This window comes from Oncorhynchus tshawytscha, linkage group LG13, assembly GCF_018296145.1.
Source record: "Oncorhynchus tshawytscha isolate Ot180627B linkage group LG13, Otsh_v2.0, whole genome shotgun sequence".
In the NCBI taxonomy this organism is placed as follows: domain Eukaryota; kingdom Metazoa; phylum Chordata; class Actinopteri; order Salmoniformes; family Salmonidae; genus Oncorhynchus; species Oncorhynchus tshawytscha.
This window is the reverse complement of record NC_056441.1, coordinates 93,017,069-93,150,465: the sequence shown is the minus strand read 5'-3', so window position 1 is coordinate 93,150,465 and position 133,397 is coordinate 93,017,069. Positions and strand designations below refer to the sequence as shown.

At 47.3% G+C, this 133,397-nt stretch overlaps 1 protein-coding gene across 1 annotated transcript; it reads right to left on the bottom strand.

Moving 5' to 3' along the window:
- Positions 1-16,736: 16,736 nt before the first annotated feature.
- On the bottom strand, positions 16,737-73,661 carry cep126 (centrosomal protein 126). The gene is made up of 13 exons (XM_042294987.1): positions 73,271-73,661; positions 72,191-72,304; positions 52,428-52,573; positions 50,603-50,702; positions 49,784-50,158; positions 49,433-49,721; positions 44,148-46,977; positions 36,983-37,111; positions 31,707-31,816; positions 30,404-30,461; positions 17,636-17,929; positions 17,427-17,491; positions 16,737-17,299 (listed from the first exon to the last, which is right to left on the bottom strand). The coding sequence occupies exons 1-13, from the start codon at positions 73,300-73,302 to the stop codon at positions 17,216-17,218; spliced, it is 4,626 nt and encodes a 1,541-aa protein (XP_042150921.1). The 5' UTR covers positions 73,303-73,661; the 3' UTR covers positions 16,737-17,215.
- Between the last annotated feature and the right edge of the window lie 59,736 nt (positions 73,662-133,397).

Below are 133,397 nucleotides of genomic sequence, written 5' to 3'. Positions count from 1 at the left end.
CCTCAGCCTGACTGGCTGGAAGGAGAGGGACCACCCACCTACCAGTATGGGGGCCCTTTGGTCAACACCGTGTACTGCATCACAAATAGCACCCTATTCCCTATAGAGTGCACTACTTTAGACCAGAGAGTCTTCACCTCTCGTTGTCTAAAATTGTCCAACAACTGTCTGTCTGCTCTATAGCCATCTGGACCGGTGTGACTTATCTCAACTGTCTCTGTTCTATATCCATCTGGACCGGTGTGACTTATCTCAACTGTCTCTGTTCTATATCCATCTGGACCGGTGTGACTTATCTCAACTGTCTCTGTTCTATAGCCATCTGGACCGGTGTGACTTATCTCAACTGTCTCTGTTCTATATCCATCTGGACCGGTGTGACTTATCTCAACTGTCTCTGTTCTATATCCATCTGGACCGGTGTGACTTATCTCAACTGTCTCTGTTCTATATCCATCTGGACCGGTGTGTATTGGAGATGTGTTTTATTTTCAATGTAATGAATGAAAAATGTAAAATTACAGAATATTATAATGGTTAAATAAAAGTGAGTTTTATTGAAGGCTGTACAAATGTTAGAAAAGGTATTGTGTCGTATTACATCGTGTACTATACATCTTCTCAAGGGGCAGTTTACCATGGGAGAGTTTGTGTGCCCCCTACAGTACTTTAAGTAGGTCATGTAAACAATGAACACACACACACACACGTAAACAATGAACACACACATGTAAACAATGAACACACACATGTAAACAATGAACACACACACACACACACATTTAATATTAAATTGCTCTCCTTTTCTCCTGTTTTAACAAAAGCAAGATTAGGGTTAGGTTTAGAGTTAACTTAATCCTAACCTAAAAAAATGTCTCAGTTGGTAGAGCATGGTGCTGCCAACACCAGGGTTGTGGGTTCGATTCCCACAGGGGACCAGTATGAAAATGTTTGCACTCAGTACATTCCCCTGGATAAAAGCCTCCACAAATACATAAAGCTATAAAAATGTTTGCACTCAGTACATTCCCCTGGATAAAAGCCTCCACAAATACATAAAGCTATAAAAATGTTTGTGTTATTTTTTTACATAAAGCTATAAAAATTTTTTACATTCCCTGGATAAAAGCCTCCACAAATACATAAAGCTATAAAAATGTCACCACATGATAGAAGCCTCCACAAATACATAAAGTATACAAATGTTTGTGTTATTTTTTTGTGACATTTAACACCACATGATGACAAAGGAAGAACACAACACACACAAGCTCTGACTTGCATCCCTCTACAAGGCTCACATTACGTGTTATATTTTAGCATGACCTTTCTTGTCTGTCAGAGTTTGGTTTCTGGGAGTCAATTCAACAAGAAGGGTTGGTGAAGTACCTGTTACGTCACGGTTTCTACAGCTCAACCAACCAGAATCAGAAATGGGTTTTGTTACAGTAAGCCATGGGTTTTGTTACAGTAAGTCATGGGGTTTTATTACAGTAAGCCATGGGGTTTTGTTACAGTAAGCCATGGGGTTTTGTTACAGTAAGCCATGGGTTTTGTTACAGTAAGCCATGGGGTTTTGTTACAGTAAGCAATGGGGTTTTGTTACAGTAAGCCATGGGGTTTTGTTACAGTAAGCCATGGGTTTTATTACAGTAAGCCATGGGTTTTGTTACAGTAAGCCATGGGTTTTGTTACAGTAAGCCATGGGTTTTGTTACAGTAAGACATGGGGTTTTATTACAGTAAGCCATGGGTTTTTATTACAGTAAGCCATGGGGTTTTGTTACAGTAAGCCATGGGGTTTTATTACAGTAAGCCATGGGGTTTTGTTACAGTAAGCCATGGGGTTTTATTACAGTAAGCCATGGGGTTTTGTTACAGTAAGCCATGGGTTTTGTTACAGTAAGCCATGGGGTTTTGTTACAGTAAGCCATGGGGTTTTGTTACAGTAAGCCATGGGGTTTTGTTACAGTAAGCCATGGGGTTTTGTTACAGTAAGCCATGGGGTTTTGTTACAGTAAGCAATGGGGTTTTATTACAGTAAGCCATGGGGTTTTATTACAGTAAGCCATGGGTTTTGTTACAGTAAGCCATGGGTTTTGTTACAGTAAGCCATGGGGTTTTGTTACAGTAAGCCATGGGGTTTTGTTACAGTAAGCCATGGGTTTTATTACAGTAAGCCATGGGGTTTTTGTTACAGTAAGCCATGGGGTTTTATTACAGTAAGCCATGGGTTTTGTTACAGTAAGCCATGGGTTTTGTTACAGTAAGCCATGGGTTTTGTTACAGTAAGCAATGGGTTTTGTTACAGTAAGCCATGGGGTTTTGTTACAGTAAGCCATGGGGTTTTGTTACAGTAAGCCATGGGGTTTTGTTACAGTAAGCCATGGGTTTTATTACAGTAAGCCATGGGTTTTGTTACAGTAAGCCATGGGGTTTTGTTACAGTAAGCCATGGGTTTTGTTACAGTAAGCCATGGGTTTTGTTACAGTAAGCCATGGGGTTTTATTACAGTAAGCCATGGGTTTTGTTACAGTAAGCCATGGGTTTTGTTACAGTAAGCCATGGGGTTTGTTACAGTAAGCCATGGGTTTTGTTACAGTAAGCCATGGGGTTTTGTTACAGTAAGCCATCGGTTTGTTACAGTAAGTCATGTTTCTTTTTACAGTAAGCCATGTTTTTTTTTACAGTAAGCCATGTTTTTTTTTTACAGCAAGTCATGGGTTTTCACCCTATCTGTGTGTGTGTACCACTTTTTTAAGTGCTATCCTCTGGGGATCCAATCTTGTTGTATAATTTTTTTACCCAAATAAATGCAATTAAAATTAACTTCCTTAAATGATCAACTTATGATATTGAGATCCCATTGGCACTTATACCTGTGCAGTAACACTTTTTAACTACTACAACATTGGTGAGCAAGATGGCGTTGACAGAGTGCTGCCTCGCTTCTAGTCCTTAAGAAACTATGCAGTATTTTATGTATTATTTCTTACATTGTTAACCCAGATTATTTTAAGTGTTATTACAAACAGCCGGGAAGAACTATTGGATATGAGAGCGATGTCAACTTACCAGCACTATGACCAGGAATACGACTTTCCCGAAGCGGATCCTTTTTTCAAACCGCCCAAGGGATTCGAACTGATTCCAGAAGCTGACCCAAAACAACATCGCGCAGAAGAAGTAGACGGAGCGGCCTTCTGGTCAGACTTCAGAGGCGCGCACACCACCCACCGCTTCCGAGTTTATTACTCGCTAATGTCCAGTCTCTAGATAATAATGTAGCTGAAATTAGGGCCATGACGGCCCTCCAGGAACTTCACTGGAAACCATATATCCTGAGGCTGCATTTATTGTAGATGGGGATTTTAACAAAGCAAAATCGTGAACAAGGCTATCTACAATGCCTTGCAAATGTATTCACCCCCTTGGCATTTTTCCTATTTTGTGGCATTATAACCTGGAATTAAAATTGATTTTCATTTGAATTTCATGTCATGGACATACGTAAAATAGTTAAATTGGTGAAGTGAAATGGAAAAAATATTTGTTTAAAAAAATTATAAAAATGAAAAACAGAAAAGTGGTGGGTGTGTGTATTCACCCCCTTTACTATGAAGCCCCTAAATAAGATCTGGTGCAACCAATTACCTTTAGAAGTCACATCATTAGTTACAGTTGAAGTCAGAAGTTTACATACACTAATGTTGGAGTCATTAAACTTGTTTTTTAACCACTTCACAAATTTCTTGTTAACAAAATATGTTAACAAGTAATTTTTCCAACAATTGTTTACAGACAGATTATTTCACTTATAATTCACTGTATCACAATTCCCGTGGGTCAGAAGTTTACATACACTAAGTTGACTGTGCCTTTAAACAGCTTGGAAAATTCCAGAAAATTATGTCATGGCTTTTGAATCTTCTGATAAGCTAATTGACATAATTTGAGTCCATTGGAGGTGTACCTGTGGCTGTATTTCAAGGCCTACCTTCAAACTCAGTGCCTCTTTGCTTGACATCATGGGAAAATCTAAAGAAATCAGTCAAGACCTCAGAAAAAAATGGTAGACCTCCACACGTCTGGTTCATCCTTGGGAGCAATTTCCAAATGACTGAAGGTACCACATTTATCTGTACAAACATTAGTACGCAAGTATGAACACCATGGCACCACACAGCCGTCATACCGCTCAGGAAGGAGACTCGTTCTGTCTCCTAGAGATTAACGTACTTTGGTGCGAAAAGTGCAAATCAATCCCAGAACAACAGCAAAGGAGCTTGTGAAGATGCTGGAGGAAACAAGTACAAGAGTACCTATATCCACAGTAAAACAAGTCCTATATCAACATAACCTGCAAGACCGCTCAGCAAGGAAGAATCCACTGCTCCAAAACCTCCATAATAAAGCCAGACTACGGTTTGCAACTGCACATGGGGACAAAGATCGTACTTTTTGGAGCAATATCCTCTGGTCTAATGAAACAAAAATAGAACTGCTTGGCCATAATGACCATCATTATGTTTGGAGGTTAAAGGGGAGGCTTGCAAGCCGAAGAACACCATCCCAACCTTGAAGCACGGGGGTGGCAGCATTATGTTGTGGGGGGTGCTTTGCTGCAGGAGGGACTGGTGCACTTCACAAAATACATGGCATCATGAGGAAGGGAAATTATGTGGATATATTCAAGCAACATCTCAAGACATCAGTCAGGAAGTTAAAGCTTGGTCGCAAATGGATCTTCCAAATGCACAACATATTGTGGCAAAGAAGGGGGTTGAGTGATAAATGATAGACATGTGAGAGCAGAATTAATAAACGGGCCCTGCCCGATCACTAAAATGGCCACCCTGATCAGAACAACAGATCACAAAATGGCCGACCGCCAAATCCACAAGTCCCAGAAGCAAGGGAACCCCTCAGAAGGTGGAGCCGACCCACAGATAAAGGGTCAAGAAAAACCAGGAAGAGGAAGAGAGAGTGCTGGAAGGAGCTATGAACAATAGAGAAAGAGACTATAGAGATTGGCTGGATTTACCGTGTATGAGCTGGATTGTTTTGGACTTACCTGTTGGCGTTTGGACCTGGACCTACCGAGAACCTGATGCATGTACCGAACCCTGCTGTCCTTGACCTTGCCTATGGCCTGGGTGGACCAGGACGGAGAAACAATTCACACAGGTACTGTCCTGTTCGAAAGAACTCTCATTCCGGGGTGATTTGGAGACAGTTTCCCACTTAATTTGTGACAAACGCTCATAACATTGAAGAAGTTATGCCACAATATACACAACATATACACCTGCTCGGCTATGAAAAGCCTTCTGACATTTATTCTGCCATCTGACCTGTCCCTCTTTAACCATTGGGAAATATTATTTGACCCTGCTGGTCAACTGTGTGCAATCTAAGTGTCACATGATCTGTCACATGATCTCAGTAGATATACACCTGTTCTGAAAGGCCCCAGAGTCTGCAACACCACTAAGCAAGGGACACCACCAAGCAAGGAAGCGGCACCAAGGAGCTCTTCAAACAGGTCAGGGACAAAGTTGTGGAGAAGTACAGATCAGGGTTGGGTTATAAAAAAAGATCAGAAACATTGAACATCCCACAGAGCACCATTAAATCCATAATAAAAAAATTGAAAGAATACGGCACCACAACAAACCTGCCAAGAGAGGGCCGCCCACCAAAACTCACTGACCAGGCAAGGAGGGCATTAATCAGAGAGGCAACAAAGAGACCAACAATAACCCTGAAGGAGCTGCAAAACTCCACAGTGAAGATTGGAGTATCTGTCCATAGGACCACTTTAAGCCATACACTCCACAGAGTTTGGCTTTATGGAAGAGTGGCCAGAAAAAAGCCATTGTTTAAAGAAAAAATAAGCAAATGCGTTTGGTGTTCGCCAAAAGGCATGTGGGAGCCAACACCTCTCAACACCTCTCATCACCCCGAAAATATCATCCCCGAAAACATGGTGGTGACAGCATCATGCTGTGGGGATATTTTTCATCAGCAGGGACTGGGAAACTGGTCAGAATTGAAGGAATGATGGATGGCGCTAAATACAGGGAAATTCTTGAGGGACACCCGAGGTTCACCTTCCAGCAGGACAATGACCCTAAGCATACTGCTAAAGCAACACTCAAGTGGTTTAAGGGGAAACATTTATGTCTTGGAATGGCCTAGTCAAAAATCCCAGTGACTAGATATGCCAAGCTTATAGAGACATACCCCAAGAGACTTGCAGCTGTAATTGCTGCAAAAGGTGGCTCAATAAAATATTGACTTTGGGGGGGTGAATAGTTATGCGTGCTCAAGTTTTCCATTTTCTTTGTCATGTTTCTTGTTTGTTTCACCCCAAAAAATATTTAGCATCTTCAAAGTGGTAGGCATGTTGTGTAAATCAAATTATACAAACCCCCCAAAAATCTATTTTAATTCCAGGTTGTAAGGCAACAAAATAGGAAAAATGCCAAGGGGGTGAAAACTTTCGCAAGCCCCTGTAAATACTATCAGCATATTGATTGTAGTACCCAGGCTGGCAATATACTGGATCACTGCTATTCTAACTTCCGTGATGCATACAAGGCCCTCCCCCGCCCTCCGTTCGGCAAATCTGACCACAACTATAGGCAGAAATTCAAACAGGATGTACCCGTAAGAAGGACCATTCAACGCTGGTCTGACCAATCGGAATCCACGCTTCAAGATAGTTTTATCACACTGGGACATGTTCCAGGTAGCCTCGAATGATAGATATACTCGGTGAGTTTGTAAGTAAGTAAGTAAGTAAGTAAGTAAGTGCATTGGAGATGTTGTACCCTCTGTGACTATTAAAACCTACCCTAACCAGAAACTAACCAGAACCAGAAACTAAGCATAGATAGCATAGCATAGCCTTGTATGCATCATATTGTAGCATAGCCTTGTATGCATAATATTCAATCAATCCCTATACCAGTCTGCTGTTCCCACATGCTTCAAGAGGGCCACCATTGTTCCTGTTCCCAAGAAAGCTAAGGTAACTGAGCTAAACGACTACCGCCCCGTAGCACTCACATCCGTCATCATGAAGTGCTTTGAGAGACTAGTCAAGGACCATATCACCTCCACCCTACCTGACACCCTTGACCCACTCCAATTTGCTTACCGCCCAAATAGGTCCACAGACGATGCAATCTCAACCACACTGCACACTGCCCTAACCCATCTGGACAAGAGGAATACCTATGTGAGAATGCTGTTCATCGACTACAGCTCGGCATTCAACACCATAGTACCCTCCAAGCTCGTCATCAAGCTCGAGACCCTGGGTCTCGACCCCGCCCTGTGCAACTGGGTACTGGACTTCCTGACGGGCCGCCCCCAGGTGGTGAGGGTAGGCAACAACATCTCCTCCCCGCTGATCCTCAACACTGGGGCCCCACAAGGGTGCGTTCTGAGCCCTCTCCTGTACTCCCTGTTCACCCACGACTGCGTGGCCATGCACGCCTCCAACTCAATCATCAAGTTTGCGGACGACACAACAGTGGTAGGCTTGATTACCAACAACGACGAGACGGCCTACAGGGAGGAGGTGAGGGCCCTCGGAGTGTGGTGTCAGGAAAATAACCTCACACTCAACGTCAACAAAACTAAGGAGATGATTGTGGACTTCAGGAAACAGCAGAGGGAACACCCCCATCCACATCGATGGAACAGTAGTGGAGAGGGTAGCAAGTTTTAAGTTCCTCGGCATACACATCACAGACAAACTGAATTGGTCCACTCACACAGACAGCATCGTGAGGAAGGCGCAGCAGCGCCTCTTCAACCTCAGGAGGCTGAAGAAATTCGGCTTGTCACCAAAAGCACTCACAAACTTCTACAGATGCACAATCGAGAGCATCCTGGCAGGCTGTATCACAGCCTGGTATGGCAACTGCACCGCCCTCAACCGTAAGGCTCTCCAGAGGGTAGTGAGGTCTGCACAACGCATCACCGGGGGCAAACTACCTGCCCTCCAGGACACCTACACCACCCGATGCTACAGGAAGGCCATAAAGATCATCAAGGACATCAACCACCCGAGCCACTGCCTGTTCACCCCACTACCATCCAGAAAGCGAGGTCAGTACAGGTGCATCAAAGCTGGGACCAAGAGACTGAAAAATAGCTTCTATCTCAAGGCCATCAGACTGTTAAGCAGCTACCACTAACACAGAGAGGATGCTGCCTACATTGACATACAGACCTGAAATCATTGGCCACTTTAATAATGATGTTTTAATTTCTTGCATTACTCAGCTCATATGTATATACTATACTATACTAATCGCCCATATGTACATATTCTTATTCCATCCCTTCAGATATGTGTGTATTAGGAAGTTGTTGTGCAATTGTTAATTACTTATTGATATTACTGCACTGTCGAAACTAGAAGCACAAGCATTTCACTACACACGCAATAACATCTGCTAACCATATGTATGTGACCAATAAAATTTGACTTGATTTGATTTTGTTACTTGATAATTAATAATAGTAATAGCCAACGTGTTGCATTCAAGCCTCAAAGTCCTAACCTGATCCCAGATCTGTTCGTACCTTCTTGCCAACGCCTATGGCCATTGTCACAGAAAACAGAAACAGATCTGGGACCAATCAAACACATTTATTTATAAAGTCCCTTTTACATCAGCATATGTCACAAAATGCCTAAAACCCCAAAGACCACAAACAGCAAGCAGATGTAGAAGCATGTTGGCTAGGAAAAACTCCCTAGAAAGGCAGGAACCTAGAGAGGAGCCAGGCTATGAGCGGTGGCCAGTCCTCTTCTGGCTGTGCCGGGTGGAGATTATAAGAGTTCATGGCCATTAAGGCCAGATTGTTCAAATGTTCATAGATGACCAGCAGGGTCAAATAATATACAAAGAGGTGTAAGAATAAATGTCAGATGGCTTTTCATAGCCGAGCTTCAACTGTATATGTTGTGTATATGTTGTGTATATGTTGTGTTTATGTTGTGTTTATGTTGTGTTTATGTTGTGTATATGTTGTGTTTATGTTGTGTTTATGTTGTGTTTGTTGTGTATATGTTGTGTATATGTTGTGTTTATGTTGTGTATATGTTGTGTTTATGTTGTGTATATGTTGTGTTTATGTTGTGTATACGTTGTGTATACGTTGTGTTTATGTTGTGTATATGTTGTGTATATGTTGTTTATGTTGTGTATATGTTGTGTATATGTTGTGTATATGTTGTGTATATGTTGTGTTTATGTTGTGTATATGTTGTGTTTATGTTGTGTATATGTTGTGTATATGTTGTGTTTATGTTGTGTATATGTTGTGTTTATGTTGTGTATATGTTGTGTTTATGTTGTGTTTATGTTGTGTTTGTTGTGTATATGTTGTGTATATGTTGTGTTTATGTTGTGTATATGTTGTGTTTATGTTGTGTATATGTTGTGTTTATGTTGTGTATACGTTGTGTATACGTTGTGTTTATGTTGTGTATATGTTGTGTATATGTTGTGTTTATGTTGTGTTTATGTTGTGTTTATGTTGTGTATATGTTGTGTATATGTTGTGTTTATGTTGTGTATATGTTGTGTTTATGTTGTGTATATGTTGTGTTTATGTTGTGTTTATGTTGTGTTTATGTTGTGTATATGTTGTGTTTATGTTGTGTATATGTTGTGTATATGTTGTGTTTATGTTGTGTATGTTGTGTTTATGTTGTGTATATGTTGTGTATATGTTGTGTTTATGTTGTGTATATGTTGTGTTTATGTTGTGTATATGTTGTGTTTATGTTGTGTTTATGTTGTGTTTGTTGTGTATATAATATGTTGTGTTTATGTTGTGTATATGTTGTGTTTATGTTGTGTATATGTTGTGTATATGTTGTGTTTATATTGTGTTTATGTTGTGTTTATGTTGTGTATATGTTGTGTTTATATTGTGTATATGTTGTGTATATGTTGTGTTTATATTGTGTTTATGTTGTGTTTATGTTGTGTATATGTTGTGTATATGTTGTGTATATGTTGTGTTTATATTGTGTTTATGTTGTGTTTATGTTGTGTATATGTTGTGTTTATATTGTGTATATGTTGTGTATATGTTGTGTTTATATTGTGTTTATGTTGTGTTTATGTTGTGTATATGTTGTGTATATGTTGTGTTTATATTGTGTTTATGTTGTGTTTATGTTGTGTATATGTTGTGTTTATATTGTGTATATGTTGTGTATATGTTGTGTTTATGTTGTGTATATGTTGTGTTTATGTTGTGTATATGTTGTGTTTATGTTGTGTATATGTTGTGTTTATGTTGTGTATATGTTGTGTTTATGTTGTGTATATGTTGTGTTTATATTGTGTTGTTTATGTTGTGTTTATGTTGTGCTTATGTTGTGTATATATGTTTAAAGTGATAAATGTGGATTAGCTAACACAACGTGCCATTGGAACACAATAATATGGTTGCTGATAATGGGCCACTTTAATCAGCCGTTTCCAGCTACAATAGTCATTTACAACATTAACAATGTCTACACTGTATTTCTGATCAATTTGATGTTATTTTAAAATGGACAAAAAAAGGTGCTTTTCTTTCAAAAACAAGGACATTTCTATAGTGTGTATATATAGTCTACAATTTCTAAGTGACCCGAACGGTGGTGTACTGTATATATTGGGTATATATAGTCTAGTGAGTGTGTATATAGTGTGTATATTTAGTCTAGTGAGTGTGTATATAGTGTGTATATATAGTCTAGTGAGTGTGTATATAGTGTGTATATATAGTCTAGTGAGTGTATATATATAGTCTAGTGAGTGTGTATATAGTGTGTATATATAGTCTAGTGAGTGTGTATATAGTGTGTATATATAGTCTAGTGAGTGTATATATATAGTCTAGTGAGTGTGTATATAGTGTGTATATATAGTCTAGTGAGTGTGTATATAGTCTAGTGAGTGTGTATATAGTCTAGTGAGTGTGTATATATTGTGTATATATAGTCTAGTGAGTGTGTATATAGTGTGTATATATAGTCTAGTGAGTGTGTATATAGTGTGTATATATAGTCTAGTGAGTGTGTATATAGTGTGTATATATAGTCTAGTGAGTGTATATATATAGTCTAGTGAATGTGTATATAGTGTGTATATATAGTCTAGTGAGTGTGTATATATAGTCTAGTGAGTGTATATATAGTCTAGTGAGTGTGTATATAGTGTGTACACGGTTGAAGTCAGAAGTTTACAGTACACCTTAGCCAAATATATTTAAACTCAGTTTTTCACTATTCCTGACATTTAATCCTAGTAAAAATTCCCTGTCTTAGGTCAGTTAGGATCACCACTTTATTTTAAGAATGTGAAATGTCAGAATAATAGTAGAGAATGATTTATTTCAGCTTTTATTTCTCACATCACATTCCCAGTGGGTCAGAAATGTACATACACTCAATTAGTATTTAGTAGCATTGCCTTTACATTGTTTAACTTGGGACAAACGTTTCAAGTAGCCTTTCACAAGCTTCCCACTATAAGTTGGGTGAATTTTGGCCCATTCCTCCTGACAGAGCTGGTGTAACTGAGTCAGGTTTGTAGGCCTCCTTGCCGCAGACGGTTTTTCAGTTCTGCCCAAACATTTTCTATAGGATTGAGGTCAGGGCTTTGTGATGGCCACTCCAATACCTTGACTTTGTTGTCCTTAAGCCATTTTGCCACAACTTTGGAAGTATGCTTGGGGTCATTGTCCATTTGGAAGACCCATTTGCGACCAAGCTTTAACTTCTGGACAGATGTCTTGAGATGTTGCTTCAGTATATCCACATAATGTTCCTGCCTCATGATGCTATCTATTTTGTTAAGTGCACCAGTCCCTCCTGCAGCAAAGCACCCACACAACATGATGTTGCCACCCCCGTGCTTCACGGTTGGGATGGTGTTCTTCGGCTTGCAAGCCTCCCCCTTTTTCCTCCAAACATAACAATGGTCATTATGGCCAAACAGTTCTATTTTTGTTTCATCAGACCAGAGGACATTTCTCCACAAAGTACGATCTTTGTCCCCATGTGCAGTTGCAAAACGTAGTCTGGCTTTATTATGGCGGTTTTGGAGCAGTGGATTCTTCCTTGCGGAGCGGCCTTGCAGGTTATGTCGATATAGGACTCGTTTTACTGTGGATATAGATACTTTTGTACCCGTTTCCTCCAGCATCTTCACAAGGTCCTTTGCTGTTGTTCTGGGATTGATTTGCACTTTTCACACCAAAGTACCTTCATCTATAGGAGACAGAACGCGTCTCCTTCCTGAGCGGTATGACGGCTGCGTGGTCCCATGGTGTTTATACTTGCGTATTATTGTTTGTACAGATTAACGTGGTACCTTCAGGCATTTGGAAATTGCTACCAAGGATGAACCAGACTTGTGGAGGTCCACAATTTTTTACTGAGATCTTGGCTGATTTCTTTTGATTTTCCCATGATGTCAAGCAGAGGCACTGAGTTTGAAGGTAGGCCTTGAAATACATCCACAGATACACTTCCAATTGACTCAAATTATGTTAATTAGCCTATCAGAAGCTTCTAAAGCCAAGACATCATTTTCTGGAATTTTCCAATCTGTTTAAGGGCACAGGCAACTTAGTGTATGTAAACTTCTGACCCACTGGAATTGTGATACAGTGAAATAATCTGTCTGTAAAACAATTGTTGGAAAAATTACTTGTGTCATGCACAAAGTAGATGTCCTAACCGACTTGCCAAAACTATAGTTTGTTGTTTGTGGTTGAAAAACAACCAGAAGCGCCATGTGTACTACCTTCTCTTCCCCTAGTAACCCCGGTGGACCAGAACTTCCAATGATCTGTTCACATTGTTGATGTGCAGCAGCTGATTGGTCGGAGATCGATCAGACTCTACTCCACCACAACAGACACGACGACCTGACATATTAATACCTCTAAAGAAACTCTCATTAGGAGGTCAAAGGGTGAGAATACTGGAAAGTCCATGTAGAGGACTGCAAAACAAACTAAAACCCAATAAATATATATATATATATATAAAAAATATGTTTTCTGTGATTTACTTGCATTTGTTAAATATATAATACTTAAAAGCATCTTAATCAGTCCTCTCAGAGAAGATGTTAAGGGAGAAACACTCGTAGGAGCCCAGGCTACAAAGTTCTAGAAACCTGTTTGGTGGGTGTGCTGCCCAAACCATTTCGTCACATCTGAAATAGAAAAATTCTTGCCTGATATGTACTGCTTGTGTCTCCGCCTCAGACAAGTCACAGCAAGCTGACTGGAGACAGAGGTAGAAGTGTTCACAGCAAGCTGACTGGAGACAGAGGTAGAAGTGTTCACAGCAAGCTGACTGGAGACAGAGGGAGAAGTGTTCACAGCAAGCTGACTGGAGACAGAGGTAGAAGTGTTCACAGCAAGCTGACTGGAGACAGAGGTAGAAGTGTTCACAGCAAGCTGACTGGAGACAGAGGGAGAAGTGTTCACAGCAAGCTGACTGGAGACAGAGGTAGAAGTGTTCACAGCAAGCTGACTGGAGACAGAGGTAGAAGTGTTCACAGCAAGCTGACTGGAGACAGAGGTAGAAGTGTTCACAGCAAGCTGACTGGAGACAGAGGTAGAAGTGTTCACAGCAAGCTGACTGGAGACAGAGGTAGAAGTGTTCACAGCAAGCTGACTGGAGACAGAGGTAGAAGTGTTCACAGCAAGCTGACTGGAGACAGAGGTAGAAGTGTTCACAGCAAGCTGACTGGAGACAGAGGGAGAAGTGTTCACAGCAAGCTGACTGGAGACAGAGGTAGAAGTGTTCACAGCAAGCTGACTGGAGACAGAGGTAGTAGTGTTCACAGCAAGCTGACTGGAGACAGAGGTAGAAGTGTTCACAGCAAGCTGACTGGAGACAGAGGTAGAAGTGTTCACAGCAAGCTGACTGGAGACAGAGGTAAAGTGTTCACAGCAAGCTGACTGGAGACAGAGGTGAAGTGTTCACAGCAAGCTGACTGGAGACAGAGGGAATGTTTCACAGCAAGCTGACTGGAGACATTAGAAGTGTTATAGAAGCTGACTGGAGACAGAGGTCAAATGTGTTCACAGCAAGCTGACTGGAGACAGAGGTAAAACAGCAAGCTGACTGGAGACAGAGGGAGAAGTGTTTGAAAAGCTGACTGGAGACAGAGGGAGAAGTTTCACAGCAAGCTGACTGGACAGAGGTAGATAGTTTAGAAAACAGAATTGAAGTGTTCACAGCAAGCTGACTGGAGACAGAGGTAGAAGTGTTCACAGCAAGCTGACTGGAGACAGAGGTAGAAGAATGTTCACAGCAAGCTGACTGGAGACAGAGGTAGAAGTGTTCACAGCAAGCTGACTGGAGACAGAGGTAGAAGTGTTCACAGCAAGCTGACTGGAGACAGAGGGAGCTGTTCACAGCAAGCTGACTGGAGACAGAGGTAGAACTGTTCCCAGCAAGCTGACTGGAGACAGAGGTACAAGTGTTCACAGCAAGCTGACTGAGACAGAGGTGAAGTGTTCACAGCAAGCTGACTGGAGACAGAGGTAGAAGTGTTCAAGCAAGCTGACTGGAGACAGAGGTAAAGTGTTCACAGCAAGCTGACTGGAGACAGAGGTAGAAGTGTTCACAGCAAGCTGACTGGAGACAGAGGGAGAAGTGTTCACAGCAAGCTGACTGGAGACAGAGGTGGTGTTCCAGCAAGCTGACTGGAGACAGAGGGAGAAGTGTTCACAGCAAGCTGACTGGAGACAGAGGGAGAAGTGTTCACAGCAAGCTGACTGGAGACAGAGGTAGAAGTGTTCACAGCAAGCTGACTGGAGACAGAGGTAGAAGTGTTCACAGCAAGCTGACTGGAGACAGAGGTAGAAGTGTTCACAGCAAGCTGACTGGAGACAGAGGGAGAAGTGTTCACAGCAAGCTGACTGGAGACAGAGGTAGAAGTGTTCACAGCAAGCTGACTGGAGACACACTTAAATCACTGATTGCTGTTCCCCTTAATACAGAATGTTTGGTAATGCTTCACATTAAGACATTTATAGACAGTACGTTACAAGTTCAAATGTGTTCAGATATTGTTAATAAAACAGTAATAAACCATTGTTTGAAACTGTTGAAACATTTTACAGTAGGAGTAATAGTTTAGAAAACAGAATTGACATTTTATAGTAAAAGAGCTGAGTGTTTTTTCTAATGACCATAAAAATAGGATCCTTTGTTTCTGTACCTACCGTTGTTGACCTTGTTGGGCCAGTGGAGTGAGTCTGCTGTTCAAGTCGTACACACTGGATCTCACTCAACTGGCCCCCAACAACAATCAACACACACACCTCTGATCAACTGGCTCCCAACAACAATCAACACACACACCTCTGATCAACTGGCCCCCAACAACAATCAACACACACACCTCTGATCAACTGGCCCCCAACAACAATCAACACACACACCTCTGATCAACTGGCCCAACAACAATCAACACACACACCTCTGATCAACTGGCCCCCAACAACAATCAACACACACACCTCTGATCAACTGGCCCCCAACAACAATCAACACACACACCTCTGATCAACTGGCCCAACGACAATCAACACACACACCTCTGATCAACTGGCCCAACGACAATCAACACACACACCTCTGATCAACTGGCCCCCAACAACAATCAACACACACACCTCTGATCAACTGGCCCAACGACAATCAACACACACACCTCTGATCAACTGGCCCCCAACAACAATCAACACACACACCTCTGATCAACTGGCCCCCAACAACAATCAACACACACACCTCTGATCAACTGGCCCCCAACAACAATCAACACACACACCTCTGATCAACTGGCCCAACAACAATCAACACACACACCTCTGATCAACTGGCCCCCAACAACAATCAACACACACACCTCTGATCAACTGGCCCCCAACAACAATCAACACACACACCTCTGATCAACTGGCCCCCAACAACAATCAACACACACACCTCTGATCAACTGGCCCCCAACAACAACAATCAACACACACACCTCTGATCAACTGGCCCCCAACAACAATCAACACACACACCTCTGATCAACTGGCCCAACGACAATCAACACACACACCTCTGATCAACTGGCCCCCAACAACAATCAACACACACACCTCTGATCAACTGGCCCCCAACAACAATCAACACACACACCTCTGATCAACTGGCCCCCAACAACAATCAACACACACACCTCTGATCAACTGGCCCCCAACAACAATCAACACACACACACCTCTGATCAACTGGCCCAACAACAATCAACACACACACCTCTGATCAACTGGCCCCCAACAACAATCAACACACACACCTCTGATCAACTGGCCCCCAACAACAATCAACACACACACCTCTGATCAACTGGCCCCCAACAACAATCAACACACACACCTCTGATCAACTGGCCCCCAACAACAATCAACACACACACCTCTGATCAACTGGCCCCCAACAACAATCAACACACACACACCTCTGATCAAGTTGAATTGAATGGTATTGAAAAGACTGTTGCCGTTGCACCACACAAACGGGTTTCACATCTTATCCTTTAGACAAGAGGTAACTTGTGACCCCCTAGAGGACAATCCGCAACAAACGGCGTCACCTTTCAGAAACGGAACTAAACGTGAGGACAGAATGACTTTATTTTGCTTCATCATTATCAAGATTAGTTTACACACTGACACACATCAGTATACAATCCTATTGGTATCATTGTGTACAATACAATGGTACCAATACGATACACAATACATTGTGTACAATCATTGTGTACAATATATACACACACCGCACAATTTTTCAGGAAAATAAATATATTTATTCAATACAAAAATAATCTCTATCAATTAAAGGCCAAAACCAAATAGCAAAGCCTGGCTGTATATAAGACTGAAGCTATAATGTGTAAATAAGTCAATATAAGTACTGTCATTTGATAATGGACTTATTCACAGTCCTGGGTTGTGAAGTCTTCATCCCAGCAGAGAGAGTTAGTGGTGGTGCTGAAACTCGGGGAGGGTTATTATAAAGATATTTTTGCAGCAGTGTATAAGGTTGGAGTGAAGCACAAGCTGACAGAGTGACATTCAGGCGGCCATATTGGACCGTTGTGTCAGAATCTCCTCTGGGTTCTCGGGCGGTTGTCGGTGGAGACCGTGCGGTGTTTACGGTGGGCAGCACCCGTCCCTTCCTCTGTCTGGGAGGAGACAGGAAACGGTCATGTTTAACAACACTCAGAGTCAACGATCATCTACAAATGAATTCAAATCAATCACAAGTGTTGGTACAAACATTTATTCTTTCAAAACCACAGAGATACTCACAAAGGGCGCTTCACCACATAGGAAAGCTTTATCTGCAGGGCTGCCTCCAGCTGAGGCCTGCACATCTGCAATGTATCACAATATCATGTCAGAGAGCGAGTAGGGGGTGGAGACGAGACCACTGGAAAACTCTGGGCTCTAGTTAGGGTCCCTAGACATGGGCAGTAACAAGCTGATCAAAGTTGGGTTCGTTGCAGGGTTGTACTCACATTGCAGCCGACGATTGAGTCGATTCAGGGACAGCAGCACTTTCTGCTCCTCCAGGGAGATGTTGGTGATGGTGGAGACCTGGCCCTGCTCTTGGGCTTGGTGTCCCCGGGCTTGGTGCCCCTGGTGCCCCCGGGCGTGGTGCCCCTGGCTGTGGCTGGTAGTGATCGATTGGCCCTGGTGCTGGCTGTGACCTCCACCTGGCTCTAGCCTCTGGGATGGCACCGTCTCCTTGGCAAACACTATATCACTGTCTGCCAGCAGGCCTTCACTGTGGGCCTCCACTTCTGCATACTCTGAACCAAAAAGCACAGTCAATCCAGTCAGCACAGACCACACAGTCAATCCAGGCAGCACAGACCACACAGTCACAACTGTCAAAACAGTCAACACGGTCACTGTCAAAATAGTCAATACAGACAACACAGTCAGTATAGTCAACACAGACAGTATAGTCAACACAGACAACACAGTCAGTATAGTCAATACAGACAACACCGTCAGTATAGTCAACACAGACAGTATAGTCAACACAGACAACACAGTCAGTATAGTCAATACAGACAACACCGTCAGTATAGTCAACACAGACAACACAGTCAGTATAGTCAATACAGACAACACCGTCAGTATAGTCAACACAGACAACACAGTCAGTATAGTCAATACAGACAGTATAGTCAACACAGACAACACAGTCAGTATAGTCAACACAGACAGTATAGTCAACACAGACAACACCGTCAGTAGAGTCAACACAGACAACACCGTCAGTATAGTCAATACAGACAACACCGTCAGTATAGTCAATACAGACAACACCGTCAGTATAGTCAATACAGACAACACCGTCAGTATAGTCAATACAGACAACACCGTCAGTATAGTCAATACAGACAACACCGTCAGTATAGTCAATACAGACAACACCATCAGTATAGTCAACACAGACAACACAGTCATCGCAGTCTACATAGACATCAAGGTCAACAAATATATAACAAAGTCAACACAGTAAAGACAGTCAACATAGTAAAGACAGTCAACATAGTAATTACAGTCAACACAGTAAAGACAGTCAACACAGTAAAGACAGTCAGCATAGTAATCACAGTCAACACAGTAAAGACAGTCAACACGGTCAAGACAGTCAACACAGTAAAGACAGTCAACACAGTAAAGACAGTCAACACAGTCAGCACAGTAAAGACAGTCAACATAGTAATCACAGTCAGCACAGTAAAGACAGTCAACACAGTAAAGACAGCCAACACAGTAAAGACAGTCAACACAGTAATGACAGTCAACACAGTAATGACAGTCAACACACACACGTATTTTGTCTCCATGTGTCTATCGCCGATCAGAACATTGACCGATTAGCAACTAGCTGTCCTCTCAAGAGGAAGCTTCTAAAAACTAAAAACAATTGTTCAAATAAATTATGCAAAAGAGATGGCAAACATGTTAAGCTGCTCAGCTGATTGGTTGACATACAGTAAATTGAGAAATGTAAACAACAAAAAAAATCACAAAAAGAGGATAAATGATATAAAACACAATGGGAAAAACCTTTGGAGTACCGTAAATCATGACAACACAAACCTTTGGAGTACCGTAAATCATGACAACACAAACCTTTGGAGTACCGTAAATCATGACAACACAAACCTTTGGAGTACCGTAAATCATGACAACACAAACCTTTGGAGTACCGTAAATCATGACAACACAAACCTTTGGAGTACCGTAAATCATTACAACACAAATCTTTGGCTATGGCCAATCATTTCAATCACCATTTCCCTGGGAAAGTGGACAAACTGAAAGTGAAGTGAATTGACAACACTGAACAGTGAGCCATCATAGTTTTGTATAAAATATCTAATAATGAAAGAGAAGGATCGCTGTTCTGAATTTGGTCACGTTTGTGTGGAAGAGGTGGAAAACCTATTGTTATCCATCAATAATGATGAGCCACCAGGTATAGACAACCTAGATGGTAAACTATAGACAACCTAGATGGTCAACTATTGTTATCTATCAATAATGATGAGCCACCAGGTATAGACAACCTAGATGGTAAACTATAGACAACCTAGATGGTCAACTATTGTTATCTATCAATAATGATGAGCCACCAGGTATAGACAACCTAGATGGTAAACTATAGACAACCTAGATGGTAAACTATAGAGAATGGTAGCAGACTGTATTACCACCAGGTATAGACAACCTAGATGGTAAACTATAGAGAATGGTAGCAGACTGTATTACCACCAGGTATAGACAACCTAGATGGTCAACTATAGAGAATGGTAGCAGACTGTATAGACAACCTAGATGGTAAACTATAGAGAATGGTAGCAGACTGTATTGCCACCCCTATTGACCATATCTTTAACCAAAGCCTAAAGGAGTGTCTGTCCACAGGCGTGGAAGGACCTAAAGGATTTCCACTGCTTAAAAATAGTAAAGCACCCTTTGCTGGCCCCAACAGCCGCCCAATCAGTTTGCTGCCTGTTCTTAGTAAACAGATGGAGACGACACAATGCTAACCGCTAACTTTCAGCTTATAGAGGAGAACACTCCACTTGCACTGCACTGACTCAGATGACTGCTGATTGTTTAAAAGACATGGCTAATATGATGATAGTTGGAGCTGTTATTGTTAGATTTCAGTGCAGCCTTTGATGTTATTGATCATAAATTGTTACTAAAAAAAAATCCACTTTTCTATGGCTTTACACCACCTGTCATCACATGGTTGGTTATTTAGCAATAGAACCCAGAGAGTATTCTTTAATAGAAGCTTCTCTAACATCATATGTACAGTGCGGTGTCCCTCAGGGTAATTTCCTTGAGCCGTTACTCTTCTCCAGATTTACAAATGATTTGCCGCTGGTCTTACAGACAGCTAGAATGACGGATGTATGAGGATGTTTCCACACTCTTACAGGCAGCAGGAATGACGGATGTATGAGGATGTTTCCACACTCTTAGAGGCAGCTAGAATGACGGATGTATGAGGATGTTTACACACTCTACACGTCAGCACCCAAAGCCAACGAGCTACCTGGAATTCTAAATAAGGAGTTACAGTCAATTAATAATGAATAAATACATCTCAGACTAAAAGCATTGTACCTGGTTCAAAACATTCTCTAAGACCTAAACCGGTGTTGTACATAAAAGGGTGTGACCATTGAACAAGTTGAGGAAGCTAAACTCCTAGGAGTAACATTGGATGGTCAATTATCATAGTAATATTGGCAAAGTTGTTTTGAAGATGGGGAGAGACGTCTGTAAAAAGAAAAATCTGCATTTTATTTTTTACAAAAAACAACTGTACTAGGTTCAGCCTCTGGTATATTCCCCATCTTGATTACAGTCCAGAAATATGGTCAAGTGCAGCAAGGAAAGACCCAGAAAAGCTTCAGCTGGCTGAAAACAAAGCACCACACCTTGCCCTTAACTGCACACACAGAAGTAACATCAACAACATGAATGAGAGTCTTTCCTGGTTGAGGGTTGACAAGAGATTAACTGCTTCTCTTTATTGTTTTTATGAGAAATAATACTGTGATGAAAATGTCATATTGTCTGCATTATCAAATAACATTCAGCTCAGACACCCATACATACCCCACTAGACCTACCACCAGGGGTCTCTTCAGACACCCATACATACCCCACTAGACCTACCACCAGGGGTCTCTTCAGACACCCATACATACCCCACTAGACCTACCACCAGGGGTCTCTTCAGACACCCATACATACCCCACTAGACCTACCACCAGGGTCTCTTCAGACACCCATACATACCCCACTAGACCTACCACCAGGGGTCTCTTCAGACACCCATACATACCCCACTAGACCTACCACCAGGGGTCTCTTCAGACACCCATACATACCCCACTAGACCTACCACCAGGGGTCTCTTCAGACACCCATACATACCCCACTAGACCTACCACCAGGGGTCTCTTCAGACACCCATACATACCCCACTAGACCTACCACCAGGGGTCTCTTCAGACACCCATACATACCCCACTAGACCTACCACCAGGGGTCTCTTCAGACACCCATACATACCCCACTAGACCTACCACCAGGGGTCTCTTCAGACACCCATACATACCCCACTAGACCTACCACCAGGGGTCTCTTCAGACACCCATACATACCCCACTAGACCTACCACCAGGGGTCTCTTCAGACACCCATACATACCCCACTAGACCTACCACCAGGGGTCTCTTCAGACACCCATACATACCCCACTAGACCTACCACCAGGGGTCTCTTCAGACACCCATACATACCCCACTAGACCTACCACCAGGGGTCTCTTCAGACACCCATACATACCCCACTAGACATGCCACCAGGGGTCTCTTCAGACACCCATACATACCCCACTAGACCTACCACCAGGGGTCTCTTCAGACACCCATACATACCCCACTAGACCTACCACCAGGGGTCTCTTCAGACACTCATACATACCCCACTAGACATGCCACCAGGGGTCTCTTCAGACACCCATACATACCCCACTAGACATGCCACCAGGGGTCTCTTCACATTCCCCAAGTCCAAAACGAACTCACGGCAACACACAGTATTATACCAACTAGACATGCCACCAGGGGTCTCTTTACAGTCCCCAAGTCCAAAACGAACTCACAGCAACAGACAGTTTTATACAGAGCCGCGATCACATGGAACTCACTACCATCTCCAGTTACTCAAGCAAACAGTAACATTACCTTTAAAACACAGATTAAAAAACAACTAATTGAACAACATTTATTAACAACAAGCTTGCCATAAAAAAGGGTTATTGACTCACATTTCAGCTTTTACATTTTTATTAATTTGTAAAAATGTAAAAAACATAATTCCACTTTGACATTATGTGGTATTGTGTGTAGGCCAGTGCCAAACACATCTCAATTTAATACATTTTCAATTCAGGCTGTAACACATCAAAATGTGGGAAAAGTCAAGGGGTGAGACTACTTTGTGAAGTTGCTGTAGATCATAGAATTTCCTCAGCTATCAGTGCTGTGTTACTTGTCATGTTTTGTGCTTTAGTGCTTTGTTTCATGTTTTGTGTTTTCTGAGGACCCCAGGAAGAGTAGCTGCTGCTTCCGCAAAGGCTAACGGAGATCCCAATAACACATAAACACAGTGAACATAGACAATACAGTCAGCACAGTCAACATGGACAATACAGTCAGCACAGTCAACATGGACAATACAGTCAGCACAGTCAACATGGACAATACAGTCAACATGGACAATACAGTCAGCACAGTCAACATGGACAACACAGTCAACATGGACAATACAGTCAGCACAGTCAACATGGACAATACAGTCAGCACAGTCAACACGGACAATACAGTCTGCACAGTCAACACGGACAATACAGTCAGCACAGTCAACATGGACAATACAGTCAGCACAGTCAACATGGACAATACAGTCAGCACAGTCAACATGGACAATACAGTCAGCACAGTCAACATGGACAATACAGTCAGCACAGTCAACACAGACAACACAGTCAACATGGACAACACAGTCAGCACAGTCAACATGGACAATACAGTCAGCACAGTCAGCACAGTCAACATGGACAATACAGTCAGCACAGTCAACATGGACAATACAGTCAGCACAGTCAACATGGACAATACAGTCAGCACAGTCAACATGGACAACACAGTCAACATGGACAACACAGTCAGCACAGTCATCATGGACAATACAGTCAGCACAGTCAACATGGACAATACAGTCAGCAAAGTCAACATGGACAATACAGTCAGCACAGTCAACATGGACAACACAGTCAACATGGACAACACAGTCAGCACAGTCAACATGGACAATACAGTCAGCACTGTCAACATGGACAATACAGTCAACATGGACAACACAGTCAGCACAGTCAACATGGACAATACAGTCAGCACAGTCAACATGGACAATACAGTCAACATGACAATACAGTCAGCACAGTCAACATGGACAATACAGTCAGCACAGTCAACATGGACAACACAGTCAGCACAGTCAACATGGACAATACAGTCAGCACTGTCAACATGGACAATACAGTCAGCACAGTCAACATGGACAACACAGTCAGCACAGTCAACATGGACAATACAGTCAGCACAGTCAACATGGACAATACAGTCAGCACAGTCAACATGGACAACACAGTCCGCACAGTCAACATGGACAATACAGTCAGCACTGTCAACATGGACAATACAGTCAGCACAGTCAACATGGACAACACAGTCAGCACAGTCAACATGGACAATACAGTCAGCACAGTCAACATGGACAATACAGTCAACATGACAATACAGTCAGCACAGTCAACATGGACACTACAGTCAGCACAGTCAACATGGACAATACACTCAGCACAGTCAACATGGACAATACAGTCAGCACAGTCAACATGGACAATACAGTCGTCACAGTCAACATAGACAATACAGTCAACACAGTCAACATGGACAATACAGTCAACATGGACAATACAGTCAGCACAGTCAACATGGACAATACAGTCAGCACAGTCAACATGGACAATACAGTCAGCACAGTCAACATGGACAATACAGTCAGCAAAGTCGACACAGAAATACAGTCGACATAGACAATACAGTCAGCACAGTCAACATGGACACTACAGTCAGCACAGTCAACATGGACAATACACTCAGCACAGTCAACATGGACAATACAGTCAGCACAGTCAACATGGACAATACAGTCAGCACAGTCAACATGGACACTACAGTCAGCACAGTCAACATGGACAATACAGTCAACATGGACAGCACAGTCAACATGGACAATACAGTCAGCACAGTCAACATGGACAATGCAGTCAACATGGACAGCACAGTCAACATGGACAATACAGTCAGCACAGTCAACATGGACAATACAGTCAACATGGACAGCACAGTCAACATGGACAATACAGTCAGCACGGTCAACTTGGACAATACAGTCATCACAGTCAACATGGACAATACAGTCAGCATAGACAATACAGTCAGCACAGTCAACATGGACAATACAGTCAGCATGGACAATACAGTCAGCACAGTCAACATGGACAATACAGTCAGAAAAGTCAACACAGAAATACAGTCAACATAGACAATACAGTCAGCACAGTCAACATGGACACTACAGTCAGTACAGTCAACATGGACACTACAGTCAGCACAGTCAACATGGACACTACAGTCAGCACAGTCAACATGGACACTACAGTCAGCACAGTCAACATGGACAATACAGTCAGCACAGTCAACATGGACAATACAGTCAACATGGACAGCACAGTCAACATGGACAATACAGTCAGCACAGTCAACATGGACAATACAGTCAACATGGACAGCACAGTCAACATGGACAGCACAGTCAACATGGACAATACAGTCAGCACAGTCAACATGGACAATACAGTCAGCACAGTCAACATGGACAATACAGTCAGCACAGTCAACTTGGACAATACAGTCATCACAGTCAACATGGACAATACAGTCAGCACAGTCAACAAGGAACAATACAGTCAGCACAGTCAACATAGACAATACAGTCATCACAGTCAACATGGACAATACAGTCAGCACAGTCAACATGGACAATACAGTCAATATGGACAGCACAGTCAACATGGACAATACAGTCAGCACAGTCAACATGGACAATAGTCAGCACAGTCAACATGGACAATACAGTCAACATGGACAATACAGTCAGCACAGTCAATGTGGACAATACAGTCAACATGGACAATACAGTCACGTCAACGGGACAATACAGTCAGCACGGTCAACTTGGACAATACAGTCATCACACAGTCAACATAGACAATACAGTCAGCACAGTCAACATGGACAATACAGTCAGCACAGTCAACATGGACAATACAGTCAGCACAGTCAACATGGACAATACAGTCAACGTGGACAGCACAGTCAACATGGACAATACAGTCAGCACAGTCAACGTGGACAGCACAGTCAACATGGACAATACAGTCAGCACAGTCAACGTGGACAATACAGTCAGCACAGTCAACAAGGAACAATACAGTCAGCACAGTCAACATGGACAATACAGTCAGCACAGTCAACATGGACAATACAGTCAGCACAGTCAACATGGACAATACAGTCAGCAAAGTCGACACAGAAATACAGTCAACATAGACAATACAGTCAGCACAGTCAACATGGACACTACAGTCAGTACAGTCAACATGGACACTACAGTCAGCACAGTCAACATGGACACTACAGTCAGCACAGTCAACATGGACACTACAGTCAGCACAGTCAACATGGACAATACAGTCAGCACAGTCAACATGGACAATACAGTCAACATGGACAGCACAGTCAACATGGATAATACAGTCAGCACAGTCAACATGGACAATACAGTCAACATGGACAGCACAGTCAACATGGACAGCACAGTCAACATGGACAATACAGTCAGCACAGTCAACATGGACAATACAGTCAGCACAGTCAACATGGACAATACAGTCAGCACAGTCAACTTGGACAATACAGTCATCACAGTCAACATGGACAATACAGTCAGCACAGTCAACAAGGAACAATACAGTCAGCACAGTCAACATAGACAATACAGTCATCACAGTCAACATGGACAATACAGTCAGCACAGTCAACATGGACAATACAGTCAATATGGACAGCACAGTCAACATGGACAATACAGTCAGCACAGTCAACATAGACAATACAGTCAACACAGTCAACATGGACAATACAGTCAACATGGACAATACAGTCAGCACAGTCAACGTGGACAATACAGTCAGCACGGTCAACGTGGACAATACAGTCAGCACGGTCAACTTGGACAATACAGTCATAACAGTCAACATAGACAATACAGTCAGCACAGTCAACATGGACAATACAGTCAGCACAGTCAACATGGACAATACAGTCAGCACAGTCAACATGGACACTACAGTCAGCACAGTCAACATGGACACTACAGTCAGCACAGTCAACGTGGACAGCACAGTCAACATGGACAATACAGTCAGCACAGTCAACGTGGACAATACAGTCAGCACGGTCAACGTGGACAATACCGTCAGCACAGTCAACATGAACAATACAGTCAGCACAGTCAACATGGACAATACAGTCCACACAGTCAACATGGACAGCACAGTCAACATGGACAATACAGTCAGCACAGTCAACATGGACAATACAGTCAGCACAGTCAACATGGACAATACAGCCAACATGGACATTAGTCAGCACAGTCAACATGGACAATACAGTCAGCACAGTCAACATGGACAATACAGTCAGCACAGTCAACATGGACAATACAGTCAGCACAGTCAACATGGACAATACAGTCAACATGGACATTACAGTCAGCACAGTCAACATGGACAATACAGTCAGCACAGTCAACATGGACAATACAGTCAGCTCAGTCAACATGGACAATACAGTCAGCACGGTCAACGTGGACAATACCGTCAGCACAGTCAACATGAACAATATCAGCACAGTCAACATGGACAATACAGTCCACACAGTCAACATGGACAGCACAGTCAACATGGACAATACAGTCAGCACAGTCAACATGGACAATACAGTCAGCACAGTCAACATGGACAATACAGCCAACATGGACATTAGTCAGCACAGTCAACATGGACAATACAGTCAGCACAGTCAACATGGACAATACAGTCAGCACAGTCAACATGGACAATACAGTCAGCACAGTCAACATGGACAATACAGTCAACATGGACAATACAGTCAGCACAGTCAACATGGACAATACAGTCAGCACAGTCAACATGGACAATACAGTCAGCACAGTCAACATGGACAATACAGTCAGCACAGTCAACATGGACAATACAGTCAGCACAGTCAACATGGACAATACAGTCAGCACAGTCAACATGGACAATACAGTCAACATGGACAATACAGTCAGCACAGTCAACATGGACAATACAGTCAGCACAGTCAACATGGACAATACAGTCAGCACAGTCAACATGGACAATACAGTCAGCACAGTCAACATGGACAATACAGTCAGCACAGTCAACATGGACAATACAGTCAGCACAGTCAACATGGACAATACAGTCAACATGGACAATACAGTCAGCACAGTCAACATGGACAATACAGTCAGCACAGTCAACATGGACAATACAGTCAGCACAGTCAACATGGACAATACAGTCAGCACAGTCAACATGGACAATACAGTCAACATGGACAGCACAGTCAACATGGACAATACAGTCAGCACAGTCAACATGGACAATACAGTCAGCACAGTCAACATGGACAATACAGTCAGCACAGTCAACATGGACAATACAGTCAACATGGACAATACAGTCAGCACAGTCAACATGGACAATACAGTCAGCACAGTCAACATGGACAATACAGTCAGCACAGTCAACATGGACAATACAGTCAGCACAGTCAACATGGACAATACAGTCAGCACAGTCAACATGGACACTACAGTCAGCACAGTCAACATGGACACTACAGTCAGCACAGTCAACGTGGACAATACAGTCAGCACGGTCAACGTGGACAATACAGTCAGCACGGTCAACGTGGACAATACAGTCATCACAGTCAACTTGGACAATACAGTCATCACAGTCAACATAGACAATACAGTCATCACAGTCAACATGGACAATACCGTCAGCACAGTCAACATGGACAATACAGTCAGCACAGTCAACATGGACAATACAGTCCACACAGTCAACATGGACAGCACAGTCAACATGGACAATACAGTCAGCACAGTCAACATGGACAATACAGTCAGCATGGTCAACATGGACAATACAGTCAGCACAGTCAACATGGACAATACAGTCAACATAGTGAACATGGACAATACAGTCAGCAAAGTTGACACAGAAATACAGTCAACATAGACAATACAGTCAGTACAGTCAACATAGACAATACAGTCAGTACAGTCAACATGGACAATACAGTCAGCACAGTCAACACAGAAATCACAGTCATCATAGACAATACAGTCAACATAGAAATCACAGTCAACATAGACAATACAGTCAACATAGAAATCACAGTCAACATAGACAATACAGTCAGCACAGTCAACATGGACAATAGTCAGCACAGTCAACATGGACAATACAGTCAACACAGTCAACATGGACAATACAGTCAGCACAGTCAACATGGACAATACAGTCAGCACAGTCAACATGGACAATACAGTCAGCTCAGTCAACATGGACAATACAGTCAGCACAGTCAACATGGACAATGCAGTCAACATGGACAATACAGTCAACACAGTCAACATAGTCAACACAGTCAACATGGACAGCACAGTCAACATGGACAATACAGTCATCACAGTCAACATGGACAATACAGTCTACATAGAAATATCAAAACAGTCAACATAGACAATACAGTCAGCACAGTCAACATGGACAATACAGTCAACATAGTCAACACAGACAATACAGTCAGAAAAATCAGTCAACACAGACAACATATACCATACACTGTCCAGTTTATTAGGTACCCCACCCATGTCATGAAAATGGAACGCTCCTACAGACAGTGAGCCATGTGGCCGTGGCTTGCTATATAAAGAAGGCAGACAGGCATCGAGGCATTCAAGTGACCTTGGTATGATCGATGCATTCAAGTGACCTTGGTATGATCGAGGCATTCAAGTGACCTTGGTATGATCGAGGCATTCAAGTGACCTTGGTATGATCGAGGCATTCAAGTGACCTTGGTATGATCGAGGCATTCAAGTGACCTTGGTATGATCGAGGCAAGCAACTGTTGGCCTGGTATGGTTCCCAATCAGAGGCAGCTGTCTATCATTGTCTCTGATTGGGGATCATATTTAGGCAGCCTTTTCCCACTGGGTTTTTGTGGGATCTTGTTTTTGTGTAGTTGCCTGTGGGCACTTCATGACTTCACGTTTCGTTTGTTTCTGTATTTTGTTTTTGTGAGTTTCATTTATTAAAACATGTGGAACTCTACGCAGTCTGCGCCTTCGTCCATTTATTCTAACAACGACCGTGACACTATTGCAGCAGACGACCACACCGGGTTCCTATCAGCTAAAAACAAGAAGAACCGGCTCCAGTTGGGCACGCCTGAGTCCATGGACCCGTCCTGCTCGGTGTCAACGGTTCCCGCTGATGGCAGTGGGGTGTCCAATCTGCAGCAACTGAGTGATGTTATCGTATCAGCGTGGACCAACATCCCTGTGAAACGTTTTCCACAGGTAGAATCCATGCTCCAAAGCATTCAGGCTGTTCTGGAGGCAAAGGGGTTACGAACCGGTACTATATGGGTGTACCTAATAAACTGGCTGGTGGGTGTACATTACAGTCAACACAGTCAGTATTGACGTTAGTCTGGAATCAAGCAGCACATTTAGCGCTGATGTTAATGTCACAACAAATACTCCAGGTGTCCAGCAAAACTCCAGAGAAATACCGCCTTACGTATAGATACACACTACTTATACACACATTACCACAGATACTCCCATACCTTCATGTTGAGGGGTTGAAATACCGCCTTACGTATAGATACACACTACTTATACACACATTACCACAGATACTCCCATACCTTCATGTTGACGTGTCAGGTCATGTTTGCTGTGTAATGGTGTTATCAGCACCATGGTCTGTGGAAAACAAAACACATACAGACGTGAAGAGAAAGTGTATTTACAATGTTCTGCAGCAGATTCTGTCTTCATCATGAAGTCATTGTGTTCTACTCTGTTACATACAATAAAATACAGTTAATAAACTACCGTGTACACTTAACTAATTAACTACACGTGTTGTAACAGATAAACATGACTATACAGCAGAACGCATACTACACTAGTCACCCTGTCAAAAACTACAGCCCGACCTGACAATAAAGAGACCCAGTCACAGTCCCTGCCTTCCCAGTGAAGTGCCATATTGACCCGGACTCAAACGCAACAAGTTCTAAAACCCCCTGTGTTCACACTAGGATATCAACTATCCCACAATGCAACTGAAGTGCCCAATGCATGCAGCTACCTGAACTGTCATGTACAACTGGCATGTAGTCTGAGACTGAGATTAGGAGGGTACCAACCAACCTATCTGAGACTGAGATTAGGAGGGTACCTGACAGTCTATCTGAGACTGAGATTAGGAGGGTACCAACCAGTCCACCTGAGACTGAGATTAGGAGGGTACCTGACAGCCTACCTGAGACTGAGATTAGGAGGGTACCAACCAGTCCACCTGAGACTGAGATTAGGAGGGTACCAACCAGTCCACCTGAGACTGAGATTAGGAGGGTACCTGACAGCCTACCTGAGACTGAGATTAGGAGGGTACAAACCAACCTATCTGAGACTGAGATTAAGAGGGTACCAACCAGTCCACCTGAGACTGAGATTAGGAGGGTACCTGACAGTCTATCTGAGACTGAGATTAGGAGGGTACAACCAGCCCACCTGAGACTGAGATTAGAGTGTTTGAGGGGATCAGTTTGAGCAAGGCCAGATACAAAATCGCTAATCTTGGTCACATAATGAGTAGTTATTTGGGTTGGACGGGGATTTGTGCAATGCTGCAATGTGCCTGTATTCATGTACCTGGGACTGTGAGGGTAGAGGAAGGGAAGCCTGTACCTGAGACTGTGAGGGTAGAGGAAGGGAAGCCTGTACCTGAGACTGGGAGGGTAGAGGAAGGGAAGCCTGTACCTGAGACTGGGAGGGTAGAGGCAGGGAAGCCTGTACCTGAGACTGTGAGGGTAGAGGAAGGGAAGCCTGTACCTGAGACTGTGAGGGTAGAGGAAGGGAAGCCTGTACCTGAGACTGTGAGGGTAGAGGAAGGGAATCCTGTACCTGGGACTGTGAGGGTAGAGGAAGGGAAGCCTGTACCTGAGACTGGGAGGGTAGAGGCAGCCTTCTGTTCCCTGAGCCAGTTGTTCCTCTCCTCCTGGCCCCACTACCACGACTCTCCTGGGGTCGTCTCCTCACCACGCTCCTGGCTGATCACAATAATATAGAATAATGCTAAATAAATGTGCATTTATTACCAATGAGGTAATCAAATGTTCCATAATTGTTTTTTTTAAAGGAAATTGCATCGTCAGAGAAACAAATCAAATGGATGAAATACTTAATAGAATGTGAGTTATCAGTGTCACATGTGTACTACTACTAGGAGGTCGACCGATTAATCGGAATGGCCGATTAATTAGGGCCGATTTCAAGTTTTCATAACAATCGGTAATCTGCATTTTTGGACACATCGTGGCCGATTACATTGCACTCCACGAGGAGACTGTGCAGCAATGAGCCATGGTAAGGTGCTAGCTAGCATTAAACTTATCTTATAAAAAACAATCAATCTCCACATAATCACTAGCTAACTACACATGGTTGATGATATTACTAGTTTATCTAGCTTGTCCTGCGTTGCATATAAATCGATGCGGTGCCTGTTAATTTATCATTGAATCACAGCCTACTTCTCCAAACGGGTGATTTAACAAGTGCATTCGTGAAAAAAGCACTGTCGTTGCACCAATGTGTACCTAACCATAAACATCAACGCTTTTCTTAAAATCAATATACAAGTATATGTTTTTAAACCTGCATATTTAGTTAATATTGCCTGCTAACATGAATTTATTTTGACTAGGGAAATTGTGTCACTTCTCTTGCGTTCTGTGCAATAGAGTCAGGGTAAATGCAGCAGTTTCGGCCACCTGACTCGTTGCGAACTGGGTGAAGACCATTTCTTCCTAACAAAGACAGCCAACTTCGCCAAACGGGGGATGATTTACCAAAAGAGCATTTGCGAAAAAAGCACAATCGTTGCACGACTGTACCTAACCATAAACATCAACGCCTTTCTTAAAATCAATACACAGAAGTATATATTTTTAAACATGCATATTTAGTTAAAAGAAATTCATGTTAGCAGGCAATATTAAACTCGGTCAATTGTGTCACTTCTCTTGCGTTCGTTGCACGCAGAGTCAGGGTATATGCAACAGTTTGGGCCACCTGGCTCGTTGCAAACTAATTTGCCAGAATTTTACGTAATTATGAGAACATTGAATTATGAGATAACATTGAAGGTTGTGCAATGTAACAGGAATATTTAGACTGATGGATGCCACCCGTTAGATAAAATACGGAACGGTTCCGTATTTCACTGAAAGAATAAACGTTTTGTTTTCGAAATGATAGTTTCCGGATTTGACCATATTAATGACCGAAGGCTCGTATTTCTGTGTGTTATTATATTATAATTAAGTCTATGATTTGATAGAGCAGTCTGACTGAGCGGTGGTAGGCAGCAGCAGGCTCATTAGCGTTCATTCAAACAGCACTTTCCTGCGTTTGCCAGCAGCTCTTCGGAATGCTTCAAGCATTGAGCTGTTTATGACTTCAAGCCTATCAACTCCCGAGATTAGGCTGGCAATACTAAAGTACCTATTAGAACATCCAATAGTCAAAGGTTAATGAAATACAAATGGTATAGAGAGAAATAGTCCTATAATAACTACAACCTAAAACTTCTTACCTGGGAATATTGAAGACTCATGTTAAAGGAACCACCAGCTTTCATATGTTCTCATGTTCTGAGCAAGGAACTTAAACGTTAGCTTTCTTACATAGCACATATTGCACTTTTACTTTCTTCTCCAACACTTTGTTTTTGCATTATTTAAACCAAATTGAACATGTTTCATTATTTATTTGAGACTAACTTGATTTTATTGATGTATTATATTAAGTTTAAATAAAAGTATTCATTCAGTATTGTTGTAATTGTCATTGTATATATATATATATATATATATAAAATAAAAAAATAAAAAATAATAAAAAATAAAAAAAAATCGGCCAATTAATCTGTATCGGCTTTTTTTGGTCCTCCAATATTGGTATCGGCGTTGAAAAATCATAGTCGGTCGACCTCTAGCAACTACTAACAAGTTTACTTCAAAATGGCGCTCTTTGACAGACAGATAATATTACGAGGTTTTGAGGCTGCATGCCAGATGGTACCCTATTCCCTACATCAGGGGCAACTCCAGTCCTCAGGGGACTGATTGGTGTCACGCCAGATGGTACCCTATTCCCTACATCAGGTCCACCTCCAGTCCTCAGGGGACTGATTGGTGTCACGCCAGATGGTACCCTATTCCCTACATCAGGGGCACCTCCAGTCCTCAGGGGACTGATTGGTGTCATGCCAGATGGTACCCTATTCCCTACATCAGGGGCACCTCCAGTCCTCAGGGGACTGATTGGTGTCACATCTGTTGCATCCTCGAAAACCACTGTGATGATGATGATGATTATTATTATTTGACCCTGCTGGTCATCTATGAACATTTGAACATCTTGGCCATGTTCTGTTATAATCTCCACCCGGCACAGCCAGAAGAGGACTGGCCACCCCACATACCCTGGTTCCTCTCTAGATTTCTTCCTAGGTTTTGGCCTTTCTAGGGAGTTTCCCTAGCCACCGTGCTTCTACGCCTGCATTGCTTGCTGTTTGGGATTTAGGCTGGGTTTCTGTACAGCACTTTGTGCCATCGGCTGATGTAAAAAGGGCTTTATAAATACATTTGACTGACAGTTTTAACCCAGCCCCAGCTAACACACCTGACAACAATAATTAACTAGTTATGATCTTCAGTTTAGATTGAAATAAGTTTAATCAGCTGTGTTGGCTAGGGATGTGGGATAAGTGTGACACCAATTAGGCACCCGAGGAATTGCCCATCCCTTCCCTTTGCATTCGGAAATTATTCAGACTCCTTGACTTTATTCACAGTTACAGACTTATTCTCAAATTTATTGAACATTTTTGTATTTTTTTTCTCCAATCTAAACTAAATACCCCATAATGAAGAAGCAAAAAAAGGTTTGTATAAATGTTTTCGGGAAAAACAAGAAAAAATCAATTAAATATCACATTTACATAAGTATTCAGACCCTTTACTCAGTACTTTGTTGAAGAACCTTTGGCAGCTATTACAGCCTTGTGTTTTCTTGGGTATGACGCTACAAGCTTGACACACCTGTATTTGGAGAGTTTCTCCTATTCTTCTCTGCAGATCCTCTCAAGTTATTTTCAGGTCTCTCCAGAGATGTTCAATCGGGTTGAAGTCTAGGCTCTGGCTGGGCCACTGAAGGACATCAGATACTTGTCCCGAAGCCACTCCAGCATCGTCTTGGCTGTGTGCTTAGGGTCATTGTCCTTTTGGAAGTTCAACCTTGGCCCCAGTCAGATAATCCTGTGCGCTTTAGAGCAGGTTTTCATCAAGAATCTCTCTGTACTTGGCTCCGTTCATCTTTCCCTTGATCCTGACTAGTCTCCCAGTCCCTGCCACTGAAAAACGTCCCCACAGCATAATGCTGCCACCACCATGCTTCACCGTAGGGATGGTGCCAGGTTTCCTCCAAACATGACACTTGGTATTCAGGCCAAAGAGTTCAATCTTGGTTTCATCAGACCAGAGAATCTTGTTTCTCATGGTCTGAGAGTCTTAAGGTGCCTTTTGTCAAACTCCAAGCAGGCTGTCATGTGCCTTTTACTGAGGAGTGGCTTCCGCCTGGTCACTCTACCATAAAGGCCTGATTTCTGGAGTGCTGCAGAGATGGTTGTCCTTCTCCCATCTCCACAGAGGAACTCTAGAGCACTGTCAGAGTGACCATCAGGTTCTTGGTCACCTCCCTGACCAAGGCTCTTCTCCCCCAATTGCTCAGTTTGTCCGGGCGGCCAGCTCTAGGAAGAGTCTCGGTGGTTCCAAACTTCTTCCATTTAAGAATGATGGAGGCCACTGTGTTCTTGGGGACCTTCAATGCTACGGACATTTTTTGGTACCTTCCCCAGATCTGTGCCTCGATACAATCCTGGCTCGGAGCTCTACGGACAATTCCTTCGACCTCATGGCTTGGTTTTTGCTCTGACATGCACTGTCAACTGTGTGGCCTTCTATAGACAGGTGTGTGCCTTTCCAAATCATGTCCAATCAATTGAATTAACCACAGGTGGAATCTGTGTGGCAGGTAGCCTAGTGGTTAGAGCGTTCCGCCAGTAACCAAAAGGTTGCTGGATCGAATCCCCGAGGTGACAAGGTCAAAATCTGTCATTCTGCCCCTGATCAACCCACTGTTCCACGGGCGCCGAAGACGTGGATGTTGAATATGGCAGCTCCTCACACCTCTCTGATTCAGAGGGCTTGGGTTAAATGTGGAAGACCCATTTGAGTTCAATGCATTCAGTTGTACAACTGACTAGGTATCCCCCCCCAATCAAGTTGTAGAAACATCAAGGATGATCAATGGAAACAGGATGTATCTGAGCTCAATTTCAAGTCTCATAGCGAAGGGTCTGAATAAGGTATTTCATTTTTTTATACATTTGCAAAAATGTCTAAAAACCTGGTTTCACTTTGTCATTATGGGGTATTGTGATGTCATTATGGGGTATTGTGATGTCATTATGGGGTATTGTGATGTCATTAAGGGGTATTGTGATGTCATTAAGGGGTATTGTGATGTCATTATGGGGTGATGTGGGTATTGTGATGTGATGTCATTATGGGGTATTGTGATGTCCATTAAGGGGTATTGTGATGTCATTAAGGGGTATTGTGATGTCATTATGGTGGTATTGTGATGTCATTAAGGGGTATTGTGATGTCATTAAGGGGTATTGTGATGTCATTATGGGGTATTGTGATGTCATTATGGGGTATTGTGATGTCATTATGGGGTATTGTGATGTCATTAAGGGGTATTGTGATGTCATTAAGGGGTATTGTGATGTCATTATGGGGTATTGTGATGTCATTAAGGGGTATTGTGATGTCATTATGGGGTATTGTGATGTCATTATGGGGTATTGTGATGTCATTAAGGGGTATTGTGATGTCATTAAGGGGTATTGTGATGTCATTATGGTGTATTGTGATGTCATTATGGGGTATTGTGATGTCATTAAGGGGTATTGTGATGTCATTAAGGGGTATTGTGATGTCATTATGGGGAATTGTGTGTAGATTGATGAGGAAAAACATGAATTTAATCCATTTCAGAATAAATCTGTAACGTAGTGCACAAAATAGGGAATAGGGTGCAATTTGGGATGCAACCTAGGTCAAATCTTATTTGACCTTTCTTACCATTGGTTGGGGAGAGGAAGAAGTCTCCCATCGTGGTGATGGCTTTAACTCCGTTGATCAGGCAGTCCCCGTTGATAGTAACGCGAGACAGGTTGGCACGTGCTTGAGGCAGGACAGTTATAGGGTCACCTAAAGAGACAAAACAGCAAGTCAGAGGTTCCTAGTTTCCCTCCCTGCTCCAGATTCGGTTATGAAAAACCTGTAGTTTCTCTCCAAACTATCCCAAAAACAAAAACATGACCCAAAAATAAGGACATTTTCACCATTATAGTGATCCCATATGTGGTGGTGAGTGGTACAGGGGGGGCCAATAAAACACAGTGTATCGATACAACTGAAGAAGAAGCTTTCCCAAGAAATGTTTTCATACCTAAAGAATCTCAAACAAAGTTACAAACTGGCAGCCACACAAAGAGAGTACTGTCCCGTCAAAAGGGTTTCTGTTGGACTAGCCAACAGCACAAGGTGCAGTGAGTTCAGTGGGGAGGCTTTAGGTCACTGGGTCCTCAGTACTTTCCATGTAAAAAAAAAAAAGAGCAGTTTAAAATATATTTCCAAAAGCAGGTGGATGACATCAGTCATAAATTACATACAATAAAAATAACTAACTACTATGCATTTAACGATTCAACATTACATATCGGCCCCCGGTTCAAATGGATGAACTGCGAATGCATCGGAGCCTAAACCGATCCAAATGAAGCATGCATTGGTCAGAAAACTAATTCAAACTTCAGGAATCAATGGTTCACTGTTGTTTTTAACTCATTTAGTTTTATTCTGAAAATACCTCATCTGAATTTAACACATCTTTACTAATGCTGCAGAAATGTGTTTGAAAAGCAGTATCCAGATCCATCAGATGTAGCCATCACAATATAGTAGCCATATCTACCAACGTTCCAAAGGCTGGGCCTAATATAGTGTATAAGAGGTCAGGCTGGGCCTAATATAGTGTATAAGAGGTCAGGCTGGGCATTGGACACTGTGCTATCTAACCTCCAAACAAGCTTCAATGCCATACAACACTCCTTCCGTGGCCTCCAACTGCTCTTAAACGCTAGTAAAACCAAATGCATGCTTTTCAACCGATCGCTGCCTGCACCCGCATGCCCGACTAGCATCACCACCCTGGATGGTTCCGACCTTGAATATGTGGACATCTATAAGTACCTAGGTGTCTGGCTAGACTGCAAACTCTCCTTCCAGACTCATACCAAACATCTCCAATCGAAAATCAAATCAAGAGTCGGCTTTCTATTCCGCAACAAAGCCTCCTTCACTCACGCCGCCAAGCTTACCCTAGTAAAACTGACTATCCTACCGATCCTCGACTTCGGCGATGTCATCTACAAAATGGCTTCAACACTCTACTCAGCAAACTGGATGCAGTCTATCACAGTGCCATCCGTTTTGTCACTAAAGGGTTATACCACCCACCACTGTTGACTTGTATGCTCTAGTCGGCTGGCCCTCGTTAATTAGTCGCCAGACCCACTGGCTCCAGGTCATCTACAAGTCCATGCTAGGTAAAGCTCCGCCTTATCTCAGTTCACTGGTCACGATGGCAACACCCATCCGTAGCACGCGCTAGCAGGTGTATCTCACTGATCATCCCTAAAGCCAAAATTTGGCCAAGTACTCTGCTGCCTGTGACTGGAACGAATTGCAAAAATCGCTGAGTTGGAGACTTTATCTCCCTCACCAACTTCAAACATCAGCTGGATCTGAGCAGCTAACCGATCGCTGCAGCTGTACATAGTCTATTGGTAAATAGCCCACCCATTTTCACCTACCTCATCCCCATACTGTTTTTATTTATTTACTTTTCTGCTCTTTTGCACACCAATATCTCTACCTGTACATGACCATCTGATCATTTATCACTCCAGTGTTAATCTGCAAAATTGTAATTATTTGCCTACCTCCTCATGCCTTTTGCACACATTGTATATAGAATCCCACCTTTGTTTTCTACTGTGTTATTGACTTGTTAATTGTTTATTCCATGTGTAACTCTGTGTTGTCTGCCCACACTGCTATGCTTTATCTTGGTCAGGTCGCAGTTGCAAATGAGAACTTGTTCTCAACTAACCTACCTGGTTAAATAAAGGTGAAAAAAATAAATAAAAATAAGAGGTCAGGCTGGGCCTAATACAGTGTATAAGAGGTCAGGCTGGGCCTAATATAGTGTATAAGAGGTCAGGCTGGGCCTAATATAGTGTATAAGAGGTCAGGCTGGGCCTAATACAGTGTATAAGAGGTCAGGCTGGGCCTAATATAGTGTATAAGAGGTCAGGCTGGGCCTAATATAGTGTATAAGAGGTCAGGCTGGGCCTAATATAGTGTATAAGAGGTCAGGCTGGGCCTAATATAGTGTATAAGAGGTCAGGCTGGTTCTAATATAGTGTATAAGAGGTCAGGCTGGGCCTAATATAGTGTATAAGAGGTCAGGCTGGGCCTAATATAGTGTATAAGAGGTCAGGCTGGGCCTAATATAGTGTATAAGAGGTCAGGCTGGGCCTAATATAGTGGATAAGAGGTCAGGCTGGGCCTAATATAGTGTATAAGAGGTCAGGCTGGGCCTAATATAGTGTATAAGAGGTCAGGCTGGGCCTAATATAGTGTATAAGAGGTTAGGCTGGGCCTAATATAGTGTATAAGAGGTCAAGCTGGGCCTAATATAGTGTATAAGAGGTCAGGCTGGGCCTAATATAGTGTATAAGAGGTCAGGCTAGGCCTAATATAGTGTATAAGAGGTCAGGCTGGGCCTAATATAGTGTATAAGAGGTCAGGCTGGGCCTAATATAGTGTATAAGAGGTCAGGCTAAATATAGTGTATAAGAGGTCAGGCTGGGCCTAATATAGTGTATAAGAGGTGGGTCTAATATAGTGTATAAGAGGTCAGGCTGGGCCTAATATAGTGTATAAGAGGTCAGGCTGGGCCTAATATAGTGTATAAGAGGTCAGACTGGGCCTAATATAGTGTATAAGAGGTCATACAATACGTTTTGTAGTGATTCCTCTGTTGACGATGTAAAGAATATTTGCTGGTCTGCTGGTCTGTGGTGTAATGAGGAGCAACCAGACGCTGCTGGTCTGTGGTGTGTAATGAGGAGCAACCAGACGCTGCTGGTCTGTGGTATGTAATGAGGAGCAACCAGACGCTGCTGGTCTGTGGTGTGTAATGAGGAGCAACCAGGCGCTGCTGGTCTGTGGTGATAAATGAGGAGCAACCAGACGCTGCTGGTCTGTGGTGTGTAATGAGGAGCAACCAGACGCTGCTGGTCTGTGGTGTGTAATGAGGAGCAACCAGACGCTGCTGGTCTGTGGTGTGTAATGAGGAGCAACCAGACGCTGCTGGTCTGTGGTGTGTAATGAGGAGCAACCAGACGCTGCTGGTCTGTGGTGTGTAATGAGGAGCAACCAGACGCTGCTGGTCTGTAATGAGGAGCAACCAGACGCTACTGGTCTGTGGTGTGTAATGAGGAGCAACCAGATGCTGCTGGTCTGTGGTGTGTAATGAGGAGCAACCAGATGCTGCTGGTCTGTGGTGTGTAATGAGCAGCAACCAGACACTGCTGGTCTGGTGTGTAATGAGGAGCAACCAGACGCTGCTGGTCTGTGGTGTGTAATGAGGAGCAACCAGACGCTGCTGGTCTGTGGTGTGTAATGAGGAGCAACCAGACGCTGCTGGTCTGTAATGAGGAGCAACCAGACGCTGCTGGTCTGTGGTGTGTAATGAGGAGCAACCAGACGCTGCTGGTCTGTGGTGTGTAATGAGGAGCAACCAGACACTGCTGGTCTGTGGTGTGTAATGAGGAGCAACCAGACGCTGCTGGTCTGTGGTGTGTAATGAGGAGCAACCAGACGCTGCTGGTCTGTGGTGTGTAATGAGGAGCAACCAGATGCTGCTGGTCAGTGGTGTGTAATGAGGAGCAACCAGACGCTGCTGGTCTGTGGTGTGTAATGAGGAGCAACCAGATGCTGCTGGTCTGTGGTGTGTAATGAGCAGCAACCAGACACTGCTGGTCTGTGTTGTGTAATGAGCAGCAACCAGACGCTGCTGGTCTGTGTTGTGTAATGAGGAGCAACCAGACGCTGCACTTGACACATTTATGAAATTGCTTATTCTAGTTACTGGCTGCAGAACCAATTAGCAAAAGTACTGCAAATTGAAAAATCATGTGATTAAACTGAATAAAAAGAAGAAACTATGCTATGAAACAAAGCTAAATTACATAATGAATGATAGTAAAAAGCTTTGGAGCACATTTTGGGAAAAAAGGCAAACTCAGCTCCATCATTCATTGAATCAAAAGGCTCATTCATCATAAAACCAACTGATATTGCCAATTACTTACTGATTTTTTTCATTGGCAAGATTAGCAAACTTAGGCATGACATGCCAGCAACAAACACTGACACTACACATCCAAATATAACTGTTCAAATTATGAAAGAGAAGCATTGTAATTTTTAATTCAGTAAAGTGAGTGTGGAAGAGGTGAAACATTATTGTTGTCTATCAACAATGACAAACAACCAGGATCTGACAACATGGTTGGAAAATAACTAAGGAGAATAGCGGACGATATTGCCACATCTTCAATCTAAGCCTGCTAGAAAGTGTGTTCCCTCAGGTCTGGAGGGAAGCTGAAGTCATTCCTCTACCTAAGAATAGTAAAGCCCCCTTTACTGGCTCAAATAGCCGACCAATCAGCCTGTTACCAACCCTTAGTACACTGTTGGAGAAATTTTGTTGTTGACCAGATACAATGCTATTTTACAGTAAACAAATTGACAGACTTTCAGCATGCTTATAGGGAAGGACATTCAACAAGTACAGCACTTACACAAAATCGATTATAGTCTGCTGCTGGAAAAACTTGTGTTATGGCTTTACACCCCTGCTATATTGTGGATAAAGAGTTACCTGTCTAACAGAACACAGAGATGGTTCTTTAATGGAAGCCTCTCAAACATAATCCAGGTAGAAATCAGGAATTCCCCAGGGCAGCTATCTAGGCCCATTACTTTTTTCAATCTTTACTAACTACATGCCACTGGCTTTGAGTATGCGGATGACTCAACACTATACACGACAGCTACTACAGCGGCTGAAATGACTGCAACACTTAACAAAGAGCTGCAGTTAGTTTCAGAATGGGAGGCAAGGAATAAGTTAGTTGTAAATATTTCTAAAACTAAAAGCACTGTATTTGGGACAAATCATTCACTAAACCTCAACTAAATCTTGTAATGAATGATGTGGAAATTGAGCAAGTTGAGGTGACTAAACTGCTTGGAGTAACTCTGGATGGTAAACTGTCATGGTCAAAACACATTGATAACACAGTAGCTAAGATGGAGAGAAGTCTGTCTATAATAAAGCGATGCTCTACCTTCTTAACAACACTATCAACAAGGCAGGTCCTACAGGCCCTAGTTTTGTCACACCTGGACTACTGTTCAGTGGTGTGGTCAGGTGCCACAAAGAGGAAAATTGCAATTGCCTCAGAACAGAATAATATGCATGTCAACCTCTCCTGGCTCAAAGTGAAGGAGAGATTGACTTTATCACTACTTGTATTTATGAGAGGTATTGACATGTTGAATGCACCGAGCTGTCTGTCTAAACTACTGGCACACAGCTCAGACACCCATGCATACCCCATAAGACATGCCACCAGGGGTCTCTTCACAGTCCCCAAGTCCAGAACAGACTATGGGAGGTGCACAGTACTGCATAGAGCCATGACTACATGGAACTCTATTCCACATCAAGTAATTTTTGCCAACAGTAACATTTGATTTTTAAAAAACTGATACAAAAATACACGTTATGCTACTTTGGGGAATGTGAAGCAACACAAACACAGGTACTGCCACATGCATACATATGATAACATACGCACCATACTCACGCGTACACATGGATTTCGTGTTGTAGATATGTGGTAGCAGAATAGGGGCCTGAATTTGTTGTAATGTTTTTAAATTGTATTACTGCCTTAATTTCGCTGGAGCCCAAGAAGAGTAGCTGCTGTCTTGGCTGGAACTGGGCTGTATGGTTCCTGTATTGTACCAGACGCGTATCGAATTGTTCATGAAAGGAAAGATGCACATCCCTACTAACTATGCCATAAAACATGAAATCTCAAACTACACAACCAGCTAAATGTGATAAAGTTAATCTAATTTGACTGATATGCACATTAATGTCTGTGAAGGAACATTTAATGTTTGTGCTTTTCTAATAACCAATTCCACTGGGTTCACGCAAGTGACTGATTGATCATGCCTGGGAGGAATCCTCACAATCAGTAGAAGCAATTTGGCAGTATGCCCAGAACATTGTTTTGAGAACCGAAAGGGGTGTCTCAGTAACAAGGTCTCAGCTTGGAGAGAAGAAGCCTTGTGAGGTATTGGTCTGTCACATGCATGAACCAAATGTTAATGATGAATTAATTATGAATAATGATTCAGCTAAATCATGCAAATATAACTTGTCTGTGTAAGCAGTATATGAGAGAACTAACGGGACTGCCTCGGCAGAGCTCCCGACCGACGTGTACTATTTTATTTATTTATTTATTTTACCTTTATTTAACTAGGCAAGTCCGTTAAGAACAAATTCTTATTTTCAATGACGGCCTAGGAACAGAGGGTTAACTGCCTTTTCGGGGGCAGAACGACAGATTTGTACCTTGTCAGCTCGGGGGTTTGAACTTGCAACCTTCCGGTTACTAGTCCAACGCTCTAGTAACCGGTTACTAGTCCAACGCTTACTAGTCCAACTCTCTAACCACTTGCAACCTTCCGGCTTGCAACCTTCCGGTTACTACTCCAACGCTCTAACCACTTGCAACCTTCCGGTTACTTCCGGTTACTAGTCCAACGCTCTAACCACTAGGCTACCTTCCGGGTACTTCCGGTTACTAGTCCAACACTCTAACCACTAGGCTAACCTGCCGCCCCGGAGCGTTATGTTTTTTGGAACCTCTCCAGCTTGCTGATAATAAAGAATGATTCATTTAATATTGACTTCAGGTGTCCCTGGTGGTCATTTCCACGACACGTCCTTCTCAACTGGTGACAACAACACATGTATTAGAGTCGTGAGGACTGGACAGTCTGATCAATCTACAGTACAGTACATTACCGTCCTTGGTGGCTAAGGCACTACGGACTCCATGCCAGAGCTGGGAGATCTCCTCGTCTGTGGGAGTACGGTCCAGACAGAGGCCATTCTCATGGTACAGAAGTCCCCATCTGGCAGCCTCTCCCTGGGCGTCCTGCTGGCCTGACATGGGGGTGGCCTTGGATGGGTTGGAAATAATGCTGCTATCTGCACTAATGACATGTGTACGGGTCTGGGACGAAGCGAGGCTGTCCATGGTGTTATTATTACACAAAGCCTCATCTACAGGAATCCCTGCTTTAGTAGCAGCAGAGTTAGACTGATCCATGTTGTAAGGAGTCTTGGTGGTGTCATTAGAGTGATCCATGTCGTAAGGAGTCTTGGTGGTGTCATTAAAGGGATCCATGTTGTAAGGAGTCTTGGTGGTGTCATTAGAGTGATCCATGTTGTAAGGAGTCTTGGTGGTGTGATTAGTGGGATCCATTTTGTAAGGAGTCTTGGTGGTGTATTTAGTGGGATCCATTTTGTAAGGAGTCTTGGTGGTGTCATTAGAGTGATCCATTTTGTAAGGAGTCTTGGTGGCGTGATTAGTGGGATCCATTTTGTAAGGAGTCTTGGTGGTGTCATTAGAGTGATCCATTTTGTAAGGAGTCTTGGTGGTGTGATTAGTGGGATCCATTTTGTAAGGAGTCTTGGTGGTGTCATTAGAGTGATCCATTTTGTAAGGAGTCTTGGTGGTGTGATTAGTGGGATCCATTTTGTAAGGAGTCTTGGTGGTGTCATTAGAGTGATCCATGTTGTAAGGAGTCTTGGTGGTGTATGATACTACAGCATCCGTCTCTCTTGTGTGTGTTTTTGGTTCCATGGTTTCAGTGCGGGGCGGGGGACGAGGCACCATGACCTTCCTGTGGGTCACCCAGGCCACGTGGCTGCTGGCCTCCGTAGCAGATTGGGGTCTGATGACCGTGCCTTTTCTGGAGCGGGACGAAACAGGATCCATCCCTGCCCTGGCAGATCTCACTCTCCTGGGGACTCTGGGGCACACAGTTCTCCCACTGCTCCCCCGCTGGACCTTGACCTCCCTGGCTTCCACTCTTGTCTCCCTGGCCTCCTGGCCTCTCTCCTGGATCCCCTGGTGCCCCTGCAGCCTGCTCTCCTGGACCCTGACATCTGCCCAGGCCTGCTTGGTAAAGTGATAGCCGGTGGAGGCCAGAGGGGTGTTGGTGGCCACCGTCTGGCCCTGACCCTGTTGGTGGTCTGATGATGCTGAGTGTTTATATGGAGGTAGTGGATACTCAGAAACACACTTGTTGTTTGTTATAGGACTCCGTTCCATCTCCTCCTCTTCCTCCAGATTTACCTCGTCAAACCAGCGTATCTTCTTTTTGATCATCTTGTCTGCATCCTTGCCTTTCCTTCTGGTCAGTTCCACACTATCTCTGATGGACATGGTGAATTGTTTGGTGAATATTAAATGCCTGGCGTTATACATACCAGAACAGGCGTTTCCTCCCGACACGCCATATTTTGATTCTTTTTTAAGAATTCCCTTTATGCATCGGACTTCAGTGCCTTTATGATCTGTGGCTGTGCTGACAGCAGCTACAGGTGGAGGAGATGGAGGTGTATCTGGGAGGTGTGTTGGTGTTATTTCCACCTGCAGGCTCTTTAGGCCTTTAGGGAAGTCAGACCTGATATTACAATGACCCAATGTCTGACTGAGAGGGTCTGTGTTCTTAGACCTCTCGGGTTTGGGCTCAGAGTTGGACCCTGCTTTGGGCTCAGAGTTGGGCCTTGCTTTGGGCTCAGAGTTGGTCCTTGCTTTAGGCTCAGAGTTGGTCCTTGCTTTGGGCTCAGAGTTGGGCCCTGCTTTGGGCTTAGGGTTGGGCCCTGCTTTGGGCTCAGAGTTGGACCCTGCTTTGGGCTCAGAGTTGGACCCTGCTTTGGGCTCAGAGTTGGTCCTTGCTTTGGGCTCGGACCCTGCTTTGGGCTCAGAGTTGGACCCTTTGTTGAGGTTGTTCATGGCATCTTCTACACTGGGTTTGCTCCCGTGTGACTGGTGTTGTGTGCTTTTTGTTGGCTGAATGTTGGCCGTGTCCTCTCGGACCCCTGAGCTACTTTTAGTGTTATAACTGAGGATATGATCAGGGTATGAGGAGGGGGCTTCACACAGAAGGTCTTTGTGGCTGCAAGTTTTCCCAGGCAGAAGGACCTGTGTCGCCGACGGTTGTTTGGAATACTTGTCCTCCGGGTCTCTCACCTGCTGCCTAAATTCTAACTTTCCCTCTGGGATCAGACAAGAGGTGAACTCTAGCAGCGTTCTGTCTGGGGTAGAAGCCTTGGAGCACACTACGACCCCCGAGACTCTGTGGTCCCCCCTCAGATGACTTTCCCTCTCCTGAGAGTGTTGGTCACCGCTATCTGAACGTATTGAGGATGTGTCTATAATCCCACTCAGAGTTAGCAGGCTGTGGTGACTGACACTGAGGAGTGGGGACTGGGTTATAGTGTTACTCTGTGATGATGATTGGTCTGTACAACTCTGCCACCCGGTGGCCTGAGAGAGCTGGTGCAGTCTGCTGTTACAATCTTCGACAGACTCCTCTGTCTGCCTTGGTCTGGGTGGCTGAGGGCTAGCATCAACTTTGCCCTGTTGGATTAGGAGGTTACCACTTAGGACACTCTTTGTTGGTGGACAAAAGGACAAGTCAGAGGATGGACCATTGGGGTGTCTCTGGTGATCTAACCAAGAGCTGTGGACTCTCTGTACTGTGTTGTTGTGGTTTAAGCCGTCCTCCATCTCCAAGCTATCCAGACTGGACAGGCTCTCTGACTGAGTCACATTATGATGCTGGAATACAGAAGAGATAGTTGTGTTGGTTGATTCATTGATATTTGGGTAAAACAATTCATACAGATAAAAAACCTTTTAAAAAAAGTACCAAGAACCCCAGAGGATTACCCATGAAAACATAAAAACACTTCTTTTCAATGAGTTCCTCTGAGATGTATTAATTCACCAACAGAAGAAATGTATTAATTCACCAACAGAAGAGATGTATTAATTCACCAACAGAAGAGATGTATTAATTCACCAACAGAAGAGATGTATTAATTCACCAACAGAAGAGATGCATTATTCAACAAGTGATGAATGTCATGACGGTATGATAGATATCCTTAATAATGTGCATAGCTACACTATATATACACAAAGGTATGTGGACACCCCTTCAAACTAGTGGATTTGGCTATTTCAGCTACACCCATGGCTGACAGGTGTATAAAATCGAGCACACAGCCATGCAATCTAGGATGCTACCTTTCCAACAAGTCAGTTCGTCTAATGTCTGCCCTGCTAGAGCTGCCCCGGTCAACTGTAAGTGCTGTTATTGTGAAGTGGAAATGTCTAGGAGCAACAATGGCTCAACCGGAAAGTGGTAGACCACACAAGCTCAAAGTGCAGGACCGCTGAGTGCTGAAGCGCGTGAAAATCGTCTGTCCCCGAGTTCCAAACGGACTCTGGAAGAAACGTTAGCACAACAACTGTTCGTCTGGAGCTTCATGAAATGGGTTTCCAAGGCCGAGCAGCCGCACACAAGCCTAAGATTACCATGCACAATGCCAAAGTGTCGACTGGAGTGTAAAGCTCGCCGCCATTTGACTCTGGAGCAGTGGAAATGCGTTCTCTGGAGTGATGAATGACGCTTCACCATCCGACAGTCCGAAGGAACAAATCTGAGTTTGGCAGAAGCCAGGAGAACGCTACCTGCCCGAATGCATAGTGTCAACTGTAAAGTTTGGTGGAGGAGGAATAATGGTCTGGGGCTGTTTTTCAAGGTGGGGCTAGGCCCCTTAGTTCCAGTGAAGGGACATCGTAAAGCTACAGCTTCCAACTTTGTGGCAACAGTTTGGGGAAGGCCCTTTCCTGTTTCAGCATGACAATGCCCCTGTGCACAAAGCGAGGTCCATACAGAAATGGTTTGCGGAGATTGGTGTGGAAGAACTGAACTGGCCTGCACAGAGCCCTGACCTCAACCCCATCGAAGACCTTTGAACATTGATGAATTGGAATGCCGACTGCGAGCCAGGCCTAATCGCCCAACATCACTGCCCGACCTCATTAATGCTCTTGTGGTTGAATGGAAACAAGTCTCCGCAGCAATGTTCCAACATCTAGTGGAAAGCCTTCCCAGAAGAGTGGAGGCTGTTATAGCATCAATGTTCCAACATCTAGTGGAAAGCCTTCCCAGAAGAGTGGAGGCTGTTATAGCAGCAATGTTCCAACATCTAGTGGAAAGCCTTCCCAGAAGAGTGGAGGCTGTTATAGCAGAAATGTTCCAACATCTAGTGGAAAGCCTTCCCAGAAGAGTGGAGGCTGTTATAGCAGCAATGTTCCAACATCTAGTGGAAAGCCTTCCCAGAAGAGTGGAGGCTGTTATAGCAGCATGTTCCAACATCTAGTGGAAAGCCTTCCCAGAAGAGTGGAGGCTGTTATAGCAGAAATGTTCCAACATCTAGTGGAAAGCCTTCCCAGAAGAGTGGAGGCTGTTATAGCAGAAATGTTCCAACATCTAGTGGAAAGCCTTCCCAGAAGAGTGGAGGCTGTTATAGCAGCAATGTTCCAACATCTAGTGGAAAGCCTTCCCAGAAGAGTGGAGGCTGTTATAGCAGAAATGTTCCAACATCTAGTGGAAAGCCTTCCCAGAAGAGTGGAGGCTGTTATAGCAGAAATGTTCCAACATCTAGTGGAAAGCCTTCCCAGAAGAGTGGAGGCTGTTATAGCAGAAATGTTCCAACATCTAGTGGAAAGCCTTCCCAGAAGAGTAGAGGCTGTTATAGCAGAAATGTTCCAACATCTAGTGGAAAGCCTTCCCAGAAGAGTGGATATTCATACCCATGATTTTGGAAGGAGATGTTCGATGACCAGGTGTCCACATACTTTTGGTCATGTAGTGTATGTCAAGTATCTAGTGCCCCTGGGCCCATGCACAGACATAGGTAACATTCCTGTGTGTACGCAGAGGGGCCTCTGTCTGTTGATGCAGGTCCAGGCAGTAGTAGCTACAGGCTAACATTAAACTACAGGGACCTTTTAACTTTCATCTCCACAGCAACACATCCACAGCCACAGAGAAGAGACGTAACGGTTAGCTTTTCCAGAGTTTAATTCAACAAGGATTTTCGGATTGAAACAACTCACTGACATACTCTATAAATGTAATAGAGATATGAACTGTAAAGCTTCAGAAGACATACGGGTAGTTTGCATGATTTAATAGAGATAGTTGACCCACAATGCCTACCTGTGGACTGCTACAGGTCTCCTTGTCCCACAGCTGTGTGTCCTGCAGCTCATTGAGGAACACCATGTCCCGCTCCCTGTCCCTCAGCTGTGTCCCCTGCAGTTCGTCCCTCTCCCTCGGCTGTGTCCCTTGCAGTTCGTCCCTCTCCCTCGGCTGTGTCCCTTGCAGTTCGTCCCTCTCCCTCGGCTGTGTCCCTTGCAGTTCGCCCTGTCCCTCCTGTGTCCCTTGCAGTTCGTCCCTGTCCCTCGGCTGTGTCCCTTGCAGTTCTCCCTGTCCCTCGGCTGTGTCCCTTGCAGTTCGTCCCTGTCCCTCGGCTGTGTCCCCTGCAGTTCGTCCCTCTCCCTCCCTTGCAGTTCGTCCCTCTCCCTCTGTGTCCCCTGCAGTTCGTCCCAGTCCCTCAGCTGTGTGTCCTGCAGCTCATCCCTCTCCCTCGGCTGTGTCCCCTGCAGTTCGTCTCTCTCCCTCAGCTGTGTGTCCTGCAGCTCATCCCTCTCCCTCGGCTGTGTCCCCTGCAGTTCATCTCTCTCCCTCAGCTGTGTCCCCTGCAGATCGTCCCTGTCCCTCAGCTGTGTCTCCTGGAGCTGGCTGAGGAATAGAAGCCTGTTCTTGAAGCTGCTGAAGGTTCTGTCCTGCATCAGTTTGCTGTAGGCCTCCAGGGCAGACAGGGTCCCCTGGTGGAGCGACGGGCTGGGTGTCAGGGGAGGCTTAGGGGATGAAGTGCAGCTCCTGTGTTTAAACCAGAGAAACATGCTGATGGTGATATGTGGTTGGTATAATAATGTTCATTATAAATGCCGGTAAACTATAGGGTTGCTAACCTGATCCCAGATCAGTTTGTACTCTTGGCAGACCAATTGCTGCCAATGTCAAGCCAAACATGACAATGAGTGACAAAGAGTCTGTGGTATTATAGCACAAACAGACTGGGACTCAGGCTAGAAAATTACATGAATGAAAAGCCTGGAGAAATATGCAGATGGCGACACTCAGTTGGCGTAATAACGTTAATGAATTAGAAATGTTTATAAAGTCATTATAATAGTTTATGTGTTCATAGGGTAACGGTTATACGTACATGTGTATATATATATATATATGTTGGAATATTCACTTCTTACTAGTACACATAGTACTTGTAAACAGTTTAGCTATTATAGCAGACATCCTGACCTGTCGGGGGTGGGAGATTGTCTGGTATAGGAACTCAAGGTCAAGGTGCCTTGTATGTGATTAAGTGCCTCCTCGATATTAAGGGTGCTCTTCCTGAAAGCTGCAATACAACCGAGAGAAAAGTATATTAATGTAACTTGTTGGTATAATTACAGTGCCTTCGGAAAGTATTCAGACCCCTTGACTTTTTCCACATTTTGTTACGTTACTTATTCTAAAATGGATTTTAAAAAATTATAATTAAATCTTCAGCAATCTACACACACTACTCCACAATGACAAAGCAAAAACAGGTTTGTAGAAATGTTTGCAAATATCGCATTTACATAAGTAATCACACCATTTACTCAGTTTTTTGTTGAAGCACCTTTGGCAGCGATTACAGACTCGAGTCTTCTTGGGTATGATGCTACAAGCTCGGCACACCTGTATTTGGGGAGATTCTACCATTCTTCTCTGCAGATCTTCTCAAGTTATTTTCAGGTCTCTCCAGAGATGTTAGATCGTATTCAAGTCCGGGCTCTTGCTGGGCCACTCAAGGATATTAAGAGACTTGTCCCGAAGCCACTCCTGCATTGTCTTGGCTGTGTGCTTAGGGTCGTTGTCCTGTTGGAAGGTGAACCTTTGCCCCAGTTTGAGGTCATGGGTGCTCTGGAGTAGGTTTTCATGAAGGATCTCTCTGTACATTGCACTGTTCATCTTTCCCTCGATCCTGACTAGTCTCCCAGTCCCTGCCTCTGAAAACCACCCCCACAGCATGTTGCTGCCACCACCATGCTTCACTGTAGGGATGGTGCCAGGTTTCCTCCAGATGTGACGTTTGCCATTCAGACCAAAGAGTTCAATCTTGGTTTCATCAGACCAGAGAATCTTGTTTCTCATGGTCTGAGAGTCTTTAGGTGCCTTTTGGCAAACTCCAAGCGGGCTGTCATGTGCCTTTTACTGAGGAGTGGCTTCCGTCTGGCCACTACCATGAAGGCCTGATTGGTGGAGGGCTGCAGAGATATTTGCCCTTCTGGAAGGTTCTCCCTTCTCCACAGAGGAACTCTGGAGCTCTGTCAGTGACCATCAGGTTCTTAGTCACCTCCCTGACCAAGGTCCTTCTCCCCCGATTGCTCAGTTTGGCCCGGTTGCCAGCTCTAGGAAGATTCTTGGTGGTTCCAATCTTCTTCCAATTAAGAATGATGGAGGTCACTGTGTTCTTGGAGACCTTTCTTGCTGTAGACATTTTGATACCCTTCCCCAGATCTGTACCTCGACACAATCCTGTCTCTGTGCTCTACGGACAATTCCTTCAACCTCATGGCTTGGTTTTTGCTCTGACATGCACTGTCAACTGTGGGACCTTATATAGACATGTGTGCCTTTCCAAATGTCAAATCAACTGAATTGACCACAGGTGGACTCCAATCAAGTTGTAGAAACATGGATGATGATCAATAGAAACAGGAGGCATCTGAGCTCAATTTTGAGTCTCATAGCAAAGGGTCTGAATACTGATGTAAATAAGGTATTTATTTTTATTTTTAAATTATTTAAAAAAAATTAGCAAACATTTCTAAAAACATGTTTTCGCATCGTCATTATGTGGTATTGATGAGGTAAAAAAAGATATTTATATCATTTTTAAAATAAGGCTGCAACTTAACGAAATGTGTAAAAAGTCAAGGGGTCTGAATACTTTCCCAACGCCTTGCAGTGTGTGACTCATTCTATTCACGTATTTTCTCAAGAACACATTACAGTTACAAACCACAAAGAGTAAAGTAGAGACCAGTAATTGTGTTTTTCTGTGTGAAACACAACTTTGGGTTGTGCGACTGACATTGTCTGCGTCTCTGTGAGGGGGGCAGATGTGCCCTCTGGAAGCGTTCGGTAGCATCCTGGACTCTCTGTTTACGTTGCTGTAGGATGCTTTCCCTCAGCCTCTGTTCCTGGATGTCCCACAGCTTCCTCCTCTCCTCCAGAACCCTGCATGGAGAACACAGAGAACACATTACAGACTGGTCCCAGACCTGTTTAACCAACTCCTCTCCTCCAGAACCCTGCATGGAAAACACATTACAGACTGGTCCCAGACCTGTTTAACCAACTCCTCTCCTCCAGAACCCTGCATGGAAAACACATTACAGACTGGTCCCAGACCTGTTTAACCAACTATTCTCTTATTATCATAGTCACAACGAGAATATATAGACTGGTCCCAGATTGTACTTTAGCCAACTCCTCCGACTAGCATTTTCACATAGGTTTTAACCTGGTCCCAGTTCCATCAAGATTGATTGAAGTGATCTTTTGTTTAAGCCCACAGGAAACTGAGTTAATTCCTTGAGGTACATTCACAGCAGTCATTAAATAGTTGAAGGAAACACTCCTATGACAACTGGTTGGTTTAGAGAGGGAAAATTACATATCAGGCTTTTATGAACAAAAACTCACAATATTATAGAATATGTGCCATTTAACAGACACTTTTATCTAAAGCGACTGACAGTCATTTGTAGATACATATGTGTGGGTGGCCCGAGCGAGAATCGGACCCATAACCTTTGGGCGATGCAAGCACCCTGCTCTACCAACTGAGCCACACAGGACACCTTGGTAAATGGCTTCAAAAACAATATGATGATTTCTCCCAGGAAGACTTCTCTTGGCTGGCCTGGAAATGCTCCTTCCATAGAAGTAAACAATTAAAGAGGTTGGCTACTGTTTATTAATCTCACACACACATATACACACACACACACACACACACACACACACACACACACACACACACACACACACACACACACACACACACACACACACACACACACACACACACACACACACACACACACACACACACACACACACACACACATTAGGTAGTGTTGTCCTTAGAAACCCTAACGCTGACTTAATCCTACTTCTGTCCTGTCAGCGGTCTCTGGAGCTCTCCACATTTATTCTACAATAAATCACCCTCCAGTAGTCTAGTCAGACCTGAGACCTCCAGTAGTCTAGTCACCCTCCAGTAGTCTAGTCAGACCTGACAGGGTCACCCCTCCAGTAGTCTAGTCTCCAGTAGTCAGTAGTCTACCTGACAGGGTCACCCCTCCAGTAGTCTAGTCAGACCTGACAGGGTCACCCCTCCAGTAGTCTAGTCAGACCTGACAGGGTCACCCCTCCAGTAGTCTAGTCAGACCTGACAGGGTCACCCCTCCAGTAGTCTAGTCAGACCTGACAGGGTCACCCCTCCAGTAGTCTAGTCAGACCTGACAGGGTCACCCCTCCAGTAGTCTAGTCAGACCTGACAGGGTCACCCCTCCAGTAGTCTAGTCAGACCTGACAGGGTCACCCCTCCAGTAGTCTAGTCAGACCTGACAGGGTCACCCCCCAGTAGTCTAGTCAGACCTGACAGGGTCACCCCTCCAGTAGTCTAGTCAGACCTGACAGGGTCACCCCTCCAGTAGTCTAGTCAGACCTGACAGGGTCACCCCTCCAGTAGTCTAGTCAGACCTGACAGGGTCACCCCTCCAGTAGTCTAGTCAGACCTGACAGCCCTGGCCTGACAGGGTCACCCCTCCAGTAGTCTAGTCAGACCTGACAGGCTCAGACCTGACAGGGTCACCAGGAGGTCTAGGGTTCAAGATAACAGGATAAAATCCAGTGTCTGATGTAACAATGAGGGTCACCCCTCCAGTAGTCTATCCTGACAGGGTCACCCCTCCAGTAGTCTAGTCAGACCTGACAGGGTCACCCCTCCAGTAGTCTAGTCAGACCTGACAGGGTCACCAGTCTCCAGTAGTCCTAGTCAGACCTGACAGGGTCACCCCTCCCTGAAGTCAGGGACCTGACAGGGTCACACCTCCAGTAGTCTAGTCAGACCTGACAGGGTCATCCCTCCAGTAGTCTAGTCAGACCTGACAGGGTCACCCCTCCAGTAGTCCAGACCTGAAACCCCTCCAGTCTAGTCAGCCTGACTTGCAGAGCACCCCTCCAGTAGTCTAGTCAGGGGGTCACCCCTCCAGTACTAGTCAGACTTGACAGGGTCTCAGTAGTCTAGTCAGACCTGACAGGGTCACCAGCACATTGTTGAAAAACCTCCTCTAGATAGCTTTATAGTCACAGTGGAGGTGTCCTCCTCTAGATAGCTTTATAGTCACAGTGGAGGTGTCCTCCTCTAGATAGCTTTATAGTCACAGTGGCTGTGTCCTCCTCTAGATAGCTTTATAGTCACAGTGGAGGTGTCACACCTGGAGGGTCTCCTCACAGTGGATGTGTCCTCCTCCAGATAGTGGAGGGTCCTCCTCCAGATAGTCTTTACAGTGGAGGTGTCCTCCTCTAGATAGCTTTATAGTCACAGTGGAGGTGTCCTCCTCTAGATAGCTTTGGACAGTCACAGTGGATGTGTCCTCCTCTAGATAGCTTTATAGTCACAGTGGCTGTGTCCTCCTCTAGATAGCTTTACAGTCACAGTGGCTCACAGTGGACCTCCTCTAGATAGCTTTATAGTCACAGTGGCTGTGTCCTCCTCTAGATAGCTTTATAGTCACAGTGGCTGTGTCCTCCTCTAGATAGCTTTATAGTCACAGTGGAGGTGTCCTCCTCTAGATAGCTTTATAGTCACAGTGGCTGTGTCACAGTGGAGGGTCTCTAGATAGCTTTATAGTCACAGTGGCTGTGTCCTCCTCTAGATAGCTTTATAGTCACAGTGGCTGTGTCCTCCTCTAGATAGCTTTATAGTCACAGTGGATGTGTCCTCCTCTAGATAGCTTTACAGTCACAGTAGGCTGGTCCTCCTCCTAGCTTTAGTCACAGTGGAGGTGTCCTCCTCCAGATAGCTTTAGTCACAGTGGAGGGTCACTCCTCTAGTAGCTTTAGTCACAGTGGAGGTGTCCTCCTCTAGATAGTTTTAGTCACAGTGGATGTGTCCTCCTCTAGATAGCTTTACAGTCACAGTGGAGGTGTCCTCCTCTAGATAGTTTTAGTCACAGTGGATGTGTCCTCCTCTAGATAGCTTTACAGTCACAGTGGCTGTGTCCTCCTCTAGATAGCTTTACAGTCACAGTGGATGTGTCCTCCTCTAGATAGCTTTATAGTCACAGTGGAGGTGTCCTCCTCTAGATAGCTTTACAGTCACAGTGGATGTGTCCTCCTCTAGATAGCTTTACAGTCACAGTGGATGTGTCCTCCTCTAGATAGCTTTACAGTCACAGTGGATGTGTCCTCCTCTAGATAGCTTTACAGTCACAGTGGCTGTGTCCTCCTCTAGATAGCTTTACAGTCACAGTGGATGTGTCCTCCTCTAGATAGCTTTACAGTCACAGTGGATGTGTCCTCCTCTAGATAGCTTTATAGTCACAGTGGATGTCACAGTAGGTCACAGTGGAGGTGTCCTCCTCTAGATAGCTTTACAGTCACAGTGGAGTGTGTCCTCCTCTAGATAGCTTTATAGTCACAGTGGATGTGTCCTCCTCTAGATAGCTTTATAGTCACAGTGGAGGTGTCCTCCTCTAGATAGCTTTATAGTCACAGTGGATGTGTCCTCCTCTAGATAGTCACAGTGGAGGTGTCCTCCTCTAGATAGCTGGAGGTGTCCTCCTCTAGATAGTCACAGTGGCTGTGTCCTCCTCTAGATAGCTTTATAGTCACAGTGGCTGTGTCCTCCTCTAGATAGCTTTACAGTCACAGTGGCTGTGTCCTCCTCTAGATAGCTTTATAGTCACAGTGGATGTGTCCTCCTCTAGATAGCTTTATAGTCACAGTGGAGGTGTCCTCCTCTAGATAGCTTTACAGTCACAGTGGATGTGTCCTCCTCTAGATAGCTTTATAGTCACAGTGGAGGTGTCCTCCTCTAGATAGCTTTATAGTCACAGTGGATGTGTCCTCCTCTAGATAGCTTTATAGTCACAGTGGAGGTGTCCTCCTCTAGATAGCTTTATAGTCACAGTGGATGTGTCCTCCTCTAGATAGCTTTACAGTCACAGTGGAGGTGTCCTCCTCTAGATAGCTTTATAGTCACAGTGGGAGTGTCCTCCTCTAGATAGTTTATAGTCACAGTGGAGGTGTCCTGGAGGTGTCCTCTAGATAGCTTTATAGTCACAGTGGAGGTGTCCTCCTCTAGATAGTTTATAGTCACAGTGGAGGTGTCCTCCTCACAGTAGATAGCTTTATAGTCACAGTGGATGTGTCCTCCTCTAGATAGCTTTACAGTCACAGTGGCTGTGTCCTCCTCTAGATAGCTTTATAGTCACAGTGGTGTCCTCCTCTAGATAGCTTTATAGTCACAGTGGATGTGTCCTCCTCTAGATAGCTTTATAGTCACAGTGGATGTGTCCTCCTCCTCTAGATAGCTTTATAGTCACAGTGGAGGTGTCCTCCTCTAGATAGCTTTATAGTCACAGTGGAGGTGTCCTCCTCTAGATAGCTTTATAGTCACAGTGGCTGTGTCCTCCTCTAGATAGCTTTATAGTCACAGTGGCTGTGTCACTCCTCCTAGATAGCTTTACAGTCACAGTGGATGTGTCCTCCTCTAGATAGCTTTACAGTCACAGTGGAGGTGTGTCCTCCTCTAGATAGCTTTATAGTCACAGTGGAGGTGTCCTCCTCTAGATAGCTTTATAGTCACAGTGGAGGTGTCCTCCTCTAGATAGCTTTACAGTCACAGTGGCTGTGTCCTCCTCTAGATAGCTTTATAGTCACAGTGGAGGTGTCCTCCTCTAGATAGCTTTATAGTCACAGTGGAGATAGTTTATAGTCACAGTGGAGGTGTCCTCCTCTAGATAGCTTTATAGTCACAGTGGAGGTGTCCTCCTCTAGATAGCTTTATAGTCACAGTGGAGGTGTCCTCCTCTAGATAGCTTTACAGTCACAGTGGCTGTGTCCTCCTCTAGATAGCTTTATAGTCACAGTGGAGATAGTTTATAGTCACAGTGGAGTGTCCTCCTCTAGATAGCTTTATAGTCACAGTGGAGGTGTCCTCCTCTAGATAGCTTTATAGTCACAGTGGAGGTGTCCTCCTCTAGATAGCTTTATAGTCACAGTGGAGGTGTCCTCCTCTAGATAGCTTTATAGTCACAGTGGAGGTGTCCTCCTCTAGATAGCTTTATAGTCACAGTGGAGGTGTCCTCCTCTAGATAGCTTTACAGTCACAGTGGAGGTCCTCCTCTAGATGTCCTCCTCCTCTAGATAGCTTTAGATAGCTTTATAGTCACAGTGGAGGTGTCCTCCTCTAGATAGCTTTACAGTCACAGTGGATGTGTCCTCCTCTAGATAGCTTTATAGTCACAGTGGATGTGTCCTCCTCTAGATAGCTTTACAGTCACAGTGGCTGTGTCCACAGTGGAGGTGTCCTCTAGATAGCTTTATAGTCACAGTGGAGGTGTCCTCCTCTAGATAGCTTTATAGTCACAGTGGAGTGTGATCTTTACTCACAGTGGATGTGTCCTAGATAGCTTTATAGTCACAGTGGCTGTGTCCTCCTCTAGATAGCTTTACAGTCACAGTGGCTGTGTCCTCCTCTAGATAGCTTTACAGTCACAGTGGATGTGTCCTCCTCTAGATAGCTTTACAGTCACAGTGGATGTGTCCTCCTCTAGATAGCTTTACAGTCACAGTGGATGTGTCCTCCTCTAGATAGCTTTACAGTCACAGTGGCTGTGTCCTCCTCTAGATAGCTTTATAGTCACAGTGGCTGTGTCCTCCTCTAGATAGCTTTACAGTCACAGTGGCTGTGTCCTCCTCTAGATAGCTTTATAGTCACAGTGGCTGTGTCCTCCTCTAGATAGCTTTACAGTCACAGTGGCTGTGTCCTCCTCTAGATAGCTTTACAGTCACAGTGGATGTGTCCTCCTCTACATAGCTTTACAGTCACAGTGGCCCAAATGGAACCCTGACGTGACCCCCCAAAACAACATTTACACCATTTAATCAATCCATTAGGAAAATTACGGGGCGCCAGGTAGCGGTTAGAGTGTTGGGCCAGTAACCGAAAGGTTGGTAGATCGAATCTCAGAGCTGACAAGGTTAAAAAAATATATATCATTCTGCCCCCCGAACAAGGCTGTTAACCCACTGTTCCCCGGTAGGCCGTCATTGTAAATAAGAATTTACCTAGCTAAATACAAGGTTACATATAACAAAAGTAGTGCACTAAACAGGGCAGAAATATGAGTTGTACTTGGACGGAGGGATTCGCTAGTAGCAGCAGGGTGCTAATGACATGGTCCAGACCAAAGGTCACTTTAGAACATGTAGAGGCGGCAGGGTACCCTAGTGGTTATCAAATCAAATCAAATTTTATTTGTCACATACACATGGTTAGCAGATGTTAATGCGAGTGTAGTGAAATGCTTGTGCTTCTAGTTCCGACAGTGCAGTAATAACCAACAAGTAATCTAACTAACAATTCCAAAACTACTGTCTTATACACAGTGTAAGGGGATAAAGAATATGTACATAAGGATATATGAATGAGTGATGGTACAGAGCAGCATAGGCAAGATACAGTAGATGATATCGAGTACAGTATATACATATGAGATAAGTATGTAAACCAAGTGGCATAGTTAAAGTGGCTAGTGATACATGTATTACATAAGGATGCAGTCGATGATATAGAGTACAGTATATACGGATGCATATGAGATGAATAATGTAGGGTAAGTTACATTATATAAGGTAGCATTGTTTAAAGTGGCTAGTGATATATTTACATAATTTCCCATCAATTCCCATTATTGAAGTGGCTGGAGTTGAGTCAGTGTCAGTGTCAGTGTGTTGGCAGCAGCCACTCAATGTTAGTGGTGGCTGTTTAACAGTCTGATGGCCTTGAGATAGAAGCTGTTTAACAGTCTGATGGCCTTGAGATAGAAGCTGTTTAACAGTCTGATGGCCTTGAGATAGAAGCTGTTTGAGTGTCGAGGTGGCAGGGTAGCCTAGTGGTTAGAGTGTAGAGGAGGCAGGGTAGCCTAGTGGTTAGAGTGTAGAGGAGGCAGGTAGCCTAGTGGTTAGAGTGTAGAGGAGGCAGGTAGCCTAGTGGTTAGAGTGTAGAGGAGGCAGGTAGCCTAGTGGTTAGAGTGTAGAGGAGGCAGGTAGCCTAGTGGTTAGAGTGTAGAGGCGTCAGGGTAGCCTAGTGGTTAGAGTGTAGAGGTGGCAGGGTAGCCTAGTTGTTAGAGTGTAGAGGCGGCAGGGTAGCCTAGTGGTTAGAGTGTAGAGGCGTCAGGGTAGCCTAGTGGTTAGAGTGTAGTGGTGGCAGGGTAGCCTAGTGGTTAGAGTGTAGAGGTGTCAGGGTAGCCTAGTGGTTAGAGTGTAGAGGCGTCAGGGTAGCCTAGTGGTTAGAGTGTAGAGGCGTCAGGGTAGCCTAGTGGTTAGAGTGTAGAGGCGTCAGGGTAGCCTAGTGGTTAGAGTGTAGAGGTGGCAGGGTAGCCTAGTAGTTAGAGTGTAGAGGTGTCAGGGTAGCCTAGTGGTTAGAGTGTAGAGGTCGGCAGGTAGCCTAGTGGTTAGAGTGTAGAGGTGGCAGGGTAGCCTAGTGGTTAGAGTGTAGAGGTGGCAGGGTAGCCTAGTGGTTAGAGTGTAGAGGCGGCAGGGTAGTCTAGTGGTTAGAGTGTAGAGGAGGCAGGGTAGTCTAGTGGTTAGAGTGTAGAGGAGGCAGGTAGCCTAGTGGTTAGAGTGTAGAGGTCGCAGGTAGCCTAGTGGTTAGAGTGTAGAGGTGGCAGGGTAGCCTAGTGGTTAGAGTGTAGAGGTGGCAGGGTGCCTAGTGGTTAGAGTGTAGAGGAGGCAGGGTAGCCTAGTGGTTAGAGTGTAGAGGAGGTAGGGTAGCCTACTGGTTAGAGTGTAGAGGAGGCAGGTAGCCTAGTGGTTAGAGTGTAGAGATGGCAGGGTAGCCTAGTGGTTAGAGTGTAGAGGTGGCAGGGTAGCCTAGTGGTTAGAGTGTGGAGGAGGCAGGGTAGCCTAGTGGTTAGAGTGTGGAGGAGGCAGGGTAGTCTAGTGGTTAGAGTGTAGAGGAGGCAGGGTAGTCTAGTGGTTAGAGTGTAGAGGAGGCAGGGTAGTCTAGTGGTTAGAGTGTAGAGGAGGCAGGGTAGCCTAGTGGTTAGAGTGTAGAGGAGGCAGGGTAGCCTAGTGGTTAGAGTGTAGAGGTGGCAGGGTAGTCTAGTGGTTAGAGTGTAGAGGAGGCAGGGTAGTCTAGTGGTTAGAGTGTGGAGGAGGTAGGGTAGTCTAGTGGTTAGAGTGTAGAGGAGGCAGGGTAGCCTAGTGGTTAGAGTGTAGAGGAGGTAGGTAGCAGCAGGGTAGTCTAGTGGTTAGAGTGTAGAGGAGGTAGGTAGCAGCAGGGTAGTCTAGTGGTTAGAGTGTAGAGGAGGTAGGTAGCAGCAGGGTACCCTAGTGGTTAGAGTGTAGAGGAGGTAGGTAGCAGCAGGGTGCCCTAGTGGTTAGAGTGTAGAGGAGGTAGGGTAGCGTAGTGGTTAGAGTGTAGAGGAGGTAGGTAGCAGCAGGGTAGTCTAGTGGTTAGAGTGTAGAGGAGGTAGGTAGCAGCAGGGTAGTCTAGTGGTTAGAGTGTAGAGGAGGTAGGTAGCAGCAGGGTAGTCTAGTGGTTAGAGTGTAGAGGAGGTAGGTAGCAGCAGGGTAGCGTAGTGGTTAGAGTGTAGAGGAGGTAGGTAGCAGCAGGGTAGTCTAGTGGTTAGAGTGTAGAGGAGGTAGGTAGTCTAGTGGTTAGAGTGTAGAGGAGGTAGGGTAGTCTAGTGGTTAGAGTGTAGAGGAGGTAGGTAGTCTAGTGGTTAGAGTGTAGAGGAGGTAGGTAGTCTAGTGGTTAGAGTGTAGGGGGCAGGGTAGTCTAGTGGTTAGAGTGTAGAGGAGGTAGGTAGCAGCAGGGTAGCGTAGTGGTTAGAGTGTAGAGGAGGTAGGTAGCAGCAGGGTAGTCTAGTGGTTAGAGTGTAGAGGAGGTAGGTAGTCTAGTGGTTAGAGTGTAGAGGAGGTAGGGTAGTCTAGTGGTTAGAGTGTAGAGGAGGTAGGTAGTCTAGTGGTTAGAGTGTAGAGGAGGCAGGGTAGTCTAGTGGTTAGAGTGTGGAGGCGTCAGGGTAGCCTAGTGGTTAGAGTGTAGAGGTGTCAGGGTAGCCTTGTGGTTAGAGTGTAGAGGTGGCAGGGTAGCCTAGTGGTTAGAGTGTAGAGGAGGTAGGTAGTCTAGTGGTTAGAGTGTAGAGGAGGTAGGTAGTCTAGTGGTTAGAGTGTAGGGGGCAGGGTAGTCTAGTGGTTAGAGTGTAGAGGAGGTAGGTAGCAGCAGGGTAGCGTAGTGGTTAGAGTGTAGTAGAGGAGGTAGGTAGCAGCAGGGTAGTCTAGTGGTTAGAGTGTAGAGGAGGTAGGTAGTCTAGTGGTTAGAGTGTAGAGGAGGCAGGGTAGCCTAGTGGTTAGAGTGTGGAGGAGGCAGGGTAGCCTAGTGGTTAGAGTGTGGAGCGTCAGGGTAGCCTAGTGGTTAGAGTGTAGAGGTGTCAGGGTAGCCTAGTGGTTAGAGTGTAGAGGTGTCAGGGTAGCCTAGTGGTTAGAGTGTAGAGGCAGCAGGGTAGCGTAGTGGTTAGAGTGTAGAGGAGGTAGGTAGCAGCAGGGTAGTCTAGTGGTTAGAGTGTAGAGGAGGTAGGTAGTCTAGTGGTTAGAGTGTAGAGGAGGTAGGGTAGTCTAGTGGTTAGAGTGTAGAGGAGGTAGGTAGTCTAGTGGTTAGAGTGTAGAGGAGGCAGGGTAGTCTAGTGGTTAGAGTGTAGAGGAGGTAGGTAGCAGCAGGGTAGTGTATTGGTTAGAGTGTAGAGGAGGTAGGTAGTCTAGTGGTTAGAGTGTAGAGGTGTCAGGGTAGCCTAGTGGTTAGAGTGTAGAGGTGGCAGGGTAGCCTAGTGGTTAGAGTGTAGAGGAGGCAGGGTAGCCTAGTGGTTAGAGTGTAGAGGCGTCAGGGTAGCCTAGTGGTTAGAGTGTAGAGGTGGCAGGGTAGCCTAGTGGTTAGAGTGTAGAGGTGGCAGGGTAGCCTAGTAGTTAGAGTGTAGAGGTGGCAGGGTAGCCTAGTGGTTAGAGTGTAGTGGTGGCAGGGTAGCCTAGTGGTTAGAGTGTAGAGGCGTCAGGGTAGCCTAGTGGTTAGAGTGTAGAGGCGTCAGGGTAGCCTAGTGGTTAGAGTGTAGGGCGTCAGGGTAGCCTAGTGGTTAGAGTGTAGAGGCGTCAGGGTAGCCTAGTGGTTAGAGTGTAGAGGCGGCAGGGTAGCCTAGTAGTTAGAGTGTAGAGGTGTCAGGGTAGCCTCGTGGTTAGAGTGTAGAGGTGGCAGGGTAGCCTAGTAGTTAGAGTGTAGAGGTGTCAGGGTAGCCTAGTGGTTAGAGTGTAGAGGTGGCAGGGTAGCCTAGTGGTTAGAGTGTAGAGGCGTCAGGGTAGCCTAGTGGTTAGAGTGTAGAGGAGGCAGGGTAGCCTAGTGGTTAGAGTGTGGAGGAGGCAGGGTAGCCTAGTGGTTAGAGTGTGGAGGAGGCAGGGTAGCCTAGTGGTTAGAGTGTAGAGGAGGCAGGGTAGTCTAGTGGTTAGAGTGTAGGGGCGGCAGGGTAGCCTAGTGGTTAGAGTGTAGGGGCGGCAGGGTAGTCTAGTGGTTAGAGTGTAGAGGAGGCAGGGTAGTCTAGTGGTTAGAGTGTAGAGGAGGCAGGTAGCCTAGTGGTTAGAGTGTAGAGGTCGCAGGTAGCCTAGTGGTTAGAGTGTAGAGGTGGCAGGGTAGCCTAGTGGTTAGAGTGTAGAGGTGGCAGGGTAGCCTAGTGGTGGTTAGAGTGTAGAGGCGGCAGGGTAGTCTAGTGGTTAGAGTGTAGAGGAGGCAGGGTAGTCTAGTGGTTAGAGTGTAGAGGAGGCAGGTAGCCTAGTGGTTAGAGTGTAGAGGTCGCAGGTAGCCTAGTGGTTAGAGTGTAGAGGTGGCAGGGTAGCCTAGTGGTTAGAGTGTAGAGGTGGCAGGGTGCCTAGTGGTTAGAGTGTAGAGGAGGCAGGGTAGCCTAGTGGTTAGAGTGTAGAGGAGGTAGGGTAGCCTAGTGGTTAGAGTGTAGAGGAGGCAGGTAGCCTAGTGGTTAGAGTGTAGAGGTGGCAGGGTAGCCTAGTGGTTAGAGTGTAGAGGTGGCAGGGTAGCCTAGTGGTTAGAGTGTGGAGGAGGCAGGGTAGCCTAGTGGTTAGAGTGTGGAGGAGGCAGGGTAGTCTAGTGGTTAGAGTGTAGAGGAGGCAGGGTAGTCTAGTGGTTAGAGTGTAGAGGAGGCAGGGTAGTCTAGTGGTTAGAGTGTAGAGGAGGCAGGGTAGCCTAGTGGTTAGAGTGTAGAGGAGGCAGGGTAGCCTAGTGGTTAGAGTGTAGAGGAGGCAGGGTAGTCTAGTGGTTAGAGTGTAGAGGAGGCAGGGTAGTCTAGTGGTTAGAGTGTAGAGGAGGCAGGGTAGTCTAGTGGTTAGAGTGTAGAGGTGGCAGGGTAGCCTAGTAGTTAGAGTGTAGAGGTGGCAGGGTAGCCTAGTGGTTAGAGTGTAGTGGTGGCAGGGTAGCCTAGTGGTTAGAGTGTAGAGGCGTCAGGGTAGCCTAGTGGTTAGAGTGTAGAGGTGTCAGGGTAGCCTAGTGGTTAGAGTGTAGAGGCGTCAGGGTAGCCTAGTGGTTAGAGTGTAGAGGCGTCAGGGTAGCCTAGTGGTTAGAGTGTAGAGGTGGCAGGGTAGCCTAGTAGTTAGAGTGTAGAGGTGTCAGGGTAGCCTAGTGGTTAGAGTGTAGAGGTGGCAGGGTAGCCTAGTAGTTAGAGTGTAGAGGTGTCAGGGTAGCCTAGTGGTTAGAGTGTAGAGGTGGCAGGGTGCCTAGTGGTTAGAGTGTAGAGGAGGCAGGGTAGCCTAGTGGTTAGAGTGTAGAGGAGGTAGGGTAGCCTACTGGTTAGAGTGTAGAGGAGGCAGGTAGCCTAGTGGTTAGAGTGTAGAGGTGGCAGGGTAGCCTAGTGGTTAGAGTGTAGAGGTGGCAGGGTAGCCTAGTGGTTAGAGTGTGGAGGAGGCAGGGTAGCCTAGTGGTTAGAGTGTGGAGGAGGCAGGGTAGTCTAGTGGTTAGAGTGTAGAGGAGGCAGGGTAGTCTAGTGGTTAGAGTGTAGAGGAGGCAGGGTAGTCTAGTGGTTAGAGTGTAGAGGAGGCAGGGTAGCCTAGTGGTTAGAGTGTAGAGGAGGCAGGGTAGCCTAGTGGTTAGAGTGTAGAGGAGGCAGGGTAGTCTAGTGGTTAGAGTGTAGAGGAGGCAGGGTAGTCTAGTGGTTAGAGTGTAGAGGAGGCAGGGTAGTCTAGTGGTTAGAGTGTAGAGGAGGCAGGGTAGCCTAGTGGTTAGAGTGTGGAGGAGGCAGGGTAGCCTAGTGGTTAGAGTGTAGAGGTGGCAGGGTAGTCTAGTGGTTAGAGTGTAGAGGAGGCAGGGTAGCCTAGTGGTTAGAGTGTGGAGGAGGTAGGGTAGTCTAGTGGTTAGAGTGTAGAGGAGGCAGGGTAGCCTAGTGGTTAGAGTGTAGAGGAGGTAGGTAGCAGCAGGGTAGTCTAGTGGTTAGAGTGTAGAGGAGGTAGGTAGCAGCAGGGTAGTCTAGTGGTTAGAGTGTAGAGGAGGTAGGTAGCAGCAGGGTAGTCTAGTGGTTAGAGTGTAGAGGAGGTAGGTAGCAGCAGGGTGCCCTAGTGGTTAGAGTGTAGAGGAGGTAGGGTAGCGTAGTGGTTAGAGTGTAGAGGAGGTAGGTAGCAGCAGGGTAGTCTAGTGGTTAGAGTGTAGTGGTTAGGTAGGTAGCAGCAGGGTAGTCTAGTGGTTAGAGTGTAGAGGTAGGTAGGTAGCAGCAGGGTAGTCTAGTGGTTAGAGTGTAGAGGAGGTAGGTAGCAGCAGGGTAGCGTAGTGGTTAGAGTGTAGAGGAGGTAGGTAGCAGCAGGGTAGTCTAGTGGTTAGAGTGTAGAGGAGGTAGGTAGTCTAGTGGTTAGAGTGTAGAGGAGGTAGGGTAGTCTAGTGGTTAGAGTGTAGAGGAGGTAGGTAGTCTAGTGGTTAGAGTGTAGAGGAGGTAGGTAGTCTAGTGGTTAGAGTGTAGGGGGCAGGGTAGTCTAGTGGTTAGAGTGTAGAGGAGGTAGGTAGCAGCAGGGTAGCGTAGTGGTTAGAGTGTAGAGGAGGTAGGTAGCAGCAGGGTAGTCTAGTGGTTAGAGTGTAGAGGAGGTAGGTAGTCTAGTGGTTAGAGTGTAGAGGAGGTAGGGTAGTCTAGTGGTTAGAGTGTAGAGGAGGTAGGTAGTCTAGTGGTTAGAGTGTAGAGGAGGCAGGGTAGTCTAGTGGTTAGAGTGTAGAGGAGGTAGGTAGCAGCAGGGTAGTGTATTGGTTAGAGTGTAGAGGAGGTAGGTAGTCTAGTGGTTAGAGTGTAGAGGAGGTAGGGTAGTCTAGTGGTTAGAGTGTAGAGGAGGCAGGTAGTCTAGTGGTTAGAGTGTAGAGGAGGTAGGTAGTCTAGTGGTTAGAGTGTAGAGGAGGTAGGTAGTCTAGTGGTTAGAGTGTAGAGGAGGTAGGTAGTCTAGTGGTTAGAGTGTAGAGGAGGCAGGGTAGTCTAGTGGTTAGAGTGTAGAGGAGGTAGGTAGCAGCAGGGTAGCGTAGTGGTTAGAGTGTAGAGGAGGTAGGTAGCAGCAGGGTAGTCTAGTGGTTAGAGTGTAGAGGAGGTAGGTAGTCTAGTGGTTAGAGTGTAGAGGAGGTAGGGTAGTCTAGTGGTTAGAGTGTGGAGGAGGTAGGTAGTCTAGTGGTTAGAGTGTAGAGGAGGTAGGTAGTCTAGTGGTTAGAGTGTAGAGGAGGTAGGTAGTCTAGTGGTTAGACTGTAGAGGAGGTAGGGTAGTCTAGTGGTTAGAGTGTAGAGGAGGTAGGGTAGTCTAGTGGTTAGAGTGTAGAGGAGGTAGGTAGTCTAGTGGTTAGAGTGTAGAGGAGGTAGGTAGTCTAGTGGTTAGAGTGTAGAGGAGGTAGGTAGTCTAGTGGTTAGAGTGTAGAGGAGGTAGGTAGTCTAGTGGTTAGAGTGTAGAGGAGGCAGGTAGCCTAGTGGTTAGAGTGTAGAGGAGGCAGGTAGCCTAGTGGTTAGAGTGTAGAGGAGGCAGGTAGCCTAGTGGTTAGAGTGTAGAGGTCGCAGGTAGCCTAGTGGTTAGAGTGTAGAGGTGGCAGGGTAGCCTAGTGGTTAGAGTGTAGAGGTGGCAGGGTAGCCTAGTGGTTAGAGTGTAGAGGCGGCAGGGTAGCCTAGTGGTTAGAGTGTAGAGGCGTCAGGGTAGCCTAGTGGTTAGAGTGTAGAGGCGTCAGGGTAGCCTAGTGGTTAGAGTGTAGAGGTGGCAGGGTAGCCTAGTTGTTAGAGTGTAGAGGCGGCAGGGTAGCCTAGTGGTTAGAGTGTAGAGGAGGTAGGGTAGCCTAGTGGTTAGAGTGTAGAGGCGTCAGGGTAGCCTAGTGGTTAGAGTGTAGAGGTGGCAGGGTAGCCTAGTGGTTAGAGTGTAGAGGTGGCAGGGTAGCCTAGTGGTTAGAGTGTAGAGGTGGCAGGGTAGCCTAGTGGTTAGAGTGTAGAGGTGGCAGGGTAGCCTAGTGGTTAGAGTGTAGAGGTGGCAGGGTAGCCTAGTGGTTAGAGTGTAGAGGTGGCAGGGTAGCCTAGTGGTTAGAGTGTAGAGGTGGCAGGGTAGCCTAGTAGTTAGAGTGTAGAGGTGGCAGGGTAGCCTAGTGGTTAGAGTGTAGTGGTGGCAGGGTAGCCTAGTGGTTAGAGTGTAGAGGCGTCAGGGTAGCCTAGTGGTTAGAGTGTAGAGGCGTCAGGGTAGCCTAGTGGTTAGAGTGTAGAGGTGGCAGGGTAGCCTAGTGGTTAGAGTGTAGAGGCGTCAGGGTAGCCTAGTGGTTAGAGTGTAGAGGTGGCAGGGTAGCCTAGTGGTTAGAGTGTAGAGGTGGCAGGGTAGCCTAGTGGTTAGAGTGTAGAGGAGGCAGGGTAGCCTAGTGGTTAGAGTGTGGAGGAGGCAGGGTAGCCTAGTGGTTAGAGTGTGGGAGGCAGGGTAGCCTAGTGGTTAGAGTGTAGGGGCGGCAGGGTAGCCTAGTGGTTAGAGTGTAGGGGCGGCAGGGTAGTCTAGTGGTTAGAGTGTAGAGGAGGCAGGGTAGTCTAGTGGTTAGAGTGTAGAGGAGGCAGGTAGCGTAGTGGTTAGAGTGTAGAGGTCGCAGGTAGCCTAGTGGTTAGAGTGTAGAGGTGGCAGGGTAGCCTAGTGGTTAGAGTGTAGAGGTGGCAGGGTAGCCTAGTGGTTAGAGTGTAGAGGCGGCAGGGTAGTCTAGTGGTTAGAGTGTAGAGGAGGCAGGGTAGTCTAGTGGTTAGAGTGTAGAGGAGGCAGGTAGCCTAGTGGTTAGAGTGTAGAGGTCGCAGGTAGCCTAGTGGTTAGAGTGTGGAGGAGGCAGGGTAGTCTAGTGGTTAGAGTGTAGAGGAGGCAGGGTAGTCTAGTGGTTAGAGTGTAGAGGAGGCAGGGTAGTCTAGTGGTTAGAGTGTAGAGGAGGCAGGGTAGCCTAGTGGTTAGAGTGTAGAGGAGGCAGGGTAGCCTAGTGGTTAGAGTGTAGAGGAGGCAGGGTAGTCTAGTGGTTAGAGTGTAGAGGAGGCAGGGTAGTCTAGTGGTTAGAGTGTAGAGGAGGCAGGGTAGTCTAGTGGTTAGAGTGTAGAGGAGGCAGGGTAGCCTAGTGGTTAGAGTGTGGAGGAGGCAGGGTAGCCTAGTGGTTAGAGTGTAGAGGAGGCAGGGTAGCCTAGTGGTTAGAGTGTAGAGGTGGCAGGGTAGTCTAGTGGTTAGAGTGTAGAGGAGGCAGGGTAGCCTAGTGGTTAGAGTGTGGAGGAGGTAGGGTAGTCTAGTGGTTAGAGTGTAGAGGAGGCAGGGTAGCCTAGTGGTTAGAGTGTAGAGGTGGCAGGGTAGCCTTGTGGTTAGAGTGTAGAGGAGGTAGGGTAGCGTAGTGGTTAGAGTGTAGAGGAGGTAGTCTAGTGGTAGCAGCAGGGTAGTCTAGTGGTTATAGTGTAGAGGAGGTAGGTAGTAGCAGGGTAGTCTAGTGGTTAGAGTGTAGAGGAGGTAGGTAGCAGCAGGGTAGTCTAGTGGTTAGAGTGTAGAGGAGGTAGGTAGCAGCAGGGTGCCCTAGTGGTTAGAGTGTAGAGGAGGTAGGGTAGCGTAGTGGTTAGAGTGTAGAGGAGGTAGGTAGCAGCAGGGTAGTCTAGTGGTTAGAGTGTAGAGGAGGTAGGTAGCAGCAGGGTAGTCTAGTGGTTAGAGTGTAGAGGAGGTAGGTAGCAGCAGGGTAGTCTAGTGGTTAGAGTGTAGAGGAGGTAGGTAGCAGCAGGGTCGTAGTGGTTAGAGTGTAGAGGAGGTAGGTAGCAGCAGGGTAGTCTAGTGGTTAGAGTGTAGAGGAGGTAGGTAGTCTAGTGGTTAGAGTGTAGAGGAGGTAGGGTAGTCTAGTGGTTAGAGTGTAGAGGAGGTAGGTAGTCTAGTGGTTAGAGTGTAGAGGAGGTAGGTAGTCTAGTGGTTAGAGTGTAGGGGGCAGGGTAGTCTAGTGGTTAGAGTGTAGAGGAGGTAGGTAGCAGCAGGGTAGCGTAGTGGTTAGAGTGTAGAGGAGGTAGGTAGCAGCAGGGTAGTCTAGTGGTTAGAGTGTAGAGGAGGTAGGTAGTCTAGTGGTTAGAGTGTAGAGGAGGTAGGGTAGTCTAGTGGTTAGAGTGTAGAGGAGGTAGGTAGTCTAGTGGTTAGAGTGTAGAGGAGGCAGGGTAGTCTAGTGGTTAGAGTGTAGAGGAGGTAGGTAGCAGCAGGGTAGTGTATTGGTTAGAGTGTAGAGGAGGTAGGTAGTCTAGTGGTTAGAGTGTACAGGAGGTAGGGTAGTCTAGTGGTTAGAGTGTAGAGGTGGCAGGTAGCCTAGTGGTTAGAGTGTAGAGGAGGCAGGTAGTCTAGTGGTTAGAGTGTAGAGGAGGCAGGGTAGTCTAGTGGTTAGAGTGTAGAGGAGGTAGGTAGCAGCAGGGTAGCGTAGTGGTTAGAGTGTAGAGGAGGTAGGTAGCAGCAGGGTAGCGTAGTGGTTAGAGTGTAGAGGAGGTAGGTAGCAGCAGGGTAGTCTAGTGGTTAGAGTGTAGAGGAGGTAGGTAGTCTAGTGGTTAGAGTGTAGAGGAGGTAGGGTAGTCTAGTGGTTAGAGTGTGGAGGAGGTAGGTAGTCTAGTGGTTAGAGTGTAGAGGAGGCAGGGTAGTCTAGTGGTTAGAGTGTAGAGGAGGCAGGTAGCCTAGTGGTTAGAGTGTAGAGGTCGCAGGTAGCCTAGTGGTTAGAGTGTGGAGGAGGCAGGGTAGTCTAGTGGTTAGAGTGTAGAGGAGGCAGGGTAGTCTAGTGGTTAGAGTGTAGAGGAGGCAGGGTAGTCTAGTGGTTAGAGTGTAGAGGAGGCAGGGTAGCCTAGTGGTTAGAGTGTAGAGGAGGCAGGGTAGCCTAGTGGTTAGAGTGTAGAGGAGGCAGGGTAGTCTAGTGGTTAGAGTGTAGAGGAGGCAGGGTAGTCTAGTGGTTAGAGTGTAGAGGAGGCAGGGTAGTCTAGTGGTTAGAGTGTAGAGGAGGCAGGGTAGCCTAGTGGTTAGAGTGTAGAGGTGGCAGGGTAGCCTAGTGGTTAGAGTGTGGAGGAGGCAGGGTAGCCTAGTGGTTAGAGTGTAGAGGAGGCAGGGTAGCCTAGTGGTTAGAGTGTAGAGGTGGCAGGGTAGTCTAGTGGTTAGAGTGTAGAGGAGGCAGGGTAGCCTAGTGGTTAGAGTGTGGAGGAGGTAGGGTAGTCTAGTGGTTAGAGTGTAGAGGAGGCAGGGTAGCCTAGTGGTTAGAGTGTAGAGGTGGCAGGGTAGCCTTGTGGTTAGAGTGTAGAGGAGGTAGGGTAGCGTAGTGGTTAGAGTGTAGAGGAGGTAGGTAGTAGCAGGGTAGTCTAGTGGTTAGAGTGTAGAGGAGGTAGGTAGCAGCAGGGTAGTCTAGTGGTTAGAGTGTAGAGGAGGTAGGTAGCAGCAGGGTGCCTAGTGGTTAGAGTGTAGAGGAGGTAGGGTAGCGTAGTGGTTAGAGTGTAGAGGAGGTAGGTAGCAGCAGGGTAGTCTAGTGGTTAGAGTGTAGAGGGTAGGTAGCAGCAGGGTAGTCTAGTGGTTAGAGTGTAGAGGAGGTAGGTAGCAGCAGGGTAGTCTAGTGGTTAGAGTGTAGAGGAGGTAGGTAGCAGCAGGGTAGCGTAGTGGTTAGAGTGTAGAGGAGGTAGGTAGCAGCAGGGTAGGTCTAGTGGTTAGAGTGTAGAGGAGGCAGGTAGTCTAGTGGTTAGAGTGTAGAGGAGGTAGGGTAGTCTAGTGGTTAGAGTGTAGAGGAGGTAGGTAGTCTAGTGGTTAGAGTGTAGAGGAGGTAGGTAGTCTAGTGGTTAGAGTGTAGAGGGCAGGGTAGTCTAGTGGTTAGAGTGTAGAGGAGGTAGGTAGCAGCAGGGTAGCGTAGTGGTTAGAGTGTAGAGGAGGTAGGTAGCAGCAGGGTAGTCTAGTGGTTAGAGTGTAGAGGAGGTAGGTAGTCTAGTGGTTAGAGTGTAGAGGAGGTAGGGTAGTCTAGTGGTTAGAGTGTAGAGGAGGTAGGTAGTCTAGTGGTTAGAGTGTAGAGGAGGCAGGGTAGTCTAGTGGTTAGAGTGTAGAGGAGGTAGGTAGCAGCAGGGTAGTGTATTGGTTAGAGTGTAGGGAGGTAGGTAGTCTAGTGGTTAGAGTGTAGAGGAGGTAGGGTAGTCTAGTGGTTAGAGTGTAGAGGAGGCAGGTAGTCTAGTGGTTAGAGTGTAGAGGAGGCAGGGTAGTCTAGTGGTTAGAGTGTAGAGGAGGTAGGGTAGCAGCAGGGTAGCGTAGTGGTTAGAGTGTAGAGGAGGTAGGTAGCAGCAGGGTAGCGTAGTGGTTAGAGTGTAGAGGAGGTAGGTAGCAGCAGGGTAGTCTAGTGGTTAGAGTGTAGAGGAGGTAGGTAGTCTAGTGGTTAGAGTGTAGAGGAGGTAGGTAGTCTAGTGGTTAGGTGTAGGAGGTCTAGTCTAGTGGTTAGAGTGTAGAGGAGGTAGGTAGTCTAGTGGTTAGAGTGTAGAGGAGGTAGGTAGTCTAGTGGTTAGACTGTAGAGGAGGTAGGGTAGTCTAGTGGTTAGAGTGTAGAGGGTAGGTAGTCTAGTGGTTAGTGTAGTGGTAGTCTAGTGGTTAGAGTGTAGAGGAGGTAGGTAGTCTAGTGGTTAGAGTGTAGAGGAGGTAGGTAGTCTAGTGGTTAGAGTGTAGAGGAGGTAGGGTAGTCTAGTGGTTAGAGTGTAGAGGAGGTAGGTAGTCTAGTGGTTAGAGTGTAGAGGAGGTAGGTAGTCTAGTGGTTAGAGTGTAGAGGAGGTAGGTAGTCTAGTGGTTAGAGTGTAGAGGAGGTAGGTAGCATCAGGGTACTAATGAGGTGGTCCAGACCACAGGACACTTAAGAACATGTAGATACAACTCATTTTTAGTTAGGCTATGATCTGATCTGGGACCAGGCTATGATCTGATCTGGGACCAGGCTATGCTTTCAGACACGGCCTACGGTTGTTAGGTAGTAACCTGCCACATCACAATGACAGCACAAACAGATCTGGGACCAGGCTATGCTTTAAGCAGAAGAACGTAGGTAAAGAAACTTACTTCCTTCGTCGGTTGGTTTCCAGGGAGAAGCAGCGAGCTCGGGCCCTGCATGACTTCTGTTCCTCCACCAGAACATGCCGGTCATTTTCAAACACCCCGTCAGCTCCTATCCTGCTGGTTTCGACATCAGGCCGGTTAAGGTGTTTATGCCGATTGTGTCATTAGTAGGTACAATTCATACAATAGAACAAAGATATACATGTAAATATAAACAACCCTACTTTTTGGCAACAACTGCAGCACCCACTACAACTCTTCTGTTATTAAGCCTAGCTTCAGCCTAAACTCAATGTTTTATGTTGGCTAGGTCTAGTTGCAGAATATAAATGTCAAAGTAGAATGTTTATAGTCAGAACCATGTTATTAACCCTTAGCTTTTAGCCAAATAAAAACTCAATGTTTTATGAATGAAAGAATAGGTCTTTAGTTGCAGAATATAAATGACACATCAAAGTAGAATGTTTATCTGTCTGTCTGTCTGTCTGTCTGTCTGTCTGTCTGCCTGCCTGTCTGCCTCTGTCTGTCTGCCTGCCTGTCTGTCTGTCTGCCTGCTGCCTGCCTCTGTCTGCCTCTCTGTCTGCCTGTCTGCCTGTCCCTGTCTGCCTGCCTGCCTGTCTGTCTGTCTGCCTGTCCAGTCTGCCTGCCAGTCTGCCTGTCTGCCTGTCCCTGTCCCAGTCTGCCTGCCTGCCAGTCTGCCTGCCTGTCTGCCTCTGCCTGTCTGCCTCTGCCTGTCTGCTGCCTGTCTGTCTGTCTGCCTCTGCCTGCCTGCCTGCCAGTCTGTCCAGTCTGCCTGTCTGTCTGCCTGCCTGCCTGTCTGTCTGTCTGTCTGTCTGTCTGCCTGCCTGTCTGTCTGCCTGCCAGTCTGCCTGCCTGTCTGCCTGCCTGCCTGCCTGTCTGTCTGCCTGCCTGCCAGTCTCTGTCTGCCACTCTGTTCAAAAAATATAAACATTAGGACCTAAACTAGCTGGATACTTCTCTATAGGTAATAGACACAAAACACACTACTACCTAAGGTTATGTTTCCCACTGAGCCAACGTTAGCCAGGCTATATTAGCAATGCCAATGTAGTGCAAGGATACGAGTAGAAGAAGTTGTCCTTCAGAGCTTTCATTCTAGGAAACAGCTGACGGGCTCGACAGGGTTACCAATACCACCCACAGTCTTCATTCGACCCAGTTCAGGATTAGACCCAGGACAAAAAAACTAAACCCAGACAGAAATGCTAGATAGAAAACGGGCAGTGACCCAGCTAACGAAACGTTAAACACTCACTGCTTTCCCGTTCATTTCGTCGCATGTAATATCACATTGGCAATGGCAACCATTGCCACACACCACGGGGGAAAAAGGATCCAAAGCTAAACTTTATTAATAAGCAAGTAAAAAAAATAAACAAGTTAGCGTTTTCTAGCTAAATTAATTCCTACAGTTGTCTGTGTACAACAGACACACGCCATGTTGGCAACCCGAGGACGCGCTTCCTTGACAACGGAGAATAATATAAAAGGTTGTAGTTTCTGCACAGTACCGGAACTGGCCAGCAGGTGGCCCCTCTTCAACACCTTTCAGATGTGGTCAGGCTACCTGCTGCACAGTTTCTGCACAGGTACTGTGCAGCCTCCAGGAGTCCAGTCTAAACCTGATATTCCAATGAACATGATACACGATATGTTTGAACCCATATAATGGTTGATCCAACCTAGCCTGTGGACCTAATCAACTAAACGGCACCTAAAGTTTTTATGTACATAATAGTCAAATGCATATTGCTATTGAAAGCAGTTTGCTAATACTAAAGGTGGGTTTTTTTATTGGCATCATTCCATCAGCTAGAATGGAGCTGGCGTGTATAGCAGCCATTTTATGGGCTCCTGATCAGTCATTCTACTTTGTGTGTTTTTTTTGTTGCTCTGATCTTAAAAGCTGCAATATGTCACTTTATGGACGACCTGACCAAATTCACATAGACATGTGAGATGTAGATCTGTCATTCTCATTGAAAGCCAGTCTAAGAAGCTGTAGATCTGTTCTATGTGTTATAGATCTGTCATTCTCATTGAAAGCCAGTCTAAGAAGCTGTAGATCTGTTCTATGTGTTATAGATCTGTCATTCTCATTGAAAGCCAGTCTAAGAAGCTGTAGATCTGTTCTATGTGTTATAGATCTGTCATTCTCATTGAAAGCCAGTCTAAGAAGCTGTAGATCTGTTCTATGTGTTATAGATCTGTCATTCTCATTGAAAGCCAGTCTAAGAAGCTGTAGATCTGTTCTATGTGTTATAGATCTGTCATTCTCATTGAAAGCCAGTCTAAGAAGCTGTAGATCTGTTCTATGTGTTATAGATCTATCATTCTCATTGAAAGCCAGTCTAAGAAGCTGTAGATCTGTTCTATGTGTTATAGATCTATCATTCTCATTGAAAGCCAGTCTAAGAAGCTGTAGATCTGTTCTATGTGTTATAGATCTATCATTCTCATTGAAAGCCAGTCTACTAAGAAGCTATAGATCTGTTCTATGTGTGCTATTTTTATGCTTCTCATTCTTAAATTTGAGTTTTTTGTGTCTTCTACTTTAGGTTTTGTAAACCAGCTTCAAACAACTTTAAGGGGTTAAATACAATATTTTGGGTTTTTGAAAATCTATTTCACAGTGGTTTAAATGGCACAATGATTCTCTACACTATTTTCAGATTAGTCACAAACTATAGTGTAGTGGTAAGTAATAGTACATAATGTGTCTTCATTGTTTCCTATGACTGAAAATAACTTCTGGACACTAAAGATCAGAGATCACTAACCTACATTTTTGATGAATAATTATTATTCAATAACTCGGCCTTACAGGTCATACTGCTCACCCGGGACCAGGATCTAATCCCAGACACTGATGAGACTACGATACAGAGGTCGACGTGGGGGTCCCCTGATGAGACTACGATACAGAGGTCGACGTGGGGGTCCCCTGATGAGACTACGATACAGAGGTCGACGTGGGGGTCCCCTGATGAGACTACGATACAGAGGTCGACGTGGGGGTCCCCTGATGAGACTACGATACAGAGGTCGACGTGGGGGTCCCCTGATGAGACTACGATACAGAGGTCGACGTGGGGGTCCCCTGATGAGACTACGATACAGAGGTCGACGTGGGGGTCCCCTGATGAGACTACGATACAGAGGTCGACGTGGGGGCCCCCTGATGAGACTACGATACAGAGGTCGACGTGGGGGCCCCTGATGAGACTACGATACAGAGGTCGACGTGGGGGCCCCTGATGAGACTACGATATAGAGGTCAACGTGGGGGTCCCCTGATGAGACTACGATACAGAGGTCGACGTGGGGGCCCCTGATGAGACTACTATACAGAGGTCGACGTGGGGGGCCCCCTGATGAAACTACGATACAGAGGTCGACCTACACCCCCAGCCTGACCTACACCCCCCTCCCCCCACCCACCCACAAGCACATCTACCCCTCTCTCCCCTTCCCCCTGGCCCACCCACAAACACATCTACCCCTGGGGTGTGGGTGTTTAGTGTGGGGGGAAGGGGAGAGAGGGGTAGATGTGTTTGTGGGGGGAAGGGGGGGGTGTAGGTCAGGCCAGCGGTGGAAGGGGAGAGAGGGGTAGATGTGTTTGTGGGGAGGCCGGAGAGAGAGATGTGTGGGGGGCTGGAGATGTGTTTGTGTTTGTGGGGGGCTGGAGAGAGAGGTGTAGATGTGTTTGTGGGGGAGGCCGGAGAGAGAGGTGTAGATGTGTTTGCTGGAGAGAGAGGTGTAGATGTGTTTGTGGGGAGGCCGGAGAGAGAGGTGTAGATGTGTTTGTGGGGGGAGGCTGGAGAGAGAGCATTTATGCATCCCACATCTGTTGCTATGGGGTAATGATGTTATGGGATGTATTGGATGTATCCTACATCTGTTGTATGGGGTAATGATGTTATGGGATGTATTGGATGTATCCTACATCTGTTGCTATGGGGTAATGATGTTATGGGATGTATTGGATGTATTCTACATCTGTTGCTATGGGGTAATGATGTTATGGGATGATATTGGATGTATTCTACATCTGTTGCTATGGGGTAATGATGTTAGGGACAGTATAGAATGTACCCTACATCTGTTGCTATGGGGTAATGTATGGATGTATTCTATGTGATATGGGTATTCTACATCTGTTGCTATTAATGATGTTATGGGATGTATTGTATTCTACATCTGTTGCTATGGGGTAATGATGTTATGGGACAGTATAGAATGTATTCTACATCTGTTGCTATGGGGTAATGATGTTAGGGATGTATTGAATGTATTCTACATCTGTTGCTATGGGGTAATGATGTTAGGGACAGTATAGAATGTATTCCTACATCTGTTGCTATGGGGGTAATGATGTTATGGGACAGTATAGAATGTATTCTACATCTCTGTTGCTGATGTTAGGGTAATGATGTTATGATGTTAGACAGTATAGAATGTATTCTACATCTGTTGCTATGGAGTAATGATGTAGGGACAGTATAGAATGATTCTACATCTGTTGCTATGGGACATGTTATAGTATAGAATGTATTCTACATCTGTTGCTATGGGGTAATGATGTTATGGGATGTATAGAATGTATTCTACATGGGATGTATTGAATGTATTCTACATCTGTTGCTATGGGGTAATGATGTTAGGGACAGTATAGAATGTATTCTACATCTGTTGCTATGGAGTAATGATGTTAGGGACAGTATAGAATGTATTCTACATCTGTTGCTATGGAGTAATGATGTTAGGGACAGGATGAATCACAATAATTGTTTGCCAAAATAATAATTGCTTGACAAAAATGTAGATGTCATCCTGCCAGTCCTGGTTATACAATCCTTTTGAGGAAGTGCCTAGTTTATTACGCATATTATTCGTCAATTGTGGAAATTAATTCAATTAAAATTTTAATTACATTTTTTCATGTATACAGTACCAGTCAAAAGTTTGGACACAACCTACTCATTGAAGGGTTTTTCATTATTTTGACTATTTTCTACATTGTAGATTGTAGATTGTACATTGTAGCTGGGCTAGGTGGGTGAAGGAATCAGACGCAGAGTTCCACTGGGGAAAAGTGCTCTTTACTTCAGCACACAAAATGATAAGCCCAACAGTACAGGGCGCGGACAACAACGTGACAACCCAAAAACACAGGGTGCCAAGTTCAGAAAATATATCCACCTCTACCTTAAACACACACACGTAACATAAAGACAATCATGCACAAAACAAGGGTGTGTCTACCTACTAAAAATAGGGAAGCTCATTAAACCAAACAACAGAAACACAGGTGAAGCTAATAAGACAAAACTAACAGACAAACGAAAAAGGGATCGGTGGAGGCTAGTAGGACGGTGACGACGACCGCAGAGCATCGCCCGAACAGGCAGGAGAGCCAACTTCTAGTAGGACGGTGACGACGACCGCAGAGCACCGCCCGAACAGGCAGGAGAGCCAACTTCGGCGGAAGTCGTGACAGTAGAATAATAGTGAAGACATCACAACTCTGAAATAACACATAGTGAATCATGTCAACTCAGCAACAAAAGAAACGTCCCTTTTTCAGGACCCTGTCTTTCAAAAATAATTCGTAAAAATTCAAATAACATCACAGATCTTCATTGTAAAGGGTTTAAACACTGTTTCCCATGCTTGTTCAATGAACCATAAACAATTAATGAACATGCACCTGTGGAACGGTCATTAAGACACTAACAGACACTAACAGGCAAAAGAAGATAGGCAATTAAGCTCACAGTTATGAAAACTTAGGACACTAAAAAGGCCTTTCTACTGACTCTGAAAAACACCAAAAGAAAGATGCCCATGGTCCCTGCTCATCTGCATGAACATGCCTTAGGCATGCTGCAAGGAGGCATGAGGACTGTAGATGTGTCCAGGGCAATAAATTACAATGTCCGTACTGTGAGATGCCTAAGACAGCGCTACAGGGAGACAGGACGGACAGCTGATCGTCCTCGCAGTGGCAGACCACATGTAACAACACAGGATCGGTACATCCGAACATCATACCTGCGGGACAGGTACAGGATGGCAACAACAACTGCCCAAGTTACACCAGGAATGCACAATCCCTGCATCAGTGCTCAGACAGTCCGTAATAGGCCGTAATAGTGCTTGTAGGCCTGTTGTAACGCAGGTCCTCACCAGACATCACCGGCAACAACGAACAGCCCAGATCTCAATTCCATTGAGCACGTCTGGGACCTGTTGGATTGGAGGGTGAGGGCTAGGGCCATTTCCCCCAGAAATGTCCGGGAACTTGCAGGTGTCTTGGTGGAATATATCCTTCCTGTTTGACCCTGTCCGGGGGTGTCCTCGGATGGGGCCACAGTGTCTCCTGACCCCTCCTGTCTCAGCCTCCAATATTTATGCTGCAGTAGTTTATGTGTCGGGGGGCTAGGGTCAGTTTGTTATATCTGGAGTACTTCTCCTGTCCTATTCGGTGTCCTGTGTGAATTTAAGTGTGCTCTCTCTAATTCTCTCTTTCTCTCTTTCTTTCTCTCTCTCAGAGGACCTCCTTGCTGTCCCCAGTCCACCTGGCCGTGCTGCTGCTCCAGTTTCAACTGTTCTGCCTTATTATTATTGGACCATGCTGGTCATTTATGAACATTTGAACATCTTGTCCATTTTCTGTTATAATCTCCACCCGGCACAGCCAGAAGAGGACTGGCCACCCCACATACCCTGGTTCCTCTCTAGATTTCTTCCTAGGTTTTGGCCTTTCTAGGGAGTTTTTCCTAGCCACCGTGCTTCTACACCTGCATTGCTTGCTGTTTGGGGTTTAAGGCTGGGTTTCTGTACAGCACTTTGAGATATCAGTTGATGTACGAAGGGCTATATAAATAAATTTGATTTGATTTGATTTTGGAAGAGTGGGTAACATATCACAGCAAGAACTGTCAAATCTGGTGCAGTCCATGAGGAGGAGATGCACTAAATTACTTAACGCAGCTGGTGGCCACACCAGATACTGACTGTTACTTTTGGTTTGCCACCCCTTTGTTCAGGGATACATTATTCCATTTCTCTTAGTCACATGTCTGTAGAACTTGTTCAGGTTATGTCTCAGTTGTTGAATCTTGTTATGTTCGTAGAAATATTTACAGATGTTAAGTTTGCTGAAAATAAATGCAGTTGACAGTGAGAGGATGTTTCTTTTTTTGAGTTTAGTAACCAAACAAGTGTTAAACAACTCAAAATACATTTTAGATTTTAGATTTTTCAAGTAGCCACCCTTTGCCTTGATGACAGCTTTGCACACTCTTGTCATTCTCTCAACCAGCTTCACCTGGAATGCTTTTCCAACAGTCTTGAAGGAGTTCCCACATATGCTGAGCACTTGTTGGTTGCTTTTCCTTCATTCTGCAGTCCAACTCATCACAAACCATCTCAATTGGCTTGAGGTCAGTTGATTGTAGAGGCCAGGTCATCTGATGCAGCACTCCATCACTCTCCATCTTGGTCAAATACAACCTGGAGGTGTGTTGGGTCATTATTCTGTTGAAAAACAAATTATAGTGCCACTAAGCTCAAACCAGATGGGATGGCGTATCACTGCAGAATGTTGTGCTAGCCATGCTGGTTAAGTGTGTCTTGAATTCTAAAATAAATCACAGACAATGTCACCAGCAAAGCACCCCCATACCATCACACCTCCTCCTCCATGCTTCATGGTGGGAACCACACACCTCCTCCTCCATGCTTCACGGTGGGAACCACACACCTCCTCCTCCATGCTTCACGGTGGGAACCACACACCTCCTCCTCCATGCATCACGGTGGGAACCACACACCTCCTCCTCCATGCTTCATGGTGGGAACCACACACCTCCTCCTCCATGCTTCACGGTGGGAACCACACATCTACTCTGCGCCTCACAAAGACACAGAGGTTGAAACAAAAAAATCTACATTTTGGACTCATCGGACCAAAGGACATATTTCCACCGGTCTAATGTCCATTGCTCGTGTTTCTTGGCCCAAGCAAGTCTCTTCTTATTATTGGTGTCCTTTAGTAGTGGTTTCTTTGCATCAATTCGACCATGAAGGCCTGATTCACACAGTCTCCTCTGAACAGTTGATGTTGAGGTGTGTCTGTTACTGTCATGAATTTATTTGGGCTGCAATTTCTGAGGCTGGTAACTCTAATGAACTTATCCTCTGCAGCAGAGGTAACTCTGGGTCTTCCTTTCCTGTGGCGGTCCACATGAGAGCCAGTTAAATCATAGTGTTTGATGGTTTTTGCGACTGCACTTGAAGAAACTTTCAAAGTTCTTGAAATTTTGCGGATTGACTGACCTTCATGTCTTGAAGTAATGACGGACTGTTGTTTCTCTTTGCTTATTTGATCTGTTCTTGCCATAATATGGACTTGGTCTTTTACCAAACAGGGCTATCTTCTGTATACCAACCTTACCTTGTCACAACATAACTGATCGTCTCAAACACATTAAGAAGGATAACATTTCCACAAATTCACTTTTAACAAGGCACATTCCAGTTGACTACCTCATGAATCTGGTTGAGAGAATCACAAGATTGTGCAAAATATATTTGCATTTTTTTTAACACTAGAAGGCCATCAACCCCGAGTCGCCTCTTCACTGTTGATGTTGAGACTGGTGTTTTGCGTGTACTATTTAATGAAGCTGCCAGTTGAGGACTTGTGAGGCGTCTGTTTCTCAAACTAGACACTCTAATGTACTTTCTGCTATAACAGCCTCCACTCTTATGGGAAAGCTTTCCACTAGATGTTGGAACATTGCTGCTATAACAGCCTCCACTCTTCTGGGGAGGCTTTCCACTAGATGTTGGAACATTGCTGCTATAACAGCCTCCACTCTTCTGGGGAGGCTTTCCGCTAGATGTTGGAACATTGCTGCGAGGAATTGCTTCCATTCAGCCACAAGAGCATTAGTGAGCTGGGGCACTGTTGTTGGGTGATTAGGCCTGGCTCACAGTCGGTATTCCAATTCATACCAAAGGTGTTCGATGGGGTTGTATCAACATGTTTTGTTGATCCAGAGTTACTCCAAGCAGCTTAGTCACCTCAACTTGCTCAATTTCCACATTATGAATTACTAGACTTAGTTGAGGTTTAGGGTTTATTGAATGATTTTTCAAAGACAATGCTTTTAGTTTGAGTTATTCCTCCTCCACCAAACTTTACAGTAGTCACTATGCATTCGGTCAGGTAGCGTTCTCTTTGCATCCGCCAAATCCAGATTCATCCGTCGGACTGCGAGATGATGAAGCGTGATTCATCACTCCAGAGAACGAGTTTCTACTGCTCAAGAGTCCAAAAGCAGCGAGCTTTACACCACTCCAGCCAACATATGGCACTGATCATGGTGATCTGCTCGGTCATGAAGACCCATTTCATGAAGCTCCCGAAGAATAGTTATTGTGCTGATGTTGCTTCCAGAGACAGTTTGGAACTCAGAGACAGATGATTTTTACGTGCTTCAGCACTCGGAGGTCCCATTCTGTCAGTTTGTGTGGCCTACCACTTCGCAGCTGAGCCGTTGTTTCTCCTTGACGTTTTCCACTTCACAATAACAGAACTTTCAGTTCTAGCAATGCAGAAATTTGACGAACTGACTTGTTGGAAAGGTGAAAGTCACTGAGGTCTTCAGTAAGGCCATTCTACTGCCAATGTTTGTCTATGGAGATTGCATGGCTGTGTGCTCGATTGTATACACCTGTCAGCAATCGGTGTGGCTGAAATAGCCGAATCCACTAATTTAAAGGATGTCCACATACTTTTGTATATATAGTGTATGTGTTCACGAGATTCTAACCTACATCTTTCCATAGAGGCCAAACAGTTCTGATGCTACAGACGATTTTGTGAGAAGACCGATTTTCTGGCGGTCTGACAAACATCTCTCTAGCTCGTTCACCTTTCACCACAGATGCGGAAGTGCATCGGTTGGCGGATGTGGTGGAATGAGATGCATCCAATGCAAAACATATATCTCCAGCTTAAATGGTCTGAGGTAGGTTTTATATCAGACATTCAACAGGCCTGTTAAATCTCTTGTGCACAATAACTTTTGCATTGATTGTCATAGAAACATAAAAACAAGTGATAATTGTTCCAAAAAGGTGTGGTCTACTTGTACAACCTTTGATTTGCATAAAAAGTCAAGTGTTGATTTGTTAGAAATATTCAAATCATATAACAATGCTTTTTAATCTCTTGTCAGAACCTAGCAGTTGCTAGGGACCAGGTTGCTAGGGTGCCTTATCACAACGTGGGGTCAGCCAATCAAAGGCAGTCATCTTGGGTTCCAGATCCCCAATTCCTGCCGCCCGCTCTCAGTCTTCTTCAAGCAGTTGCAGAGAGACAAGCTCCTACACCTCTTCCCTGCACAACACAGCTGGACTCATATCTTGACATGTGGGATGGTGTACAAAGTAAGTAGAGGGAGGGACATTGTAGTTGTGTATATTACTCCTGGTTGGTCAGTAGTAGTAGAGGGAGGGACATTGTAGTTGTGTATATTACTGCTTGTTGGTCAGTAGTAGTAGAGTAGCCACCCGGCACAGCCAGAAGAGGACTGGCCACCCCACATATGCTCTCTCTAATTCTCTCTTTCTTTCTCTCTCTCGGAGGACCTGAGCCCTAAGAACCATGCCCCAGGACTACCTGACATGATGACTCCTTGCTGTCCCCAGTCCACCTGACCGTGCTGCTGCTCCAGTTTCAACTGTTCTGCCTTATTATTATACGACCATGCTGGTCATTTATGAACATTTGAACATCTTGGTCATGTTCTGTTATAATCTCCACCCGGCACAGCCAGAAGAGGACTGGCCACCCCATATAGCCTGGTTCCTCTCTAGGTTTCTTCCTAGGTTTTGGCCTTTCTAGGGAGTTTTTCCTAGCCACCGTGCTTCTACACCTGCATTGCTTGCTGTTTGGTGTTTTAGGCTGGGTTTCTGTACAGCACTTTGAGATATCAGCTGATGTACGAAGGGCTATATAAATGAATTTGATTTGATTTGATTAGAGGGAGGGACATTGTAGTTGTGTATATTACTGCTGGTTGGTCAGTAGTAGTAGAGGGAGGGACATTGTAGTTGTGTATATTACTGCTGGTTGGTCAGTAGTAGTAGAGGGAGGGACTTTGTAGTTGTGTATATTACTGCTGGTTGGTCAGTAGTAGTAGAGGGACCTCAACCCTGAAGACCTGCACCTGACACCACAACCCTAAAGACCTCCATCTGGCTGAAACCACAACCCTGAAGACCTGCATCTGACACCTCAACCCTAAAGACCTCTACCTGACACCTCAACCCTAAAGACCTCTACCTGACACCTCAACCCTAAAGACCTGCACCTGGTTGACACCACAACACTAAAGACCTGCACCTGACACTACAACCCTAAAGACCTTCACCTGGCTGACACCTCAACCCTAAAGGCCTGCTCCTGGTTGACACCACAACCCTAAAGACCTCCACCTGGCACCTCAACCCTAAAGACCTCCACCTGGCTGACACCTCAACCCTAAAGACCTCCACCTGACACCTCAACCCTAAAGACCTCCACCTGACACCTCAACCCTAAAGACCTCCACCTGGCTGACACCACAATGCTAACTACCTCCACCTGGCTGACACCTCAACCTTAAAGACCTCCACCTGGCTGACACCTCAACCCTAAAGACCTTCACCTGACACCTCAACCCTAAAGACCTCCACCTGGCTGACACCACAACCCCAAATACCTCCACCTGGCTGACACCACAACCCTAAAGACCTCCACCTGGCTCACACCCCAACCCTAAAGACCTCCACCTGGCTCACACCCCAACCCTAAAGACCTCCACCTGGTTGACACCACAACCCTAAAGACCTCCACTTGGCTCACACCCCAACCCTAAAGACCTCCACCTGGTTGACACCTCAACCCTAAAGACCTCCACCTGGCTGACACCACAACCCTAAAGACCTCCACCTAGTTGACACCACAACCCTAAAGACCTGCTCCTGGCTGACACCTCAACCCTGAAGACCTCCACCTGGCTGACACCTCAACCCTAAAGACCTCCACCTGGCTGACACCACAACCCCAAATACCTCCACCTGGCTGACACCACAACCCCAAAGACCTCCACCTGGCTCACACCCCAACCCTAAAGACCTCCACCTGGTTGACACCACAACCCTAAAGACCTCCACCTGGCTCACACCCCAACCCTAAAGACCTCCACCTGGTTGACACCACAACCCTAAAGACCTCCACCTGGCTCACACCCCAACCCTAAAGACGTCCACCTGGTTGACACCTCAACCCTAAAGACCTCCACCTGGCTGACACCACAACCCTAAAGACCTCCACCTAGTTGACACCACAACCCTAAAGACCTGCTCCTGGCTGACACCTCAACCCTAAAGACGTCCACCTGGTTGACACCTCAACCCTAAAGACCTCCACCTGGCTGACACCACAACCCTAAAGACCTCCACCTAGTTGACACCACAACCTTAAAGACCTGCTCCTGGCTGACACCTCAACCCTAAAGACCTCCACCTGGCTCACACCCCAACCCTAAAGACCTCCACCTGGCTGACACCACAACCCTAAATACCTCCACCTAGTTGACACCACAACCCTAAAGACCTGCTCCTGGCTGACACATTGAAGCTCAGTCAGAACAAGCTGCATAAGTCAACATTAATTTGGATAGAAAATGCTGCATAACACATGCTATAAGTTGCACTGGACCAGTGTACCTATAGACCAGGGTACCGATAGACCAGGGTACCTATAGACCAGTGTACCTATAGACCAGTGTACCTATAGACCAGGGTACCTATAGACCACTATACTTATAGACCAGGGTACCTATAGACCAGTGTACCTATAGACCAGGTTACATATAGACCAGAGTGCCTATAGACCAGGGTACCTATAGACCAGGGTGCATATAGATCAGGGTGCCTATAGATCAGGGTGCCTATAGACCAGGGTACCTATAGACCAGGGTACCTATAGACCACTGTACCTATAGACCAGGGTACCTATAGACCACTGTACCTATAGACCAGGGTACCTATAGGCCACTGTACCTATAGACCAGGGTACCTATAGGCCAGTGTACCTATAGACTAGTGTACCTATTGACCAGGGTATCTATAGACCAGGGTGCCTATAGACCAGGGTACCTATGGACCAGGGTGCCTATAGACCAGGGTGCCTATAGACCAGGGAATCTATAGACCAAAGTGCCTATAGACCAGTGTACCTATAGACCGGGTTACATATAGACCAGAGTACCTATAGACCAGGGTACCTATAATCCAGGGTACCTATAGACCAGGGTATCTATAGACCAGGGTACCTATAGACCAGGGTACCTATAGACCAGGGTACCTATAGACCAGGGTGCCTATAGACCAGGACCAGTACCTATAGACCAGGGTATCTATAGACCAGGGTACCTATAGACCAATGTACCTATAGACCAGTTTACCTATAGATCAGGGTGCCTATAGACCAGGGTACCTATAGACCAGGGTACCTATAGACCAGGGTATCTATAGACCAGTGTACGTATAGACCAGGGTACCTATAGACCAGTGTACCTATAGACCAGGGTACCTATAGACCAGGGTGCCTATAGACCAGGGTGCCTATAGACCAGGGTGCCTATAGACCAGGGAATCTATAGACCAAAGTGCCTATAGACCAGTGTACCTATAGACTGGGTTACATATAGACCAGAGTACCTATAGACCAGGGTACCTATAATCCAGGGTACCTATAGACCAGGGTATCTATAGACCAGGGTATCTATAGACCAGGGTACCTATAGACCAGGGTACCTATAGACCAGGGTACCTATAGACCAGGGTGCCTATAGACCAGGGTACCTATAGACCAGGGTATCTATAGACCAGGGTATCTATAGACCAGGGTACCTATAGACCAATGTACCTATAGACCAGTTTACCTATAGATCAGGGTGCCTATAGACCAGGGTACCTATAGACCAGGGTACCTATAGACCAGGGTATCTATAGACCAGTGTACGTATAGACCAGGGTACCTATAGACCAGTGTACCTATAGACCAGGGTACCTATAGACCAGGGTGCCTATAGAACAGGGTGCCTATAGAACAGGGTGCCTATAGACCAGTGTACCTATAGACCAGGGTACCTATAGATCAGGGTGCCTATAGACCAGGGTACCTATAGACCAGGGTGCCTATAGATCAGGGTGCCTATAGACCAGGGCATCTATAATGGAATTTAGTTGGTTTTGTTGATGTGAGGTGAGGATTGTAAAATGATGTTTTCTGTACTAATGATTCTGATGTGCCGCTTGAAACATGAAATCTGTTAATCATGTCATGGTTTCATCCTCGCCGGTATAACGTTTCCCCTGTCCCCTCTCCGTCTGTCATGGTTTCATCCTCGCCGGTATAGCGTTTCCCCTGTCCCCTCTCCGTCTGTCATGGTTTCATCCTCGCCGGTATAGCGTTTCCCCTGTCCCCTCTCCGTCTGTCATGGTTTCATCCTCGCCAGTATAACATTTCCCCTGTCCCCTCTCCGTCTGTCATGGTTTCATCCTCACCGGTATAACATTTCCCCTGTCCCCTCTCCGTCTGTCATGGTTTCATCCTCGCCGGTATAACGTTTCCCCTGTCCCCTCTCCGTCTGTCATGGTTTCATCCTCGCCGGTATAACGTTTCCCCTGTCCCCTCTCCGTCTGTCATGGTTTCATCCTCGCCGGTATAACGTTTCCCCTGTCCCCTCTCCGTCTGTCATGGTTTCATCCTCGCAGGTATAAAGTTTCCCCTGTCTCCTCTCCGTCTGTCATGGTTTCATCCTCGCCGGTATAACGTTTCCCCTGTCTCCTCTCCGTCTGTCATGGTTTCATCCTCGCAGGTATAAAGTTTCCCCTGTCTCCTCTCCGTCTGTCATGGTTTCATCCTCGCCGGTATAACGTTTCCCCTGTCTCCTCTCCGTCTGTCATGGTTTCATCCTCGCCGGTATAACGTTTCCCCTGTCTCCTCTCCGTCTGTCATGGTTTCATCCTCGCCGGTATAACGTTTCCCCTGTCTCCTCTCCGTCTGTCATAGCCCGATATGTTGCTACTCGCCTGGGGGCAGAGGCCATTACATAATGGAAGACTTGTGGCTGTTTTACAGTTTATGAATTGATGTGCCCATATGAATTACAGGTTGTTTCTGCTACATACTGTATATGAACAGCTGTTCTTGGAAGATGTTAAACTGCTATTAGAATCTACTACTTTGAGGTTTTGACGCTGTAAAACTAATTGTCCGTTTCTCTTCGTGGACTCTAGAAGAGGAGACATTTATCTTTTCAAATGGAATCGTCGTATTCATGCCCTTTAGAGTCTAATGGCCCGGGGTTGGATTTATACTAAGCTAACATCTTAAAATAATTACATTTGGTCATACCAAGGATCATTTAGCCAATAAATATCGAATTTTAGGACCTGTGTAGTAAAAAAAATATTTTAAAACATGTATTTGATGAAACTTACTGCTATTAATCCCATAGAAACACATTGAATGACATATTCAGACATTTAAAAACAGATAGCACAAAATTAAATCAAAGGAAGTTTGTTTTAAAGTGTCTGTCCTATCTATGTTGAAGTGTCTGTCCTATCTATGTCGTAGATCTACACTATACTATATATACAACAGTATGTGGACACTTCTTCAAATGAGTGGCTATTTCTGCCACACCCGTTGCGGACAGGTCTATAAAATCGAGCACACAGATATGGTTTTTGTGAAGTGGAACCTTCTAGGAGAAACAACGGCTCAGCCGCAAAGTGGTAGGCCACACAAGCTCACAGAACAGGACCGCCAAGTGCTGAAGCGTGTAGCGCGTAAAAATAGTCTTTCCTCGGTTGCAACACTCACTACAGAGTTCATGCTTCATGAAATGGGTTTCCATGGCCGAGCAGCCGCACACAAGCCTAAGGAGGAGGAATAATGGTATTGGGCTGTTTTTCATGGTTCGGGTTAGGCCCCTTAGTTCCAGTGAAGGGAAATCTTAACGCTACAGCATACAATGACATTCTCTGCCACCTTTCACCGCAGAGGCGGAAGGCCGACATCGTTGGATTGAGACAGAAAACTCTGATGTCTCTAGTTTAAACCGACAGATTTTTACGGGGATTTTATTGTCATTCTAATTTGATTCTCAGAGGCGCATGCATCAAACATATATTTTCAAATCAAGGGTCGTATTCCGGCCCTATAACAAGGCTCATATTCCAGCCCTATAACAAGGGTCGTATTCCTGCCCTATAACAAGGGTCGTATTCCGGCCCTATAACAAGGGTCGTATTCCTGCCCTATAACAAGGGTCATATTCCTGCCCTATAACAAGGGTCATATTCTGGTCCTATAACAAGGGTCAATTTCAGGCCCTACAACAAGGGTCGTATTCCGGCCCAATAACAAGGGTCGTATTCCGGCCCAATAACAAGGGTCATATTCCTGCAATATAACAAGGGTCGTATTCCGGCCCTATAACAAGGGTCGTATTCCGGCCCAATAACAAGGGTCATATTCCTGCAATATAACAAGGGTCGTATTCCGGCCCTATAACAAGGGTCGTATTCCAGCCCTATAACAAAGAGCAATGAAACAGTTTAATTCATTTAATGCAATAGCAGGTGTAGACCAACAGTGAAATGCTTACTTACGAACCTTTCCCAACAATGCACAGAGAAACATTTAACATTTGTAAATAAAATAAATAAATAAGAGGAACAAATACACAATGAGCAATGACAACTTGGCTATATACACAGGGTACCAGTACCGAGTCAATGACAACTTGGCTATATACACAGGGTACCAGTACCGAGTCAATGACAACTTGGCTATATATACAGGGTACCAGTACCGAGTCAATGATAACTTGGCTATATATACAGGGTACCAGTACCGAGTCAATGACAACTTGGCTATATACACAGGGTACCAGTACAGAGTCAATGATAACTTGGCTATATACACAGGGTACCAGTACCGAGTCAATGACAACTTGGCTATATATACAGGGTACCAGTACAGAGTCAATGATAACTTGGCTATATATACAGGGTACCAGTACCGAGTCAATGAGTAATGATAACTAGGCTATATACACTGGGTACCAGTACCGAGTCAATTATAACTGGGCTATATACACAGGGAACTGTCATGACGTGCCCTGGGGGCAGGATCACAGCGCCCCCCCCCCTCACCCCCAGTTTATGACAGTCGTAAATACTCTGCTTCTGGGTCTGTAGAATTTATATTGGAATGTGTGACTGTGGGACACAGAGAGAGACTTGGCCAAACTCCTAATCCCCAAAATGAAAGAACTAAACAATATTTATATTTTTGAGAATGGTCCGTGGACACTTAAGGGACAGTCATGACGAGTGTGTTTCATTTGGTGATCTCACAAAGGACAGGAAACAGACATAACTGTATCTCATAAAGTGTAAATTTCCCAGCTATCAGGTTTATATCTAAATATTGTGAAACGCATGTGATTAAACATGAAACTATTTGTGAAAAGATGCAATGTGATGTTAACCTTCTAAATGAGAGTATGGGTTTTTCATATAAAGATTAACTAGTCAATGGCCACACCCCCGTGAGCCCAGACATCACGTTAGGAGTCATAGAACTGCCCCTTTTTCCAAAGAGTATAAAACCCACTTCCTACAAAATCTACATTAAGTCAGAGAACGCCGGGACAGAGTCCCCACGTTGGAATGACTACAATTCTATTGACCATTAGACCATACAGCTGTAGTTTTGGTTACATGGCTGGAAATGGTTAAAGTCTGAGACAATCGATCACGACAGAATAAGAGCAAATCTTAGACGTATAATTACTAGTCTGCAGCTAGAAATTATGTAAGTCTAATAGGAGAATAACGACAACTGCCGAAGCATCTATTCTATGAGAACATTTCCAATTTGTACCCTGAAGTATCCATTCCAACCACCTACAGTCACAAAAGACATTGTCAAAATCAAATCAAATCAAATGTATTTATATAGCCCTTCTTACATCAGCTGATGTCTCAAATTCTCAAACCCAGCCTAAAACCCCAAATAGCAAGCAATGCAGGTGTAGAAGCACGGTGGCTAGGAAAAACTCCCTAGAAAGGCCACAACCTAGGAAGAAACCTAGAGAGGTACCAGGCTATGAGGGGTGGCCAGTCCTCTTCTGGCTGTGCCGGATGGAGATTATAACAGAACATGGCCAAGATGTTCACATGTCCATAAATGACCAGCATGGTCAAATAATAATAATCACAGTAGTTGTCGAGGGTGCAGCAAGTCAGCACCTCAGGAGTAAATGTCAGTTGGCTTTTCATAGCCGATCATTAAGAGTATCTCTACCACTCCTGCTGTCTCTAGAGAGTTGAAAACAGCAGGTCTGGGACAGGTAGCACATCTGGTGAACAGGGCAGGGTTCCATAGCCGCAGGCAGAACAGTTGAAACTGGAGCAGCAGCACAGCCAGGTGGACTGGGGATAGCAAGGAGTCATCATGCCAGGTAGTCCTTAGGCATGGCCCTAGGGCTCAGGTCCTCTGAGAGAGAGAAAGAAAGAGAGAATTAGAGAGAGCATTCTTAAATTCACACAGGACACCGGATAAGACAGGAGAAGTACTCCAGATATAACAAAGTGACCCCAGCCCCCCGACACATAAACTACTGCAGCATAAATACTGGAGGCTGAGACAGGAGGGGTCAGGAGACACTGTGGCCCCATCCGATGATAACTCCGGACAGGGCCAAACAGGAATGGATATAACCCCACCCACTTTGCCAAAGCACAGCCCCCACACCACTAGAGGGATATCTTCAACCACCAATTTACCATCCTGAGACAAGGCCGAGTATAGCCCACAAAGATCTCCGCCACGGCACAAACAAAGGGGGGGGGGGCGCCAACCCAGACAGGAAGATCACGTCAGTGACTCAACCCACTCAAGTGACGCACCCCTCCTAGGGACGGCATGAAAGAGCACCAGTAAGCCAGTGACTCAGCCCCTGTAATAGGGTTAGGGGCAGAGAATCCCAGTGGAGAGAAGGGAACCGGCCAGGCAGAGACAGCAAGGGCGATTCATTGCCCCAGAGCCTTTCCATTCACCTTCATACTCCTGGGCCAGACTACACTCAATCATATGACCCACTGAAGAGATGAGTCTTCAGTAAAGACTTAAAGGTTGAGACCGAGTCTGCGTCTCTCACATGGGTAGGCAGACCATTCCATAAAAAACGGAGCTCTATAGGAGAAAGCCCTGCCTCCAGCTGTTTGCTTAGGGACAATTAGGAGACCTGCATCTTGTGACCGTAGCGTACGTGTAGGTATGTACGGCAGGACCAAATCAGAGCGATAGGTAGGAGCAAGCCTATGTAATGCTTTGTAGGTTAGCAGTAAAACCTTGAAATCAGCCCTTGCCTTAACAGGAAGCCAGTGTAGGGAGGCTAGCACTGGAGTAATATGATCAAATTGTTTGGTTCTAGTCAGGATTCTAGCAGCCGTATTTAGCACTAACTGAAGTTAATTTAGTGCTTTATCCGGGTAGCCGGAAAGTAGAGCATTGCAGTAGTCTAACCTAGAAGTAACAAAAGCAAGGATTCATTTTTTTGCATATTTTTTGGACAGAAAGTTTCAGATTTTTGCAATGTTACATAGATGGAAAAAAGCTGTCCTTGAAACAGTCTTGATATGTTCGTCAAAAGAGAGATCAGGGTCCAGAGTAACGCCGAGGTCCTTCACAGTTTTATTTGAGACGACTGTACAACCATCAAGATTAATTGTCAGATTCAAGTTTGCAGCCATCCACTTCCACTTCCTTATGTCTGAAACACAGGCTTCTAGCGAGGGCAATTTTGGGGAACACCGAAATGTACAGTTGATTTGTCAGAGGACAAACCATTCACTGAGACAAACTGATATCTTTCCGACAGATAAGATCTAAACCAGGCCAGAACCTGTCCGTGTAGACCAATTTGGGTTCCCAATCTCAACAAAAGAATGTGGTGATCGATGGTATCAAAAGCAGCACTAAGGTCTAGGAGCACGAGGACAGATGCAGAGCCTCGGTCTGACGCCATTAAAATATAATTTACCACCTTCACAAGTGCAGTCTCAGTGCTTTGATGGGGTCTAAAACCAGACTGAAGCATTTGGTAGTAAGTTTTTCTAACATTTTTGAGAGGAATGGAAGATTCGATATAGGCCGATTAGTTTTTTATATTTTCTGGGTCAAGTTTTGGCTTTTTCAAGAGAGGCTTTATTACTGCCACTTTTAGTGAGTTTGGTACAGATATTGAAATATCTGAAGAGTTATGTTCAGGAAAATTGTAGTTCATTTGATGTTTTAATGATTAGTTTAATCATGTAATAAATAAGATATAAATTATATAATAAATCTTCACATTTAATGATGAGTCCAGACACGACAGTACCGAGTCATTTATAACTAGGCTATATGCATGGGGTACCAGTACCGAGTGCATGTGCAGGGGTACGAGGTCATTGAGGTAGATATGTACATATAGGTAGGGGTGAAGTTACTGGGCAACAGGATAGATAATAATCAGTAACAGCAGCGTATGTGATGAGTGTGGAAGTGTGTGTGTGTGTGTGTGTGTTTGTGTGTGTGTGTGTGTGGCGAATGTGTACCTGTGTGAACGTGAGTGTCTGTGTTCGTGTGCGCATTTGTGTGTGTATGTGTTGGAGTGTCAGTGCCAGTATGTGTGTGTGTATGGGTAGAGTCCAGCGTGTGTGTGTATTGGCAGAGTTCAGTGTGTGAGTGTATTGGTAGAGTCCAGTGTGTGAGTGTGGGTAGAGTCCAGTGTGTGAGTGTATTGGTAGAGTTCAGTGTGTGAGTGTATTGGTAGAGTCCAGTGTGTGTGGGTAGATTCCAGTGTGTGTGGGTAGAGTCCAGTGTGTGAGTGTATGGATAGAGTCCAGTGTGTGAGTGTATTGGTAGAGTCCAGTGTGTGAGTGTATTGGTAGAGTCCAGTGTGTGAGTGTATTGGTAGAGTCCAGTGTGTGAGTGTATTGGTAGAGTCCAGTGTGTGAGTGTGGGTAGAGTCCAGTGTGTGAGTGTATGGGTAGAGTCCAGTGTGTGAGTGTATGGGTAGAGTCCAGTGTGTGAGTGTGGGTAGAGTCCAGTGTGTGAGTGTATTGGTAGAGTCCAGTGTGTGAGTGTGGGTAGAGTCCAGTGTGTGAGTGTATTGGTAGAGTTCAGTGTGTGAGTGTATTGGTAGAGTCCAGTGTGTGTGGGTAGAGTCCAGTGTGTGTGGGTAGAGTCCAGTGTGTGAGTGTATTGGTAGAGTCCAGTGTGTGTAGGTAGAGTCCAGTGTGTGTGGGTAGAGTCCAGTGTGAGCGTGGGTAGAGTCCAGTGTGTGAGTGTATGGATAGAGTCCAGTGTGTGAGTGAATTGGTAGAGTCCAGTGTGTGAGTGTATTGGTAGAGTCCAGTGTGTGAGTGTATTGGTAGAGTCCAGTGTGTGAGTGTATTGGTAGAGTCCAGTGTGTGAGTGTGGGTAGAGTCCAGTGTGTGAGTGTATGGGTAGAGTCCAGTGTGTGAGTGTATGGGTAGAGTCCAGTGTGTGTGGGTAGAGTCCAGTGTGTGAGTGTATTGGTAGAGTCCAGTGTGTGAGTGTGGGTAGAGTCCAGTGTGTGAGTGTATTGGTAGAGTTCAGTGTGTGAGTGTATTGGTAGAGTCCAGTGTGTGTGGGTAGAGTCCAGTGTGTGTGGGTAGAGTCCAGTGTGTGAGTGTATTGGTAGAGTCCAGTGTGTGTAGGTAGAGTGTGTGTGGGTAGAGTCCAGTGTGAGTGTGGGTAGAGTCCAGTGTGTGAGTGTATGGATAGAGTCCAGTGTGTGAGTGAGGGTAGAGTCCAGTGTGTGAGTGTTTTGGTAGAGTTCAGTGTGTGAGTGTATTGGTAGAGTCCAGTGTGTGAGTGTATTGGTAGAGTCCAGTGTGTGAGTGTATTGGTAGAGTCCAGTGTGTGAGTGTATTGGTAGAGTCCAGTGTGTGAGTGTATTGGTAGAGTCCAGTGTGTGAGTGTGGGTAGAGTCCAGTGTGTGAGTGTATGGTAGAGTCCAGTGTGTGAGTGTATGGGTAGAGTCCAGTGTGGGGTAGAGTCCAGTGTGTGAGTGTATGGGTAGAGTCCAGTGTGTGAGTGTGGGTAGAGTCCCGTGTGTGAGTGTATGGGTAGAGTCCAGTGTGTGAGTGTGGGTAGAGTCCCGTGTGTGAGTGTATGGGTAGAGTCCAGTGTGTGAGTGTATTGGTAGAGTCCAGTGTGTGTATGGGTAGAGTCCAGTGTGTGTGTATGGGTAGAGTCCAGTGTGTGTGGGTAGAGTCCAGTGTGTGAGTGTATTGGTAGAGTCCAGTGTGTGAGTGTATTGGTAGAGTCCAGTGTGTGAGTGTGGGTAGAGTCCAGTGTGAGTGTATTGGTAGAGTCCAGTGTGTGAGTGTATGGATAGAGTCCAGTGTGAGTGTATTGGTAGAGTCCAGTGTGTGAGTGTGGGTAGAGTTCAGTGTGTGTGGGTAGAGTCCAGTGTGTGAGTGTATTGGTAGAGTCCAGTGTGTGTAGGTAGAGTCCAGTGTGTGAGTGTATTGGTAGAGTCCAGTGTGTGAGTGTATTGGTAGAGTCCAGTGTGTGAGTGTGGGTAGAGTCCAGTGTGTGAGTGTATGGGTAGAGTCCAGTGTGTGAGTGTATGGGTAGAGTCCAGTGTGTGAGTGTGGGTAGAGTCCAGTGTGTGAGTGTATGGGTAGAGTCCAGTGTGTGAGTGTGGGTAGAGTCCAGTGTGTGAGTGTATGGGTAGAGTCCAGTGTGTGAGTGTATTGGTAGAGTCCAGTGTGTGTATGTGGTAGAGTCCAGTGTGTGTGTATGGGTAGAGTCCAGTGTGTGTGGGTAGAGTCCAGTGTGTGAGTGTATTGGTAGAGTCCAGTGTGTGAGTGTATTGGTAGAGTCCAGTGTGTGAGTGTGGGTAGAGTCCAGTGTGAGTGTATTGGTAGAGTCCAGTGTGTGAGTGTATGGATAGAGTCCAGTGTGAGTGTATTGGTAGAGTCCAGTGTGTGAGTGTGGGTAGAGTTCAGTGTGTGGGGTAGAGTCCAGTGTGTGAGTGTATTGGTAGAGTCCAGTGTGTGTAGGTAGAGTCCAGTGTGTGTGGGTAGAGTCCAGTGTGAGTGTGGGTAGAGTCCAGGTGTGAGTGTATGGATAGAGTCCAGTGTGTGAGTGTATGGGTAGAGTCCAGTGTGTGAGTGTGGGTAGAGTCCAGTGTGAGTGTGGGTAGAGTTCAGTGTGTGAGTGTATTGGTAGAGTCCAGTGTGTGTTTGGGTAGAGTCCAGTGTGTGTTTGGGTAGAGTCCAGTGTGTGAGTGTGTGGGTAGAGTCCAGTGTGTGTGTGTGGGTAGAGTCCACTGTGAGTGTGTGGGTAGAGTCCAGTGTGGGTAGAGTCCAGTGTGGGTGTGTGTGGGTAGAATCCAGTGTGTGAGTGTGTGTGGGTAGAGTCCAGTGTGGGTGTGTGTGGGTAGAGTCCAGTGTGTGAGTGTATGGGTAGAGTCCAAAGTGTGAATGTGTGGGTAGAGTCCAGTGTGTGAGTGTGTGGGTAGAGTCCAGTGTGGGTGTGTGTGGGTAGAGTCCAGTGTGTGAGTGTATGGGTAGAGTCCAATGTGTGAATGTGTGGGTAGAGTCCAGTGTGTGAGTGTGTGGGTAGAGTCCAGTGTGGGTAGAGTCCAGTGTGTGAGTGTATTGGTATAGTCCAGTGTGTGAGTGAATTGGTAGAGTCCAGTGTGTGGGGTAGAGTCCAGTGTGAGTGTGGGTAGAGTCCAGTGTGTGAGTGTGGTTAGAGTCCAGTGTGTGAGTGAATTGTTAGAGTCCAGTGTGTGAGTGTATTGGTAGAGTCCAGTGTGTGAGTGTATTGGTAGAGTCCAATGTGTGAGTGTATGGGTAGAGTCCAGTGTGTGAGTGTGTATGGGTAGAGTCCAGTGTGTGAGTGTATTGGTAGAGTCCAGTGTATGAGTGTGGGTAGAGTCCAGTGTGAGTGTATTGGTAGAGTCCAGTGTGAGTGTGGGTGGAGTCCAGTGTGTGAGTGTATTGGTAGAGTCCAGTGTGTGAGTGTGGGTAGAGTCCAGTGTGAGTGTGGGTAGAGTTCAGTGTGTGAGTGTATTGGTAGAGTCCAGTGTGTGTGTGTGGGTAGAGTCCACTGTGAGTGTGTGGGTAGAGTCCAGTGTGGGTAGAGTCCAGTGTGGGTGTGTGTGGGTAGAATCCAGTGTGTGAGTGTGTGTGGGTAGAGTCCAGTGTGGGTGTGTGTGGGTAGAGTCCAGTGTGTGAGTGTGTGGGTAGAGTCCAGTGTGGGTGTGTGTGGGTAGAGTCCACTGTGAGTGTGTGGGTAGAGTCCAGTGTGGGTAGAGTCCAGTGTGGGTGTGTGTGGGTAGAATCCAGTGTGTGAGTGTGTGTGGGTAGAGTCCAGTGTGTGTGTGTGTGGGTAGAGTCCAGTGGGTGAGTGTATGGGTAGAGTCCAATGTGTGAATGTGTGGGTAGAGTCCAGTGTGTGAGTGTGTGGGTAGAGTCCAGTGTGGGTAGAGTCCAGTGTGTGAGTGTATTGGTAGAGTCCAGTGTGTGAGTGTATGGGTAGAGTCCAGTGTGTGAGTGTGTGGGTAGAATCCAGTGTGTGAGTGTGTGTGGGTAGAGTCCAGTGTGGGTGTGTGTGGGTAGAGTCCAGTGTGTGTGTGGGGGTAGAGTCCAGTGTGGGTAGAGTCCAATGTGTGAGTGTCTGGGTAGAGTCCAGTGTATGAGTGTATGGGTAGAATCCAGTGTGTCAGTGTGTGGGTAGAATCCAGTGTGTGAGTGTTTGGGTAGAGTCCAGTGTGTGAGTAGAATCCAGTGTGTGAGTGTGTGTGGGTAGAGTCCAGTGTGTGAGTGTATGGTTAGAGTCCAGTGTGTGTGTGTGGGTAGAGTCCAGTGTGTGAGTAGAATCCAGTGTGTGAGTGTGTGTGGGTAGAGTCCAGTGTGGGTGTGTGGGTAGAGTCCAGTGTGGTTATAGTCCAGTGTGGGTGTGTGTGGGTAGAATCCAGTGTGTGAGTGTATTGGTATTGTCCAGTGTGTGATTGTGGGGAGAGTCCAGTGTGTGAGTGTTTTGGTAGAGTTCAGTGTGTGAGTGTATTGGTAGAGTCTAGTGTGTGTGGGTAGAGTCCAGTGTGTGTGGGTAGAGTCCAGTGTGTGTGGGTAGAGTCCAGTGTGTTTGTGTAGAGTCCAGTGTGTTTGGGTAGAGTCCAGTGTGTGAGTGTATTGGTATAGTCCAGTGTGTGAGTGAATTGGTAGAGTCCAGTGTGTGTGGGTAGAGTCCAGTGTGTGAGTGTATTGGTAGAGTCCAGTGTGTGAGTGTATTGGTAGAGTCCAATGTGTGAGTGTATGGGTAGAGTCCAGTGTGTGAGTGTGTATGGGTAGAGTCCCGTGTGTGAGTGTATTGGTAGAGTCCAGTGTGTGAGTGTGGGTAGAGTCCAGTGTGTGAGTGTGGGTAGAGTCCAGTGTGTGAGTGTGGGTAGAGTCCAGTGTGTGAGTGTGGGGTAGAATCCAGTGTGTGAGTGTGTGGGGTAGAGTCCAGTGTGGGTGTGTGTGTGTATGGGTAGAGTCCAGTGTGAGTGTATTGGTAGGTAGAGTCCAGTGTGTGAGTGTATGGGTAGAGTCCAGTGTGTGAGTGTATGGGTAGAGTCCAGTGTGTGAGTGTGTGGGTAGAATCCAGTGTGTGAGTGTGTGGGGTAGAGTCCAGTGTGGGTGTGTGTGGGTAGAATCCAGTGTGTGAGTGTGTGTGGGTAGAGTCCAGTGTGTGAGTGTGTGGGTAGAGTCCAGTGTGTGTGTGTGGGTAGAGTCCAGTGTGGGTAGAGTCCAGTGTGGGTAGAGTCCAGTGTGTGAGTGTATGGGTAGAATCCAGTGTGTGAGTGTGTGGGTAGGTAGTGTGGGTGTGTGGGTAGAGTCCAGTGTGGGTGTGTGGGTAGAGTCCAGTGTGGGTAGAGTCCAGTGTGTGTGGGTAGAGTGTGTGGGTAGAGTCCAGTGTGTGTGTGGGTAGAGTCCAGTGTGTGTGTGTGTGTGGTAGAGTCCAGTGTGGGTGTGTGTGGGTAGAGTCCAGTGTGGGTGTGTGTGGGTAGAGTCCAGTGTGGGTGGAGTCCAGTGTGTGAGTGTATGAGGTAGAATCCAGTGTGTGAGTGTGTGGGTAGAGTCCAGTGTGGGTAGAGTCCAGTGTGTGTGTGTGCGTAGAGTCCAGTGTTGGTAGAGTCCAGTGTGGGTAGAGTCCAGTGTGGGTGTGTGTCGGTAGAGTCCAGTGTGGGTAGAGTCCAGTGTGGGTGTGTGTGGGTAGAGTCCAGTGTGAGTGTGTGGGTAGAGTCCAGTGTGGGTAGAGTCCAGTGTGGGTGTGTGTGGGTAGAGTCCAGTGTGTGAGTGTGTGGGTAGAATCCAGTGTGTGAGTGTGTGGGTAGAGTCCAGTGTGGGTGTGTGTGTATGGGTGAGTCCAGTGTGTGTGTGGGTAGAGTCCAGTGTAGGTAGAGTCCAGTGTGGGTAGAGTCCAGTGTGGGTGTGTGTCGGTAGAGTCCAGTGTGAGTAGAGTCCAGTGTGGGTGTGTGTGGGTAGAGTCCAGTGTGAGTGTGTGGGTAGAGTCCAGTGTGGGTAGAGTCCAGTGTGGGTGTGTGTGGGTAGAGTCCAGTGTGTGAGTGTGTGGGTAGAGTCCAGTGTGTGAGTGTATTGGTAGAGTCCAGTGTGACTGGGTAGAGTCCAGTGTGAGTGTGTGGGTAGAGTCCAGTGTGAGTGTGTGGGTAGAGTCCAGTGTGGGTAGAGTCCAGTGTGGGTGTGTGTGGGTAGAGTCCAGTGTGTGAGTGTGTGGGTAGAATCCAGTGTGTGAGTGAATTGTTAGAGTCCAGTGTGTGTGGGTAGAGTCCAGTGTGAGTGTGGGTAGAGTCCAGTGTGTGAGTGTGGTTAGAGTCCAGTGTGTGAGTGTGTTGGTAGAGTCCAGTGTGTGAGTGTATTGGTAGAGTCCAGTGTGTGAGTGTATTGGTAGAGTCCAATGTGTGAGTGTATGGGTAGAGTCCAGTGTGTGAGTGTGTGGGGTAGAGTCCCGTGTGTGAGTGTATTGGTAGAGTCCAGTGTATGAGTGTGGGTAGAGTCCAGTGTGAGTGTATTGGTAGAGTCCAGTGTGAGTGTGGGTGAGTCCAGTGTGAGTGTATTGGTAGAGTCCAGTGTGTGAGTGTGGGTAGAGTCCAGTGTGAGTGTGGGTAGAGTTCAGTGTGTGAGTGTATTGGTAGAGTCCAGTGTGTGTGTGTGGGTAGAGTCCACTGTGAGTGTGTGGGTAGAGTCCAGTGTGGGTAGAGTCCAGTGTGGGTGTGTGGGGTAGAATCCAGTGTGTGAGTGTGTGGGGTAGAGTCCAGTGTGGGTGTGTGTGGGTAGAGTCCAGTGTGTGAGTGTGTGGGTAGAGTCCAGTGTGGGTGTGTGTGGGTAGAGTCCACTGTGAGTGTGTGGGTAGAGTCCAGTGTGGGTAGAGTCCAGTGTGGGTGTGTGTGGGTAGAATCCAGTGTGTGAGTGTGTGGGGTAGAGTCCAGTGTGTGTGTGTGTGGGTAGAGTCCAGTGGGTGAGTGTATGGGTAGAGTCCAATGTGTGAATGTGTGGGTAGAGTCCAGTGTGTGAGTGTGTGGGTAGATTCCAGTGTGGGTAGAGTCCAGTGTGTGAGTGTATTGGTAGAGTCCAGTGTGTGAGTGTATGGGTAGAGTCCAGTGTGTGAGTGTGTGGGTAGAATCCAGTGTGTGAGTGTGTGTGGGTAGAGTCCAGTGTGGGTGTGTGTGGGTAGAGTCCAGTGTGTGTGTGGGGGTAGAGTCCAGTGTGGGTAGAGTCCAATGTGTGAGTGTCTGGGTAGAGTCCAGTGTATGAGTGTATGGGTAGAATCCAGTGTGTCAGTGTGTGGGTAGAATCCAGTGTGTGAGTGTTTGGGTAGAGTCCAGTGTGTGTGTGTGGGTAGAGTCCAGTGTGTGAGTGTATGGTTAGAGTCCAGTGTGTGTGTGTGGGTAGAGTCCAGTGTGTGAGTAGAATCCAGTGTGTGAGTGTGTGTGGGTAGAGTCCAGTGTGGGTGTGTGGGTAGAGTCCAGTGTGGTTATAGTCCAGTGTGGGTGTGTGTGGGTAGAATCCAGTGTGTGAGTGTATTGGTATTGTCCAGTGTGTGATTGTGGGGAGAGTCCAGTGTGTGAGTGTTTTGGTAGAGTTCAGTGTGTGAGTGTATTGGTAGAGTCTAGTGTGTGTGGGTAGAGTCCAGTGTGTGTGGGTAGAGTCCAGTGTGTGTGGGTAGAGTCCAGTGTGTTTGTGTAGAGTCCAGTGTGTTTGGGTAGAGTCCAGTGTGTGAGTGTATTGGTATAGTCCAGTGTGTGAGTGAATTGGTAGAGTCCAGTGTGTGTGGGTAGAGTCCAGTGTGTGAGTGTATTGGTAGAGTCCAGTGTGTGAGTGTATTGGTAGAGTCCAATGTGTGAGTGTATGGGTAGAGTCCAGTGTGTGAGTGTGTATGGGTAGAGTCCCGTGTGTGAGTGTGTTGGTAGAGTCCAGTGTGTGAGTGTGGGTAGAGTCCAGTGTGTGTGGGTAGTGTGTGGAGTGTGGGTAGAGTCCAGTGTGTGAGTGTGTGTAGAGTCCAGTGTGGTGGGTAGAATCCAGTGTGTGAGTGTGTGGGGTAGAGTCCAGTGTGGGTGTGTGTGTGTATGGGTAGAGTCCAGTGTGAGTGTATTGGTAGAGTCCAGTGTGTGAGTGTATGGGTAGAGTCCAGTGTGTGAGTGTATGGGTAGAGTCCAGTGTGTGAGTGTGTGGGTAGAATCCAGTGTGTGAGTGTGTGTGGGTAGAGTCCAGTGTGGGTGTGTGTGGGTAGAATCCAGTGTGTGAGTGTGTGTGGGTAGAGTCCAGTGTAAGAGTGTGTGGGTAGAGTCCAGTGTGTGTGTGTGGGTAGAGTCCAGTGTGGGTAGAGTCCAGTGTGGGTAGAGTCCAGTGTGTGAGTGTATGGGTAGAATCCAGTGTGTGAGTGTGTGTGGGTAGAGTCCAGTGTGGGTAGAGTCCAGTGTGGGTGTGTGTCGGTAGAGTCCAGTGTGGGTAGAGTCCAGTGTGTGAGTGTGTGGGTAGAGTCCAGTATGTGTTTGGGTAGAGTCCAGTGTGTGTGTGTGTGTGGGTAGAGTCCAGTGTGGGTGTGTGTGGGTAGAGTCCAGTGTGGGTGTGTGTGGGTAGAGTCCAGTGTGGGTGGAGTCCAGTGTGTGAGTGTATGGGTAGAATCCAGTGTGTGAGTGTGTGGGTAGAGTCCAGTGTGGGTAGAGTCCAGTGTGTGTTTGTGCGTAGAGTCCAGTGTTGGTAGAGTCCAGTGTGGGTAGAGTCCAGTGTGGGTGTGTGTCGGTAGAGTCCAGTGTGGGTAGAGTCCAGTGTGGGTGTGTGTGGGTAGAGTCCAGTGTGAGTGTGTGGGTAGAGTCCAGTGTGGGTAGAGTCCAGTGTGGGTGTGTGTGGGTAGAGTCCAGTGTGTGAGTGTGTGGGTAGAATCCAGTGTGTGAGTGTGTGTGGGTAGAGTCCAGTGTGGGTGTGTGTGTGTATGGGTAGAGTCCAGTGTGTGTGTGTGCGTAGAGTCCAGTGTAGGTAGAGTCCAGTGTGGGTAGAGTCCAGTGTGGGTGTGTGTCGGTAGAGTCCAGTGTGGTAGAGTCCAGTGTGGGTGTGTGTGGGTAGAGTCCAGTGTGAGTGTGTGGGTAGAGTCCAGTGTGGGTAGAGTCCAGTGTGGGTGTGTGTGGGTAGAGTCCAGTGTGTGAGTGTGTGGGTAGAGTCCAGTGTGTGAGTGTATTGGTAGAGTCCAGTGTGACTGGGTAGAGTCCAGTGTGAGTGTGTGGGTAGAGTCCAGTGTGAGTGTGTGGGTAGAGTCCAGTGTGGGTAGAGTCCAGTGTGGGTGTGTGTGGGTAGAGTCCAGTGTGTGAGTGTGTGGGTAGAATCCAGTGTGTGAGTGTGTGTGGGTAGAGTCCAGTGTGGGTGTGTGTGGGGTAGAGTCCAGTGTGAGTGTATGTGGGGTAGAGTCCAGTGTGTGAGTGTATGGCTAGAGTCCAGTGTGTGAGTGTATTGGTAGAGTCCAGTGTGACTGGGTAGAGTCCAGTGTGAGTGTATTGGTAGAGTCCAGTGTGAGTGTGTGGGTAGAGTCCAGTGTGGGTAGAGTCCAGTGTGGGTGTGTGTGGGTAGAATCCAGTGTGTGAGTGTGTGGGTAGAATCCAGCGTGTGAGTGTGTGTGGGTAGAGTCCAGTGTGTGAGTGTGTGGGTAGACTCCACACTCCAAGACTGCTTCCATCACGTGGACTGGGATATGTTTCGTATTGCGTCAGATAACAACATTGACGAATACGCTGATTCGGTGTGCGAGCTCATTAGAACGTGCGTTGAAGATGTCGTTCCCATAGCAACTATTAAAACATTCCCTAACCAGAAACCGTGGATTGATGGCAGCATTCGCGTGAAACTGAAAGCGCGAACCACTGCTTTTAATCAGGGCAAGGTGACTGGTAACATGACCGAATACAAAGAGTGTAGCTATTCCCTCCGCAAGGCTATCAAACAAGCTAAGCGTCAGTACAGAGACAAAGTAGAATCTCAATTCAACGGCTCAGACACAAGAGGCATGTGGCAGGGTCTACAGTCAATCACGGACTACAAGAAGAAAACCAGTCAGGACATGGACCAGGATGTCTTGCTCCCAGGCAGACTAAATAACTTTTTGCCCGCTTTGAGGACAATACAGTGCCACTGACACGGCCTGCAACGGAAACATGCGGACTCTCCTTCACTGCAGCCGAGGTGAGTAAGACATTTAAACGTGTTAACCCTCGCAAGGCTGCAGTCCCAGACGGCATCCCCAGCCGCGCCCTCAGAGCATGCGCAGACCAGCTGGCCGGTGTGTTTACGGACATATTCAATCAATCCCTATACCAGTCTGCTGTTCCCACATGCTTCAAGAGGGCCACCATTGTTCCTGTTCCCAAGAAAGCCTGAGCTAAATGACTACCGCCCCGTCCCTCACTTCCGTCATCATGAAGTGCTTTGAGAGACTAGTCAAGGCCCATATCACCTCCACCCTACCTGACACCCTAGACCCACTCCAATTTGCTTACCGCCCAAATAGGTCCACAGACAATGCAATCTCAACCACACTGCACACTGCCCTAACCCATCTGGACAAGAGGAATACCTATGTGAGAATGCTGTTCATCGACTACAGCTCGGCATTCAACACCATAGTACCCTCCAAGCTCGTCATCAAGCTCGAGACCCTGGGTCTCGACCCAGCCCTGTGCAACTGGGTACTGGACTTCCTGACGGGCCGCCCCAGGTGGTGAGGGTAGGCAACAACATCTCCACCCCGCTGATCCTCAACACTGGGGCCCCACAAGGGTGCGTTCTGAGCCCTCTCCTGTACTCCCTGTTCACCCACGACTGCGTGGCCACGCACGCCTCCAACTCAATCATCAAGTTTGCGGACAACACAACAGTGGTAGGCTTGATTACCAACAACAACGAGACGGCCTACAGGGAGGAGGTGAGGGCCCTCGGAGTGTGGTGTCAGGAAAATAACCTCACACTCAACGTCAACAAAACTAAGGAGATGATTGTGGACTTCAGGAAACAGCAGAGGGAACACCCCCTATCCACATCGATGGAACAGTAGTGGAGAGGGTAGCAAGTTTTAAGTTTTACACATCACATACAAACTGAATACCACTCACATACAAGCATCGTGAAGAAGGTCCACAGCGCCTCTTCAACCTCAGGAGGCTGAAGAATCACATACTCACCAAAGCACTCACAAACTTCTACAGATGTGTCGAGAGCATCCTGGCGGGCTGTGTCACCGCCTGGTAGGCAACTGTCCGCCCACAACCGTGGCTCTCCAGAGGGTAGTGAGGTCTGAGTCACAGGGGTGAAACTACCTGCCCTCCAGGACACCTACACCACCCGTGTTACAGGAAGGCCATAAAGATCATCAGTGGACAACAACCACCCGAGCCACTGCCTGTTCACCCCGCTATCATCCAGTGGCGACTTCAGTGGTGCATCAAAGCTGGGACCGAGAGACTGAAAAACAGCTTCTATCTCAAGACCATCAGACTGTTAAACAGCCACCACTAACATTGAGTGGCTGCTGCCGTCCAGTGACACTGACACTGACTCAACTCCAGCCACTTTAATGATGTAAAATGATGTAAAATATATCACTAGCCACTTTAAACAATGCTACCTTATATAATGTTACATACCCTTCATTATTCATCTCATATGCATACGTCCATATACTGTACTCTATATCATCTACTGCATCCTTATGTGTGAGTACATGTATCACTAGTCCAGTTTAACTGTGCCACTTTGTTTACATACTCATCTCATATGTATATACTGTACTCAATATCATCTACTGTATCTTGCCTATGTGCTCTGTACCATCACTCATTCATATATCCTTATGTACATATTCTTTATCCCCTTACACTGTGTATAAGACAGTAGTTTTGGAATTGTTAGTTAGATTACAGTTGGTTATTACTGCATTGTCGGAACTAGAAGCACAGTTTCGCTACACTCGCATTAACATCTGCTAACCATGTGTATGTGACAAATAAAATTTGATTTGATTTGATTTGATTTGAATCCAGTGGGTGAGTGTGGGTACAGTCCAGTGTGAGTGTGTGTGGTTAGAGTCCAGTGGGTGAGTGTGGGTAGAGTCCAGTGTGTGTGTATTGGTAGAGTCCAGTGTGTGAGTGTATGGGTAGAGTCCAGTGTGTGAGTGTGTATGGGTAGAGTCCAGTGTGTGAGTGTATTGGTAGAGTCCAGTGTGTGAGTGTGTGGGTAGAATCCAGTGTGTGAGTGGGTAGAGTCCAGTGTGAGTGGGTAGAATCCAGTGTGAGTGGGTAGAGTCCAGTGTGGGTAGAGTCCAGTGGGTGAGTGTGGGTAGAGTCCAGTGTGTGTGTGTATTGGTAGAGTCCAGTGTGTGTGGGTAGAGTCCAGTGTGAGTGGGTAGAATCCAGTGTGAGTGTATTGGTAGAGTCCAGTGTGTGAGTGTGGGTAGAGTCCAGTGTGGGTGTGTGTGGGTAGAGTCCAGTGTGTGAGTGTGTGGGTAGAATCCAGTGTGTGAGTGTGTGGGTAGAATCCAGTGTGTGAGTGTGTGGGGTAGAGTCCAGTGTGGGTGTGGGTGTGTATGGGTAGAGTCCATGTGAGTGTATTGGTAGAGTCCAGTGTGTGAGTGTATTGGTAGAGTCCAGTGTGTGAGTGTGTGGGTAGAGTCCAATGTGTGAGTGTGTGGGTAGAGTCCAGTGTGTGAGTGTGTGGTAGAGTCCAGTGTGTGAGTGTGGGGTAGAATCCAGTGTGTGAGTGTGTGGGTAGAATCCAGTGTGTGAGTGTGTGGGTAGAGACCAGTGTGTGTGTGTGGGTAGAGTCCAGTGTGTGAGTGTATGGGTAGAGTCCAGTGTAGGTGTGTGGGTAGAGCCAGTGTGGGTAGAGTCCAGTGTGGGTGTGTGGGTAGAATCCAGTGTGTGAGTGTGTGGGTAGAGTCCAGTGTGTGTGTGTGGGTAGAGTCCAGTGTGTGAGTGTATGGGTAGAGTCCAGTGTAGGTGTGTGGGTAGAGCCAGTGTGGGTAGAGTCCAGTGTGGGTGTGTGTGGGTAGAATCCAGTGTGTGAGTGTGTGGTTAGAGTCCAGTGTGTGTGTGTGTGGGTAGAGTCCAGTGTGTGAGTGTATGGGTAGAGTCCAGTGTAGGTGTGTGGGTAGAGCCAGTGTGGGTAGAGTCCAGTGTGGGTGTGTGTGGGTAGAGTCCAGTGTGTGAGTGTGTGGGTAGAGTCCAGTTTGTGACTGTGTGTGGGTAGAGTCCAGTGTGTGTGTGTGGGTAGAGTCCAGTGTGGGTAGAGTGTGTGGGTAGAGTCCAGTGTGTGGGTGAATTGGTGAGTCCAGTGTGTGTGGGTAGAGTCCAGTGTGTGAGTGTATGGGTAGAGTCCAGTGTGTGAGTGTGTGGGTAGAGTCCAGTGGGTGAGTGTGGGTAGAGTCCAGTGTGAGTGTGTGTGGGTAGAGTCCAGTGGGTGAGTGTATTGGTAGAGTCCAGTGTGAGTGGGTAGAGTCCAGTGTGAGTGTATTGGTAGAGTCCAGTGTGTGAGTGGGTAGAGTCCAGTGTGTGAGTGTGTATGGGTAGAGTCCAATGTGTGAGTGTGTGGGTAGAGTCCAGTGTGTGAGTGTGTGGGTAGAGTCCAGTGTGTGAGTGTGTGGGTAGAATCCAGTGTGTGAGTGTGTGGGTAGAATCCAGTGTGTGAGTGTGTGGGTAGAGACCAGTGTGTGTGTGTGGGTAGAGTCCAGTGTGAATGTGTGGGTAGAGTCCAGTGTGAGTGTGTTGGTAGAGTCCAGTGTGGTGGGTGGAGTCCAGTGTGTGAGTGTATTGGTAGAGTCCAGTGTGTGAGTGTGGGTAGAGTCCAGTGTGAGTGTGGGTAGAGTTCAGTGTGTGAGTGTATTGGTAGAGTCCAGTGTGTGTGTGTGGGTAGAGTCCACTGTGAGTGTGTGGGTAGAGTCCAGTGTGGGTAGAGTCCAGTGTGGGTGTGTGTGGGTAGAATCCAGTGTGTGAGTGTGTGGGGTAGAGTCCAGTGTGGGTGTGTGGGGTAGAGTCCAGTGTGTGAGTGTGTGGGTAGAGTCCAGTGTGGGTGTGTGTGGGTAGAGTCCACTGTGAGTGTGTGGGTAGAGTCCAGTGTGGGTAGAGTCCAGTGTGGGTGTGTGTGGGTAGAATCCAGTGTGTGAGTGTGTGTGGGTAGAGTCCAGTGTGTGTGTGTGGGGTAGAGTCCAGTGGGTGAGTGTATGGGTAGAGTCCAATGTGTGAATGTGTGGGTAGAGTCCAGTGTGTGAGTGTGTGGGTAGATTCCAGTGTGGGTAGAGTCCAGTGTGTGAGTGTATTGGTAGAGTCCAGTGTGTGAGTGTATGGGTAGAGTCCAGTGTGTGAGTGTGTGGGTAGAATCCAGTGTGTGAGTGTGTGTGGGTAGAGTCCAGTGTGGGTGTGTGTGGGTAGAGTCCAGTGTGTGTGTGGGGGTAGAGTCCAGTGTGGGTAGAGTCCAATGTGTGAGTGTCTGGGTAGAGTCCAGTGTATGAGTGTATGGGTAGAATCCAGTGTGTCAGTGTGTGGGTAGAATCCAGTGTGTGAGTGTTTGGGTAGAGTCCAGTGTGTGTGTGTGGGTAGAGTCCAGTGTGTGAGTGTATGGTTAGAGTCCAGTGTGTGTGTGTGGGTAGAGTCCAGTGTGTGAGTAGAATCCAGTGTGTGAGTGTGTGTGGGTAGAGTCCAGTGTGGGTGTGTGGGTAGAGTCCAGTGTGGTTATAGTCCAGTGTGGGTGTGTGTGGGTAGAATCCAGTGTGTGAGTGTATTGGTATTGTCCAGTGTGTGATTGTGGGTAGAGTCCAGTGTGTGAGTGTTTTGGTAGAGTTCAGTGTGTGAGTGTATTGGTAGAGTCTAGTGTGTGGGGTAGAGTCCAGTGTGTGGGGTAGAGTCCAGTGTGTGTGGGTAGAGTCCAGTGTGTGTGGGTAGAGTCCAGTGTGTTTGGGTAGAGTCCAGTGTGTGAGTGTATTGGTATAGTCCAGTGTGTGAGTGAATTATGGTAGAGTCCAGTGTGTGTGGGTAGAGTCCAGTGTGTGAGTGTATTGGTAGAGTCCAGTGTGTGAGTGTATTGGTAGAGTCCAATGTGTGAGTGTATGGGTAGAGTCCAGTGTGTGAGTGTGTATGGGTAGAGTCCCGTGTGTGAGTGTATTGGTAGAGTCCAGTGTGTGAGTGTGGGTAGAGTCCAGTGTGTGAGTGTGGGTAGAGTCCAGTGTGTGAGTGTGTGTAGAGTCCAGTGTGTGAGTGTGGGGTAGAATCCAGTGTGTGAGTGTGTGTGGTAGAGTCCAGTGTGGGTGTGTGTGTGTATGGGTAGAGTCCAGTGTGAGTGTATTGGTAGAGTCCAGTGTGTGAGTGTATGGGTAGAGTCCAGTGTGTGAGTGTATGGGTAGAGTCCAGTGTGTGAGTGTGTGGGTAGAATCCAGTGTGTGAGTGTGTGTGGGTAGAGTCCAGTGTGGGTGTGTGTGGGTAGAATCCAGTGTGTGAGTGTGTGTGGGTAGAGTCCAGTGTGTGAGTGTGTGGGTAGAGTCCAGTGTGTGTGTGTGGGTAGAGTCCAGTGTGGGTAGAGTCCAGTGTGGGTAGAGTCCAGTGTGTGAGTGTATGGGTAGAATCCAGTGTGTGAGTGTGTGTGGGTAGAGTCCAGTGTGGGTAGAGTCCAGTGTGGGTGTGTGTCGGTAGAGTCCAGTGTGGGTAGAGTCCAGTGTGTGAGTGTGTGGGTAGAGTCCAGTATGTGTTTGGGTAGAGTCCAGTGTGTGTGTGTGTGTGGGTAGAGTCCAGTGTGGGTGTGTGTGGGTAGAGTCCAGTGTGGGTGTGTGTGGGTAGAGTCCAGTGTGGGTGGAGTCCAGTGTGTGAGTGTATGGGTAGAATCCAGTGTGTGAGTGTGTGGGTAGAGTCCAGTGTGGGTAGAGTCCAGTGTGTGTGTGTGCGTAGAGTCCAGTGTTGGTAGAGTCCAGTGTGGGTAGAGTCCAGTGTGGGTGTGTGTCGGTAGAGTCCAGTGTGGGTAGAGTCCAGTGTGGGTGTGTGTGGGTAGAGTCCAGTGTGAGTGTGTGGGTAGAGTCCAGTGTGGGTAGAGTCCAGTGTGGGTGTGTGTGGGTAGAGTCCAGTGTGTGAGTGTGTGGGTAGAATCCAGTGTGTGAGTGTGTGTGGGTAGAGTCCAGTGTGGGTGTGTGTGTGTATGGGTAGAGTCCAGTGTGTGTGTGTGCGTAGAGTCCAGTGTAGGTAGAGTCCAGTGTGGGTAGAGTCCAGTGTGGGTGTGTGTCGGTAGAGTCCAGTGTGGGTAGAGTCCAGTGTGGGTGTGTGTGGGTAGAGTCCAGTGTGAGTGTGTGGGTAGAGTCCAGTGTGGGTAGAGTCCAGTGTGGGTGTGTGTGGGTAGAGTCCAGTGTGTGAGTGTGTGGGTAGAGTCCAGTGTGTGAGTGTATTGGTAGAGTCCAGTGTGACTGGGTAGAGTCCAGTGTGAGTGTGTGGGTAGAGTCCAGTGTGAGTGTGTGGGAGTAGAGTCCAGTGTGGGTAGAGTCCAGTGTGGGTGTGTGTGGGTAGAGTCCAGTGTGTGAGTGTGTGGGTAGAATCCAGTGTGGAGTGTGTGTGGGTAGAGTCCAGTGTGGGTGTGTGTGTATGGGTAGAGTCCAGTGTGAGTGTATTGGGTAGAGTCCAGTGTGTGAGTGTATGGCTAGAGTCCAGTGTGTGAGTGTATTGGTAGAGTCCAGTGTGACTGGGTAGAGTCCAGTGTGAGTGTATTGGTAGAGTCCAGTGTGAGTGTGTGGGTAGAGTCCAGTGTGGGTAGAGTCCAGTGTGGGTGTGTGTGGGTAGAATCCAGTGTGTGAGTGTGTGGGTAGAATCCAGCGTGTGAGTGTGTGTGGGTAGAGTCCAGTGTGTGAGTGTGTGGGTAGAGTCCACACTCCAAGACTGCTTCCATCACGTGGACTGGGATATGTTTCGTATTGCGTCAGATAACAACATTGACGAATACGCTGATTCGGTGTGCGAGCTCATTAGAACGTGCGTGAAGATGTCGTTCCCATAGCAACTATTAAAACATTCCCTAACCAGAAACCGTGGATTGATGGCAGCATTCGCGTGAAACTGAAAGCGCGAACCACTGCTTTTAATCAGGGCAAGGTGACTGGTAACATGACCGAATACAAAGAGTGTAGCTATTCCCTCCGCAAGGCTATCAAACAAGCTAAGCGTCAGTACAGAGACAAAGTAGAATCTCAATTCAACGGCTCAGACACAAGAGGCATGTGGCAGGGTCTACAGTCAATCACGGACTACAAGAAGAAAACCAGCCCAGTCATGGACCAGGATGTCTTGCTCCCAGGCAGACTAAATAACTTTTTTGCCCGCTTTGAGGACAATACAGTGCCACTGACACGGCCTGCAACGGAAACATGCGGACTCTCCTTCACTGCAGCCGAGGTGAGTAAGACATTTAAACGTGTTAACCCTCGCAAGGCTGCAGTCCCAGACGGCATCCCCAGCCGCGCCCTCAGAGCATGCGCAGACCAGCTGGCCGGTGTGTTTACGGACATATTCAATCAATCCCTATACCAGTCTGCTGTTCCCACATGCTTCAAGAGGGCCACCATTGTTCCTGTTCCCAAGAAAGCCCTCACTCCCTCACTTCCGTCATCATGAAGTGCTTTGAGAGACTAGTCAAGGCCCATATCACCTCCACCCTACCTGACACCCTAGACCCACTCCAATTTGCTTACCGCCCAAATAGGTCCACAGACAATGCAATCTCAACCACACTGCACACTGCCCTAACCCATCTGGACAAGAGGAATACCTATGTGAGAATGCTGTTCATCGACTACAGCTCGGCATTCAACACCATAGTACCCTCCAAGCTCGTCATCAAGCTCGAGACCCTGGGTCTCGACCCAGCCCTGTGCAACTGGGTACTGGACTTCCTGACGGGCCGCCCCCAGGTGGTGAGGGTAGGCAATAACATCTCCACCCCGCTGATCCTCAACACTGGGGCCCCACAAAGGTGCGTTCTGAGCCCTCTCCTGTACTCCCTGTTCACCCACGACTGCGTGGCCACGCACGCCTCCAACTCAATCATCAAGTTTGCGGACGACAGAACAGTGGTAGGCTTGATTACCAACAACAACGAGACGGCCTACAGGGAGGAGGTGAGGGCCCTCGGAGTGTGGTGTCAGGAAAATAACCTCACACTCAACGTCAACAAAACTAAGGAGATGATTGTGGACTTCAGGAAACAGCAGAGGGAACACCCCCCTATCCACATCGATGGAACAGTAGTGGAGAGGGTAGCAAGTTTTAAGTTCCTCGGCATACACATCACATACAAACTGAATTGGTCCACTCACACAGACAGCATCGTGAAGAAGGGGCAGCAGCGCCTCTTCAACCTCAGGAGGCTGAAGAAATTCGGCTTGTCACCAAAAGCACTCACAAACTTCTACAGATGCACAATCGAGAGCATCCTGGCGGGCTGTATCACCGCCTGGTGGGTAGAGTCCAGTGGGTGAGTGTAGGCAACTGCTCCGCCCACAACCGTAAGGCTCTCCAGAGGGTAGTGAGGTCTGCACAACGCATCACCGGGGGTAGCAAACTACCTGCCCTCCAGGACACCTACACCACCCGATGTTACAGGAAGGCCATAAAGATCATCAAGGACAACAACCACCCGAGCCACTGCCTGTTCACCCCGCTATCATCCAGAAGGCGACTTCAGTACAGGTGCATCAAAGCTGGGACCGAGAGACTGAAAAACAGCTTCTATCTCAAGACCATCAGACTGTTAAACAGCCACCACTAACATTGAGTGGCTGCTGCCAACACACTGACACTGACACTGACTCAACTCCAGCCACTTTAATGATGTAAAATGATGTAAAATATATCACTAGCCACTTTAAACAATGCTACCTTATATAATGTTACATACCCTTCATTATTCATCTCATATGCATACGTATATACTGTACTCTATATCATCTACTGCATCCTTATGTAATACATGTATCACTAGCCACTTTAACTATGCCACTTTGTTTACATACTCATCTCATATGTATATACTGTACTCAATATCATCTACTGTATCTTGCCTATGCTGCTCTGTACCATCACTCATTCATATATCCTTATGTACATATTCTTTATCCCCTTACACTGTGTATAAGACAGTAGTTTTGGAATTGTTAGTTAGATTACTTGTTGGTTATTACTGCATTGTCGGAACTAGAAGCACAAGCATTTCGCTACACTCGCATTAACATCTGCTAACCATGTGTATGTGACAAATAAAATTTGATTTGATTTGATTTGATTTGATTTGAATCCAGTGGGTGAGTGTGGGTACAGTCCAGTGTGAGTGTGTCGGTAGATTCCAGTGTGAGTGTGTGTGGTTAGAGTCCAGTGGGTGAGTGTGGGTAGAGTCCAGTGTATGTGTGTATTGGTAGAGTCCAGTGTGTGTGGGTAGAGTCCAGTGTGTGAGTGTGTATGGGTAGAGTCCCGTGTGTGAGTGTATTGGTAGAGTCCAGTGTGTGAGTGTGTGGGTAGAATCCAGTGTGTGAGTGGGTAGAGTCCAGTGTGAGTGGGTAGAATCCAGTGTGAGTGGGTAGAGTCCAGTGTGGGTAGAGTCCAGTGGGTGAGTGTGGGTAGAGTCCAGTGTGTGTGTGTATTGGTAGAGTCCAGTGTGTGTGGGTAGAGTCCAGTGTGAGTGGGTAGAATCCAGTGTGAGTGTATTGGTAGAGTCCAGTGTGTGAGTGTGGGTAGAGTCCAGTGTGGGTGTGTGTGGGTAGAGTCCAGTGTGTGAGTGTGTGGGTAGAATCCAGTGTGTGAGTGTGTGGGTAGAATCCAGTGTGTGAGTGTGTGTGGGTAGAGTCCAGTGTGGGTGTGGGTGTGTATGGGTAGAGTCCATGTGAGTGTATTGGTAGAGTCCAGTGTGTGAGTGTATTGGTAGAGTCCAGTGTGTGAGTGTGTATGGGTAGAGTCCAATGTGTGAGTGTGTGGGTAGAGTCCAGTGTGTGAGTGTGTGGGTAGAGTCCAGTGTGTGAGTGTGTGGGTAGAATCCAGTGTGTGAGTGTGTGGGTAGAATCCAGTGTGTGAGTGTGTGGGTAGAGACCAGTGTGTGTGTGTGGGTAGAGTCCAGTGTGTGAGTGTATGGGTAGAGTCCAGTGTAGGTGTGTGGGTAGAGCCAGTGTGGGTAGAGTCCAGTGTGGGTGTGTGTGGGTAGAATCCAGTGTGTGAGTGTGTGGGTAGAATCCAGTGTGTGTGTGTGGGTAGAGTCCAGTGTGTGAGTGTATGGGTAGAGTCCAGTGTAGGTGTGTGGGTAGAGCCAGTGTGGGTAGAGTCCAGTGTGGGTGTGTGTGGGTAGAATCCAGTGTGTGAGTGTGTGGTTAGAGTCCAGTGTGTGTGTGTGTGGGTAGAGTCCAGTGTGTGAGTGTATGGGTAGAGTCCAGTGTAGGTGTGTGGGTAGAGCCAGTGTGGGTAGAGTCCAGTGTGGGTGTGTGTGGGTAGAATCCAGTGTGTGAGTGTGTGGGTAGAATCCAGTTTGTGACTGTGTGTGGGTAGAGTCCAGTGTGTGTGTGTGGGGTAGAGTCCAGTGTGGGTAGAGTCCAGTGTGGGTAGAGTCCAGTGTGTGGGTAGAATCCAGTGTGTGAGTGTGTGTGGGTAGAGTCCAGTGTGGGTGTGTGTGGGTAGAGTCCAGTGTGTGAGTGTGTGGGTAGAGTCCAGTGGGTGAGTGTGGGTAGAGTCCAGTGTGAGTGTGTGTGGGTAGAGTCCAGTGGGTGAGTGTATTGTTAGATTCCAGTGTGAGTGGGTAGAGTCCAGTGTGAGTGTATTGGGTAGAGTCCAGTGTGTGAGTGGGTAGAGTCCAGTGTGTGAGTGTGTATGGGTAGAGTCCAATGTGTGAGTGTGTGGGTAGAGTCCAGTGTGTGAGTGTGTGGGTAGAGTCCAGTGTGTGAGTGTGTGGGTAGAATCCAGTGTGTGAGTGTGTGGGTAGAATCCAGTGTGTGAGTGTGTGGGTAGAGACCAGTGTGTGTGTGTGGGTAGAGTCCAGTGTGTGAGTGTATGGGTAGAGTCCAGTGTAGGTGTGTGGGTATAGCCAGTGTGGGTAGAGTCCAGTGTGGGTGTGTGTGGGTAGAATCCAGTGTGTGAGTGTGTGGGTAGAATCCAGTGTGTGTGTGTGGGTAGAGTCCAGTGTGTGAGTGTATGGGTAGAGTCCAGTGTAGGTGTGTGGGTAGAGCCAGTGTGGGTAGAGTCCAGTGTGGGTGTGTGTGGGTAGAATCCAGTGTGTGAGTGTGTGGTTAGAGTCCAGTGTGTGTGTGTGTGGGTAGAGTCCAGTGTGTGAGTGTATGGGTAGAGTCCAGTGTAGGTGTGTGGGTAGAGCCAGTGTGGGTAGAGTCCAGTGTGGGTGTGTGTGGGTAGAATCCAGTGTGTGAGTGTGTGGGTAGAATCCAGTTTGTGACTGTGTGTGGGTAGAGTCCAGTGTGTGTGTGTGGGTAGAGTCCAGTGTGGGTAGAGTCCAGTGTGGGTAGAGTCCAGTGTGTGGGTAGAATCCAGTGTGTGAGTGTGTGTGGGTAGAGTCCAGTGTGGGTGTGTGTGGGTAGAGTCCAGTGTGTGAGTGTGTGGGTAGAGTCCAGTGGGTGAGTGTGGGTAGAGTCCAGTGTGAGTGTGTGGGGTAGAGTCCAGTGGGTGAGTGTATTGTTAGATTCCAGTGTGAGTGGGTAGAGTCCAGTGTGAGTGTATTGGTAGAGTCCAGTGTGTGAGTGGGTAGAGTCCAGTGTGAGTGTATTGGTAGAGTCCAGTGTGAGTGTATTGGTAGAGTCCCGTGTGAGTGTATTGGTAGAGTCCAGTGTGAGTGTGGGTGGAGTCCAGTGTGAGTGTATTGGTAGAGTCCAGTGTGAGTGTATTGGTAGAGTCCAGTGTGAGTGTGGGTGGAGTCCAGTGTGAGTGTATTGGTAGAGTCCAGTGTGAGTGTGGGTGGAGTCCAGTGTGAGTGTATTGGTAGAGTCCAGTGTGAGTGTGGGTGGAGTCCAGTGTGAGTGTATTGGTAGAGTCCAGTGTGAGTGGGTAGAGTCCAGTGTGAGTGGGTAGAGTCCAGTGTGAGTGTATTGGTAGAGTCCAGTGTGAGTGTGGGTGGAGTCCAGTGTGAGTGTGTGTGGAGTCCAGTGTGAGTGTATTGGTAGAGTCCAGTGTGAGTGTATTGGTAGAGTCCAGTGTGAGTGGGTAGAGTCCAGTGTGAGTGTATTGGTAGAGTCCAGTGTGAGTGGGTAGAGTCCAGTGTGAGTGGGTAGAGTCCAGTGTGAGTGGGTAGAGTCCAGTGTGAGTGTATGGATAGAGTCCAGTGTGAGTGTATTGGTAGAGTCCAGTGTGAGTGTGGGTGGAGTCCAGTGTGAGTGTATTGGTAGAGTCCAGTGTGAGTGTATTGGTAGAGTCCAGTGTGAGTGGGTAGAGTCCAGTGTGAGTGGGTAGAGTCCAGTGTGAGTGTATTGGTAGAGTCCAGTGTGAGTGGGTAGAGTCCAGTGTGAGTGGGTAGAGTCCAGTGTGAGTGGGTAGAGTCCAGTGTGAGTGTATGGATAGAGTCCAGTGTGAGTGTATTGGTAGAGTCCAGTGTGAGTGTGGGTGGAGTCCAGTGTGAGTGTATTGGTAGAGTCCAGTGTGAGTGTATTGGTAGAGTCCAGTGTGAGTGGGTAGAGTCCAGTGTGAGTGGGTAGAGTCCAGTGTGAGTGTATGGATAGAGTCCAGTGTGAGTGTATTGGTAGAGTCCAGTGTGAGTGTGGGTGGAGTCCAGTGTGAGTGTATTGGTAGAGTCCAGTGTGAGTGTGGGTGGAGTCCAGTGTGAGTGTATTGGTAGAGTCCAGTGTGAGTGTGGGTGGAGTCCAGTCTGTGGAGTCAGAAAGAGTTAAAGGTTCAGTGCAGATAGTCCAGGTAGCTATTTGGTTAACTGTTTAGCAGTCTTATGGATTGGGGGTAGACGCTGTCTAGGAGCCTTTGGGTCCTAGTCTTAGCGTTCCGGTACCTTTTGCCGTGCGGTAGCAGAGAGAACAGCCTATGACTTGGGTGGCTGGAGTCAGCAGATTATAAAATGAAGTGTGGACATTCAACATTCATTAATTGGAGAGGGGTTACATTTCCACAGTCTCATTCCTCAGCTGTATTAGAATGTTCTGGACTGTGATGCACATTATCAAAAGTCACGCTGGTGTCCTTTTCCACAAAGCTTAGAAAATGAGCTATGAGAGTGTATGGCCTAATGGAGATTTAAGTGTTCAGAACCCACAACTTTTTCCACATTTTGTTTCATTACAGCCTGAAATCAAAGTTTATTTGTCACGTGCTGAATACAACAGGTGTAGACCTTACAGTGAAATGTTGAGTACAACAGGTGTAGTAGACCTTATAGTGAAATGCTGAATACAACATGTGTAGTAGACCTTACAGTGAAATGCTGAATACAACAGGTGTAGTAGACCTTATAGTAAAATGCTGTACAACAGGTGTAGTAGACCTTATAGTAAAATGCTGTACAACAGGTGTAGTAGACCTTATAGTGAAATGCTGAATACAACAGGTGTAGTAGACCTTACAGTGAAATGCTGAATACAACAGGTGTAGTAGACCTTACAGTGAAATGCTGAATACAACAGGTGTAGTAGACCTCACAGTGAAATGCTGAATACAACAGGTGTAGTAGACCTCACAGTGAAATGCTGAATACAACAGGTGTAGTAGACCTTACAGTGAAATGCTGAATACAACAGGTGTAGTAGACCTTACAGTGAAATGCCGAATACAACAGGTGTAGTAGACCTTACAGTGAAATGCCGAATACATCAGGTGTAGTAGACCTTACAGTGAAATGCCGAATACAACAGGTGTAGTAGACCTTACAGTGAAATGCTGAATACAACAGGTGTAGTAGACCTTACAGTGAAATGCTGAATACAACAGGTGTAGTAGTCCTTACAGTGAAATGCTTACTTACAGGCTCTAACCAATAGTGCAAAAAAGGTATTAGGTGAACAATAGGTAGGTAAAGAAATAAAACAACAGTAAAAAGACAGTCTAAATACAGTAGAGGCTACATACAGACACCTGTTAGTCAGGCTGATTGAGGTAGCATGTACATGTAGATATGGTTAAAGTGACTATGCATATATGATGGACAGAGAGTAGCAGAAGCGTAAAAAGAGGGGTTGTGGGGGGGGGTACACAATGCAAATAATCCAGGTAGCCATTTGATTACCTGTTCAGGAGTCTTATGGCTTGGGGGTAAAAATTGTTGAGAAGCCTTTTTGTCCTAGACTTGGCACTCCGGTACCGCTTGCCATGCAAACAGTCTATGACTGCGGTGGCTGGGGTCTTTGACAATTTTTAAGGCCTTCCTCTGACACCACCTGGTGTAGAGGTCCTGGATGGCAGGCAGCTTAGCCCCAGTGATGTACTATGTACACACTACCCTTTGTAGTGCCTTGCGGTCAGAGGCCGAGCAGTTGCCGTACCAGGCAGTGATGCAACAAGTCAGGATGCTCTCGATGTTGCAGCTGTAGAACCTTTTGGGATCTCAGGACCCATGCCAAATCTTTTTAGTTTCCTGAGGGGGAATAGGCTTTGTCGTGCCCTCTTCACGACTGTCTTGGTGTGCTTGGACCATTCTACTTTGTTATTGTGGACACCAAGGAACTTGAAGCTCTCAACCTGCTCCACTACAGCCCCGTCGATGAGAATGGGGGCGTGCTTGGCCCTCCTTTTCCTGTAGTCCACAATCATCTCCTTAGTCTTGGTTACGTTGAGGGATAGGTTGTTATTCTGGCACCATCCGGCCAGGTCTCTGACCACCTCCCTAAATCAAATCAAATCAAATCAAATCAAAGGCAAATCAAATCAAATCCCTATAGGCTGTCTCGTCGTTGTCGGTGATCAGGCCTACCACTGTTATGTCGTCAGCAAACTTAATGATGGTGTTGGAGTCATGCCTGGCCATGCAGTCATGGGTGAACAGGGAGTACAGGAGGGGACTGAGCACGTACCCCTGAGGGCCCCCTCGTTGAAGATCAGCGTTGAGGATGTGTTGTTACCTACCCTCACCACCTGGGGGCGGCCCGTCAGGAAGTCCAGGATCCAGTTGCAGAGGGAGGTGTTTAGTCCCAAGATCCTTAGCTTAGTGATGTGCTTTGAGGGTACTATGGTGTTGAACGCTGAGCTGTAGTCGATGAATAGCATTCTCACATAGGTGTTCCTTTTGTCCAGGTGGGAAACGGCAGTGTGGAGTGCAATAGAGATTGCATCATCTGTGGATCTGTTTGGGCGTTATGCAAATTGGAGTGGGTCCTAGGGTGCCTGAGATAATGGTGTTGATGTTAGCCATGACCAGCCTTTCAAAACACTTCATGGCTACGGATGTGAGTGCTACGGGTCTGTAGTCATTTAGGCAGGTTGCCTTTGTGTTCTTGGCCACAGGGACTATGGTGGTCTGCTTGAAACATGTTGGTATTACAGACTCAATCAGGGACATGCTGAAAATGTCAGTGAAGACACCTGCCAGTTGGTCAGCACATGCCGGAACAGCTGATGCTCTCATGCATGCCTCAGTGTTGCTTGCCTCGAAGCGAGCATAGAAGTGATTTAGCTCGTCTGGTAAGCTTGTGTCACTGGGCAGCTCGCGGCTGTGCTTTCCCTTTGTAGTCTGTAACAGTTTGCAAGCCCTGCCAAATAAGACGAGCGTCGGAGTCGGTGTAGTATGATTCAATCTTAGCCCTGTATTGATGCTTTACCTGATTGATGGTTCGTCGCAGATCATCGCAGGATTTCTTGTAAGCTTCCAGGTTAGAGTCCCGCACCTTGAAAGCGGCAGCTCTACTCTTTAGCTCTTTAGTGCGAATGTTGACTGTAATCCATGGCTTCTGGTTGGGGTATGTACATACAGTCACTGTGGGGACGACGTCCTCAATGCACTTATTGATAAAGCCAGTGACTGATGTGGTGTAATCCTTCCTCAATGCCATCGGAAAAATCCCAGAACATGTTCCAGTCTGTGATAGCAAAACAGTCCTGTAGTTTAGCATCTGCTTCATCTGACCACTTCTTTTATGGACCGAGTCACTGGTGCTTCCTGCTTTAATTTTTGCTTGTAAGCAGGAATCAGGAGGATAGAGTTGTGGTCTGATTTACCAAATGGAGGGTGAGGGAGAGCTTTGTACACGTCTCTGTGTGTGGAGTACAGGTGGTCTAGAATTTGTTCCCCTCTGGTTGCACATTTAACATGGTGATAGATATTTGGTAGAACTGATTTAGCCTTATTCTAAAATGGAGGAAATTATACAAACATGTCACAATACCCCATAATGACATCACAATACCCCATAATGACATCACAATACCCCATAATGACATCACAATACCCCATAATGGCATCACAATACCTCACAATTGGCCCAGCATCTTCCGGGTTTGACTGGGGCAGGTTTTCATTGTAAAATAAGAATTTGTTCTTAACTGACTTGCCTAGTTAAATAAAGGTAAAATAAAATACAATTTAAAAAAAATCTAATTTATTTGTTAGAAGAAATGATGGCAGATACAAATTAACAGTTGAAACAGTTATTCAATACAATGCATCAGAGCCAATGTTTTATGGTATTTGTGATACAATGATACAATTTATAGGCTTCACCACGTTATTTGTCTGTGTGTATTTAATGCATGGTAATGCTATACTTACAGTGTATGTAGGTATATAGTTTAGGCACAGAGTTTCTAAACCCAGATGCGCAACATCGCAGGACTTCCGGGAATTCTTGCGAAGCAGACCAAACAAAACAGGCCGGGTTTGAGAAGTCAATGAGAGAAGTGAAACGTTCTTCCTTAGTTGTTAATGATAGATTCTTCCGCCCCCTCCCCATCTTGTACTTCTGAGTGGGAGATCTGCCTAGCTCACAAACTAGAACCAGGGCGCCCACTCCGACAAGGTTAACTGACTCACAAGTCCCACACGGTGACATGATATCATAGACGTGATGTGAAAATGAGCGATAGAAAACAGGTCGCGCAAAATGTCACCATTCCAAAAATTTTTGTGCGGCCGCCCGGTGCCGCCCCCGGCAAGATGCCGCCCTGCGCGGCTGCGGATGTCGCCTATACCTAAATCTGCCACTGGACCCCACTGTGCAAAGGGGAGATTCTCACAAAAATCATGGTGTTCTACCACAAGTGTCACAAGACTCATCCGAAGGTTTAAAAAAAAAACAAGGTAGTATTGAGGTAGTTTTGTTGCTACCAAGAAATGGGGTTAAATATGTGTAAAAAATTGTTTAGATTTCCTGAGCTTTCTTATATTTCCTAGAAATAGGACAGACACTGAATAATTTTGTACTGTCTTTTTTGTCATTTATGAATGTTAGTCAATGCATTTCTATGGGCTATAGTAGTAAAGGCCAAATTCAATGTATTATCATATCATTTTTTAAATAAATCATTTTAATACCTAAAGGGGTCCTACAATTCAAAATCAAATAGCTAAATGATCCGTGGTATGACCTTAAAACAATTCCAGGTGCTCCCCCATCCCCCATTAGTAAATTATAGTAAAAAGCAATATTGTCTGTATATGTTCGATTTGAGAAATCTACACTGAGTGAGATTTTAGGCGCAGGAGAGGGGGGCTATGCCTTTTACCCATGGGAGTGAAAACTAAACTTGTGCCCTGAGCCCTATGATTTGTAGGCCTATGTGGAAAAAAACGTTCTGACAAATTGGCAATAAAAAGGAGCACTTCAAACTGGACCCCATTCACAACGGTAGTGAGTTGATTAACCTACCACAGCACACACAATTATTATCGTCAAAAGAACGTCACCATCAACCGTCTACGGTAGACTGTTCTGTGGTCAGGGTACAGACGCGCTCATTCTGCGCTCAGCGTGAGTCCATTCCAAGAGTGGATTTAGGAGGTTTGTAGCGTCTTTGTCTGTGCGCTTCTGTTGATGATCAGCTGGGTTGAGATTGACAAGAAATGACTCACAGAAGACAGTATTTCAATGAAAGTGATTCAACAAAACGATGTTCTACCGAAGGTGATTCTGATAGAGATCATCCACCGTTGAAGACAGACTCATCTGCTAACAGTAGCGCAAACTGCCACGGACACGACAAGAGGTGAGTGTCATATTTTCAGAGTTGTATCAATGATAGCCTTATTATAAAGACAAAACAACATCGTATTCCTGACCGTTACGCGTTGTTGTATGAAGGCTATATCGATGGTTAGACTATGAAAAAGGAAAATACATTCATAATATCACTATTAAAAAATGTTTAGTCTACAGTCCCCAAAAGTATTTTTAGTCGATTATTGGACAGTATCTGTGACCTCGTGGATGAAGAAAAACAGCGGATGTTAAGTAGCCTTTCTCCGTGTCCAAAGGGACCCGATGGAAAATGAAATACATTGGACTCTATAGCCCAGGATGGACTGTTTAGGAGTGCTTAACATTGACAGTCCATGAAATTGAATAATTGGACACTAGCTCTTGCTATTAATTTTATGTTATGTCAAGAGGACACTGTCTGTCTGTGTCCCCTTGATTTTGTGAAGGAAGCCTATACTTAAAGTGTAGCCTGCTTATCCAATGTATAGCCTACTTTTCTATACTGAAAATACAAATATAAATGCAATAATTTAAACAATTTTACAGATTTACAGTTCATATAATGAAATCAATCAATTGAAATTATTTCATAAGTTCCCTGGGAGGGCATAGGCCCACCCGCTTTGGAGACAGGCCCACCCACTGGGGAGCCAGGCCCAGCCAATCAGAATGAGTTTTTCCCCACAAAAGGGCTTTATTACAGACAGAAATACTCCTCAGTTTCATCAACTGTCCGGGTGGCTGGTCTGATGAATACGGATGTGGAGGTCCTGGCCTGGTGCGGTCACACGTGGTCTGTGGTTGTGGAGGTCCTGGGTTGGCGTGGTTACACGTGGTCTGTGGTTGTGGAGGTCCTGGGTTGGCGTGGTTACACGTGGTCTGTGGTTGTGAGGCCTGTTGGACGTACTGCCAAATTCTCTAAAACAACTTTGGAGGTGGTTTATGGTAGAAAAATGAATGTACAATTATCTGACAACAGCTCTGGTGAACATTCCTGCAGTCAGCATATCAATTGCACGCTCCTTCAAAACTTTAGACATCTATGGCATTGTGTTGTGTGACAAAACTGCACATTTAAGAGTGGCCTTATATTGCCCCCAGCACAAGGTGCACCTGTGTAATGATCATGCTGTTTAATCAGCTTCTTGAAACACCACACCTGTCAGGTGGATGGATTATCTTGGCAAAGGAGAAATGCTCACTAACATGTGCTTATTGAAAGTGTATAGGATATTTTATTCAATTCATAAGACAAAGGAACCAACACTTACATGTTGCGTTTTATCTTTTTGTTCAGTGTGATAGAACGGGCAGAGAGCTCAGGGTTTGAACCCTCAACCTTCTGGCCCGAAGCCCAGTGCGCCATCGACTGTACCGCAAACATATGCTCAAGAGTCAGAGACTTTATGTATGTTTATGAACCAATGTCAATACAGAGCCTTCAGGAAGTATTCACACCCCTGGGCTTTCCCCACATTTTATTACGTTACTTGTTTTCAATGCCCGGGGAACAGTGGGTTAACTGCCTTGCTCAGGGCCAGAATGACAGATTTTTACCTTGTCAGCTCAGGGATTCGATCCAGCAACCATTTGGTTACTGGCCCAACACTCTAACCACTAGGCTACCTGCCGAAGGGGCCCAAGTATATACAAAGTGGTCTAGTTAACCCAGAAGCGAGTAGCAAACTCTCTCATAAGTAGCCAGCCCAGCTTTGCCATGGTAGTGACCAACTCACCAAAGGGAAGGGGATAGTCTTTTTTCCAATGCCTTCAGAGTAAGCGCTTAACCTTGTTTAGGTGGTCAGATATTTGTTCCTGTAGCAGGTCATCTCAGAGCCACCCCCTTGTGTGTTAATGGCTTGGTTAGTAATTCTTCAATCGGGCTGGCGATGGGACAGGCTGGCATTGGGACAGGCTGGCGTTGGGACAGGCTGGCGTTGGGACAGGCTGGCTATGGGACAGGCTGGCGATGGGACAGGCTGGCGTTGGGACAGGCTGGCGTTGGGACAGGCTGGCGATGGGACAGGCTGGCGATGGGACAGGCTGGCGATGGGACAGGCTGGCGACGGGACAGGCTGGCGATGGGACAGGCTGGCGTTGGGACAGGCTGGCGTTGGGACAGGTAGGAGAGCTTCCCAGCCATTTTGACAAAGACTTTGCAATTGGAGATGACTCCAATATTGATCCTGTGGCAGATTATATTTCTTAGAAATCTGGGCCAAGTTTAAGAATAGCTTAATACGGATAAATAGAGCCAACAGACAAGTGATCCCTACATATTACCACGGTTCCCAAAGGATGGTTTACCTCCAAATAGGAAACGCTTATTGTGCCACAGAGGGGCCTGAGGTGATTTCTTCTGGTCCCAACGTCCACCTCTGTGCAATTTACCCCACAATGTTTTGGAGTTTCTAACAGTGGGGAGGTCCTTTGGCAGTGGTCTCACTGTGCTAAATATTCTGAGCCAGGGCTCCCCCACAGGCCCCAGACTCCATCTGGTACCAGCCTGGTTTAGCCCCTCCCTTCCATCTGGTACCAGCCTGGTTTAGCCCCTCCCATCTGGTAACAGCCTGGTTTAGCTCCTCCCTTCCATCTGGTACCAGCCTGGTTTAACCCCTCCCTTCCATCTGGTACCAGCCTGGTTTAGCCCCTCCCATCTGGTACCAGCCTGGTTTAGCCCCTCCCATCTGGTACCAGCCTGGTTTAACCCCTCCCTTCCATCTGGTACCAGCCTGATTTAGCCTGGTTTAGCCCCTCCCTTCCATCTGGTACCAGCCTGGTTTAGCCCCTTCCATCTGGTACCAGCCTGGATTAGCCCCTCCCTTCCATCTGGTACCAGCCTGGTTTAGCCCCTCCCATCTGGTACCAGCCTGGTTTAGCCCCTGTCCCTTCCATCTGGTACCAGCCTGGTTTAGCCCCCTCCCTTCCATCTGGTACCAGCCTGGTTTAGCCCCTCCCTTCCATCTGGTACCAGCCTGGTTTAGCCCATCTGGTGGTTTAGCCCCTCCATCTGGTACCAGCCTGGTCCATCTGGTACCAGCCTGGTTTTGCCCCTCCCATCTGGTACCAGCCTGGTTTAGCCCCTCCCATCTGGTACCAGCCTGGTTTAGCCCCTCCCATCTGGTACCAGCCTGGTTTAGCCCCTCCCATCTGGTACCAGCCTGGTTTAGCCCCTCCTGTTTCTGGACAGACACAATAGCAGGAAAACGCAGAATGAAGTGGATTTCAGATCCGTTTTGACCTGTTTGAATGCCATCCTCTTTACCTCCCTTTAGAATAGTCTGAGGACATAGTCCCAGAGTGTCAACTATAGAATAGTCTGAGGACATAGTCCCAGAGTGTCAACTATAGAATAGTCTGAGGACATAGTCCCAGCCATGTCAACTTTAGAATAGTCTGAGGACATAGTCCCAGAGTGTCAACTATAGAATAGTCTGAGGACCCAGCCATGTCAACTTTAGAATAGTCTGAGGACATAGTCCCAGCCACGTCAACTTTAGAATAGTCTGAGGACATAGTCCCAGAGTGTCAACTATAGAATAGTCTGAGGACATAGTCCCAGCCATGTCAACTATAGAATAGTCTGAGGACATAGTCCCAGCCATGTCAACTTTAGAATAGTCTGAGGACCCAGCCATGTCAACTTTAGAATAGTCTGAGGACATAGTCCCAGCCACGTCAACTTTAGAATAGTCTGAGGACATAGTCCCAGAGTGTCAACTATAGAATAGTCTGAGGACATAGTCCCAGAGTGTCAACTATAGAATAGTCTGAGGACATAGTCCCAGCAACTATAGAATGTCAGGACATAGTCCCAGCCATGTCAACTTTAGAATAGTCTGTCCCAGCCAGTCAACTTTAGAATAGTCCCCCAGCCATGTCAACTTTAGAATAGTCTGAGGACATAGTCCCAGCCATGTCAACTTTAGAATAGTCTGAGGACATAGTCCCAGCCATGTCAACTATAGAATAGTCTGAGGACATAGTCCCAGCCATGTCAACATCTGAGGACATAGTCCTATAGAATAGTCTGGACATAGTCCCAGCCATGTCAACTATAGAATAGTCAACTATAGAATAGTCTGAGGACATAGTCCCAGCCATGTCAACTTTAGAATAGTCTGAGGACCCAGCCATGTCAACTTTAGAATAGTCTGAGGACATAGTCCCAGCCATGTCAACTTTAGAATAGTCTGAGGACATTGTCCCAGCCATGTCAACTATAGAATAGTCTGAGGACATAGTCCCAGCCATGTCAACTATAGAATAGTCCGAGGACATAGTCCCAGCCATGTCAACTATAGAATAGTCTGAGGACATAGTCCCAGCCATGTCAACTATAGAATAGTCTGAGGACATAGTCCCAGAGTGTCAACTATAGAATATTCTGAGGACATAGTCCCAGCCATGTCAACTATAGAATAGTCTGAGGACATAGTCCCAGCCATGTCAGCTATAGAATAGTCTGAGGACATAGTCCCAGCCATGTCAACTATAGAATAGTCTGAGAACATAGTCCCAGAGTGTCAACTATAGAATAGTCTGAGGACATAGTCCCAGCCATGTCAACTATAGAATAGTAGTCAATGAGGACATGAGGACATAGTCCCAGCCATGTCAACTATAGAATAGTCTGAGGACATAGTCCCAGCCATGTCAACTATAGAATAGTCTGAGGACATAGTCCCAGCCATGTCAACTATAGAATAGTCTGAGGACATAGTCCCAGCCATGTCAACTATAGAATAGTCTGAGGACATAGTCCCAGCCATGTCAACTATAGAATAGTCTGAGGACATAGTCCCAGCCATGTCAACTATAGAATAGTCTGAGGACATAGTCCCAGCCATGTCAACGTTCTTCTCTTTCGCTGCTCTGAGAATTTTCTCCTTTACCTGATAATGTCGCATGTTGACCATGATGGGCCGTGGTCAGCCTCCCTCTTTCTGCCGTCTTCCAAATGATCAACATGGTCCTGTAATTTTTGCAAGTCCTTCTGGATTTCGTCTACCTGACCTTTTGTTGTGAAGGCTCCGTTCTTCAATGTTGCAACACGGTCCTCTGCTTCACTGTAGCGGGTGGCCAGCGTATCCAATTTTCCCTTCCGTTTACTCCATCGCAGTCTTTTTTTCTGACATGTCTGGTTCAATATTTTGGGTGGACAAACTCATTTCTCAAATTTTTGGAGGCAAGAAAGGTCCGAGTGGGCTTGCAAGTTGCAGTGTTTGGCTTTGCTGGCCCGTAGCCTCCATTTACTTGCTAAGCTTGCAGTGAATCCTTTATGCGCTGTGGTTTGCAGCTATCCCGGTTAGACATGTGTCATGTTTGGTTGTAACAAAAATCTGTCTTTCACTTGTATGCGTATCACTATGCCCCAAAATGGGTAAATATTGTTGCCAAAATACATTTTAGTGTCGAGTTCGATGAAGCTCCTCATCTACACAGCCATCCTCGTCGAGAGCACACTTGGTTACCCTAGTAACAGTTTTGTTTTAAATCAGCTTGAAAATCTATGGCAAGAATTGAAAATGTCTGTCTTGCAATTATCAACAACCAACATATAACAGAGTTTAAATATTTTTTTAAAGAATTTGAAAAAATATTGTACATTCCACATGTGCAAATCTTTTAGAGACCTACCCAAAATAACTCACAGATGTAATCATTGCCAAAGGTGATTCTAACGTGTGTTAACTCAGGGGTGTGAATATTTATGTAAATTAGATATTTATGTATGTAATTCTCAATACATTTCTAAAAATGTGTTTTTACTTGGTCATTACGGAGTATAGTGTGGAAATGGGTGAGAGGAAAATGCAACAATTGAATCCATGTTGAATTCAGGCTGTAACACAACTAAGTGTAGAATAAATCAAGGGGGTATGAATACTTTCTGAAGGCACAGTCCTTCCAAACCTATTCTTCCATTACACATTAGACCGGGTGTGCATATGACCAAATATAGTTACACTTACAGCCGGAGTGTTTGTATTATCAAGCCAATTCCTTGGCTTATGTTGTCATTCCAAATGGAAAACATGTTGGCTTGACAACGAGCAATGGAGGTAGCAAGAGCACAAACAGATCAGGGAGCAGGCTAGGGTCAGGGAGCAGGCTAGGGTCTGGGAGCAGGCTCGGGTCTGGGAGCAGGCTCGGGTCTGGGAGCAGGCTCGGGTCAGGGAGCAGGCTCGGGTCAGGGAGCAGGCTCGGGTCTGGGAGCAGGCTCGGGTCTGGGAGCAGGCTCAGATCAGGCTGGGTCTGGGAGCAGGCTAGGGTCTGGGAGCAGGGCTCGGGTCTGGGAGCAGGCTCGGGTCTGGGAGCGGCTCGGGTCTGGGAGCAGGCTCGGGTCTGGGAGCAGGCTCGGGTCAGGGAGCAGGGCTAGGGTCAGGGAGCAGGCTAGGGTCAGGGAGCAGGCTAGGGTCAGGGAGCGGGCTAGGGTCAGGGAGCAGGCTAGGGTCTGGGAGCAGGCTGGTGTCTGGGAGCGGGCTTCGGGTCTGGGAGCAGGCTCGGGTCTGGGAGCAGGCTCGGGTCTGGGAGCAGGCTCGGGTCTGGGAGCAGGCTCGGGTCTGGGAGCAGGCTCGGGTCTGGGAGCAGGCTCGGGTCTGGGAGCAGGCTCTGGGAGCAGGCTCGGGTCTGGGAGCAGGCTAGCTCGGGTCTGGGAGCAGGCTGGGGTCTGGGAGCAGGCTCGAAACTGGGAGCAGGCTCGGGACTGGGAGCAGGCTCGTGTCTGGGAGCAGGCTAGGGTATGGGAGCAGGCTAGGGTCAGGGAGCAGGCTATCTGGGACAGGTCTGGGAGCAGGCTCGGGTCTGGGAGCAGGCTCGGGTCTGGGAGCAGGCTCGGATCTGGGCAGGCAGGTCTGGGAGCAGGCTGGGTCTGGGAGCAGGCTCGGGTCTGGGAGCAGGCTCGGGTCTGGGAGCAGGCTCGGGTCTGGGAGCAGGCTGGGGTCTGGGAGCAGGCTGGGGTCTGGGAGCAGGCTGGGGTCTGGGAGCAGGCTGGGGTCTGGGAGCAGGCTGGGGTCTGGGAGCAGGCTGGGGTCTGGGAGCAGGCTGGGGTCTGGGAGCAGGCTGGGGTCAGGGAGCAGGCTGGGGTCTGGGAGCAGGCTGGGGTCTGGGAGCAGGCTAGGGTCTGGGAGCAGGCTAGGGTCTGGGAGCAGGCTAGGGTCTGGGAGCAGGCTCGGGTCATGGGAGCAGGCTCGGGTCTGGGAGCAGGCTAGTGTCTGGGAGCAGGCTAGGGTCAGGGAGCAGGCTCGGGTCTGGGAGCAGGCTCGGGTCTGGGAGAAGGCTCGGGTCTGGGAGAGGCTCGGGTCTGGGAGCAGGCTAGGGTCTGGGAGCAGGCTCAGATCTGGGAGCAGGCTAGGGTCTGGGAGCAGGCTAGGGTCAGGGGAGCAGGCTAGGGTCAGGGAGCAGGCTCGTGTCTGGGAGCAGGCTAGGGTCTGGGACCAGGCTCAGGTCTGGGACCAGGCTCAGGGACCAGGCTGGGACCAGGCTCGGGTCTGGGAGCAGGCTAGGGTCTGGGAGCAGGCTAGGGTATGGGAGCAGGCTCAGATCAGGGAGCAGGCTCAGATCTGGGAGCAGGCTTAGGTCTGGGAGCAGGCTCAGATAAGGGAGCAAGATCAGGTCTGGGAGCAGGCTCGGGTCTGGGAGCAGGCTCAGATAAGGGAGCATGCTCAGGTCTGGGAGCATGCTCAGGTCTGGGAGCAGGCTCAGGGTCTGGGAGCAGGCTCAGGTCTGGGAGCAGGCTCAGGTCTGGGAGCAGGCTAGGGTCTGGGAGCAGGCTAGGGTCTGGGAGCAGGCTCGGGTCTGGGAGCAGGCTGGGTCTGGGAGCAGGCTCGGGTCTGGGAGCAGGCTCGGGTCTGGGAGCAGGCTCGGGTCTGGGAGCAGGCTGGGGTCTGGGAGCAGGCTAGGGTCTGGGAGCAGGCTAGGGTCTGGGAGCAGGCTAGGGTCTGGGAGCAGGCTCGGGTCTGGGAGCAGGCTAGGTCTGGGAGCGGGCTAGGGTCTGGGGGTCTGCAGGGCTGGGTCTGGGAGCAGGGCTGGGTCTGGGAGCAGGGCTCGGGTCTGGGAGCAGGCTAGGGTCTGGGAGCAGGCTAGGGTCTGGGAGCAGGCTAGGGTCTGGGAGCAGGCTAGGGTCTGGGAGCAGGCTAGGGTCTGGGAGCAGGCTCGGGTCTGGGAGCAGGCTCGGGTCTGGGAGCAGGCTAGGGTCTGGGAGCAGGCTAGGGTCTGGGGCTAGGGTCTGGGAGCAGGCTAGGGTCTCGGAGCAGGCTAGGGTCTCGGGAGCAGGCTAGGGTCTGGGAGCAGGCTAGGGTCTGGGAGCAGGCTCGGGTCTGGGAGCTGGGAGCAGGCTCGGGTCTGGGAGCAGGCTCGGTCTGGGAGCAGGCTCGGGTCTGGGAGCAGGCTAGGGTCTGGGAGCAGGCTAGGGTCAGGGAGCAGGCTCGGGTCTGGGAGCAGGCTAGGGTCTGGGAGCAGGCTGGGTCTAGGGTCTGGGAGCAGGCTCGGGTCTGGGAGCAGGCTCGGGTCTGGGAGCAGGCTTGGGAGTCTTGGGAGCAGGCTCAGGGGGTCTGGGAGCAGGCTCGGGTCTGGGAGCAGGCTCGGGTCTGGGAGCAGGCTCGGGTCTGGGAGCAGGCTCGGGTCTGGGGGAGCAGGCTAGGGTCTGGGAGCAGGCTAGGGTCTGGGAGCAGGCTAGGGTCTGGGAGCAGGCTCGGGTCTGGGAGCAGGCTCGGGTCTGGGAGCAGGCTCGGGTCTGGGAGCAGGCTCGGGTCTGGGAGCAGGCTAGGGTCTGGGAGCAGGCTAGGGTCTGGGAGCAGGCTCAGAGGCTCAGGGAGCAGGCTAGGGTCTGGGAGCAGGCTAGGGTCAGGGAGCAGGCTCGGGTCTGGGAGCAGGCTAGGGTCTGGGAGCAGGCTCAGGTCTGGGAGCAGGCTAGAGTCTGGGAGCAGGCTAGGGTCTGGGAGCAGGCTCAGATCTGGGAGCAGGCTTAGGTCTGGGAGCAGGCTCAGATAAGGGAGCAAGCTCGGGTCTGGGAGCAGGCTCGGGTCTGGGAGCAGGCTCAGATAAGGGAGCAGGCTCGGGTCTGGGAGCAGGCTCGGGTCTGGGAGCAGGCTCGGGTCTGGGAGCAGGCTCAGGTCTGGGAGCAGGCTGGGGTCTGGGAGCAGGGTCTGGGAGCAGGCTCTGGGAGCAGGCTAGGGTCTGGGCAGCAGGCTCAGATCAGGGAGCAGGCTAGGGTCTGGGAGCAGTCTCGGGTCTGGGAGCAGGCTAGGGTCTGGGAGCAGGCTCCGCTAGGGTCTGGGAGCAGGCTGATGTCTGGGAGCAGGCTCGGGTCTGGGAGTGGGTTGGGTCTTGGAGCAGGCTCGGGTCTGGGAGCAGGCTCGGGTCTGGGAGCAGGCTCGGGTCTGGGAGCAGGCTAGGGTCTGGGAGCAGGCTAGGGTCTGGGAGCAGGCTCGGGTCTGGGAGCAGGCTCGTGTCTGGGAGCAGGCTAGGGTCTGGGAGCAGGCTCAGGTCTGGGAGCAGGCTCGGGTCTGGGAGCAGGCTAGGGTCTGGGAGCAGGCTAGGGTCTGGGCAGGCTAGGGTCTGGGAGCAGGCTCAGGGTCAGGGAGCAGGCTCGGGTCTGGGAGCAGGCTCGGGTCTGGGAGCAGGCTTCTGGGTCTGGGAGCAGGCTCGGGTCTGGGAGCAGGCTAGGGTCTGGGAGCAGGCTAGGGTCTGGGAGCAGGCTAGGGTCTGGGAGCAGGCTCGGGTCTGGGAGCAGGCTCGGGTCTGGGAGCAGGCTCGGGTCTGGGAGCAGGCTCGGGTCTGGGAGCAGGCTCGGGTCTGGGAGCAGGCTCGGGTCTGGGAGCAGGCTAGGGTCTGGGAGCAGGCTAGGGTCAGGGAGCAGGCTAGGGTCAGGGAGCAGGCTCTTGTCTGGGAGCAGGCAGGCTCGGGTCTGGGAGCAGGCTAGGGTCTGGGAGCAGGCTCGGGTCTGGGAGCAGGCAGGCTCGGGTCTGGGAGCAGGCTCGGGTCTGGGAGCAGGCTCGGGTCTGGGAGCAGGCTCGGGTCTGGGAGCAGGCTCGGGTCTGGGAGCAGGCTCGGGTCTGGGAGCAGGCTGGGGTCTGGGAGCAGGCTCGGGTCTGGGAGCAGGCTCGGGTCTGGGAGGCTCGGGTCTGGGAGCAGGCTCGGGTCTGGGAGCAGGCTCGGGTCTGGGAGCAGGCTCGGGTCTGGGAGCAGGCTGGGGTCTGGGAGCAGGCTGGGGTCTGGGAGCAGGCTGGGGTCTGGGAGCAGGCTGGGGTCTGGGAGCAGGCTCTATGGGTCTGGGAGCAGGCTCGGGTCTGGGAGCAGGCTAGGGTCTGGGAGCAGGCTAGGGTCTGGGAGCAGGCTAGGGTCTGGGAGCAGGCTAGGGTCTGGGAGCAGGCTCGGGTCTGGGAGCAGGCTCGGGTCTGGGAGCAGGCTCTCTGGGGAGCAGGCTAGGGTCTGGGAGCAGGCTCGGGTCTGGGAGCAGGCTCGGGTCTGGGAGCAGGCTCGGGTCTGGGAGCAGGCTCGGGTCTGGGAGCAGGCTAGGGTCTGGGAGCAGGCTCGGGTCTGGGAGCAGGCTCGGGTCTGGGAGCAGGCTCGGGTCTGGGAGCAGGCTAGGGTCTGGGAGCAGGCAGGCTCAGGCTAGGGTCTGGGAGCAGGCTCGGGTCTGGGAGCAGGCTAGGGTCTGGGAGCAGGCTCAGGGTCTGGGAGCAGGCTCGGGTCTGGGAGCTCGGGTCTGGGAGCAGGCTCGGGTCTGGGAGCAGGCTCGGGTCTGGGAGCAGGCTCGGGTCTGGGAGCAGGCTAGGGTCTGGGAGCAGGCTAGGGTCTGGGAGCAGGCTAGGGTCTGGGAGCAGGCTCGGGTCTGGGAGCAGGCTCGGGTCTGGGAGCAGGCTCGGGTCTGGGAGCAGGCTCGGGTCTGGGAGCAGGCTCGGGTCTGGGAGCAGGCTAGGGTCTGGGAGCAGGCTAGGGTCTGGGAGCAGGCTAGGGTCTGGGAGCAGGCTAGGGTCTGGGAGCAGGCTAGGGTCTGGGAGCAGGCTAGGGTCTGGGAGCAGGCTAGGGTCTGGGAGCAGGCTCGGGTCTGGGAGCAGGCTCGGGTCTGGGAGCAGGCTCGGGTCTGGGAGCAGGCTCAGGTCTGGGAGCAGGCTAGGGTCTGGGAGCAGGCTAGGGTCTGGGAGCAGGCTAGGGTCTGGGAGCAGGCTAGGGTCTGGGAGGCTAGGGTCTGGGAGCAGGCTAGGGTCTGGGAGCAGGCTGGGTCTGGGAGGGGCTGCTAGGGTCTGGGAGCAGGCTCGGGTCTGGGAGCAGGCTCGGGTCTGGGAGCAGGCTGGGGTCTGGGAGCAGGCTGGGGTCTGGGAGCAGGCTCGGGTCTGGGAGCAGGCTCGGGTCTGGGAGCAGGCTCGGGTCTGGGAGCAGGCTCGGGTCTGGGAGCAGGCTAGGGTCTGGGAGCAGGCTCGGGTCTGGGAGCAGGCTAGGGTCTGGGAGCAGGCTCAGATCAGGGAGCAGGCTAGGGTCTGGGAGCAGGCTAGGGTCAGGGAGCAGGCTCGTGTCTGGGAGCAGGCTAGGGTCTGGGAGCAGGCTCAGGTCTGGGAGCAGGCTAGGGTCTGGGAGCAGGCTAGGGTCTGGGAGCAGGCTAGGGTATGGGAGCAGGCTCAGATCAGGGAGCAGGCTCAGATCTGGGAGCAGGCTTAGGTCTGGGAGCAGGCTCAGATCTGGGAGCAGGCTCGGGTCTGGGAGCAGGCTCGGGTCTGGGAGCAGGCTCAGATCTGGGAGCAGGCTCAGGTCTGGGAGCAGGCTCGGGTCTGGGAGCAGGCTCGGGTCTGGGAGCAGGCTCTGGTCTGGGAGCAGGCTAGGGTCTGGGAGCAGGCTCTTGTCTGGGAGCAGGCTAGGGTCTGGGAGCAGGCTCGGGTCTGGGAGCAGGCTCGGGTCTGGGAGCAGGCTCGGGTCTGGGAGCAGGCTGGGGTCTGGGAGCAGGCTAGGGTATGGGAGCAGGCTCAGATCAGGGAGCAGGCTAGGGTCTGGGAGCAGGCTTGGGTCTGGGAGCAGGCTAGGGTCTGGGAGCAGGCTAGGGTCTGGGAGCAGGCTGGTGTCTGGGAGCAGGCTCGGGTCTGGGAGCAGGCTTCGGGTCTGGGAGCAGGCTCGGGTCTGGGAGCAGGCTAGGGTCTGGGAGCAGGCTAGGGTCTGGGAGCAGGCTAGGGTCTGGGAGCAGGCTCGTGTCTGGGAGCAGGCTCGTGTCTGGGAGCAGGCTGGGAGCAGGCTCAGATCAGGGGGAGCAGGCTAGGGTCTGGGAGCAGGCTCGTGTCTGGGAGCAGGCTCGGGTCTGGGAGCAGGCTAGGGTATGGGAGCAGGCTAGGGTCAGGGAGCAGGCTAGGGTCA

Excerpts from the sequence above, each read along its gene's own strand:
- cep126 (XM_042294987.1), bottom strand. The coding sequence starts at position 73,302 with ATGAAAGCTCTGAAGGACAACTTCTTCTACTC. Across the intron at positions 50,703-52,427 it reads CTCACAGAGACGCAGACAAT|CTTTCAGGAAGAGCACCCTT; the intron begins GTCAGTCGCACA and ends GTTGTATTGCAG. Across the intron at positions 49,722-49,783 it reads CAGAGGGAGAGGGACGAACT|GGACACAGCCGAGGGACAGG; the intron begins GCAAGGGAGGGA and ends ACGAACTGCAAG.